The sequence below is a fragment of the Equus przewalskii genome, chromosome 8 (genome assembly GCF_037783145.1).
Source record: "Equus przewalskii isolate Varuska chromosome 8, EquPr2, whole genome shotgun sequence".
NCBI classification, from domain to species: domain Eukaryota; kingdom Metazoa; phylum Chordata; class Mammalia; order Perissodactyla; family Equidae; genus Equus; species Equus przewalskii.
Genome location: NC_091838.1, coordinates 61,195,306 through 61,339,484, shown reverse-complemented (window position 1 = coordinate 61,339,484; position 144,179 = coordinate 61,195,306).

Genomic DNA, 144,179 nt, shown 5'->3' with positions numbered 1-144,179 from the left:
CAGACAGAAGACGTTAAGTGAGAACCCAGGATGCTGATAAGGAGATGAAAAAATGCCAAAGATGTTAATCTTCACAGTTTTGGTTAAGCCACTCCCAAACCTCCCCCCATCCCATCCCATCCCATGTTGAGAACTATTGGTGCAAACAAAGACATCCTTGCCTGGCATTTTCCTGTCCTGCCTCCGGAAGCCCCCTTCTGCAGCTTCTCTCCTTCACTGCTTTGCTCTGGGCTTCTGCTCTGGGAGCTTTGCTCAGCTGGCTTTGTGAAGGCAGCACCACACAGCAGTGATGGCAGAGACTCACGGGCTTAATGCTACTCTGTGTCATTACAGAACTCTAGAACACTTGTGTATACCAGACTGGGGCCACTTTGATCTCTTTGCAGGTCTAAAAGTGGACTCTCCCACTGGCTCCCTTCTCTTCTGTGACTCTCCCTGTCATTTTAAACCTCTTTTTGCCTTAGCTCTCCTCTTCTCTCTATAGACATTTCTCCTCCCTCTTTTTACTCACATTCAAGCTTGATGCCCGCTACTTCTCTGAACTTGTTCCTTATCGCGAACATGTGTAGCTTCTCTCTCTCCTCCTATTCTGCTGGCAATTTAACCCAGCTGCAGTGTTCAGGCAGGGAATGGTTTAGATGGCACCTAACAGGGGGGTAGCACACAGCATACAGTGCTTGCCTGCATCGCATGGCTACATTACCTGTCGTGTACAGTAACGGCTTTGTTCACGCAACAGCAGATACCATCTTCACCTTCCTAGCAGTCTGCATTTGCCAGAGCTTTCCCCAGTATCTCAGAAGTACAAATTCCCGCTAGACTGAACCCTTGGAAGGGAACCCAGATTTTCAAACCTGATTTTTCAATGATCCCATTTGACTGCACTGTACATTTGAAACACAGACCTTTCAGGAAAATAAACTTCGTGACTATTCACTTTTCTTTTGCAGATTCAAACGCCTCATTGAGCTGCTATGAACTTCACTTTTAAAAAAACAGATGAAAATCCGTTGATGCGTTTTGTCAAGTTGGACAAGTTCTTTTTCTTTTCTTTCCTTTTTTGTTTAACTTCTTGTCCTCCAATGTCTCCAGCTCTCTTTATTTCTTGCTCTCTCTGGCATTTTTCCTGGAATCAGAGGCAATTTTGAAGTGAGTCTAAATTTAGTTTTTCATACTCAGCAACGCCAGATACTGTATTTTTGCATATATGGGGTCACATAAAAGTCTCTATAAGTCACTTGTGGGGTAAGCACTGTCCTATTTAAAACCTGAGCATCAGAGCCACAGCAATAACATCTATTATTGTCACATTGCCCATGGAGGTTCTGATGGGTTTTCTGAATTGTCCCCAGCCCAGCTCTGGGCACTTTCTCTCCCAAATGGAGGCATTAACCATGCAGACAGTCCCTGCCTGGGGACTGAGATGAGGTACAGGGCAATCTCAAAGCTATCCTTCCTCTGTTCCATTACCTGTGTGATTCCTCATGTTCCCACTTCCTCCAACATTTTTTACCTGGAAGGATTAAAGTTAAAAAGAACAACACAAATAGATTTAAAGGAATCAGGAGATGTTTTGGAAGGTGGGCATGTTACTGAACCCAGGTTTGTTTTTCCCTGTTGCCCAGAAAGCCAAACACCAAGATGGCAAGATTGCAGCAGAGAGAGGATTTTAATCACAAGGCAGCCAAGTGAGGAAGCGAGAGCATGAGTCTCAAATCCAGTTCTCTGAAAACGGAGACTCAGGGATATTAATGGGGTAGGGGGACAAGGTGGTCTGAAATGTGGCGATAGATGATTGGAGGTGAAGGGAGGTGAGGCAATTGATGATCTGTGTGAGCGTAGTGAGACTTCATGCCTCTACATAGGATGCATGCTCACAAAATGGCAGCATTAACATGATCTGAGGGTGGAGTTTTTAGCCTCTTTACATCAAAATGTCGATTACGGGACATTTGTGTGGGCCCAGTTAATGCGTTGGTGGTCTCAAGCAGCCTGAAGTGGACAAAAGGGTTCTAATTCCTGAAAAACAGTGCAAACACCCATTACCATGGTGACCCAGGCTCCAGGGAGATGTTATGTATAGGAGCCTAGTGGGAGTCCGATAGCATATTGCCTGGACGTCACAGTTAACAATGGGTGGGTAAACAGCCAAAAGCTATAATCAGTAATTGAGAAAAGGAAAAAATCTTTAGTTCCTGGTGACCTAATCATCAATGGCTAACTGTTTGCCAGTTTCAGGCACATGGGAAAGCTCCCCCTTCATACTGATGACGGGAGGGAGGATGGGAGATTTACGAGTTCACTGTACTGTACGGTTGGAAGCCTCAGGACCTTTCCAGCACAGGTTCCCCTGAGGTACTGCCTGGTAGGAATGCTTGTGTTCACTGAGCAATGTGACCACTCTGTGTCCTTCACCTTGTCCTACGACTCCTCTTGCCATTCAGTCATCCCTGTGGCAGAGATCTAAGCACTAAGGGATTCATCTTGGCAAAGATTCCCAAATCCAGTTTTAGGTAAAACTCATGGTCTATGAGACACGGCCATGAACACCTCTAAAACTTAGGTGTTGTAGTTTGTACTCATGTCCATCTGTGGTCAACCCTCCAGTGGGCCTGGGTGGTTCCATTGATAACTTCAATCAGATCATATCACTGCCCAGATTTGAATTTAAAGCTGTTCCCATACCCTCAAAGACCTTTATGCTCTGGTTCCTGGCTTCCTCTGTGCTCCATTTACCCCCCGCTCCCCCTTCTGTATGCTCATTCAATTCCAGCCTCTTGGGCCTTCTTGCTGACTCTCAAACTTGCAGATACACTTCCATCAGAGTACCTTTGCATGTGTCATCAGCTCAGTCTGCTCTCACTTCACTCAGGTCTCTGCTCAAATGGCATCTTCTCAGAAAATAAGACCCACCTGTCACTCTTTGTCATCTCACCCCAGTGGCTTTCAAACTCATTTGCCTGTTACCCATAGTAAGAATACATTTTGCATCATGACCCTATATGATGTATACAGATGACCGCAACAAAAATTTCATAAAACAATACCTATGTTTACTGTGGGAAATGCACTCCAACATATCCTACTCCTTTCCATTCTAAGTATTTCATGAAATTCATGCCAGTTACACCCCTTTAGGTTGATTTCAACACCAACGGAATGGTTACAATCTATTGCTCTGTTATAAATTCTGCCCTACCCTGCTTTGGTTTTTCTTCATAGCTGTTATAGTCTGTATCCTTTTTTTTGGTCATCTATCTTTTCTATTAGATTGTAAGCTCCAGGAAAGACAAAAAAAATGTAGATTTTAACAAGTTTCATCACTGTTGTATCCACAGTGCTGAGGAGCATAGAATAGGCACTCAATAAGTTATTTGTTGAATGACTGAGTGAGTGAGTGTGTTAAGTGTTTATGGAAAAAGAATTTCTTTTTCAGATAATTTGGGGAAATCCTGTGTATTCTGTATCCCTCCTGAAGATTTACCATACCCATTAAAATATTCAAAACTCCAAGATGTTCTCTAGTAAAGAAACCTGTTCAGTTTTGTTAATGCCAGGATTCAGAAGTTTAATGAACTACCTCAGAGCCCTATTAATGCTTCGTGGCACATCAGTGATACTCAGATCACAGTTCAAAAAAAAGAATCTAGACAAATACAGCAGTGATGGATGCTGAGCACAGGCTACAGTGGGATCTGGGAGGCATGACTTTTTGGCCCAGATGGAGGCATTAACCATTCAGTTACTGGATGGTGGGATGGGCCACCATGGAATGGGCCCAGGGATCCTGAGGGAGGGACTGGGTGCTTTGAGCAGCAAAAATGGGGGCACTTGGGTGAACTGGAACAGTAGGGACTATATTCCAATCTGAAGGAGATGTTTAAATATTTTTACAGCTGGGATGGTTGTTCTTGTCAACTCTGAATTAGAAGCCTGAGCATGGAATTACTCTGCTTTATTTCTCTAATCCTTTCGTTATAGATTCATAGTCAGAGGCAATTACCTGCAATGAGGTGGGCAATGGATCAGGGGAAGGAGCGAAAAACCAACATCTCTTCTTCTTTCTCTTGGTCCAGAGGAGATAACAGAGAGAACCTCCTTGAGAAGCAGGAGGAGAGGCCAGGAGTCAGTAGAGAATGCCTGGGCTGCTGTTGTTGTAGCATTTGCTTTCTAAGAGGGGATATTTAGAAGGACCAAATCTTTGGATGATGAGAAATTACACCCTAAGTAAATGTTAGCTGATGTTATTATTATTATTATTATTATTATTATTATTATTAGTTCTTTTACTCATTTTAACCTCAGCCTGGGTGACTATATGACTTATCTAAAAGGCACCTAAATTTAGTACTTTAATACCGGAAGCAGCATCTCAGCTTTATGAGTTGGGAACTTTTATTCTTTCCTAGTCAATGCTTGGTCCCACTTCCTTCCTTCCTTTCTCTCCTCAAAGATGTCAATTAAATAGCAAAGTTCTTTGTTCATGTTCCTATTGGCCCAATTCTGTGAGTCATGAAGTAAGGCTGCACTTCTTTCTGTCACTTCAGCCTGATGGGACATTGATTTTTTTTTGGCTGTGTTTCTGCAATTACATGTTATTATAAAAGCGTGGTCTCTCAGATGATGCTCATTTCCAAGACAGAGATTTGGGCAGCTCTATGACACAGTAGATATTATTTTTAAACCACAAAAACGTTTCAACACTCCTGTTCAACAGTTCATCAGTTATTAAGAAAGATGATTACTGTATATGCTCCAAAGTAAGGACTCACCCTCTTTATTCACTTGATCTAGTGTAAAATAAAAGACACAAAGAGTGACAACAGTAGGCAGAGTATTCCTTCAAAGGCGACACACTTAATCATAGAAATGTGGGATGCACATTGTCTTTATGGATGGAAATATTAGCTGTATGGTGACCCTAGGGAAGGAAGGTGTCTGAGGATGTCTAAGAAGTGCTGGAAAATTTATGCCTCAAATAAACCCAAAGAAATAGAACAATGTTCCGGAACAGTTGCAAACACTTGGAGCCTCTCTGAGAGGAAAAAATGTCACATGAGTCTCTAATGGAAAGTGCCTCAAAGGTGTCCAGGAACCATTAGGAATTCCCTCTTCCTTAACCCCCAAAGATTAACAGCATGCATGGCATCAGTAAGACTGAGAGCCAGATACAAATGCAGTTCTGGCACTGTCCTGCCTCCTGTGGTGATTATCTCTGCTGAAATGGCCCAGAAGTTAAAAGGGACAGAGTTCTTGAGACAAAGACCGCTGTTTTTCCAGCACCTGGAGTAACTGGCCTTTGATACGCGATGAATTTGAGTTCATTTTCATTTTGCCACTTGCTGGCTGTACAGCTTTGAAATACTTAACCTCTCTATGCTATTGTTCCCACATCCGATAAGTGAAAATTGTGATTTCTACGTACCAGCTTTGCTGTGGCCATTAAATCACAAGAAGGCAAGCTCTGGGGCTTGCCATTCTGTGTTCAAATCCCAGTTCAGCTGCTTGTCAACTGTGTGTGATTTTGACAGTCTCCAACGCTCAGTGTGCAAAAGAGGAATAAAGACTGTATCCACATCGTAGGGTTGTTGCAAGGATAAAATGTAAGCACATGGAAAGTTCTTAGCCCTGTAACTTTTTCAGAGTGAGCCCTCAATAAACGTCAGCGATTATTAAATGGTAAGTGCCAGGTTCATAGGGGGTGCCCCATAAATCTTAGTTCTCCCATCTCCAAAATATTCCCATTCAGGGATTTGTTTTTTTACTTATTTATTTATTTATTACCTGCTAATGAAAACTCTTCTGACTTGGGCAGTTCTTTATTTTTTAATGTTTTTATTTTTATTGCGGTAACATTGGTTGATAACATTATATAAATTTCAGGTGAACACCATTCTATTTCAATACCTGTGTAGACTACATCTTGTTCACCACCCAAAGACTAATTACCATCCATCACCACACACGTGTGCCTAATCACCCCTTTTGCCTTCCTCCCTCCCCACTTCTTCTCTGGGGACAACAAATCCAATTTCTGTCTCTATGTGATTGTAGTTGTTTTTACCTTCCATTGATGAGTGAGATCTAAGCAAGTTTTTATGGCTGTTAGTTTTGCAATCTTCCTCTAGAAATTTCATGAACCTTCTTCTGTGGGAGCCTCATAGGTCAGAGTCATTTTGGGATAAGGAATCCTTTGTCTCAGATATTCTTGCACAAAAGAGAGGATGGGCCATGACCAATTTTACCAGCAGTTAAAGATAATTGTCACAAAGATTTGGGAGGTGTGACAGGAAGGAGCACAGACTACGGGAACAGACTAGAGGGTTGAATCCTGGTTCAACCTCCTTTTCAGCTGTGTGGCCTCAGGCTATTGTTTTGTTTTGTTTTATTTTAACCATCCTCAGCTTCCATCTCTTCATCTGGAGAACTATAATAAAAATAATGCCTGTGTGAAAGGCTGATCAAATGAGATCACGGATGTGAAAAGTGCCTGTGTTTTTGCAAACTGGAAAGTACCATACCAAGACATTTGAAGACATAGAAATCAAGGAAGTTACTGTTATTAAGTTTCCAGAATAGAATGATTTTAGAAGTAAACGGGGAAATCAACAGCAAATGTTCTGCTTGTTTAAAAGTTTTCTCCAGAAAATAAGGGCAAGGATCAGAAGGAATTAGGATTCAAATTTGGTTACCTCTAAAACAGCTTCTATATTTAAATCTTACATAGATTGCATTTTAAAGACAGATCATGGGCGGGTATCTGGAATTTAGTGCAATTCCAACATTCCAATTAGGTCATAATATAAAACTTGAGGTACACAGAACCAGACGGTGAGGAACGACATTTGGCGCCGATTATTCCCTGTTCTGTGATTATATCATGATTGTGGAAAAACATAGCTAAATACACCTCTTCGCTTAACATTTCGTTTCTTAGGTTGAAGGTATGCAGAATTTGTTAACACATGAGCTTTGGGAGTGCAGCAGACCCTTCGAGCCTTGCCAAATATTTTCAGGATTCCATCTCCTGGGCATACGGGAAGAGCCACAATTCCTGTTTCCCTTGAGTTTGCCCATGTGACTTGTTCTGGCCAATCAGATGCAAGCAGAAGAAACATAGGTTACTTCCTGGGGACGGCATTTGAATTGCTGCTTTGAGACCTTCAGCCTCCATTTTTTCTCATGTAAAGCATCTGGCAATGTTGGAAGTGGTGGTTGCTATACTTGCTGGGACCCTGAGTGACCAAGAACAGCAGAGCCGTGCTGCTGATGTGCGATGTACATCTAGTGTAAGGGGGAAATAGGTCACTGTAATTTTAAGTCATAGCCTTGCCTATCCTGACACAGAGACAGACAAATCTATGTTTTGATCTGACCTCTGCCACATACCGTGTGACCCTGGACACATTACTTAATCTTTCTAAGCCTCAATTTCCTCATGAGTATTTTCTCTTTGGGAAATTATATAATAATGCTAAATTCATAGTGTTGTGAGAATTAAATAAAGCAATCTAGACAAAGTGTTTAGGATAGAACCTGGCATATGGCAGGCACTAAGAAATGAATTTTGTATTAGTAGTATTTTATTAGAATCATAGGGTCTTAGTGTTTGAATGCAATTTATATGGCATGGACTCCCGCATGCTTTATTTTTCATCACTGACAGAGGATAGCAGTTAGGTTTGTTGATCACTAAAGCAAAGTGCTTATTGTGTAGTACATGATTCCCTCTGAAATTGCATGATAAATTTGTGCAAATAGAGTTCCTTGCTTCCATCAGATTCTCAATGGAGTTCATCTCCGTTGAGCATCGCTTCTATAAGGTCTTGACTGAATCTAAAGTCTTATCATTCTAAATGCATTGCTTAAATCAAGATATGGCATGTGATCCTTCTGGTATCCTTAATTAGAAAAGGGAAAAAAAGCTTATTTGGCCTGACCTATTGCAGGTGCCATTCCTTTTCCTAAAAACGCTAAGTGTAATTTTTCTGGGCCGGTCTTCTCCTTCGAGAGCAGCTGTATGACTACTGCTGCTGTAGGGCATTGCCTCCAGGCCTTCATCCAGCATGGGCAGTTGTGAAGAAGTCAGGCTTACAGCATGCTAGAAAAACTGGGGCAACAGTATCCGGTAATAAACAAGAAGCAGACACTGAGACACTCTTAGAAGAGGTGGTATTAGGGAGGGGTAGACAATTATGAGAGACATCCCATGGGAGGCTGGATAACCGTGGTTCAGTTCTGGACTTGCGTACAACCCAAGGTAGGAAGTAAGAAACCATTCTAGGAGAAGTATGCTCAGCAGTGATGTAGAAGCAAAGATGCAGACAAGCCCAGGAAGACTAACTAATGGTCCACCCATTTCTGAGAAATGGGGCTGGAAGGAAAGAAGGTGCAGCAAGCTAGACAAGGTATGTGATACACGACCCCCAGGATGACAACAGGTGAACAGACACAAAGACTTAGCCCTATTGGTTTTAGAGGAGGGTAGAATGGCCTTGAAGCTGCTGGATGAAGATTACGTATATTTGGAGAGAGCTAAGGCTGGAGCAGAGATGGAGCCCATCACACGCCAGCGTTCTCTTATTTAGGCTTACCACCTTTTTATTCCCACAAATATTTACTAAGCATGAGTTAGATGCCAAGTACTGTGCTAGTTGCTCTGGATCCAAAGGTGTGAACGAAGATTACCCTCTGTCCTCAAGGAACTCATTGTCTAGTTGGGGAATACAAACAGACTCACAGGGGCATTTTGTTTGATAGGGCAGGTAATGGGATTGAATAATTCTATTTTCTGACTGGTATCAGATGACATTACCTGATTTGCTCCCAGATTGGAGTGTTCTCATTTCCCTTGTTCTTCATGCTCCCGGGATAGATGATAAAGCTCTTTCCTATTTTCATAAACGTGTTTTTGTGAACCTGGGACTTCCTATGTTATTCCCAGTCTAAGCTACTCTTTTGAGCCTGTGCTTGTTAATGGGCAGTGTTCCCATTGCTCCCATCCTTTTTTTTTTTTTTTTTAAGAATTCCTAAGCTCATTAAAGAAAACTGGAAAAATCACCATTTTCTTTAGATGTCTCCACCTTCACTCCACTTGAGTGGAATTTTTCTCCTTTTAGAGTCTCTCATTTATCTCCCTTGGGTCTTCTTTCCTTTGAGAGTGTGAACCCAGGAAATTACCCTCAAGTTTTCTCTGTGCGTTTTAAAATCAACTCTCCTTCAAGCTAAGGCCCACACTGATTGTCTTTTATATTTAAACACTGAATTGGAGAAGTCTCACTTTTCCTTGTTCTTGCAGAGTGCTTTATTGTTTTCTTGAGTTTTATCTTTTTTATGATATCTTAGGTAGGCCGCTCTACAAAGGAAGAACTTGCGATCTAAGGTACTATCTTGGCTTGATTTCACTGGCAACAGTGTTATGAATTGCTAGGAGATAGCAATGAACAGCCCCAGTGACCTGCCCCAATTTCTGGTCACCTGTGTTGATAAATACCCATTTCTCTTTGACGCCATGGAGCAGAGTGTTTTTGAGACACGCATACATATGAGTTCAGCAGTGGATATGAGAAAAGAAAAATGAAGGACCTATTGCAATAAGCATTAGTGGCGCCAACTTTGGTGATAGAAGTCAGGCAGCCAAGCTGGCAGGATCTGTAGCAAGAACTATTATTGCTCAAGTAAACAGGCACATCTAAGAAATTAGTAACACATTCTCGTAATTACTTCCCAAATGGCTGAGCCATTTGGTTTTCTAAAACAGGATTCTGAAAGCTCTGATATATGTGCTCTGTGACATATATTTGCACACATTTTCCTCTCTTCCTGCCTCATCTTTGAACTTCAGTACACAGAAAATTGATCCATTTATTCTCTTTGTTTTTCTGTTTTTTGTGTTTGATTTGCAGCTTCCTCTCATCTCTTCCCCAACCTTGACATGTCTCCTCTCCCATTTTGGAGTTTTTAATTATTTTTGTCTTGCTGTTTTTCTGGTCAGACCTCCATCCTTGTACAACTTTGTGTTTCTTCAACAAAAGCCCTCAGATTTTAACAGAGATGGAAATCACATCAGGTCCAGTAAAGAGCCATTGGAACCCTGTGGGCCTTGAGGTTTGAAGTGACTTCATACCTTTCAGGGATCAATTTTTTGTGACTTGCCAAAAGAAGATTTCTATTTCTAAGGGGAGAAAGCATTTCTTCACAAAAGCTCAAAAGACTGGGACATCAAATAAGTCTTACAAAACAACATTTTGATGAGTTAAGTGTAAATGAATCAGAAACATATGGATCGAATTTCCCTTAAAATACACATGGGTTTAAAAATTAAGGGGAAAAGTGCTTGGCAAAATTCTCCTTGGGTTTGGCCAAGTCTGATTCCTTTGAAAACTAGTTCAAGACATGATGCCACTCTCGAAATGCTTCTGGGTTCACACATCTCTGGTTCAAAGTGCTCTCTTCCTCAGAATCCTTTTTCCTCCCCTTTGTTCACTGTTGTCAGGACTGTGTCCCCTCAGTAATCCTAATCAGAATGACATCTGAGAATAGAAAGTTCATGTGCAAACCTTCTCCCATCCAGGAACTGCTAATGACCAGATCTTCACAGTGTGCTTTGAATAGGCACATTATGATTCATTTACTTGCCAATCATTTATTGAATATCTATTATGTTCTAGCCATGCAGATAACAAAGATGAAACAAGGACACTCTCCTTAGTCAGAAAATGCCTAATCTGTAGGTAAACCAGACCTACATTATGACAGAAGGCAGTGAGATGAATGTCGTGTGGGATGGAGTACTGATGGGCCACAGAATTCACTCCAGATGGTTCATCTAGCTCCCTTTCCTTATTGGCACTTTGATAACTGCTTTCTACTTCACATCCTCCTGAATATAATGATGAGTCTATGTACGGAAATGCAGAGAGAGTTAAGGAAGAATGAAAGGAAAATGCTATAGCAACAGTGGGTAGCCAATGTCACCCTAGGGCTGAAAGGACAAAAGGAAAATGGAGTTAACAGAACCCAAGGAGAGTAGGAACCAGTGGCCGTGGCTGGGGACAGCTTTAGAGCAGGGAGGGACAGGAAAGAACTACAAGGGAAGCTGTGATGTGGTCAGTGGTACTGAATACAGCAGAGAAAGACAGAGAATTGGCCAGGAGGGGCTATGGGATGCAAACAGAGAAACAAAGTTGGCGTGCAGCTAAAGAAGAAATAATTTCTGCCTCTGTGAGTGAAGATGACAGCAGAGATAGAGCTTGAGGCATCTTAACTGCACTTTGAAGACTGGAGTAGGATTTTGATAAGTGAATTTAGGGGGAAGGGGGCGGAAGCACTTTTAGGTACAAGGTATGACATAAAGGGTGCACAAAGCACTTTGGGGAAAGGTAACATCCGTATTTATAGAAGGACAGGTTTATACAGGAAATTTGAATAACACGCTAAGGAGGTTGTATTAGTCAGACTTCTCCAGATTTATGATAAGGAATTGGCCCGATGTGATTATGAAGGTTGAGAAGTCTCGTGATTTGCCATCTGCAAGCCATCTGCCATCAGAAAAGCTGGTGGTGTGGTTTCAGTCTGAGCCTGAAGGAAGGCCTGAGAACCAGAGGGCTGATTGTGTAAATTCCAGTCCGAGAGAGACAGAGAGAGAATTCGGTCTTCCTCTGCTTTTTGCTCCTTTCTGTTCCTCAGTGGATTGGATGATGCCTCTGGCATTGGAGAGGGCAGTCTGCTTTACTCAGTCTATTCATTCAAACATTAATCTCTTCCTGAAACACCCTGACAGACACATCAAGAAATAAGGTTTAGCCAAATATTTGGGCCCCCTGTGGCCTCAAGTTGACAGATAAAATTAACCATCACAGAGGTTGAGTTTTATTCACTAGACAAAGTGGAGCCACTGAAGACTTTTGAGCAGAGGTGTAAAAAAATCAAAGTCGTGTTTTAGGAAAGTTGGTCCAGTGGCTTTATGTTAAATGGATTGGAAGAGGGAGAGTTTGGGAATCAGGTAACTAGAATGTACTAGAAGGCTTCATTTCTATAGCTTGATGTCTTGATTTCTCTATTTTGTGCAATATTTATTATTTCCTGATGAGAGATGACACTTTAGTTGGGTACCCCCCAGTGCAGTGACATCTCTGCTTTTAGTTAAATCATAATCAGTGGTTGTATCCTCTTGATTTGTGAATATTGTTTACTGTTGAGACAAATAATGCATCAAGATTTCATCTTATAAAACACCATTTTGTTTTTCTTGGAGTTTCTAATTGGGTCAATTTTTTACTTACATAATTTGCTAGCCACAAATTTTAGTTATTTTCAGATGTTCATCATATCAATGATTCTATCTAATTTCCCTTTTCCTAGTTTTCTCCTCCAGAGTCCTCATTCTCCAGTTTGGACTCTGTGTTTTCTGGCTTCATCCTGAGAATTCAGGCTTCATTCTTCTGCAATGGATTTTTGCTTGCTCTTTCTTGGGATTCATCCTGCCCCTCTTCCTTCTATTTTGTTGCTGGAGTACATTCCTTAATGTGCTTACCAACAAAGAGAACATGTTAGGTTAATTTTCTCCTTACTCACATCTATTCATTCTAATCTACATTTGGCTAATAGCTTGATTGGCTTGGAATTCTTGGTTAATAACTTCCCTTTTTCTCTGAATTTTGAAGGAAGCATTGCTGATGAGAAGTCTGATGTCCTTTTTATTCTTGATCCTTTGTATTAAATCTGATTCTTTTTCCTCTGGAATCTTCTCAGGTATTCTCTTTGAACCCAGTGTCCTAAAATTTCGTAGTGATGTGAGGTGGTGTAGGTGTTTTCTGCTCATTGTGCTGGGCATTCAAATGGATCTTTTTCAATCTAGACTTTTGTGTCCCTCAATTCTGTGACATTTTCTTATAATTTTCTTCCCTTTGTTTTTTCATCCTCTCCTTTTGGAATTCATAAGAATTGGGTATTAGACTTTCTTTAATTGATTCTTTAAATCTTATTCCCACCCCCCTAGATTTTCATATATTTTTATTACTTGGAAATTTCTTTTACTTTTTCTGACTTCTTATCTTTCAATTTTTTAAAGGATATTTTTAATTTCAAGAAATGTTTCTTTCTAATTGTTTCTTTTTCATAGTATTCTCTTCTTGTGTTTAGAAAGAAAAAATTTCTCATATCTTTCTGATAATATTAATTAAAATCCTTTTGATTTTTCCTCTTCTGTCCCTTGGGTTATTTGTTCCCTTTATGTTTCCCTCCCTTTCATTCACCATGGTCCCTCTTTTCATGGGGAAGCTTTTCATAAGTGTTAGCTGATCCATTCATATTTAAGACTAAGGCATTTTATTTTTACTTATTTCTTTTGTGAGGAAGATTTGCCCTGAGCTAACATCTGTGCCAATCTTCCTCTGTTTTATATGGGATGCTGCCACAAGGTGACTTGATGAGCGGTACTAGGTCTGCACCAGGATCCAAACCCGTGAACCCTGGGACCACCAAAGCAGACAGCACGAACTTAACCACTACACCACCAGGCCAGCCCCATGAGTAAGGCATTTTAAATTGTGCTTTAGCTGTATAGTGGACTACTCCTCAGAAATAAAAAAGAATAAGTTACCGATACACGGAACGATATCAATGAATCCCAAAAGTATTATGGTAAGTTAAAAAAGCGGGACGCAAAAAACACATACCTTGTAATTCCATTTAGAGTAAATTTTTGAAAACGCAAAACTGTAGTGACAAAAGCAGTTTAGTAGTTGCCAGGAGCCAGAGACTGGAGGAAAAACTTGACTAAAAGGCGACACGAGGGAAATTTTTTGGTGATGAAAAGGTTATATGTTTTTTTGTGGTAGTGGTTACATGACCATATACATTGGTCAAAACTCATTGAATCTTACACATAGGGTTGGTGAATCTTATTACATGTAAGTGACACCTCATCAAAGTTGATTTATAAAAGGCAAATTGGAAACTCTTTGTAGGTGGGGCTTGTTGACTTGGAGTCTTTGAATTGAGTTTACCATATGGGAAGCCATCCATTTCATTGGCAGTATCCTACAAATGGTAGTCTGTGGAGGTCTTTTCTCTATTGCTATGGAGAGTCTCTATAGCAAGAAATAATTGACTAGGGGGCCGGCCCCGTGGTTGAGTGGTTAAGTTCACATGCTCCACTAGGCGGCCCAGGGTTTTGCAGGGTTGGATCCTGGGCACAGACATGGCACCACTCATCAGGCCACGTTGAGGCGGCATCCCATGTGCCACAACTAGAAGGACCCACAACTAAAATATACAACTACGTACTGGGGGGATTTGGGGAGAAAAAGCAGAAAGAAAAAAAATAGATTGGCAACAGTTGTTAGCTCAGGTGCCAATCTTCAAAAGAAAACAAGAAATAAAGAATTGACTAATATTTAGCATGTCAGCTGGGGGTCCTGCCACTCCATATATAGACTTTCAAGTTATTCTACCTTCTTTTTTTTTTTGAGGAAGATTAGCCCTGAGCTAACTGCTGCCAATCCTCCTCCTTTTTGCTGAGGAAGGCTGGCCCTGAGGTAGCATCCATGCCCATCTTCCTCTACTTTACATGTGGGACATTTACCACAGCATGACTTGCCATGCAGTGCCCTGTCCGCACCCGGGATCCGAACTGGCGAACCCTGGGCCGCCGAAGTTGAATGTGTGAACTTAACCGCTGCTCCACCAGGCTGGCCCCTAGTCTACCTTTTTCAATTATCACTTTTTACTGTATCTGCTGTCTCTAGTCCCTAGATTTTCCTTTTACATTTTCTTTAATAAGCTATTTAGAAGCAACTAATTTGAATCTTGAGATATGCTCTTATATTTATATGTAATATAGATTTTCCATGAGAAAACAAAAAGAGAAGGAAATGAAAACTAAAACTGAAGAAATTATATATCTATGTATATATCTTCTTTTTAATTGCATCCTTTCTTTTTTGGCTGGGAAAGATTTGCCCTGAGCTAACATCTGTTGCCAATCTTCCACTCTCTCTTTTTTTTCCCTCCCCAAAGTCCCAGCACATATTTGTATATTCTGGTTCTAAGTCCTTCTAGCTCTTCTATGTGAGCTGCTGCCACAGCATGGCAACTGACAGATGAGTGGTGTGGTTCTGAGCCAGGGAACTGAACCCAGGCCACTGAAGCAGAACACCTAACTTTAACCACTAGGTCATCAAGGCTGGCTCTATATATATATCATTTTATTTGGGAGTTCCACAATGCTTGAGATAATTTCTTTTAGACCTCAGGGACTGCAGAGGCCATCGCTGGCATTTAAGGTCCATGGAATGCATAAGAAAAGGCACTGACAGCATCTAAGAAAACACCTTCATATGTGACAGTTTGTTTTTTGTTTTTCTTTTCTTAGATAATTATTTGTTTATAATATTTATAAAAATTAGAAAGTACTTCAAAAATACAAAAATAATGCAGATGAAACCTATGCATCCCTTACCCAATTTTAACTGATGTTATCATTTTGCCATGTTTTCTTTAACATTTTCAAAGTAATAAAAATATTTTAGATATTCCTAACCTTCTACCCACCTCATTAATCCCTTTGCCTTATTCCTCCATTTCCTTTCCAGAAACAGCCATCCTTCCGATGCTGCTGTGACATTTCCTTACGTGTTTGGTACTTTTCAATAAACAATTAAAGATGTGAATGATATATCCTTTTTTTTTTGAGTTTTAAAAATTTACACAAATACCGTCTGACTATGTAACCTTCCATAGTGACTATGTCACTTCCTTTTTTTCATTCAGCTTTGTTTTTGAGTTTTATCCATATTGATAGAACTAGTTCATTCATCTTAATAGCTGTAAAATATTCCACAGAAAGAATAAATCAGAGTTTATGCATCCATTCCCCTCAGAGGACCAGTTGTGTAATTTACACATTTTTGTGATTACACGCAATGCTTCAATGAACCCTCTTACTCATATCTTCAGGAGCACACGTGGGGGTTTCTCTAGCACAATGGCTCTCATACACTAATGCGCATTAGAACCAGCTAGAATGCTTGTCACAACACAGTGTCTGGGCCAAACCCCCAGTGCTCTTAATTTAAGAGGTATAGGTAGGTCCAGCAGTCTGAATTTTTAACAAATCCCCAGGTGATGTTGACGCTGGTGCAGGGAACAAACTTTCACCACTGCTCTAGGGTTAATATCTACAGGTGAATTTTTGGGCCATTGGATATGTATCTATTTTCTGCTTTGCTAGGGATTTCCAAACATATAGAGTGTTTGCACCAATATATACCTCTGCCATCAATGTGTGCATCCTTATTTCTCACTATTTTGCCAAAAATTGGTGTTGTAGGTCTTTAAAATTGTTGTCAGTCCAAACACTAGCTCTTTATTTTATATTTTTCTGATAAATAGTGAGATTGAGCATAATTTCATATGTTTAATGTCTGTTGTTTTTTCTCTTCTATGAATTTCATATTCTTGAAATTTTTTTCCCCAATTAGGTTGACTGGTTTCTTTATTTCTTTATATTATTGCTTTGTAGAATTTCTTTATATATTCTGGATACTAATCCTTAATCTGATAATGGACTGCAAATTTCTTCTCTTAATCTCCCAGGCTGTGATTTTTTTCATTTTGTTTCATTTGTATGTTTGACGAAGAAAGGTTTGAAATATTAATGGGGTAAATGTCAATATTTTCCTTTGTGGTTTGTGCTTTTACCGTATTTTGTTTAAAGAAACTTTTCCTTGCCCTGATATCATAAAGATGTATTGTATGTTTATAAACTTAAAGTTTTTTACTTTCACTTTTCACATTTAGTTTTTAATTTACCTGGAATTGATGACGTGTGTTGTATAAAGTAGAAGCTAATTTTTTTTCCGTATATGGAATCGGTCGCTACCTTGGTTGTAACCAAGTTTCCATTCATTTTTGCCTCTGTTTCCAGACTCCTTTGTCCATTCTATTAATCTTTTGTCCATGCCGGAGCAAATAGTGTACTTTTTAATTACTTGAAATTTGAAATGTCTAGAAAATTTTGATATCTGATAGGGAAATTCTTCTCATCGGACTCGTCTTCAAAATCATCTCCTGTCTTCTTGTTTTTTCTGACAAGGTTCAGCTTGTCAAGTTGGATGAAAAATGGAATTTACATTTTTCATTTGCCTCTATTTCTTTGTTCAGTGTTGAAAATGTTTCTATGTAATAACATGTGTGCTTATTTGGACTTGATTTCTTCTTTACAAAAATTTGAAGTGAATTCAAAAAAAAGACCACAACGCAATAGAAATAAGTGTGTGTATGTTTGAAGATAAAAACAGAGGAGAAAGCATGCCAACCATAAAAATCATACAATTGTTGGACTAAACATAAAATCTCATTCAAACCTTTCTAGAGAAGATGAAGAAAGATGTGTGATAAATATTTGACTCCTCCAATGGATGGAAACACTCACGTTTATGTGGAAAAAATTGTATTCTACTACTGGACACTGTCAGAGAGTCTTACTTGGAGCATTTCATAGGGTATATTGAAAAACAATGTCTTCAATAATAATTTATTAACAAATACAGAGATGCATTTCTTATGATGGCGGTGAATAACATTTTAATGTTATAAAAGTTGATAGAAAATAACTAATGTGATGTATTCTACCCCTTCCCATGGTCTATCTTGATTCAGGGACAGAGGTGAAAATAGCTAAGTCTTTAGGTCGGTACAATTTTTCTCTAACTCCGCAATTGGCAAACTAGGGCTCTTGGGTCAAATCCACCCTGCCACCTGTTTTTGTAAATAAACTTTTACTGGAACACAGCCACACTCATTTGTCTACGTATTGTCTGTGGCTGCTTTCCTGTTACCAATGGCAGAGTTGAGCAGTTGTGATAAAGACCATGTGGCCCGCAAAGCTGAAAGTATTTACTGTCTGGCCCTTTCCAGAAAAAGCTTGTCATCTCTTGCTCTAAATTATTATTCCTTTAATTATTAACTCTGTATTTACTCTAGGAATTTTTTTAACCCTCCCCTTTTTTAGCACCTGAAAGTATAAGCCAAATATGTAATTGGGTACAATGGTCCAGGTGAGGCACTTTGCCAAGATGATATGTTCATGTCTTTATTCAAGAAGAGAATGTACTCTTAGTCAGTATACTCTTCCTACCCAGGAATCTCATCACCCCCAAAAAACCAACCTCAGAGCACAAAGATATCCTACATTCTGAATTAGGGAGAGTCTCTATTCGCCTCAGCAGCATATTCCTTCCTCTTGCTCTGCCAGGAGCACACTTCAGCCTCTTACCACCTATCCCCTGCTTAGTCACCTGGCCTTGGCAGTGCTTCCGGGATTCTCAGAGAGTAGGCCATGGGAATCCAGAGATGGCGTCTTTCTCCTCATCTGGACTCGAGTCCTGGTCAGCCCTATGATGTTTGCAGCTTCTTTTCCCCATAGACCCAGTGCTGAATTCCTCTCAGCTTCCTGATGTTAAGTCATCTTTGTTGAAAGATTTTTTTTACAAGGACTAGTCAACTGAACTGTCACAACTCCAAACTGGCGATGTGTTCCAGTGGAAAAAGCACAGAATTTAGTGCCAGAAAGCCTGTTTTCGAGTTCCTAACCTTCATACTTACCAGATGAATGACCTTGGGCAAGTTGGTTAAACTCTGACTCAGTATTCTCATCTGCAAAACGAGGATACTAATAATGCTTGTCATACTTACCTATGAGGATTATTATGAGAAACAAATGAGATACGTGAAAATAATTTGTAAACTATAAAATAATACACACATGCTCATTATTATCACCAGTTCTCTAAGTCTCCCTCAACGATTTTTCCTAATCTCCAAAGGCTTTTCACTTGTGTTCAGGAGCCAGTCCATGAATTCTCCCTTGCAGTCTCCTTACTAAAGGGCCTCACCATGGCTTTAGCATCTGTCTTCTCTGGGAAGGAAGGTGTTGCTCTTCCAGGCACAGCCAACCTTTACAAATCACTGTTCTAGAACCTGAATATTTCAAAACTGAACTGTGGTCGTTGACAGTTTGAGGGTGGGGGTCCTGGAAAAAAATGTTCTTTTTGTCTCTCCCTGATTTCCTGCTATCTCGTGAACGTGAACCTCAGAGTCTCGCATTTACCTCGACAATCATCGCTCTTTAATTTCTTGCCCAACTCTTCTATCTGTCTGAGCTCAAAACCAGAGGATGGGGCAAAAGTGGGAAGAGGGATGCAAACATCCCTAAACAAATACTACCCATTATCCTGGTCTCACCTATCTCTTTTCTTAGGATCCAAATTTGTGCCGCAAATTCCTTCCTTCGTGAGGCTCTGCCCCTCTCCCCACCTCTTTTCCTCACCTTTTCTCTAGCTCCTCCCATCATCTAGGAGGAGGAATTGGCCATCAAATTCATCCCAATTCAGGACATGAACATGGTCACTTAAAAGTGGGTAGGGTCACTCTTTGTTGAAAGATATCATCTATATGAGGTTCTTTATTCTTTATTTTCCTTCCTTGTATATATCCTTTTAAGCCTGTGCATTTTTTCTTCTTCCATCTCCAGTATCATGGAGCCAGATCAAGATTAGTCAGATTGCAAGATTTGGATTAAGTTTAAGGGGTGCTAGAAACTATCTGTCTCAACCAGCCTTACTAGAACTCTACATTGGATGTTGAACTAAGATTAAAATTAAATAAAAAACAAATAAAACTCATTTGCTCTTGCTATTGCTCCCTCTATGGATATTTCCCCCAATGCTCTCAGAGAGGAGGAACAGCTCAGCTGTCTTTGTACCATGAATAGCTCACACAGTTTACATCTGTGAACTCACGAGTAAACGTCCAGAGTGGTCACTGACCCACTGTTCTCTCCAGACAGTTAGTCCCTGCAGCCTGGGTTAAGCTCAACTGGGACCCTGTGTTACAAACTGTATCCTAATTTTTTTTTCAATTTTGAACTAACTGCTTTCTACAGAAAGGAAAAATGAGAATTACAAAAAAAAAAAAATGACCATGATATGTTTGCCAGATAAAACATAATTTGCTTTATTTTTCCCCTTTGCACCATTAAGAGATTTATTGTCTCCTATTTATTTTCAGCACTTTTCTTCATTTCTGGGAAGTATGACCTGTCTAAATCATTATTGCATCTGAACAGAGTTTTGCAGACAGGTTTCCAGTAATGGGCTCAAATAATGGGCTTTATTTGGCATTTCAATGGCCCTTTAATGACACAGAGAAGGACAGCTCTTACATATTTCCTGGGAAGAAAACCTGAGTGGCCCCAGGGGCCTAGTGGCGTCATCTGAAGCAGCCCACCACGAATTTTAAAATTCTTTCTAATCATATATCATGGAAAATTTGCATTCCACATCACAATATATTTGTGCTTCCTTATATATAAAGACGTCTTAGTGTTTTAATTGACATTTCAGACAGGTGTACCATTTTTATCCTGGCACACTTGTGCTGGTTATTGTTTATTCTTAGTGGGTAGATACACACCCAGTCTGAGATACATATGAGTTGGAGTCAAGGAAATTGGATTTGAATTGATTCTGCCACTTTTAGACACCTAAACCTGGGTCAGTCACTTATCCTCTTAGAACAGATCCTCGTCTATAAAAGGGCCGCTGTGGGGATTCAGTCTACAATTCGGAGATTCCTTTCTGTTGAGTAGTTGTTCGTTGTTGAGAGGGAAAGACTGATTAGAACCAATGGAAAAGTCTGAATCCTAGACCATTTTGAAGCTGATTAAGGGCAGGCATTTCCATGAAATTTTACTGCTCTCATTTTGCAATAGTTCCACTTTATCATATTAGTTCCTTGGGGATGTTTATAATGTTTTTCCTCATAGAAGTGCCAATATTAGGAACAAAAATTCTCATAGGAAACTTTTTAGACAGCTACCAGCCTCAGGCTCCCAGACTCACCCCTAGTGAACCTAATCAACAAATACTTATCAAGGAACTTTTCTGTGGTCATCACTTGCCAGGTACTCTGAGCCATAGAGAAAAGTTCTGAGCTCTGGTCCATACTCTCCAGGATGTGAAGTGTTATTAGAGGAAATCCATAAAGCAGTTATAAGAATTTATCAGTAATAATATAAGAACATGCAAGAATACAATACATAAGAATATAAAAATAGTACACATTTATCGAGGGCCTACTAAATAATATACTTAGCATGTTTCTTCTAACTTTCAAAACAACCTTTGTTTTAATTGTTTTTATTTTTTTTGGATGTACATCGTATTTTGAATTCTGTATACATTACATCATGTTCACCACCCGAACACTAATTATAGTGCATCCCCTCACATGTGACCCTAATCACCCCTTTTGCCCTCCCCCCTCCCCCCTTCCCCAATGGTAACCACCAGTCCAATCTCCAATGCCATGTGTTTTTTTTTTTCTGTCGGTCAAAACAACCTTGAAAGACAAAAACTATTGTTTCTCTTTTACTGATATGGAAATCAAGGCTCTAGCTCAAGACTGTATAATCAAATGCAAAAAAGAAGTAGATTTAACAGTGTTGTCAGCCGCCATGTCCTACTGGCTTGAGTTATTGTATGTAAATGGGCTTTTCCCATACTGATTCTTGAATTGGAGTGTTTTGGGCCAAAGGGAAGTAAGAGTGATAACCTCTCACTTTTCCAGAAGCAAAGCTGATATAGGACTTATTCAGTGTTTGCTGCATTGATCAAAGAGGCTGACTGCTGTGAACAAATTAACCCTAAATTTCAGCACCATGGCTTGTATTCTTCTTTGCACCCACTCCCCACTTCTAGCATGGTGTCTCACACAGCCAGTCAGCCAGAAACTATTAGTGCTCACTAGTATGCATGTGCTACTTCACCTTCCCCAGTTTCCTTTGCAGTTAGAATCAAGCATATGACTATCCAGGCCAATGGAATGACTGAGATTGGTAAGAATCTGCAGTGCCTTTCCCATTCTCTCTTCCTCCTGTGTGTCAGCCAGATGCCAGAATGACCCTGAAACACAAGAAGGCAGAGCCACAAAATGGAAGACACCTGGGTCTCTGAGTCACTGCTGGAGGACAGCTTCCAGAAGGGCAATCTCAACATGGACATCCACAGTGGACTTTGTATAAGCAAAAAATGAACTTTTATTGTGTTAGGGCACTGAGATTTAGGATTGTTACAGAAGCAAAGCTGTCTGACCAATACAGCAAGTACTGAGTAAATATTTACGATGCTAGAGACATTCATGTGCTTCACACCAAAATCATTTGGGAATTAAAAAATCTTGATGACTAGGTTACAGACCAATTTAATCAGAATCTCTATGGGGTGGTATCCAGGCATCAATCTTTTTTTTTTAACTTCCTAATTGACTCCATTATGTATTAAGTTTGAGAACCAGTGTGTTGTATCAGTGCTATTCCAAAAAGTGTGGTCTGTGGATCTTGTTAGAAATGCAAATTCTTACATCTCCAGATCTATGAAATTGCATTCTCTGGAGTTTGTGTTTTAGCCGCTCCCTGGGGCGTTCTTAGGTATATAAAGCTTGAGAGGCACTGTGATAGAACACTCTGCTCTGGCGATTCTCAAAGTATTGTCCTCTGACTATAATCAGAGTCACCCAGAAGTGCTTCTTAAAGGCAGATTTCTGGGCCCGGCCACAGGCCTACTAAATCAGAGTCTCATAATGGAAGTCCCTGGAGATCTACATCCATAAGGAATTTTCTAGCTAATTCTTGGCTCGCCAGAATTCGCACTTATCAGTTATAGACACCGTTGCATTTTCCCTAGAATCACCTACTTTCCCACAACTCCTGACCGACCATCAACTCCTCCTGACTTCCGCCCATAAGACCTGGGGGTGGCAAGGACGATGATTTCTATTTTTAACCTTACATGTAGCTTCCTCCTGTCGTTGCTTTAAATAGAGAACTCCTCTAGTGCTTTCAAGTGTTTGTTTATTAAAATTATTAAATGTGGACACTCTGGAACAGAGAATCTTTCAACTTAAATGATGAGAAATGATGCTAAGTGAAGAGAACAAACCTGAAAATTAGGACTCCCTTAAATGATGTCAACATATGATTTAATTGATAGGGCTCTGATTTCCACAGATATTTTCAGGAACCATATCTACTGTGTGAAGAAAGCTATGTATGGGACTAGTTTGGATGATAAACAGAAAGAACTTAAAAGAGAAATGGGAAAGGAATATGCAGAAGCAAGAAGATGATTGAACAGAGATTGTAAGCCATGTAAGTTCGTTGGGCAGGGCCAGTTTGGGGAGTACACTTCAGTGATGACTAAAGTCTTTGCAAATTCATACAAAGGGAGATTGTATAATAGGCCTTTTGGATCAGAGAGAATCCAAATCTCATTCTTTCCCAATTTTTTGTCTCTTTCTCTTGCCCTCTCATTACTTGAAGTTAAGTTTACGCTGCATTTTGAGAAGGCATACTGGTCATTTATATGGCTGGCAGAAGAGGTTGATTCTAAGAGCTGCAGACACTGCAGCCTTTGTGTTTTTGCCCCTATTTTGAACTGCCATCTTCCGTACTTTGCGTTCTTCACAGGAACTGGTTGAATATCAGTTCCAAGCTGGAAAGCTAGAGGTGCAAGGTGTGAATGAGAAGGTCTCTGGCCTGCCCCTAAGGCAACTTGCTGTCTAAAGAAATGTATGCACAACAACTCCGGGAGGAAGGGCTCTGTGCTCATATGGTGAGCAGGAGAAGAGCCGGGACTGAGAAGGGAGATGAGCAGAATCACTCCTCATTTCTCTGTGGACTGTGGGGGGACGCAGAGCCAGCTCACTACTCTCATTAAAACTTTCCCACTCCACTCTTTTGCAAGTGGGAATGAGGGGTGTAAGGAGGGAAGAGTTCTTTGTATATTAGGAATGGTCTGGGTACATCCAGACAAAACTGAATAGAGTGGCAGAGACCACGGGTCTATACGTTTGGTAGGATAGATCCCTGGGGTTCAGTTTCACCTGCAAGAAAGAAAGGAAGCCTTAGTCTACCATACAGAGCACACTCCACCATGAGCAGGGCGTTGGTGGGTTTCAGGGCAGACCACCCCAAGATGCACCACTCTGGTATGTGGACTTTTTCAAGCTGAAGACAAAAAAGGCCCAGACTCAGCAAGAACATTCGACCTTTTCCCCCTAACTGCCTAAAAGAAATTTAAAATAAAGGCCTGTCCCCAGGACAGGCCATTACCATAGATAACTTTGGGTTCCAGTAGACTGGGAGGATCCTTGCTAAGCCCACTCCTATCAAAGTTCTATTTACCAAACATTTGCTTTTCATTTCCATGTGGGTTGCCTTCCTCCCCTTTGAAGCCCCAAATCACTACCCCAAAACATCCTCCTTGTCTGCAGCTGGAGATACTTAAACAGGTAGCCTCAGCTAGTTGGCTGAGTTGCTCAGTTTGCCTGAGCCTCTCCCATGTATACATGTTATAAAGCTTTGTTTAATTTTCTCCTGTTATTCTGTCTCATGTGAATTTAATCCGTTGTCCTGCCAGAAGGACCCAGAGCAGGTAGAGGAGATATCTTTCTCCCTTACAGCATCAATGGGCCAAAATCCTGGCACACCTTTGGTCACAGGGCTCTAAGCCCTAGGAAGTGACCCCAGATCTCAGGATGTGACTGGAACATAATAATCTCTAATACTCAGGTAGTTAGCCAAAGAAGGCTCTAGTCATTCTGTTAGAATTTAGAATTTTCATTCCTTGGGAGGAGGCATGAGAAGAAGGCAAAGTGGCACAGCATCTGGAAGCTTGGAATTCAGAGTCAGGCGGACCTAAATTCATACCTTCACTCTATCACTTTATCGACTGTGTGGCCTTGGGCAAATTACTTGATCCAGTGGAGCCTCTATTTTCTGCTTCCTAAAATGGTTGTAATACACACATGCATACATAATTTATAAGATGTATGTGAAGAGTAAACAGGTAATATCTTTAAAAGGCTAAGCAGAGTCCCTGATGCAGGATGAATAAACAGTAATCGTTATTCTCCCTCACGATGGTTGTAGTTCTTAAGTGGGTGAAAACGGAAGGCGGTGGCATGGAGAAGATTTATCTGGGATATTCTGGAGGTTATAAAAATGATGATCAAGGCAGAGACAAATTTTCCATAATGGGTGGAACTGTAACACAAAAAAGAGGTAGAAATTCAGCTACCCTAAACAGGCACCCAACCAGGGGCAGGGTGGCAGTTAGGGTAACTTGTTGCTGGCCGATGGCAGTGTGGTTGCAGCCATTGATATGTCCTTCTTCAGGGAAGTGTGGAATAGTAGTGCGCCATCAGGGAAGGTGGATAGGGTTTAGACCTGGGTTTCAAGCCAACCTTTATACTCCACTAGCTGTGTGACAGGGTCAAGTTAGTTAACTTGTCAAAAAGGGGGTGGAGGGTGACGGAAATACTTGCCTTTCAGGTTTGGAGTGAAGAGTAGAGACAAGGGCCTAGAGAGTGCCTGGCACGTGGTTGAAACTCACAAAGTGGTAGTTATTGAGCAGGGGTGGAACTGAACCTAAACAAGGCATGGAGTTGCTCAAGCTGTGAGGGGAGAAGAGATACAGAAGCCGGAGAGGAAGGAGGGTTGACTTTACTACTTGGGAGTAACTAAAAATTAGACATTATTTTTGCACTCTCCAGTGCCTTCCAGGGTTTTCATTACATGTAATAAAAATTGCCAATTACTGTATGCCTCTTCCTGGAATATGCAGACAGCGTGGATTCCACACTATGGTGAAGGCTACTTGTATTTCTGATTACACTTCCCTGTGCTTTCCACTGTATACATAGCTTCAAAAGTGATTCTTCATCCGAACTGTCTCCCAAGTTCTGTTTCTAGTATATCCTATTAAGGGCACTCTACTAAAGAGCACTTTTCTACCCCCCCACTCCCACCCCCAGCTGACACAGGGGCTTAACAGATTAATGCATTAGTCCTTAATACCTTCTCCTTCTAAGGCCTGGTTCCAGTCAGGGCTCTTTGATTAGCACTATCTTTTCCAGCACTGTACTGAGCTACTTTGCATCACAGTTCTGCTGGCATTTATTCCTGAGAGGGAGGTGAAAAGATTAAAAACAATACAAAACCAAACAAACTTATAACATTCGCAAGATCGCATCGTCTATGCTAAACCTCTTCAAATGTTCCATGTTTTCTGCCTGGGCAAAAGTAAATGATCTGTTTCCCACACAGGCAATTGATTTAAGAAGGGAAATATATATGTATATGTATATGTATATAAATACCACTGCTGGTGGGTGCTAAAGAGTATGGTTTATTTCAGCAATAGATTCTTGAAACTTAGTAGTGTCACAGAATTATTGATGCAATAAACCCCAGTGGTTTGTTAAAGCATTAACTGCCCACTGTTTACTTCAAGCTGTTAATCATTACGCCAGCCATTAGTTGCTGGCAACTTACAACATTTTGAGAATTTTTACTAATGTTTTTTGTTACAATTTCTTTCTTGCTTTCTTTTTTTGCCTGCATTTAGCAGAGAGGTAGGAATCTGTGGCTGATCAGATGTGCTCTCACGTGCAAAGCATCCCTGAGATTTAATAGGCGAGAGATTTACTTAGGGAAAACATTTCTTTAAATCAACCAGCCAGAAAAATAGTATCCTTCTTCATATTGAAGAAGGAAAAGTGAAATGAGAGTGTCTCATATAGTAGCTCTGCCGCATTCATATGTTTTCTTCCTGGGCGCCTGGTTTGTAAATACCACGGAGAATGGTAAATGAATGACGATAAAACTGGCCTTCTAGGATTCTCCTTAGTGCATAGTGCAATTTGAAGGCATGCCATTTCGTAGGAAGTATTCCCCAAAGACGTGATCCTCTGAACCTTGGAAGTTTTTCTTGTTTTAGTGTTTGCTTTTTTTATCTGTGAATATTTGGCTCTGTTTCTTTCCATACACTTTGGCATGGTCTCTGTTAGAATAACATGTAGTTTATGCTTAGCTTGGGGTCACAGTGACTATCAAACTGCAAATCAACAGGGCAAGAAAAAAAGGCTGTGCAGCCACTGCTGTCCAGAGAGGAGCGACGGAAGCTGGAACTTCGTGTCTGGGGATAGCGAGCGTGAGGGGCGTTTCCAATTGTGGGGAAATTTCTCCTTGAAGAAGCCTTCGTTTTGTGTACGTGTGCTAATTCTGTGCTACGGTGTTCCGTCTCCAAATTTGGTCAGATAATTATGTACTGTTCTAGTTGGAATTTATTCCTTCCCTCCTCTGTCTCTTTATTTCTAAGCTTAACTGATGATCACTTAGGTGAGGGAAGTGCCACAGGGCAATTCATTTCTTGCCATATTGGTAACTGAAGTGCTACCTCTATAAATAATAGTAACACCAGGAAATGGTACATCTGATATTTCTGTGTCGATGGTCTCTACTTCCAGTGGGATTTAGGGAGCTACTGTAGTTTCTTTTAAAAAAAATCTTCCAAGAATAGCTCTATCATGCATTTGTGCCCTCCAAAATTAAAAATGAAGTTAGTAAAAACGACAGTTTCTTTTTGTTTCCTAAATTAATCTCTACAAAGGCTTTTTATTCCTCATTCTTAGGCTCAATGACCCAGGAATAGCTGCATTTTAGTTCTTTGAGAATAGAAATCTTCATTTTTCTCAGTTGGCCATTAAACTGAAAACATTAAATAAATATTATTAATAATAAATTAATGAGGAATAAGTCTTAAGAAGCAGGATTAAATTGCTGCGGGAGCAATTTTTCTGGCTTTTAAATTTGGAGTTAACGTTACCAATAGGAGATGAGATTAATAATAAAGAATGGACACCAGGCATTAAGAAACTCAATTTCATAAACATGAAATATAATGCTTATAAAAGTACAGCATATCCACAGCTGGGAGGGCAAAAGACTGTGGTGGAGGGAAGTGAAAATCAGAGTCTAATATCTTCAGTTTAGAGTCTTGATGTCAACAGCTGTGTTTTGGAGCAAATGCTTCAATGTACTTCCCATGAGATGGAATATTGACTCAACTCCAGAGGCCTAAAGGAAATGGCAGATTGACAAGGAGGTGGTGAATGGTTCTCAAAGTTCAGGTTTTCCATGTTACCAGAGTTTGCTTTTTCAAGAGATCACTGACCTAGTGCAAACATCTTGCAACCCTTTCATATGCTATGTCTCAGTTTCTCCATCTGTAAAAAGAGGATATTTGCCATTATGTTGAATCTTTGGGGCTGCTGAGTATGTTAATTTCATAGTCATGTCTATTACATGATATTACTTTCAAGGATTAATTAGGAACAGCCTGGTATTTGCATCAATCAATCCTAAGCACCAAGACTAAATTTCAGCCTTTCCATCGATCGCCTCACCCTATCATCATCCTTGAGCTCTCCTTTTATTTCTGCCTGGCATGGATTGTCTCACAATGGCGGCATAATCCTTACCTAGCTGTCATAGTACTGTATGTGGTATGTCCTTGTGGCATCTCCTTCATCTATTTCTGTCTTTTTTTTTAAGTTGGCTAATCTAAACTCTATATTTATTGCACTTATTTTTTAGACTCTGACAATCTGAGATAAACTTAGGTGCATTCTCTTTAAATCAACCAGAGATATGATTGGAGTTGGCTGAGATCTTCCAACTTTCAAGAGTATTAAATGGATTTCAATAACTCTGCCCAAAAACGTGTTGTTAATTACCTATTCTGAGCATGTGAGGTTTACTTTCTTGTGCAAATTTTGACAATAAGTAGACTTACAAAGTAGGTGTGCATATTGAAAAAATATTTTTACTTAAAAGTCTATTTTGATCATTGTCCATTAGTAGTTAATAGTAAGGGAATTAGACAACTTATGGGAAGGTTTGGAAATTTTTTAAATCTCTCCTTGATCATAAATACTACTGACTGAGCTCTTTGGTTATGCTGCACCCTGCTTTATTGTTTAGATTCATCTAATTTCACCTTTACTGATTTGTTTTTAATATATAATCCTGTGTTCTTACTTACTCAGTTTCAATCAAGGATTCTTTTTTTCTTGAAATAATCTCCCAAACAGGAAGAAATTCCTTGACTTTATTAGCAAGAAATTAAATGGTGAACTGAACCAAAATTAAACGTACACTCTCAAACTTGAGTTTAATTAAATTTTCTTACTTCTTTATAGATATAGTATATTTTGTGTCCCTTAAGGAATTCTTGTCAGTACAATTCTTCTTTTCTTCATGGCCTGTGCCTTTACCTGTCCTGTTATGTGAATATGCTGTTGTTTCCTTTGCATCAATTGTACTGTAGTCCCCCCTTATGCATGGCTTCATCAACAGTGATCCAAAAATATTAAATGGAAAATTCTGGAAATATACAATTCATGTTTTAAATTGTGTACTATTCTGAATTGTGTGATGAAATCTTGTGCTGTCCCACTCTGTCCCACCTGGGAGATGAATCATCCTTTTGTCCAGTGTATCCACACTGTGTACACTACAGCCCATTATTCACTTAGTAACCTCTTGGTTATCAGTTGACTGTTGTGACATAGCAGTGCTTGTGTTCAGATAACTCTTATTTTATGTAGTAATGGCCCCAAAGTCCAAGAGTAGTGATACTGGCAATTTGGATATGCCAAAGAGAAGTCCCTGTTGTTACTCTCTTATGGTGCCTAATTTATAAATTAAACTTTATCATAGGTATGTATGTACAGGAAAAACATGATATATATAGGATTGAGTGCTATCTGTGGTTTCAGGCATCCACTGGGGGTCTTGGAACACAGCCCCTTGCAGATATGGGGAAAACAGTGTATTTTATTTTCTTTGCTTGTGTTGCCCTCCAGCACCCTTCACTTCATCCCTCATAGTACATAAATCAACTTTTTACTATATTTCCTATCAAAACTCTGCTTATGTTTTTTATTTCTACTCCTACTTGTGGTGTGTATGATTTGACTGCTTGACAGTTTTCCTCCTATCTCAAGTGGATTATAAATATAAATGTAAGTCTGGATTTGAGTTTTCTTTTTTCATTAGAATACACTAAGCGTTGTGAAAATTCTGGTATGTTTTAAATATGATTTCTAGAACAGTTAGAAATGAGTTTCTTTCAGCCTGTTCAGATTAAATTAATTTTTACTGACTCTTTGTTTCAACTGATTTTGCTTTTAATAAAGGCACCAAATGAAACAAGAAATACAAACCAACTATACTCTGTAAGGGAAAATCGTACAATTATTAAAACAAAAGCAGTCATCAAGATGTCAGTTAGTATGTTGGAGATGAGGAGCAAGGAGAGGAAGTTCCCTTTATCCTGTAAAAAAGCTCAGTTTTTCCCCCCACCTCCCTGCAATGTTATAACATGTGAAAAGATTTTTCATTGAGTTTTAACAGGAAGTTACTGGAAATTGAGCATTCAAAATTCTAATTGAAAAGCTCAACACTCGATTTGTTAGGTACTTCCTTCCAAATCCATAAATTCTATTTTTGGAATAATTTGGTTACCACTGTTGGAAATTGAGTCTGTTGAGTGCAGAAAAAATGAAGCCCTACTGTGGAGCCCCAATTGTCCATCATTTTAATGCCAGTTACATGAAATCACAAGACTATTCATAGAATCATGGAGACATAAAGAATGGATGACAGGAGTACAAATGGTACTCTAGAAATATAGTCTTACATTCCCCTGAATGCTTTGAGGAAAATTCTCTAAATTTTATGAACTGATACATGATAACTTGTTTTAGTATCCTTATGAGATTGAGAAAAGTGGTGAACTAAAAAGCAACATTTAATCAGAGCTACTCCAATATTCATCTCAATTAGGCTGCTTATCCAATTGGGACTCATTCTAACTCTTTAAAGACAATTCATGATAGAAGTTATGAGCATCTCAAAATACACTAATCCCCAAACCTCTCTTTCAGTCTTCTTCGTTTCAGCAAATATCACCATGGCTCTTCCAGTTCTTGCCAAATTCTTCATGTATTCCTGGATTTCACTCTTCCTCTTACACTCCATATCCAATCTCTTAGCAAATTCTTTTTTCTCTATCATCAAAATATATCCAGAATCCTCTCATAGTTCACAATTTTCCCATTACTTGGGAATTTTAGTCTAAGCCATCATCATCTCTTCCTTGGATATTCACAATAGCCTCTTTACTGCTGTTCCAGCTTCTGCTCTTGCTCTCTTATTCTCAAACCAGAAATCAGAACAATGTGGTTAAACATAACCCAGATCACATCTTCCTTCAGCTCAAATCCTTCCAGTGTCTTCCCATCTCAGAGTAAAAGCCAAAGTCTTTACAGGGCCTACATCGCCCTCATTGCCTCCTCCTCTTCCACTATTTGTCTCATCTCTTTCCTTTGAATCTCTCCCTCATTCACTTTGCTCCATTCACTCTGGCCTCCTTGTTGTTCCTTTAATAGGCCCAGCATGCTCTGCTTCAGGATCTGTGCCATTGCTTCTCTGCCAGTAATGCTTTGTCACAGTCAAAAAAATAAAAATTCTCTGTGCCTTAGGCTTCACATTAAGAGAAGGCTACCAATTCTATAAGTTAGCTCTTACAGCATAACGAACTACCCCCAAATCCATTGGCTTAAGACATCAAGCATTTATTTCTATAGCTCATAGCTCTGTGGGTCAGCTGGGTATCAACTGACCCAGGTTAATCTAGGCTGGACATGCTATTCATCTGCAGAACGGATGTGATCCCTTTTCTAGACTGGGCTTGACTGAATCAATTCTAGTCCTAGCTAGTCCTTCTCACGCTAAAAGCATATATTATAAGAAGGCAAGTAGGGATATTTTTGTAAGCTATGTAAGTATTTGTTGTTAACCATTGTCATCATTGTAGAATAATGTCCTTTGGTTTATTGGTAGAACTCATTTGGAAGAATGGCTCTGAGAAAAGTGGAAACAAGTTGGATCCTAAGTCAGTGGTGGGCATCAATGCTTTTTCCTGCTGGGTGATCAAAGAGCTTTAAGAAGTTCTTTCCTCATCTGTGCTATACTGTACTCCCCATTGGATATTGTTAAACTTTGAGTAAAAGTTTTTATATACAGCGCTTAGTGTTGTGATGATGCAGAATTTTTAGGGAATAAAAGAAAAGGTATACCTACAAAATGTGTGATATGATGCAGAGAAGAGGATGGCAAAGAACTGACTCAAAACAGAAAATGGAGATTGGTTAAGTAGTGAGCAAAGTTTGGAATGAGAGGTTAGAGAAGTGTAAACTGCCAATTTTCTCTTCATATCTCGCTGGAATCCTCAGGAATTTTGGAGATTGCATTGACCTTCTTGCCATATGAGTGATGGGAACCCTGGTCATGTTTTTGGGTGTCAAAGAAAGAACCAATCCAAGAAGCTGGAGGGATTGGGGACTTTGAGTTTCACATACAACTTCAACACATTCTCTTTTTTCATGGTTAAGATGGGTAAATTCCATGACTCTCCAAAGATCATACTTTTAACTTATAACTTGCTGGTCTTGTCTAATTTGTGGGGAGCAGAATTCTATTCAAATAAAATCTTTTTCTTAATATAACTAGCCATATCTTTTCCTTGTCTAAACTTTGATTTTATTATCTGTACGATATTCATTTTTTGGCCTACATCTTGAATTTAATGATGTATTTAATGAAGGACCCAATAATTCCTAGTGCCAAAAGTTTATTTATATCCATTTATGATTGCTGCAATTGGCCATTTGTGATTGCTACTGACCCTAAATAAGGACCTACCATTGAATTCCCCAGGTTCTGAACTTATTCTTTCCTGCGTCAAATGGATAGCAGCTACTTTAGTTCCTCATGATAACAGGGCCAATCACCTTACCAATGTGGTAGCTCCTTATTTGTCAGCTTGGCTACCTATATGAGGAACCCCAAATGATCAGAGGGGACTCAGAACGTCAGGTTAAATGAAACCCCTGCTTTGTTCCCTGTTAGAAGAATTTCCCTCTGGGAACCTGGACTTCTAATCCAGTAGAATCAAAGACTGTGAGGAGATAAAGAAATAATTCTGCAAGTGGCACCCTGGAAGTGATAGTGAGAGGAAGCAATCCTACTTCCACTCCTTGGTTCTCATGCCCATGCGTTTTTGCCCCTGGAATGCAGAACTGTATATAGCCTGATTGGTCCCCACGCTGCATCTTACAGGACAGTGCCCTAAACCCATACGTTGTGTGGCCCCTAGCTGAGCTTTCCATAGGTCACTTATCTTTCTATTAAGTTGTCTTTTTTCTGGATATTGTGGTAAACCGTGATCATGACCTGGGTCCCTTGGTCTGAATATATGTTATAAGAGATTCTGAGCTGGTAAACCAAGTATTCCATAAGGCCTCTGGTGGTGGTGTTGCCAGAGGCACTGTTTGCAGGGAAGCTAAACCTGTAATTTAGAGATCACAAGTTTAATCCAGTAATTCCAGTAAATTCCAGTAAGGATGAATTACTGGTCCTCTAGAACGGAAGGAGTCTGACACAATCAATCTTCCACCAACTGACTAGCTAGGCTCCTTGAGGGATGCTGCCATATTGAATATGCAACTGCTGAGCTGTTGGGTATTCACCAACAGCAGATTGTAAATTCGTTTTAGCACAAATTGTTGAATCCATGCATAGTCTCTATTCTTGCCACCATGGATATTCTGCTCATGGGGAGGTTGCATTAGCATTGAAATGGGAGAAGAGAGAGGTCATTTGACTTCCATTGGATAGGTTATCACGCTACCTGGTTTTGGGGTGCTCCGTTACAGTGTGGATTCTATAGAGGTCATTGTCAGAAGACAAAAATATCTGCATGCTTTGTGCCCATTATCATAGGTTTGTCCATATGCTTCTTTCCTAAATTTCCTTGCCTCAAAAATAATCAAATCTTTTCTTTCCAGGTGCCTTAAAAATTAGCTAAGTGATTTGCCACTGCCTCAAATTCCTGTATATCTGTACACTTTAAGCCACTTTTACTGCCATAAAACAGGAACAACTGAGTACTGCTTGCAGAGGATTTCCCTTCATTACTGTCTTCCAGGGTCACCCCAGAGGGGGTTCTACTGAAAAGACCATCCAATTTAGTTCAGCCTTAATACACTGCACTCCAGGCCTGAGTTTTTGTTTTTCCTGGATTGAGTAGTTTTCGGGAATCACCCTTGAGATTATAGGTTTAAATTAAAGGAGAGGTTTCAATGCAATATAAGTAGGTGACATGGGAGTCTAGGCCACCTGATTATGCAACTTGCTTGTGCTTTCTGGATCTGTGCATATCTTATTCCATCACACAATGGGCTGCTGCCATGCCCACTTGATCTTAAGACTCATCAGATCTGATTATACCCAGGTCACGAGAGCAGCTCCCTTTGCACAGTCACTTAGTATCTAATGGTCAGGCACCCAGTCTACACTAAGGTCTAGAGAGATACCTGGAGCTGCTTTTAAAATGGTAAATAGTTCTCTACTGCTGATGGCATGGCCTTGTGGCAGAAGCCTTGGTGTCTCTATGACACTTGCATCTGGGCCTGTCAGAGACTCCGTGCAGCATCGTAATCTACCATATGTACCTCTAGCACCTTCAGTTTGCTGGGTCAAATCTCTTTGACCCAAGACAGCTTGGTAAGACAGCTTGCAAGATAGTTTCCATGGTAGCCAGGACCAATTGTACAGACCTCTCTTGCTGTTGGCCATGCTTGGCCCTGGAAGCTTTTTGAGTCACCAGGTAAATAGGTTTCTCCCTGGCTTTTTGTATCATAATAGCTCTACTCCAGAGGTCAGGGAACCATCCTGAGGATTCTGCCAGATGTTAAAGATATTCACTGCAGTTATGCACTCAGGGACCAGGCAGATAAATTTAGTTTCAATCCGATTATGACTCATTCCATTCCAGTGCTAGTACTACCATATAAGCCAGTATTTTACCTTCTGCAGTTCAACTCAATTTACCACTGGTGAACGTCTTATAGTGTTGATACTACAGCATGCCACGGGGTACCATCAAAGAGGAACTATTGCTATCTGAACAGGGAGTGAAATCTTGTTTCTTTCTTTGACACCAAATTTCTGAATCCTATTCTGATGGTTTAATTTTCCAGAACCCCTCCTTGTAACAATGATTTTAGCTTAGGTTGTCCAAAAAATAGAGCCTGAGAAAAGGTTTATGTGTAATTGGTTTCTTTTGGGAAGTGATCCTCAGGAATGGAGTTGGGGAATGGGTTGAATGAAGTGGAGAGGAAAGAAGGCAAACAACCTAAGAGTGTCCTACCAAGCTGATCACCATTGTCGGTACCTGGACCTTGGTCTCATGAGGGATCTTCTGAGGAACAGTGGAACACAGTGAAGCATCTTCTGTCAGAGAGATGGATAGATTTTAGAAGTGACTCCTGTTTTGCAGGAAAAATTTTGTAAGCAACATGGAGAGATATGAATTAAACAACAGTATACCTAGATGGACTTGCAATAATCTGAAAGATTAATATCATCCCTGAAGAAGGAAATCAATGGCAGGCCTTAAGACTTTGTAGTATCAAAATGTTCCTTAATTTTATATTTGAAATTATAATATGTATATTTATCCAAATTGGTTGATAAAGAAGATGAATGACTGAAGCAAGAATTAGGATCAGGAAAGTCCAACCTCTCCATATTTCTTGTTGTTCTTTATTCGTCTTATCTCTCTGCCTACTCTTACTTTTTAGAGCAAAATTGTCCGATAGAAATATAATGTGAGCTGCATAAGTAATTTCAAATTTTCTAGTAGCCATGTTAAAAAGTTAAAAAAAGATGGAATAAATTTTAATAACATACTTTAATACAAATATATCCAAAATATGATGATTTCAACATATAACCAATATAAAAATCATTAGAGATATTTTACATTCTTTCATTACTAAATCTTCAAAAATCTGACATGTATTTTATACTTAGAGCACATCTCAACTTGAACAGGTTGCATTTTAAGTGCTCAGAAGTCACATGTGGCTGCTGGTGACTAACATGTTGCATAGCATAGTCTAGAATGTTCTTTATCTGTTCTTGGCCCAGTTAATTTCTATTCACCTTCAAGGCACGTATCAAATATCACCTCTTCTGAGGAGTCTTCCTAGTCTTGCCTTTTTATTTCCCTCTCTTACAGATTTCCACAACAACAGCAAAAGTTTCTGCATCCCTCCCGTATGCTATCAACGTAGTCTGTATTTATACCAATCACAGCACTTATCCTGATTTAAAATTCTTCGTTAAATTATCCGTCATTACCACTAGACTTTGTGTTACAAGAGGACAAAAATAGTGTCTTTCATCTCTATCGCCCAGATTCTCATTAATTTTGTAAATTAAACAATTAACTAGAGTTAATATAGCAAAATGAAGTTAATATATATAAATATAATGGGATTAGATCCCTAAAACCAACCGCATAAATATGGGATGGGAGGAATGTGGTTTAGAAGCATTCCCCTTGAATAAGATTTATGGACCTTAAATTTAATGATTAGTTCAATAGGAACAAATATTAGTATTTTACTGCCCCAAACATGGAGTCCTATTGTTTGTATCAACAAATAGAATATATAGGGAAAGAGAGAAGCTAGACTTTCCTTTTAACTGGTCAGACCACATATAGAGCAAAAATTTTGATGATACCATTTTGGGAAGAGTATAAACAAACTGGAATAGAGAAGGAGAAGACATAAAACCATGCCATGAGAAGTGGAGTTCAGAACCTGCAGATGTTTAGGACCAAGAGAAGAATGAGGAAGGAAGATGATATTCGCTCCAAACACCTGAAAGCTCATATATAGAGGATGGATTAGACTTGTGAGCTTCTAAGAAATAAAAATCACGTTACTAATGTAAGCTGTAAGGACTCAGATTTCAATCTTACATAAGCAAATATCTTATAACAGTCTAAAACGAAGGCTGAACATCTGAGAGGTGCTTTAAAATGTTTGAATGGATGAGTAAATGAAGTGAGGACTGACCACCTGGGGAGGTGGGGTTTCTCTTTCTGCACTGTATTCAGGTACTAGCTGGGTAACACCTAGGAAATGTTGAAATGGGGAGAGATGTGCGAATAGATGTACTCTATGTTTCCTTCCAAGCCATAAATTCTTCTTTTCAATAATCTATCCACTTTAAAGAAAAACAGCATTGCTTTGACTCAAGTCCGTGTTGACAGTGTACATGGCTAGTTATATATCAGTCATAAGAAACTCTCCAATCAAAACAATAATGTCATTTTCCCTTGAGTAATTCTCACCAGGTTTCTGCTTTTGGAAGACTCGGTTGGTTAAAGAAAGTTCATAATCAGTGTTTTCGGAATACATTTCGGGACATGAAGCAAACCTCACACCAACAATGCATTATTACTCATTTATTTTTAGCAATTAGTCATGGAACAACACAGGTGCCCAGAATTTCCTGGGCGTATAAACATGAAACCTCTGCCTCTGAGAGCTTCCAGTCTAGATGGAGACAAATGCAAAACAGGAAACCTGAGCTTTACCACAAGAAGATGAATGGACATCATTGATACCTCCAAGTGTGACCTCTGCCAGACAATAATGCTTTACTTATTCAGAAAGCTCCAACTGAAAAGCAGCTCAGGGCATATTTTAGTTCTCTAGAAAATAGGACAATCATTATCACTACAGTTGCTTGGAATACATGGAATTTGCTTTGAGAATTCTGGGTCATCCTTTTGCCTTCATCTCCATAATATAATCAAGCAAATCTTTGTTTTCAGTGACTCCTATGTTCCAGGCACGGGGTATATGTAGGGGATTGGTTCTTGCCTTAAACAGAGTGTACATCCAGGAAAGGCAAGCTATACTAACATGAAAAGCTGATTAGACACCAGCCACAATGCTAACGGAAAGAATAAACTTTGGTTTCCATCAGAGCTCAGCTCGAAACCTAGCTCCACCAGTTGTTAGCTATTGACCTTGGTCAGTCTTCCTGAATTTTCTGAGCTTTTGTTCCATGGTGATATGATATTACTTAACGAGTATGTTTGTTATAAGAATTGAGTGAGCTGTGATAGGGAAAACAAAATACAAAATTTAAGTATTGTTTTAGGCACTAAATGGGTAGACTAGATCAGGGTTGGCAAACTTTCTATACAGGGTCAGATAGTAAATATTCTAGGCATCACAAGCCACACAGTGTCTTTCATAACTATTCAACTTTGCTCTCGTAGCGTTAAAGCAGTCATAGACAAAATGTAAATGAATGAGCCTAGATGAAATCTAATAAAATTTTATTTATGAAAACAGATGGGTAGGTCTATAATTTACTGACCCCTGGACTAGACAATAAGTGCTCTAAGAGTGAAGAAGAGATAATGATTATCAAAGAACCGAGAGTGTCTTCCAAGAGGAGAGGGAAGGTTTTTTTGGTTTATTTTGGATTTTACTTCTTATCCAAGTTAAACTTACACAAAGAGTCAACTTATTCTGGGGACCTGCCCAAATGGCGCAGTGGTTAAGTGTGCACGTTCTGCTTTGGCGGCCCAGGGTTCACCGGTTTGGATCTCTGGTACAGACATGGCACGGCGTGGGAAGCCATGCTGTGGTAGGCATCCCACGTATAAAGTAGAGGAAGATGGGCACAGACGTTAGCTCAGTGCCAGTCTTCCTCAGCAAAAAGAGGAGGATTGGCAGCAGTTAGCTCAGGGCTAATCTTCCTAAAAAAAAAAAAAAAAATCAACTTATTCTGCCAGTTTTACTGTGAAAAAACATCAGCCTCACCCCTCCCTTGCCTGAGCCAATCATCTTCAACTCCTTTACCTGATTCTTTCAGTATTAACCTCCAAATCTCTAAATTACATAGATATATACATTGCTCCTAACTGATTTTTCAATTTCAGGTACTAGCTATGGAATTTCTACCGTGCAAGATGGAGATTCCACACTTTTTCCTCCATCCAACTCCCACCACATGAGCAACCTGCCAGTCACCCACTCTGCCTCTCAGCATAGTTACTTGGTTCAATCAATATTTAGTATTTACATGATTATGATTATGTGTGATTCAGATCTGAATTATATAGTGAATTATGATTACTTAACCTTTTATGTATAACATTTTGTTTTCCCTGGATTTAATAATTTCCTTTCGTTATCTTTTTCTTGGTTTCCTTTGTATCACACTTACCACTAATTTATCCTCAAACTTATTAGCAGTCCTCTAATTATGTTTATAAGATATTTGCATGTATCAGAGGCTCCAACAGTTTTATCTCCTTGAAGAAGAATCACCTGGTGTAGTCATTCTCAAGCTTCTATCTTCATCAGAATTACTTGGAGGGCTCATTACAACACAGATTCCTTGGTCCCAATCCCAAAGATTCAATTGTTCTGAGGTAGGGCTGGAGAATTTTCATTTGTCACTAGTTCCCAGGTGATGCTGATGGCGATCCCTGAGCCACAGTGGCAGAAGCACTGTGAAGCACTAGCCAGGGGCCTTCTGCCCTGCCACAGTCTGGACTGGATGCCTTCTCCATCAGATGCAGTCACCAATCCTGACACTGCCATTCGCCATCGTCTTGGGGATTTCCATGGCTTCTCTCTTGCGTTGCTACTGAAAAATCCAGCCATTCTGAATCCAGATCCCTTGTATGTCACCTTCAGGTAACAGTGCCTAGCACTGTCAAATCAGCTTATCACACGTTAGTATATTTTACCTTCCCTATATATGAGCTCAGTTTAGAAAACAACAACGTCTTAATCTTCTTCGTATCTCCCGTGCCTGGCACATTGGTAGTACTCAGAACAAAGTGCTTGGCTGATGATTTTCTTCCTAGGTTTCTATAAAAATGTCTCTGTTCTCAGTATTCTGAGGATGGGGGCTGTGAATAAGTAGCACCATGTACAGAAAACAGATTTACTTAATTTTTGCATCTTCCTTCTGACTCATAAAGGCTTTGTTACTCAAACTACCCAGGTGCATTTTCCTCTTTAAAACCTCCTTCAGTATGTACTTAATTATTGAGGCTATAGGTAGTCGATACATATTTATTGACTGTTTTGATAGATCTGCATTCTTTGAGAGCCCTGGCACCGCATCTGCTATCCTATAGCTGTATCCTATATCCTATATATATATATCCTATATCCTATAGCTAGCTAGCGGAGATTCCTATAAAGAGTTCATTTTTTCCTAAGAGATGGGTTCAAGTTCTTACGAAACTGAATATAGAAAATCAAATCTTTAGTCTTATTAATCCTATGCACTCTTTTTTTGCTGAGGAAGACTGGCCCTGAGCTAACATCCATGCCCATCTTCCTCTACTTTATATGTGGGACACCTACCACAGCATGGCTTGCCAAATGGTGCCAAGTCCGCACCCAGGATCCAAACCGGCGAACCCGGGACCGCTGAAGCAGAACATGCACACTTAACCACTGTGCCACCAGGCCAGCCCCAATCCCATGTACTCTTAATGCCACAGTTCTCCATGATAAAACACAGTTGTCTGCTGAGAATATCCAGTGAGAGGCTGTACGCAATTTGCATGTAGATCAAAAAAATAAAATAAAAATGTTATTAAATAATTCTTTCTTTTCTATTATGTAATTCACGACAAGATCCACAGGTACCCCATGGATCACTGTGAGTCTCATAAAAGGGTACTATCTCTCATCCATCACATCAGTCTCAAAGTTTTCTACTTCAACTTGTGAAGCGTGTCAAACCCACTTTGCATATAGGATGAAACATTGTACACATCTAGGAGTGAGGCAGTGGACCTGTACACAGGAAACATCTAGGGCGAGGCAAGTGCTCAACATGGTGATAGAACTGCGATTACTTTCTTCAAATGGAAGATAAATCTGTGAGTGCAAATGTCGTGTGTTGAATAGATGAACAATCATTCCGTCATCCATCACTGCCAATTCCTTCTGTTTTATCTGGACCGTATTGCAGCTGAATACATCTTGTGAGTTATATAGCAGTTTCTTAAAGATGAAATTCTGTGTTGCAACAGGCCAAATGTGTTTGCTGTAGGCCCATCTGTCTCAGTAGTTCTTGTTCACACACTAGCTATTTTTTCATCTTTAAGGCTATTTATTGCATATAAATACTCCAAAGCACAAATAACACGCAGGAATATTTTAGACAAACCCATGACATACATCAAAGTATTAAAAGAGAGGCAAACAAGGGGGCAAAACTTTCTGCTGAGTGTCAGTAACAGGTCCTTCTGCATCACTTACCCAATATTTAGTGGATGGCAATCCAGGGTTTTCAGTTCTTTTATATCAAGGTGTTTGTATGATGGACTGGAGATAAATCTGGATATGATATTCTTTGCAAGGGGCAAGCTAGTTTGCCTTAAAAAGTGTGGAATCCCAAATGGATCCAAATTTCATCTGGATAAGGCCTGAAATCATAGATCCACAGAATACCAGGTTGGAAGGGACCTCAGGAATCATTGAATATAAACTTCCGATTGATGTTTCAGACCCCTTTAAAGCATTGACACTCGTGATTTTCCCAGCATTTGTTTGAATATTTCTTGTGGTGGAGGGACCTTCCAGAAACCATGCTATGCTGTGTTTATCCTCTGTTTGGAACATTTGATTATTCACGCATTTATGCTGTGTTTGAACCGTTTGATCATTCACGCCATTCATAGTTATTAAATGCTTACTGTGTCCCAGGGATTGTTCTAGAAACTAGGAGCCATATGGTTCTTGTACCCTTCAGTATTCTTTTATTTCCAAGTACAAAACTCAGTCCAATCAGTCTAAGTGCATTATTTAAGCAAAGGGAAGATTAAAACAAAACCTGATATTAGTGGACAGTCCAGGAGTGGATCTGATGTTGGTGTGATTGGATTCAGGAGCTCCAATGACTTCACCAGGAGGAGGTTTTCTTTTTTTTTTTTTGAGGAAGATTAGCCCTGAGCTAACAACCGCTGCCAATCCTCCTCTTTTTGCTGAGGAAGACTGCCCTGAGCTAACAGCCATGCCCATCTTCCTTTACTTTATATGTGGGATGCCTACCACAGCATGGCTTGATAAGTGGTGTGTAGATCCGCCCCGGGATCTGAACCAGGGAACCCCAGACCGCCAAAGCGGAACCTGCGAACTTAACTTCTGCGCCAGTGGGCTGACCCCTAATTCTGCCTTTATATGACAGACTTCAACTATGATGTCTCCCCTTGAGACTTTTCTTCTTCAAAGTGACTTCCGCATTCTTCCCACCTGTCCATGGAAATTATATAGCCCCTCATGTCTAGTGTTTATGAAACATTTCTTAAGTGGACAAATGAATGAATGAATGAACAGACGCATTTTTCCAAGCTAGTATATGAATAACTTGGGGGTCGAGTTAAGTTTTGCAGAACTCAGAAGTTCATATTCTTTTCACTCTACACAATGTTACTACTCTGTCTACAGTTATGTGGCAGACAAGCAGAGCAACAGCAACAAATCACAATGCAGTATGTTGGGGGCTGTGATAAAGGGCAAGACAAAGCTTGTGAATGCCTTCACCTGAAGGGCTAAATTAAATGCTTTAGAAGTTTTCTGACCAGAATATGTCATTTGCTATAGACTAGTAACAGATGGTGTTGAGTAAATTTATAGGTAAAATTGAAAAAAAGTGTGTTTACAAAGTTACATTTTCATCAGTTTTTTATGTTGTTAAAAATTATGTCCCCAATGAAATGAGCAGTACTAAAGTAGTGTGGCAAATAGTACCTTTTATTAATATTCTTCTTCGTTTTCTCTGATTTCCTCTTTTAAAAAAATAAGAATGTGTTGAAATGATAGTAAATACTCGAGCTATGTGATAAGATCCTTGCCTCAAAGAGCGGCGTGAATTAGATAGTCCATCATGTTACAAGGCTGTGAATGAGCAAGCACAATTCACTATGGGGGCCCTTCACACAGTCTGTGGCTTTTCAGAGGAGCTGACAACTGATGGTTGAAGAATTCATAGGCACCAGACAGGTAAAGAAAGGGACCTACTCATCCTCATGACTGATTTGTGGTCATGGTATGGAATTTTTGTAAACAACCCTGGAAGTTTACTTCTCATTTTTCCCAACATATCCTGGGATAAACCATGCTCTGTCTGGTATCATCCATTGGTGTGAATGATGTCTGGTTGACTGACTCTTCTGGTAATAGCACAAATGTAGAAAACAGCCTACAATTCTTTGTCCCATGCCTAGTACCTGTGGTCTCCTACCTCCCACTCTCACTATGGGAGTGGGCATGTGACTCAGGCTGGGCCAATCAGAGCACTGCATGCTCTTGATCACAGTAATTGTTCAGTGATCAATGCATGACCCAATCTAGACCTATGAGACAGTCTCAAGACTTTTTATGGAACCACTGTGAGAAACATACTTTCTCTCTTTTAGGGGTGCTAAGCTGGCTGGTTGGAAGCCCGGTGTGGGTGGCCATCTTTGTACCATTTGGTGAATGCTTAACTGAGAGGTATGCTGATATAAAGGAAAGCAGAAATGAGCAATGGAGAGAGAAGCAGAATAATGATTGCATAATTGGAGGATGTGTATCCAGCTACACCTGCTGAAGCAAGCTCAGTGTTTGGGATTTTTACATATATAAGACCATATAATCCTTGTTATCCTGGAGCCAGTTCGAGTTAGGTTCCTGTCACATGTAACCAAAATATCCCACTCAATACATTGGATTAATTTGGATGTGGCCTCTACCCAGTTAGTGCTCATCAATGCAACAATAATGAACACATTTTTATTCTGTTAATAGAGAGAATGCAGGTCTCAAAGAAATTGGGTACTTCCTGAAGCCTGGTCTGTGCTCAACTGGACTGGATCAAAGGAGCGAGAAGAGCTTTGTCTTGAGAGTCAGAGCAGGGAGATTTGAATCTCAGTTCCATCACTGACTTTAGTATGACTTTGAACAAATCATTTAGTATCTGCAGATTTGTTTTTGACAAAAAGATGCTCTCTGCTTCATATTTATAATCTGAGTTTCCTGTGAATACTCTATGAATATGATGGATCATATTAGTAGCACTGCCCTCTGGCATTCGTTCACTCATCAAGAAGTTTCAGGACCCAGAAAGAAGCCCTCGAGGACTGCTGGGAGTCCTCCCACGGCATGTACACCAGCTTACAGAGAAGTCACTTTGGGGATACCTAGACACCCCAGATGGATCAAAGATAAGAAGTGACCAGTTGTAGGATAAGCAAGAACTATATACTATCTTTTGTGTTACTCTCTATTGGAGGAAAGCTCGAACAGTACAGCATAGGTTAAATATTTTACAGAAATTGTAGTACATCAGATAACTTAATATTTATTATACCTTTCTCTTCTAAACAGCAATAATTAGTTGGGTGTTATTGAGTACTTATCATATGTCAAACACTGGAAATTAGTCCTGTACATCAACTAATTCATTTAATCCTCAGGGTAAACTACATGGTATCATTATGTATTATTAACCAAAATTTCACAGATGAGGCCTCAGAAAGGTTAAGTAACTGGTCCAAGGTTACATAACTAACAAGTGGCAGAGCTGGAAGATGAATCCAGGCACCTGATTCCTGAGGTTGTGCTCCTAACTTCTATACCACATCCCCTTCATATGACTGTCTGTGATTTCATTGGGTTTGGTTTGGCTGGATTTGACGGTAAGGTGTTGTGGACATTAACACTCACCATTTCTCCTTAGTGACTGAGGCTTTGTTTCTGGGGCAAGGTGGATGCATCCCCTTCTAGGAGAATCCTCAGGAACTCACGCAAAAAGATTTGTAGGGGAGGCGAGTGTAATGGTCAGTCCTACCTGTTGATGACACATGATCTGGCATGTCTAAATCCCATCTCAGGGTCCAGCTTGAGCCCTTGCTCAGCGATTTATGGATTTTGGGTGGAGAAGAAATATGTATCAGGATCTACATTGTGCCCAGTTAAACCTCTTCTCAAATCCGTGAATAAAAGGAATAAAGGCGGTATCTTCTTATTAATTGGGTTTATAGAAGTGCCACCCATTCATTTGCAATGTGAGTAATTTCTGGTCTCTATCACTGTTGTCCTAAGTGTGAACAAGGCCAAACAAACCTTTCTGACTAACATTAGGATTAACCAAGTGATCCTGGTCTTTATCTGTACTGTGTATTATGTTCACACTGCCTTAAAAAATCTCACCTCATCAACAAAGTCTGCCCTAACTCTTCTAGTTCCCAAGCATCTCTTTCTCTCTCACCTTAAAATGACTATAGCCCTTGTAGGCTAAGGCAGGGTTTCTCAAGCTCAATATTGTTAATATCTGGTCTGGATAATTCTTTGCTGTGGGGGGCTGTTCTGTGCTTCAAAGGATGTTCAGCTGCACCTCTGGCTTCTTTCCACTAGATGCCAGTAGCACACCCCTCACTCCGCCCACCACCCACTCCAGTTATGACCATTGAAAATCTCTCTAGACATTTCCAAATGTTCTGGCGGAGCAAAATGGCTGCCAGTTGGGACCACTGGCCTATGTCAAACAATTTAGTTTAAAAGGTACTGTCATATAATTCTCTAGTCTGGTTATTCACATTTCCTCAACAAGATGGCAGATCTCTGAGACAGAAATCACACATTATTATATGCCTTCTATTCTTCCAAATATGAAGACAAAGAGAAAAGAAAAGTCGTCTAATGTTTGTTGAGTGCCAACCTGTGCCTGAAATTTTCTAAGTGATTGCATATGCCATTTCGTCAATTCATTCTATAAATATTTATAGAGTGCCTACTTACTATGTGATACTTGAGAGGCAACATTCAAATCCTGGCTCATGTGCTTAGGGTTCCCTTGGGTAATTTACTTAATCTGTCAGTGCCTCAGTTTCTTTGCCTATGAAATGGGGCAATAATATCACTCATCCCAAGAGGTTGTGAAGATTTCATGGGCTAAAATGTGCAAAGCCTTTACCACAGGATAGGATCTGGCACATACAAATGTTGGTGAGTATTAGCTATTACAATTACTACATGTCAAGCTGGTTTTGGCGCTGAGGAATCAGCAACGGACAAGAGGTCTTATTCTCATGAAGCTTATGTTCTAATGTAGTCTCATCTAGTCTCATCAAAACTATATGCAATACAATTGGCCCCATTTCACAGGTGGGGAAAGTGCAGCTCAGCGAGAAGAAGTAATTTGACCAAGGTCACCCAGCTATTAGGTCTCAGGGCCAAGATGTGAACTCGGCTCTTTCTTGGCAACAAAGCCATGCTGAGTATTTAATAAGTTGTCAATATACTTGCTGAGCTCTAGACTGAAAAGGAAATTATTTTCCCTTTTCCTTCATTCTTTCCTCTTTTTGTTTTTGTTTTCTCTTTCTTTTCTAAAGACTCTTGAAACCATTCTTTGGAGTTTTATATGTATATTTAGCTTCTCATTTCATGTATGGGTATTTATTTTGCTTGTGACCACTCTGCTATCTCTGCCGATGAACCAATGTTAGTCTTTGAATACGTGAAATTTCATTGAAAATGAAATGTCCACAGTGATTCATCTTTGCAGCAAATGGGTAATGTGTACTTTGGGGTTTAAAAATAGAGATGAGTCAAGAAAATCATACGTTTCCTGTTTTAAAAAAAACTTTTCAAAGATTTGGGTGCCCCTCCACCCCTTACCATCATATTAAACATGACGACCATAATTGGGGTACACATTCAAAGAGAACCTAAAATAGCTTGTTCCTTTCCAGTTTTAACATTTAGAAATACTATTTATCAAAATAATAATTTCAGCTCTTTCTGACCACATTTCATGTTAGCTCGGGGACTCTCCAGTGTGTCAATATTCACCATCTGGGGCCTATCACCGCATGGAATGTGGTGGGTGATTCGATGATCCTGTAACACTCTTCCTCATTCTCTCTCAGGACATGGCTAACTGAGGCATGAGGGTCATGAACAAGGGCTGCCTTCTTGCTAAATGACTTCTGTTATTATTTCCCCAGGACTCCGCCCATGTGTGTTTACGTGTGCTACTTCATAGTGGGTGTGGCAGAGGACCAGAAGCCAGGCTGGTTAGGCTGCAATCTGGAAACTTGCAGAAAAACCCTGTGTTTTGTGCCTCTCGAATCAGTGCTTCAGGGGGAAGAACAGCCTGTCTGTTGTTACAGGCTCCGTGTCCTTGGCTCACATTGGTGGCAATGAGACGTTGATTTTCAGGTTAATTGGAAATAGTTTCCCTTAGTTTAATGAAATCTTATCAGAGTGCATCCTGAAAGAACATGTTGTGCAGAAACTTTGCTCTTTTTTAGGTGAAAGTGAAAGGGACGATATTCCTTGAGTTAAAAAATAAGCTATGAATTTTTGTTTGAGAAAAGACTCCATGTCCATTGACCTCACATGTCTATCTTTATGAACAAAAACCATATCCAAAAAAGAAAAGAAGGAAGTAAAGAAAGAATAAAGAAAGAGTGAGTGAATGAAGGACCCTAAAGACAGACCAAATGTTGGAGCTGCATTTTGAGGGGCCATCTATCTCCTCTCAGGACTGGTCTTTATAGCTGGGGACTTGGAAATGTCCTCTCGGTTCTACGTGTATGCCTGTCTGTTTCTCTCCTCATACTGACTTCCAGGTTTTGAAAGTCAGAGCTTACTTCCATGACATACTTCCAAGTCAAGGATACAAAACATTCCAAGCCGAGTCTCTCAGATCAGCTTTCGCTTCCATCCCAGGATTGATCCCTGCCATACTCAAGCAGGTGTGTAACACTGCAGAAAGGCAGCTACCACAGGACTCTGTGGCTCAATTATGCATTTACTCTCAACCCATGATATAAATTTGTTAAGGTGGTCTGTCAGCTGCCAAAACTGTTTAGAGAAGAGACAGGCAGTATTGTCCCCACTCTGCCTCAGAAGGAGAAAACATAATCTTGTCTCTGTGTTTACCCTGCCAAGTCTCTGTATGGATTTGGCACATTCAATATGTTTACTATCAGTTAACAACATGAATGATCCTGGATTCTCTACTTCACACGCACATACACCTCCCGCACTTAAATACACCAAGGAAACACCAAATTTCCAATTGTGAGCAGTCAGTTCTGTGAGAAATACACTAGTATTTAAGGGTGCAGAAACTTCAAAATGCTGATTTAGAGACAATACAACCTTGCTCTACTTCAAGAGAAATGAGACACTGCTGGGAAAGTTGCTAGAAATTGGCGGTGAGCAAGATAATCTAGCGGTGAATATTTTCTCTGGCCGACATACACTGACCCTGAATCTGCTCTTCATTTTCCTATCATTGTGGCTTTGTTGCGTCTTTCTTCTCTTATCTTCACTTGCCCTTTAGAGATCCAGCTGAAATTCAGTTTCTTCCAAAATGTTCTTCTAATAGTTGCAGTCTTTCTCTTCTCTGCACCACCCCTGTCTTTTGGGCTTCTTTTGTGGTAATCACGGTGCTCTTTTCTGGGTTTTTGTGTACTTGGCATATTAGCCTTGAATTGAGGGGCTGGATCTCACTTGTCTTTCACGGAATCACATTGGCTAGCTCACTAATGAGAATATTCACTGTTGCTTGAGAAATGTTCATGGGATGAATGGAATGAATGACTTGATATTGTATTTTAAATGTAATTGATCAGGATGTAGTTAAAAAATGCAAATATTGACACTCAGAAGATTTAGATTCAAGTTCGTGCTCCGCCCTGTACCAGCTCTGTGAATTAGGGTGAGGGGAGGTCATTTAAGTCTTTCCTCAGACAAACTGGGGATAATAATGCTCCCATGTGACCTCCCTAATTGTTATGTGAATCACATGAATTGATGCAAGTATGGCACTTTCCCAATTGTACATCGTGAAGAGATTTTGGTTAATGCTTAATACTCACTAGGCCTCCCTGCATTCCATTTCTCTTTTTCCTTATTACTCTAATGCTAACAAGAATTTTGTCTGTGGTATGAGAAAGTACTGTGGGTCTACCACCAAGTGCATGATGGATTCATGAATAGATGGATCAATGCCTATTTTCCCTCTTTGCTGCATGATTCTACTGTGGCCACTGAGACAGGAGTGTGAGAATGCAGGGTAAGGCTATGGGTGCATGCGATGTCTGTTAAAGAGGATGAAAACCAATAGGTATATATAGGGATAGAACTTGCAATGTTGGGCTTCAAATGTATTACCCTTTGTACAAATGAACTAACCAGTAATTTGTTAGTGGTGGTGAGTTGATTCCGACTCCTAGTGACCTTGTGTACAACAGAGAGGAACCCTGCCCAGTTTCTGCACCATCCTCTCACCTTCCTGCGTTGTATCAGTCAATGTTCCCCTGCTATTCTTAGGGTTTTCATGGTCAACTTTTTCCTGAAGTGGGTGGCCAGGTCTTTCTTCCTAGTCTGTCTTGGTCTGGAAGCGCCACTAAAGCCAGCAAGTGACCTTGCTGGTATTTGAAATAGCCGTGGCATAGCTTTCAGCATCACAGCAACACGCAGCCACCACAGTATGACAACTGACAGATGGGTGGTGTGGCTCCCTGCCTAGGAAATGAACCCTGGGCTGCAGTGGTGAGAGCACTGAATCTTAAGGACTAGAACACCAGGGCTGGCTGGTGTCATAGGGAGCCAGTCATCTAGTTTCATAATTCTACTGGATCCTCAATATGGTCTTGAATGAATCAATCATTAAACTCATGGAATAATCCCATTTTGAGATTGCTGAAGTATTGATGGTATTTTCTTGTTTCAGAAAAAGCTAGGTACAGCTTGTCCACAGGGTGTTTTTGAGAAGCAAGAGGAATAATAGAGTAAGTGCTAAAAACAACTATTGAATGAATGAATCCCCAGTTAGCTACAGCATCAGGGGCCCTCTCTTTATCACTGGAGAGAATATTTTCTGACATCCCTTTTCAGGAGTAATACTGGTAACCTCTAAGTTGAAACTGAAAATGGAAGAACTCAGAAATAAACATCTTTACAGAATCCACATACCTAGGATTTTTCAGTGTACATTAGGTCTTATCAGCACTGTTATATTTTATAATATTTGCAGCAGTGATTTTTTTTAAAAAAAAATCTAGTTTTAAAAATAGAAATCCAAATACAGAGGGCAGAGAAAAACCTTCCATTGCATCAGTATGAACATTTTTATAGGATTTTTTTTTCTTTTGGCATCCTGATCTCTTTGAAAAGGCTCTCCTCTCTACTTATGAGGAAAAAGTACACCTCCGAACAGCCTGGAGGAATTATGCAATGTGCTTTGCACAACTCTCTATGGCCTCAGGTAACAATGTAAATGAACCTTATTTGACAATTTTTTTCACTGTGCATGTGAGAAAATTATTTTTTCCTTTTGGATTCCGTAATACTGCCCGACTTGAATGAAGAGGAGCCCTATGAGAAGGAACTAGGACATGTTACAATTCAGCTGTTTGAGTCAGATATAAAAAGAAAAAAAAAATTGGCATTTCTCAAGTGGAGAAAGCTAGGTCTTCCTTCTCAGGAATCACAAAATAACTGCTGAAAAGCCTCACACTTTCCAAGAGAAACTTTTTTAAAAGTTATGTGTGACTAAAAATAGGCAGATTATAATAGAAGTCAGTGTGCATGTGTGTAAAGTCCCAGAGAAGCACAGGAGGTGTGGACTGGAAAGGCAGGGTTTGTGATTTTAAATCTGTTGGCCATAAGAGCATTTAACCCTAAGAAGTCACCTTGTTCCTTACCTGTAAAATGGAGATCTCAAAGAAGTCTTGATGGATTGAACTTTTGGTTTATCATTTGGCTTTCAAGAAAAACTCACTAGCGACACAAAGGAACGATAATAATTGTCTTAAAGGACTGTTGAAAGCTTGGCTCTTGACTGCAGTGGCTTAGAAAGGTGTGATGCATTCCTGAAGTGGCCAAGATCTCATCTCGGGGAGCGTTTGTTTCAAGAACTGAGATCTTAATTGTAGTTGGACCTTGAGATAGCTCCTAACGCTATGTGATGGGTTTTCTAATGGGAATAACAACACTTACGCCACCACCACAAAGAATGTATGAACAAATACTGTTCCAAAACACAATGGGGCCAGGGGCTTGGGGAGGGAGCATGGAGAATAATAGTTTTATGACTACAGGGTTTCCTTTGGGGTGATTAAAAATAGTTTGGAACTAGATAGAGGTGATGGTTGCACAACATTGTGAATGTACTAAATACCACTGAACTGTTCACTTTAAAATGGCCAATTTTATGTTATATGCATTTCACCTCCATAAAAGAAAAATACATTTGTGATTCAAGCAGAAGGAGCTCACTCAATGCAAATGTTATTGCGTGACTGCTGGCAGATATGTGTAAGGGTCTTTTAATGATTTTGGATGAGATGCCTGCTATTTATAATTCTGCTTTTCCAAAAAGAAGGCATTAACAGCATTCCTTGGAAAAGATGCATGGCTGAAATAGAAGCAACAGCTACACATTAAAGAGTTATTATTTTGAAAAACTGAGTTTGGTTTATTTTTCTTTACAAATCTATATAATAATTGTTTTCTGACTGATTTTAATTTGCAGAAATAGGCCTTAGCAGGGAGAGGGGACAAATGGTTGAGTTACGGCATTATTGCACGAGGCTTGAAACTTGACCTTCGTTGTATTGATGACACACAGCCCTTCTGCAGCATCTTGACTCATCCACATTTCAAAATGCACTCAGTTGAAAGGGGTGCGGACTTGGGAAGAATTTAGTATGACTGAAAATTGGTAAAAGAGAGCTTGATCAGCTTGCCCTACATGCCAGGATATGATCATCTTGCTCTAAATCACCCTTTTCCTAGGGTGGCGTGAGCCTTTTTCATTTTCCACTTCCCCTTCTTTCTCAAGTCTACCTCTAAGCCCTTAAGTAAAATTGCTAATCTCCCACTTGAACCTCTTTCTTATTTCTTCCTTCCATTGTCCCTGCATTTTTAGGTGAAAACATTCCAGACGTGAGATGTCATACCAGGTCAGGGCCACTCGAAGACCCAATTTCGGCAAATACATCATTTGTTTCTAATCTAATGATGAGGCTCACACCTGGACTACTCTCCGCTGCTGTGTAGCTCTCCAGGTGGAGCTCCAGACTCTCGGGTGCCAGATGATTAAGCCTTGCTTCTAGCAGGGGTTGGAAGCAGCTGCTCCCATATCAAACCCCTTTTGCTCTCAGCCAGTTGCGGCAGAGTCTACACCCAGCTGTGATTCGAGGTGCCCACTGGCAGCTCTCATCTCTACCTACAACCTTTCATCTCGATTCTCTATAAACTTTCCTTAATATCTGCTTGTTAAACCTGACAGAATGGCATTAGAACAAAGCTAACCTGGCTGCTGAAATGCTGGCAGCATCATCTGTCAGGCCTTTTGGTTTCTTCCTTTGATAAAGTTTTGCCCGGCTATTATTGTGGAGGCCTTGCTGGATGGTTCAGAGGCCTCAGAGCAGAGGCATCGATCTGTTGCAGAAAGCTCAAAGGGTGATGTGGTCCTGGGGCGTAGCCCGAGTTGAGTCATGTATTTCTTCCCCCAAATGATTCCCAGTGAATACCAAATCAGACCTCCCCATCTCAGCTTATGTAAGTACATGAGAAACCTTTTGAAATAAAACTTTTTAACTTGGTTCTTCTACTTAAAAATTCCAGAAGCAAGATTTGAGGCAGTTTCATAAAATGGTCACAAGGATCAGTTGCTTTCTAGGGGTCTCCGAGTCAAGTAGCATCAGAGGAAAGATGAGAAGTGAGATCTCATCTAAAGAAGAAAACAACCTTGTCTGTAGCATAATAGAAAGTTTCCATTCCTGCCTAAAATCCAGCTGAGGCTTGAATTGACATGATCAGAGCAGAGCGCGGGATGGACAGTTGGAAGAGCAGGCTTTGCAAATTCATATTGCTATGAAGAGCCAACCCTGTCTTCAGATGAGTTAAAAACTCTTTCTAAAAACAGGGCATACCCATGAAGAGTGGATAAGAGCCACAAAATCTGCCCTCTAACACTTAACTAGCACAATCTTTGCCAGAAAACTAGGTGGTCAACAAATGCTATTTGCCACTTGACTTAGAAGTACAGTTGACAAGCTAAATTAGAGGGAGTGGTAAGTCAAGGTCTTCTTCCTTGAGAAGGGCATCAATAATTTCGTTTGCCAGATTTAGCCTTTAAACTTTTGGAGCAGCTTCCGCTTCGCCCACCCCAATCCCTACCACTGGCTAGGGAAGGATTACGTTATAGGGTTTATAGAAACTTCATTAGCATAGTCCTCTCACTTTGCTTTATAGCTGAGTTTCCCATAGTCAATTATTGTACCCCATGTGAAGGCAAGTACTAATTTGAAATATCCTTTGTGATTATCCCTGCCTTCCCCCATAGAACCTAACTGGTCTAGATCACAGTGAAAGCTCCATGAATGCCATTGGCATTACATACCTGGCATCATTTGGAGCTGAAAACTCAGAGCACTCTTTTTATCTCCTTAAGTGCTTCCTAATATATGGTATACACTTGAAAGGAAGAAAAAGGCATTCTCTGAAGAACTGCAGGTCATCACTTGGGGAACAATCCTATGGCAAAATATTAGTTAAACTCAGTTAATGTCAGTTTCAAGTTCAAGAACAAACAAATGAGATTTGCCTGAGTCTTTGCTCCCCCACACCCATACCCTCCTCCTCATGAGCTATGCCAGGGAGAATTCCCATCTCCGACTTTTCTCCTTATAAGGTGTGGTTTCTGCCATTGAGAAGTCTGCTTGGACATGGAAGACTTGAAGCACTAAATTATGTCTCCTGCTCCCTGCTCGCTGGCAGCAACTATGCCAAGGTCCAGAAGGAGAACTGGGTAGGTGTGTCCTAATAGGAGACACTATTCCTCCTCTAATTGCCGTAAGAGCTTTTGAAGCCATTGTCTGGTGGATCTAAGACGATTGATCCTGAAAGTGTGAGCTCAGAGCTGCAAGTCAGGAGCTCAGCGTTGTAATTCCTGGGTTGACAATGACTCACTGTAGGGCCTGCGGCAAACTCACTCATCTTCTTTGGGCACCAATTTATTCACCTGCAAAACCCAGGGAAATTAACACAATTTCCTGATGGGGATATTATATGGTTTAGGCATTAATAATCACGGCAAATAAGTTTGGTGGAAAGCACCCCCAGAAGTTTTAAGCCTCTACGAACTTTTAGTAGGCTTCGTTAGTCTCGTTTCCAAGTCTGGACTTCCCTCTTTGGAGGTCTTTAAATCCACAGTGAGGAAATCCAAGTTCCCTTGAAGTTTTATTCTAATCCTAGTAAGCACAGATGATTTCCTTTAGGACTGTGTCACATGGTGGTTTTGTAAATGAGACCTACTCACCTACCACAAAGACCTCCCTGCTACCCTGTAGGACCAGATGCCAGGCAGGATGGGAACCAACTTCTGCGGTGGGACCACGTTGTTTCTGAGCCCATCTGTGTAAAAGCCTCCTCGGGGTCTTGGCAGAGCTATTGCGTCAACCAAGAAGCATCATAAAGACATCCTCCTTTGTTGATGGTCTTCTTCCATGTCTGATGAAACAGCCCTTTTGGGGATAAAAAAGTCAAAATGAAAAACGATGTGTCAATAAATGGAAATTAAATGAATGTGTTACTATTAATTTGTTACATTCTACATGTGTTCCTCTGAAGAAGTGGTGTTTACATTCAAGGCCAGCTGCAGGCTTCTAGTATTGTAAAGTGAGAAAGAGGCAAGAGAAATTGATCCAGCAGCCCCCACATGGCTTCCATCTCAGCCAGATCGTCCTGTACTTTGCTCACTTAGTTCTCTCCTTGGAAAGGAGCACAATTCCTAAGTGTTCCAGTCTCTAGGTGGACTGGCCTCTGCTCTCTGTCTTCTATATTTCAGGTCTCCTGAGTCCTGAAGCATATTTCTGTCTCATCTACTTAACGCTGCTGTTAAATCTGTGCCACCATGCCTGTCTCTTCAGCTCCCCAGATTTCACACTCATTTGCCAGTGGCTGTGAAAGGAAATGACAGCAGAATTTCTTATGGACTTGGCTCCCATCCAGCGTGGAAAACTTACTGAGTTGATGTCTCCCAGAGCCCGTCTTTAACTCAGGTGTCCCCATTTCATTGGGCTCAGCAGATTTCCTACATCTGTGGTATGTGACATTGTAAAGAGTTCAATCTGGAGACTCGTTTTCCCCTTATGTGTCCCCATTCCATGTTTCAGCCAAGGAGCCTCCCCATGGGTCTAAGACTGAAAAAGTGCAGATTGTATCAGTCCTGCTTTTAGCAGTGCCCTGTGGAATAAGACACCTCCTGCTCAATGTTCCCTCTACTGCTTTTAAGGTGTGAACAGACGAGCAGGAGCCATGGGCTGACAACCATGCTGTGTGAGCACCAGAGATGGTGAGTAGAGCTCGATTAGAGGAGGCATTAGAGGATGGATGCAGCCATTCCATTCTCATGCATTCATTTACTCATTCTTTCATTCACCCAACAAATAGTTTCTGAGCTCCTATTGTGCTGTGCACCAGGTTGGCCACTGAGATGATGGCCGACATTTGTTGAATGCCTACCGTAACGCAGGTGCTGTGTTAAGTGTGGTTCCTCCACAACGCTGAGAGACGGTACTGTGGTTATCTCCACTTTAAGAGGAGGAAATTGACACTTAGTGGTGTTAAGTAATGTTGCACAGCCGGCAAGTGATGGAGCCAGGATTTGAATGCTGATGGTCTCACTCAAAGTCCTGGGTTCTTCACAGCTACACTACACAGCTTGAATGAAGAACTCTTTGCTAGACATTGTGGGAGATATCTGGACAAAAATGACGTAATTCCCTTCCTCCAGGAGTTAATGATAATAGAGGGAGCAAACACTTGTTGCACTGCCACTTACATAGTATGATCTCGGATGTGTTACTTTTTGCCTCAGTTTCCTCATCCCTGAAGTAGATGTGATAATACTTCTATTTCTTAGGGTTATTTTGATGATTAAATGTGTTAGAATATGTAAAATAGTCAAGACAATACTTTGATTACCCAAGAATTGTTATTTGTTATTGTTTTTATTAGTAAGTATGAATAAAAAACAGTATTCATTATGCAACTACTGTATACTAGACACTATGTTAATCACTTAGGGATCTATAGAGAACAGGATGTTTAGTCTGTGTCTCCTTTTATTCTTTCATTGGCATGAAGGTAGTCCAAAGAATAATTTTAACAGTAAGAAAATAAATTCCTACTTGAGACAGAGATAAAAAAAAATGTTGAGATAGCCAGTAACTCCACCCTAACTCCCCCCAAAACAAAGGAATATCTTGGAGGCTGACTTCAGGAGAAGAGAGCAGAGGAAATGCTGTAGTTGGTGTAGGGGAAGTCGTTTGGGAGCAGCTAAGCTAAGGCGGAAGGGAAACAGAGATGAGCAGCGGGCAGCTCGGGGGCTCCACAGGCCACCACATCTCCCCCTTTTCTCTAGTGAGTCACCCCAAAGGTGTCCTGAAAGCTCATTGATAGGTTTGCGTGTCCTCTGTGGTTGGGAATAAGGGCAAGGTAGACGTCATTGGAACTCTTAGGGAAGGGCAGCCCCCGTCGTCCATTTTGCATTGTGAATCAACTCCATTGACTAAAGGACAGACATCAATTTCCTCTGGCCTTTCAACACACAGAGTCGTGTGTGCACAAGGGGGAAGTCATAGGACCTGTTTAGGAGGAAATGAGGAGCTGCTAGTTTGTTTGCTGTGTTCTAGGAACATCCTATGTACAGGGTTACAAAAGCAAGAAAAAGTCTCTGTTCTCAGGGAATTAAAATCCTTTCCTTCTCCCTTCCGTTTGCCCCAGAGATGTACTTATTCCACCCCTTGGCCTTACGGATAATATTGCCATGGACCCTAGCTGTTTTCCCTTGCCAAATTTCCATTATTTGAAGACTGAGACTTACATAACTGCTGCGATTCAGAAAGAAGAAACGTTTTCTGGCAGGAGATAGAAGTGGGCTTTGGAAACTCCTTCAGAGATCTTGAAACTGAGTTTTGTTTCTTTCACTGGTGGTAAGAATCCTGGAGGATGACCAAGTTGCCCAGAAATGATGATATGACCACTTCTTCCTATATCATCCCCACAGTGATATGTCCCTTTAGTTTCTGCAAAGGGCAAGTGAGGACCAGAGACATCAGCATGTCCTGCCTCTTTCCCCTACATTCCTACTCACCCTGGAAATGACCTTCCTTTTAAGACTGCAAAATACTGGGGTATACCCCTCCTTTTCACGTAAGAGGACCATTTCCCACCTCCCACAGCTTTCTTTGTTTGGAACTGTTCATTCTTGGCAGTGATATTCTTAAACCAGGGAAGAATGAGGAAATTTCACTGTCTTGGTGAAATTACCTCATTTAGGAATAATTGGTATTCACAGAAGAGATGCACATTTTCATCCACCTAGTAATGAACAAATTAACAAGACACCTACTGAGTTGTGTTAACAAAATTACCAAATGTAAAAGGAACTAATTACTATCCACTTCATCCAGACAAACTCAAAACTGCATTCGTAATGGGCTTTGTGGCTGACTTGAAGTAGACTGTGGAGAAAGGAAATGAACAGGTGCCGGTGATCAAAGACTCTGTCCTTGGTGATTGTTTTGGAAGTGGTGCCTGCTTCTCAAGGAGGCTGAGATTGCTTCTAGAAGCCTTTCTTCCTTGCTGGTGAAGATGTCTGCAACATGCACACTTTCTTTTCAGAGATGACTGATTGCTATCCATAAAATAGCAACCAAAGCATATAAAGATGAACTGTAGAAGTAGTACCCTTTTGTGAAGTGATATGGGCAGCAGATGACTCTGCGATTATGGGGTCAGCTAGCCAAATTCAAAGGGTTCCCTGGCCTGCTGCCCAAAAGCATCAGGGAAGATTTCTGATAAAAATGACAGTAGGGTTCTCGTAAGCATACTGGAACTTGAGTGTTTATTCACACCAAATACTTCTTTTGAGGATGTTTGAAATAGGCTGGTGGCAGTTTTTCAGCCTAAACAATTGTTTGGCCCCACCTTCATGAATTAAATCTAATTGCATGTGATAGATATATTTTCCCTAGAATTTATAATATCTGCAGAGGAATTTAAGGTAATTTTTGGACTGTTTTGTTTCAACTAAGTGTCTCAGTAATTCAAGTGGGAAGCAAAAGAAAAAACTTGGTTATTATAGACGTTAAGATGAAGTAGAAGAATAAAAGAAGGCTTTAGTGACTTCGTGCATTTATTTATCCCTTCCTCTATTCAACTAGGATTATTGATTGGCCACTATGTGCCAATAAAGTTCCAAATGCTGCTGATAAAACAAGAAACAAGACACGTAAAACCATTACAGTCAAACAACATGAATTCTGGAGAATAAATGAGACAAAAAAGAAACAAACAAGGGAAAGAAACAAAAGATGATTTCAGAGACTGATAAATGGTATGAAGTAAAGGAAACAGGTGATGTGACAGGGTAATGGGATGGGGGGCAGGGCAACACCATGAGGTAGGGAGGTCAGGAAAGCATTGGAGATGTGCTCTTCCAGCTAATCCGTGTTTACTAGTCTGGATTTCATACGGGAACCAGTTTGAAGAGCCAGTTTCCAACGTCCTTACCAACCATAGACTCTTTGATTAGATTTTCTGCACTCTATCCTGTTTTCATAGCTCAGCTACGTGTACCAAGGTGCTGATTATCCTTGGTCATTTCTGCCTTATGTAGCAAATTTCCCTCTACCAATGTGAGGGGAGGGCACTCTTCATTTGCTTCTGGGAAGTCAGTGAGGTCATTTCAGAGAGGGCTTCCTGTTTTGCTAAATGGCAACATATTGAGTGGATCTCAGCATTAAGGCAAACATACCTGAGCAGTTAGCTCAGAGTAAGTGTGGGTGGAAACAGAATCTGGAGTTCTAGGAAGAAATTTCTCAATTGGAGTTCCTACCACATAAACACACACACTCAGAGTGGGAGTTTGGTGGGGCTGCAGGCTGGGGTCAAGCCCTATGCATTGAGAATTGGGCCTCAATGAATGTTGGTTGGATGTATTAGTAAACGAGTGAAAGATTGAATGAATAAATGGAATCAATCTATAGCTCTTGGAAATGATCTCAGACATTGGGGAGTGGAATCAAGATGTGCCAATGGAAAAGCCAACACCACACACACACACACACAGACACTTGCACACACCTTATACTAATAAATATTCCAAAGCAAGGCTGTGAAAGGACACCAAGGACCTTCTCTGGCTGGGTCTAACATAGAGGGTTTTATGTTAACATTTTTCTTCAGGGGAAGTCGTATTTGAGATGTAAGTTCAAGAGTTTAACATCCTACTTCTGAGAATATGTAAGGTGTCTTTTCTTTTCTTTTATGGCTCGGGTCATCCCAAAGTAGGGCAAATATAGGAACATTAGATTTTCTTTTTGGTAAAGTATAGATGTGAAAATAGGAGAAGGTGGTATCACCAAAATTAGAGAACCACGTAGCAAACTTGATGATTATTGTGAAGCAGAGGAAAGAGCAACAGAGCAGGATCAAAAGAGCAGGCTGATGGCTTTGGACAAGTTAATTAACCTCCCTGAATTGCAGTCTTAAAAATATAGAGCCAGCCCCAGTGGTCCAGTGGTTAAGTTTGGCACGTTCCTCTTGGGCTGCCTGGATTCGGTTCCCGGGCATGGACCTACATCACTCTGTTAGCAGTCATGCTTTGCTGGCAGCCCACGTACCAAAAAATAGAGAAAGATTGATATAGATGTTAGCTCAGGGCAAATCTTCATCAGCAAAAAGCATATATGTACATATGTAGATGTTGCTTTATATCAATTTTCAAAGGATTGCCTGCTGAGAGTAGAATACACTACATCTTTATACTTCTCTTTCAGAGGTTCATGGTGACAGTGGCACTTAAAGACTGAAAATCTTGTAATAGAGACGCCTGCTTCACTTTGTTTGAAAGAACATGTCCAAAACTTTTTCTTTTTGATAACTGTTGGCATTTTATGGAAGTATTTTTTCCAACAAACCTGATCTTAGGATACTGTTCAAGACTCTCATTGATTTCTGTGCGCCTACACACAAGCACGCACACACACACACATACCACCACCATGTACACACTGCATATTCACATCTCCTTCTTTCCAAGCAGAGTAGCTCACTTTCCTTCCCTTTTCTCCTATTATGCTGAACCACTGTCTCTGAAGCTCGCTCTAAGTTCATCACTTTTTTTAAAGCACTTGTTGTAAGAGAAATTTACCCCCATTAAAACGCTTAGCAAGTCACAGCTTTCTAAACGTTCTACAGACCAGTCCTCCCCAATGCAAAATCAGGTTTTTAGGTAAAAGCCACAGGCTTAGGGGCTCATATTACCTCTAGGTCTTTTTGCTAATTTTCTTGAAATGGTGTTATCTTATCTCTGATCACTCTTTTATAGAGAGAGAGGGTGGTAAGTCTAAGGAATTTGCACAAATAGGTGCCATTTGCTAACATGCAGAAGCTGGCTGAGGATGGCACATCTTTTTGAGACTTCCCTGAATTCTGTTGGCTTTGTGATCTGTACAGGAATCCTTTCCCCTCTTCCTTCATCTTTTTCTGTCTTGATCACCTCTGGATTTTCAGTTCTGAACATCGTTTCTGGCATAGAATTGATAAGCGTTCAATAAAAAATTGTGGAATAAATGATTGAGACTGAGGAGGAGGGAAGGAAGAAAGGAAGAAAGAAAGAAAGGAAGGAAGAATGGAAGGAAATAAGAAATACAAGGTCTCGTATTCCCTACTATTATAAACTGTGTGATTTCTGCCAATTTTCAGAAGTCACATCTCTATTTTACACTGTGTTCTGCTATACCCTGGAAGGTCTCTGCCATCACCCTAATGAATGCTTGTTTTACTTCCAATTATCCTCTAGCATCTGCTTTTTAAGCTGGTGGTGGCCACTTGTTACCAGATACTCTGAGAGTAGCTAAAGCCCTATCAATAATATGATGATACTTTTGGAGAGATTCTGTTCCCAAAACATAACTGTTGGAAATTTTATTCTATCATTTGGCTTGAAGCACAGCATGTAGTTGTCACAAGGGGACATTTGCTCCGGGGGTGAGTGTGACATTGATAGGATCTAATTTCACACCCAATACAACAGGTTGAAGAGCATCACTACTTTGCAAACCTTGAGTTTTGTCTGCTGCTTGGTGCCTTTTTGTTGCCAGACTCTACTTCCTAGCTTGCTGTGCCAAAACTGGCAGGCTAGCAGCTTTGCAAAAAAATTAGGCAGAAGATAGAATTTTCTGTAGCATATGATGAAAGATGGAAAAAAAATGAAAGTATTAAAATGTCTTTATACAAATGCAAAGACTATAGGAGGTTGGCAAGAAGATAGCTGTGCATCTGAGTGAAGGAGGTTATGACTACATTTAGATAAACAAAATCTGCTGAGATCATTTTCATTGCTAAAATGCCATCCTTAAAAGATAAATACTATAGAAAGATTGAATAAAGGGAAAAAAAAAAAGGAAAAAAAGAAAAAGATGAAGAGGTGGCATCTACATCAAATTGTTTTTACAGATGCTAATGAGATAAGCACTGACTTGAATTGTGGCTTATGAGACAATAGTATAGAAAAGCTGTGCAATACATTCCATGCTTTCAAGGTGTTTCCAGGTTTGTGATAGATGCTACATTTTTCAAAAAGTGTCTAACATCAGGCTTTATTTCTCATATTTAAAATTATTTGGAGTCAGCCGTGATGGAGCACCCAACGGTTTAAGTTCAATGTACTCCGCTTCAGTGGCCTGGGTTCAGTTACCTGGTGCAGAACCACACCAGTCCTCTGTCAGTAGCCATGCTGTGGCAGTGGCTCACATAGACAAACCAGAGGAACGTACAACTACACACAACTATGAACTGGGGCTTTGGGTTGGGGGGAAAGGAAGAAAAAAGGAAGAAGATTGGCAACAGATGTTAGCTTAAGGTGAATCTTCCCCAGCAAAAAATAAATAAATAAAATAAAGTTTGGATTAATTTACATATCAAATATATCAGTTGAGGATAGAAAAATGCAAAGAATAGACACAGTTTGAGTCCTAAGGCATTTTGTAAACTGTCAGAAGATCATAGACAACTCTCATACCTGGCAGAATCTGATGCTTACCAAATGAATCGTATTAGTAAATTTACTAGGAGTTTGGAGGAGGGAAGTGTTACTTCTTCCTCACACAATCAAGGCAAGTCCTCTTGTGGAAGGTGGCATTTGAACTGTGCACTGAAGGGTTGGTAGGATGGCAGGAAGAGGAGTATGGCTGGAGAGCTAATTGCAAAAGGATGTGAATGCGCAAAAGTCAGAGGACCAAAAAGACCATCTTCTCTAGCAAATCTTCCTCTTTTCTCTTTTCCCTGTCTCAGCTGCTGGTGTCTTCATCTCTACCTGGACACTCAAGTTGGGGACCTATGAGTCATAACTCCTAATTTTCCCTCACTGTCTAAATCTAATGTGTTACTAAATTCTACTGATTTCACTCCTTATACAGTCAGCAATTTGACCTCTTTCTCCATTATCACTGAATCTGCCTTAGTGGGAATCTTATCACCTTGTTACTTAGATTAGTGTAGATGCCTTTCTCTACTCTTTTTGTTTCCGGATTGCACCATCATAATGAACCCTTTACAGGGCTTTCTATCAGAGAGATGGTTCCATAGTTCTAATCTCATGATGTCACTCCTGCTACAGCATCTTTCACTGACTCTCCATTACCTAAAAGATAAAGTCCAAACAACTTAATATGGCATGTGCGTCTTCCATGCATTGTGCTGCTTACCTCTCCAGCTTCATCTGCTACCTCTTTTTTCACAATGGCCTTTTCTTAGGAGGTAATGGGAGATTATTGTCATTTCTTTTATAGGAAAATAACACAATAAAAGAGAAAGATTCAGTTAGTCTTTCTTTGCAGGGAAGATTGAAGAGTGAAACGATTACATACCTGATTTGAAGTCAACAGACATGGATTTGGATTCTAGATTTGCCACCTCATGGTTGTATGACTTTAGGCAATTTATATGACTGCTGTAAGTCTCACAAGTTCCTAGTACAGATGAAGCTCAGTGATGCACGCAAAGTGCTTGACACAATTCGTGGAGCTTAGTGCACCTGGACGTGTTTAATAAATGGTAGCTTATTATCTTTTTCTCTTTTTTTTCTTCTCTCTCTCCTTCCTCTCTTTATTCCTTCTTTCCTTCCCTCTTTCTTCTTTTCTTCCATCCCTCCCTCTTTCTTTCTTTCTCCTTCTTTTTTTTTGAATTCTTCCCTTTTCTTGGAAGCCAGAAAATCTGCTTAGAGGAAATAGGAGCCAGAATCAATGTGTAAAAATGGATTTTTGCAGTAAATTCCAAATCCATGTATAAGTGAGATGCATTGCAAAAACCTTAGAACATAATGGGAAAGCAAAATAAAGAGTAAAACTACATGAATGGTCGACAACATGGATGAAAAGAGAGTGGAAACATCTTTATGCCAGATATTTGTCTATTATCCCTCTATAGTTACCATATAATTAAATATTTTTCTGTACTCTGAGTGTTGGGGGTTGTTTCTGTTAAAATTAATACACCAACAGGACATTTATTAAGATTCTAATATTCTCAACACAGAGCTAGCAGGCCATTATGTTTACAGGACACAATATGTATAATGCCTAGGGTCCATGCCTTTTCAAGTACCTGAAAAAAAGGAGTTTGCAATCTCTGAAGCTAATGCATTCATAAAGGAAATAATTGAACTGCCAGTAGAACCCAAAAGCATGGAAAGTTAGTGTAATTGAAGTTCTGTGGAGAACTGATGCAGGAATTGTGAGATTATAGTGTTTTAGACATTTTCAACAGTCCCTACACAACTTGTAAGAATCCAAAGAAACAAGGTCAAGTTACAGGTAATGATTGAATGTTTGACTATATTAGGTGCAGTCTGTTTTAGGGAATACATATACACCTAGACTTATTTTTAAAGTCAAGAGAGAGAGATAATATATAAATTAATTGTCCTAACAGTCCTGTGAGGCATATACTATTTTGTTTGTACTGATTTGTAGAGATAATTGTTTGTCATTCTCTTTTATTTTGTATGTCTTTAAAAGTTTTCTTGATATATGTTCATCATAGTTGATTTCTTGCAACAGGTATGCATTATCTTTTTAATTTTAGAATGAAAATTTTGGATTAAGAAATATGAGTCATGCAGCAAGAGAACAAACAATCTCTTCAGTATTAGAAGGAGATAGGTACTTTTGTTAAATAAAATAGTTGTAATTCCTCTTGAAATTAACGAAGGAAAACGTAAGCTGTCTTAGATGAAGAAATGTTTCCAATTATGTTTAGCTAAAAAACGTATTGAATAAGATAAAGAAGGGGTAGATTAAAAACAAGGGATGTATTTAAAATTAATGGGGAAAAGATGCGAGGACTGAATTAGTTAATTTTTGTGAAATTATACCATTATTAAAGAGGAAGAAAGTTCTTAAGAAAATACATTCCTAAAGTCAAGCAAGAAAAGCCATGGCAATGTGATGAATGTAAAGTGGCACAATTCCTGAACATTTATATTTCTAATTTTATTTAAACACATAAAATGCAGATAAGAAAGTCTACAATTATAAATTAATGAAGACCTTTTGGGAAAAGAAAAAAAGCAATGGGCAAAATATTCTCAGCCAAGGTTTGAAATATGGAGAGTTAAGAAACCACATGCACATACTCATGAAATGTGCCAGAGGATCTTTCTAAGATGAGAGGGGAATGCAAAAGTAGCTTTATTAATCCTGCTCTTGCCCAGTAGGTGTGACATCCATGCTTAGTAAAGTGGAGAGATGATGACATACATATTCAAATAGGTACAAATACTTTAGGAGTCAGTGTGATGGAAATTACTCTCTGGAAGTAAATTAGGCACTTGCTGAGGGCTTTATTGATTTGTTTTGCAGGTCTTTAGTCTTATGGTAAGTGATAATAATAATAATAATAATAGCCAAATTTTATTGACTGTGTACTGTTTGCCAAGCACTATTTTCTAAGCACTACTCATGTATACATTTATCTAATCCTCAAGTAGTCCTCTGAGGCAGTTTATCTCTAGTTTATACAGATTATAAACATATATTATAAATATATGTTTATATATTTTTCTGTAACATATAAACGCATATTAAAAATATAAAATTATATTTATACAGATAGACATCATTATCTCTAGTCTATACAGATAGGGAAACTGAGGCAAAGAGGTAAAGGAACTCATTCAAGGTCAATAGTTAGCAGCAGTGACCCAAGAACTTGCTGAGCGTCACTAAATCATGCAAAAATGTTCATTCACTCATTCAACAACTATTTAGCTCCCACCTTGTTTGTGTCTGTCATCATGCTTAGTAATGGAGATAGCCTGGTATGTACAAAGAAGACAAAACTTCTGCTCTTGTGAGTCTGGAATCTACTCCCAAATATTAAGGCTAGAGCCGTCAAGGCCTAATGTAACGGCCAGCTGCACATTGCTTAGAATGCACCCTTGACATACCACAGACATCTGTCAGGCTTCTGTTTAGGTCATTAAGTTCTAGCATCTGATGGAAGGCCATTGCTGATCTCCGGGTTTAAACATTCTTCAATGGACCTCAAGAACCTTAAAGCTGGAAAATTAACATGAGATTAAAGACTTGGATGTACTATCTAATTTTCTTGTGGATCTTGGATGACACACTGGGAGGAACCCTTCAGGGGTACAGTACACTGGAATGGCCAACTTTGGAGTCAGACTTGGGTTTGAATCCCAGCTCTGCCACTTACTCTCTAGGTGACTTTGAACAAGTTACTTAACCTCTCTGTGAAAGAAAAAGAAGAAGAGGCACCATCTCAGAGAGTTGTGGTAAAAATTAAATGATAAGTTACAGATATAGAGCAAGTGTGGCATGAATGTTAGTGATGATGTAATGATGCTGTAAATGGTGATGACAATGATGTGATGATGACAATGACTACAACCAAGGAGTTACAGAAAAATATATAAACAAGGGATGGAATAGTTTTTCTGTTAATAGCACACACATTCTCTCTCTTCTTTCCCCAAAACCAACCGCTTGATATTCAGGGTCTCTACCCTACACGAATTTCAACTTTTTCTGGTTCATTTTGCCTATCATCTTTGAGTAAAAGTAATATGTATTAAAAAGTAATAAGAATCACTATTACCCCTTGAGTTCATTATGGCCTAGTCACTGCCCTTGGCCCAAATCACACATCAAACATATTTAATCCTTTCAACAACCCAACCAGGGAACTGAGATTCCGACAATTTAAGAAGCACCTAGAAACAGGCGAGACCAAGAATTTGAAATCTTCTCTGTCTGACTCAAAGTCCATGCGTTTTCACTTTACTCTGAGGTAAAACGCCAAAAAGATATAACTAACCACATAATAATAATTTATTAAGTGCACAGTGGTGCTAGATGTGATAAATCAGAATATTATAGACTCTACTGTTCCTCTCTGCAGGAACAGAGTGACAGAAGATGTCAATGCACTGATGAGTGGAAATGTAAAATTTCTATACAGGCAAAAAAAATCCTTTTCCCTTTTCTTTTGATACGTTATTCATTTTTTTAAAAATGACACTAAATGTAAAGGTCTGGTACACTTATTAACTGTCGATGCTATTGTCCTTGGGGTGTCTAGACTTCCACTTTTCACTCACTTATATATCCCCTTCCTCCCTCCATGGGAAAGCTTCCATGTTGAGTATCTTATTCTTGAATTAGTGGAGTCTGTTGAGTATCTATTCCCAACTTAATGGAATCTGCGGAATCCTAAAGAAAGTTGGGGAGGTCAAGATGCTCCCTCAAGTGTTTCTGCGCTAAACATGGATTACAAATACATGCGCAGTTTAGGAGAGCCTCTATTAGAATCCTCAAATATTGCTCCCATTTTTCACCACAAGCCAGGAGAAGAGGATTGTAAATAGAACAATGAAAAATTATCTAAGATAAGAAAATAAACAATTTATTTTAAATAATTTCTAATTTGTAGAAGGGTTACAAGAAAAGTACAAAAATCTCCATATCCCCTTGACCCAGATTCCCCAACTGTTATTTAAAGCATTTCCTCCATCCCACCTTTCTCTCTGTCTCTCTCTCTCTATCTCTCTCTGACTTTTTCTGTCTCTGTCCCTCTCTCTCTACTACATTCACACTCATGCTCACACACACACACACACACACCCCTTTACATCCCTATGAATACTGATATTGTTCTAAACCACTGAAAACATAAAGCCCTGATAATTCTAAACTTTCCAGTGTGTATTTCCCAATACAGGATGCTCACCTACACAAGCATCACACAAACTTCCATGTCAGGAAATCAACACTGATAGGACACTTCCATCCAATCAACAGACCCAATTCAAGTTTTGGAAATTATCCCAGTAAAGTTCTGCCTCTCTGGTCCAGGATCCAATCCAGGAGCACTTACTGAATTTAGTTGTCGTATCTCTTTTCTCTCCTCCAAACTGGAACAATTCTGTGGTTTTTCTCTGTCTTTTATGTCCTTGACCATTTCTTAGAGAGTACAATTCTTACATTCTTAAGTTGTTTCCTCATGTGCAGACTCAGATCCTGCTCTCTTGGCAGGAATATCATAGGAAAGATGCTGTGTTCTTTTCAGTACGTCATATCAGGGGCACGTGATATCGATCAATCGCATCTCTGGTGATGTTAAACTTGATCATCTGCCCATACTGATGTATGGTAGATTTCCCCATCATAATGTCAACATTTTCCTTTGAATGATATTTTGTAGGAAAATATTCAGAGGGCATATGATACTTTGGCCTCAACAGTCCTCCACACCTTGCCTGAATCAATTGCCACTGTGATGTTTACTTAATGGTACTGTTCTACTTCCATCATTTCTTCTAAATTTATTAGTTGGTATTTATTTTAAGAAAAGCTTTTGGTTCTCCCACATTTATTTATATGAGTGTGAGCTCATGATTCCAACTCAATTTAATTGGTTGTATTTTATTATTTTCATTATTTAGTTTGATGTCCAAACTCTTCCTGATATGGCCAATGACAGTCCCCTCCTGTGTCCATTTGACATCTTTCCTTCATTCTTTGAGCATTTCCTCACCTTTTGGTCACTAAATGTTTCAAGTTCATTTTGTGCTTTCCCTGCCCTAGCTCTGAAATCATTCATTTCTCCAATGAACCTGAGTTCTCTTTTGTGGTGAAAGGTATTTAGAAACCAAGATCTGAGTGTTTAGGGTGATCAGTGCTACTGGGGTATTGTTACTTTATAGCATTCTCAGTGGAAAGGGCTAGAAATAAATTTATTTTATATGTACACACAAACATACATCTATATGAATCACATACACACTTAAGCCTGTAAATCTTTCTATACAAATATATGTACATGTATGTTAAAAAACAAAGAGGCAGGGGCCTGGTGTAGTGGTTAAGTTCACACACTTTGCTTTGGTGGCCCAGGGTTTGCAGGTTTGAATCCCAGGCATGGACCTACACACCACTCTTTAAGCCATGCTGTGGCAGGAAGATTGGCAGAGCTGTTAGTTCAGCAATAATTTTCCTCACCAAAAACAAAAAACAGGGAAGCAAAAAAAATGGGACAAGAATAAGGGCAGGGAAGATGTGGAAAGGAAGGAAAATGTTAAATAGAATTTTAAAATACAAATAATAACTAATTACTGTCTTTGGTTCATATATTTATGACCAAATTTGAATTGCACAGGGGAAAAAAACATTAAGAAAGTAAGGGGGGACAAATGTGATATCTTACAGTAGGGCTATAGTAGGGCAAAGAAGTATCAGAAAGAGGACTTTTTAGCATATAGAGAAAAAAATCCTTTTGAATAATGTGTAAGGCTGAATATACGCTTTAGACGAAATTCTTTGAAGGGATGAGAATTTTGCCTATTAATTTGGATTTTCCAAGCCTTGAAAGTAGTCACTTCCTCAGTTTTTTTTTTTTTTTTGAGGAAGATTAGCCCTGTGCTAACATCCATGCTCATCTTCCTCTACTTTATATGTAGGACGCCTGCTACAGCATGACTTCATAAGTGGCGTATAGGTCCACACCCAGAATATGAACTGATGAACCCTGGGCTGCCGAACCGTAGTATGCTAATTAACCACTACACCACTGGGCCAGCCCCTTGAGTAACTCTTAGGAAAGAGTTGAGCTTCTTTCATTGGATACAGTTTCCCTGTAAATCTTTGGGAGACATATATATATATAAAATCTCCATGAAATCTGATGGCAGTGTCAATCCACACCAGACGTCGGTGCTTTCTAGGGTGCTTACCTAGGTCATCAGGTTGTGGCAAGTTAGGAAGGGCTGAAAGATTCATTCTTAGGGTATAAAGGTAAAGCCATGCAGAGTAAGCCATATGGACTGACAGCAAAAGGCCCCATAACAAAAATATTAATAATAACAACACAACAACAACTGTGTTTTGTGTATGCATGTGTTTTAGAAAGATGCATGCAAATGAAAACAAAACACATTAATTTATTTTCTCTAAAGCATAAACAAACAATGCCTTGTTTGGCAGAATCTGCAAAGTGCATATTGCTCCCTTTGGCTTTTTTCTTTGCTACAATTGAAGTATGTTTTGTATTAAATCCATTGTTACTAGGAAATTAATCCCAAAGTATGCCAGTGTGGCTTTCCATAGTATTGAGAATCCCTATTTCTTATGAAAAAATGCAGCCTCAGCTAAACACATCAGCCCCCGGCATTAAAATACAAGATAAAGTTTTCTTTCAGCGTTGAGTGCAGTGGACATGCAAGAAGATGCTGGAAGGGGAGCATTCTTTGAGCACCATAACTTGCTGGGGATCTGCTGGTCAACAAGGGGATATCAAACCATGTATGTATCTAGGAGACAGACAATGAGGCATAACACCAGGCGTAGTTTGCTTGCAAAGTTGTAGGAAGAAGAAATATGGGACTCTGAGGTCATCTACTGAAGTCTCTAAAAAGAAATCCTCTCAGACACACCTATTTTTTCCCTTTTTTTATAGAGTAACTGAATTAGTAGATAAAAATAGTATGGGTGACACAATCAACCTCGAATTTAGCAAAACAGCAGATGAAAGGTTTCACAGGAACCTAAGGAATCATTAAGTCTGAATATGCCAAGGGAGTCACCTGCTGAATGGCCTCTGTGACAGAGAAGTGAAGACACAGTGAAGGAGCACAGGCTCTGGGGGGGAACGCAATAAATGACAGTGCCATTCTTGGAGCAAAGTTATGGGCTCTTTCAGCCCTTCAAGTGACTGGGCCATGGTATGCTTTAGGTTAACTTCAAATCCAACTGCCGTAAGAGATTCTCGCTTAAGGGGTCCTTGGGCAGGATTTAAACAGAAGTGTTTTCAGATGCTTCTCTGTTAGAACAGTGACACTGCAGTGAAAGTCAAAGAGAATTATGTCTATTGTCTGGGGAATAAGGGCTGAAATGCCCAAACGTATATTATTGAGAAGTTGCAGTGCATTTGGTCTAAATTGCTGAAACCGGCCAGTTATACTTATGGAGTTCTGAGGATATTTTCTCATCCTTTCCGCGTGCAAGACCATAAGTTCCACAAGGGCAGGGCTTTATCTATTTTTCTTGCTGTAGTACCCCCTGTTCTGAGAAAAGTATCTGGCACATAGTAGGGACTCAAGCAGATTTGTTGACTGAGTGACTCATCCTCACAAACCTTAGCTGAGTGCCTGTTATGTATTTGGAGCTGACCTAGGTTCCACAATCCTTTTGTGTGTGACAAAGGTAGAGGGAAAAAAAAAGCATGAAAACTCAATTCGATGTGGTGGTGCCTTCTTGGGCAAGCACAAAGGATTTCTGCCTGCTGTCTCTACACGAGCAGTGGGTATGATAAAAAACCCTCTGCCATCACACTCTCCACTCACGTGGGGTCAAAGGGAAGTAAGATTGCTGACACTTACCTTAGGAAATTTAACTTGGTCAAATTACTGATGGTTGCAGCCTTGGCCTGCATTGCCTCTCATGCTGTGCACATTCGTAAAATCCTGTGATGGGAAATAGAACTTTCAAGGACTTGGGACCAGAAATTGATGGACTTTGAAATAATACTAGGTTGGATAACACAGGGCCAAAATGATTGGAAATTGTGAAACACGGTAAATAATTTGAACAGATCTAAAGGCTCCCAAGAAAGATTTCAGAGATTATGGTCACAGATGTCTTCTGAAAGGACAAGAGAAACTCATTTCTGACATTGATGATCTGGAAAATAGGAAGAAGAGTCAAAATTGAAAATGAACTGGTGTCCCTGTAACAGCAGCAAGAAGACAGATATTTTCTTACCTCCCAGACTGCTGGGATGTTCTTGGGTTGGCTGTTTGCCTTTGAACGGAAGCATTCTCCCAAGTGAAAAAAGCTATAAAGAAAATGCTACAGTCCTTGGGTACTGTGTCAATTACGACCTAATAGGAATACAATACTAACAGCAAGCCAGAAAGAAATCAGATTGCGAATCAGATTGCAAACAAAAGAATTCCATTGTCCGAGTATTTCCAGACAGTATCTTGGCATTGGCCAAACTCTGAGTTTTGGTTAGAATTAAGGAAAAATAATAATAGAAGGAGGTCTCCTTCAGGAGGCTCCTGTTATGACACCAGATTTGATTCTTCTTTATCACCTTTTATGTGAACATCTTCAAGGATCTTGCAAATGCTGCTTAATTAATTCTCACAACCGTCCTGTGAGTTAGCAATACGGCCCTTGAAACCTCAGGTTGAATGAGCTGAGGAGCTGGGTAGAAGTGCATCTTACACCTGAAAGAGAAGCTTTTCTAGTACCAATTTCCTAAGAAAGTGTTTGCCTAGACACCTAGGACATCCCTAAAATTGTCTAGTTAGATTGGAAAAAACAATTGATCTTGTCACTGTCTTTAAACTTGTAGGAGAATGAGCTGGGGACATAATTTTTAAGAACTACAGAGCTCTCCTTCTGGTCTTGATAAACTCATCTATGAATCTCTTTTTCATATTAGCCTTGCTTCTCCTGATTATTTATTTGTATGCCTTTGACTAAAAAGAAAAAAAAGGCTCGTAATTTAATATGTTCTGTTGTGTGGCCACATCTGATGCCAGAGGGTTAAAACCTGGACTTAACTTTTTGGAGAAGGAAAAGTTGTGTTCACCGGGCTGGGCTCCAATCAGGGTTTTTTTCTTTCTGTGGCCATGTGTGCTTCGTCCATCTACAGGATTTTAGGCCCAAGTAAGTAAACATGGTTTGGAATAATTTATGTGGAGCATGTTTGGTAAATGACTGAAATTCACTCCAGATTGGAGAGATTTCTTAGGAAGACAACAGCCACTCCCTGCCCACAGTCACTCCAATGAGCTCTGCATAAGAGGAAAACCCTTCTGCCACCACACGCTCCACTGATCTGGGGCCAAAGTCCCAGGTGTGGGGTGTTGGGGAGGCTGGTAAGGAGGGTTGTTGAAGCTTGCCTAGGGAGTTTAATCTCAGAACAGGGAGTGATTTTCCTGTTCATTTTAACCCTTAGGTCCTCACTCTGTGGGCATATGCAAGTTCTCAACTAAGCAGGGGTCACTGATTAGCCTGTGCTTGACACTTGTCACATAAAGTGGTGGCATTTGAAAATGTAGTCGAATGTTCTCAATAAGTCTGAGAAATGGTGGTCATCATGGAGCCCTGAATTCTAGGTCCCAAAAGTTACTTTCTTGGGGAAAAAAATGGTACTGTTTTTTCTGTGTTCTCTGTCTGCCTCATCTCTCTCTCTCTCTCCCCTCAGCCCCCTCTGTGTCACACAAACACACACACACACACACGCGTTCTTATTTAGGTCCCAATCTTGAGACGCTGTGAGATCCCATTGGAATAAATCCCTGTCCATTTGAAGGTAGGATGTTTTAATTAATATTTGAGGGTGAAAGACCAAGCAAACCTGTACTAGAAAGCAGCCTTCAGTTTTAGTTGTCTCCTTCTGACCTCAGTGATTCTTTCAAAGACTCCAGTTCTGAGTTTCTCTACTTCTCAGTCTCAAACCCTACCTTAGATGGCATCTCAAGGCAATAAAGCAAAAGACCTTAAACCAGCCCAGAGGACTCTGATCGAATCCTAAAGCTTTGATTCTAGAACATTCTTTGAAGAACTTCATGACCCCAATTTTATAAATATCTACCTTATTTGCACTTTCGTTAAAATCCTTGAAGGCTACCTCGTTACTTACACAGAGGGTTTAAGTTTTTCTGCCAGTGCATAGATATTTTAACTCTAGACTGGAAAGATGAAAGAGTTAAATATATGACCACACTACAGATATTTTAATTTAAACTCACCAATGTAAATGGACGAAGTCTTTATATTTAGAGTAATTTCTGTTAAGGTTTCAGTTCCTCTGGGTAGCATGCTACAGTTTATCCACTAAAACCTTGTGATATTGATTTTAAACCTAGTACTCTGGCAATTATTTTAAGAGAATATGAGGAATAAAACTCACAAAGACAGTTGCCTTGGTTAAATTCATTTGCATTTCATTTGTTCTATTTTTTTCCTTCTCTCTTATGACCTGTTTTATTTTCACTCTGATGTGTATAATTAATCCCATTGTCCAAATTCCTTGGAATAAGACTAGCCAAATTGCATTATTATGCTATACAAAAGCATTTGTTACTGGCCCTGGAATATCTTGCTTTGCCCTGAGACAACATAGATAGTAAATATGTCTTTCCCTCAGTCAGTGGTAGTGCTCAGCTGAGGCTGCCTGTGGGTCTGACATGCTTTTGAAGGTGCAGAAGCCAGCTCTGCTAAAGCTGGTAAAACAAAAAATGTCCCCACAGACCCAATCAGCTCAATTCTTCTCTTCTAACTCCAAAGGGTGAAACTGAACACATTCTGAAAACAGAGAGGCAAGAATGCATATCTTCCACGGCTCTCCTAGCAGGCAGCACGTGCATTCTATCATCAAAATCCGCAAAGGGAAGACACAAGTCGGAGACTAGAATACACTTCTCCTTTTATTAGACTAGTGCTTAGAAAACAAAGGACTCCAGACCTTCCCACAGAAACAGGAACTGCACGGTCAAGGGTACAGACTTTCAAAGCAAAATGGATTGATTCAAATTATAGTTCTGGCACATGGATCATGAATGAGGGACTTAATCTTTCTGTCCCTCAGTTTCCCCATCTGTGAAGAGAGGATAATTATAGAACCTACTCCACAAGGTTGTTCTGAGGATCAGATGAGTTAAATGGGTAAAGAATATAGAATGGGGCCTGGCACGTACAAAATGCTATGCAAGTTTTCTTTAAAAATATAAAGCGACACAGACATGTGAGTACTCACTAGTATCTCTCCAGATTGAAATTTTGCCCATGGTTTGATTTTGATAAAAATTCAGATTATATGATGCTTAATGGGTCTGTTCAATTCCCATCTCACTCATTCAGTTTTGTAATGCTATAGTATCTTCTAGTAATATCTTTTATCTGCTTTATGTCTAATTTAGCTAAAATTGAACAGAAACACATACTAACAGAATTTTCTCATATTATAGAGTTTTATAAAATACTAGAAAATTTTCAGAGTGTGCTCCCTTTGAAGTCTGATAAAAGATTTTTGTAGTAACTGACTGAAAATATACCATGTTTTGTATTCTGTGGGGTCAACGCAAAGCATAAAGCACAAACATGATACAAACAACAGTATAGGAGAATGTTTCCATTTCCTTTTACTTTTAAAAATTCCCAATACCCTTCCAAAGTTACCCTGACAACTGCTACATATTATTATTTAAAATGTCTGGTTCTGAATCTCTCAATTATGCAATTCAGCATGCAGCTTCAAAGGCATACTAACACGGAATAAGAAGAAACATAGTTTTACCTTATACTATCTGAATATGAAAATAGTTCCTTTTGCAGTTGGATTTTATTTTAGCCACCAACTGGAAATATATCACGCTTTGCATTAATCTATAGGGTCAACATAAACATAAAAGATAGCAGAAATGTTCCCTCACAGCTATTTCCTAGCAACCACATCTCAATTTTAGCACAGCATCTTGAGTAATTAGAAGCCAACGTAGTAACAGTCACTTAACTTCTAAATCTGAAATTGGCCACAGTTGAGAGGGCAGTAATAACAGTGGTCACTGGGTGTTGAGAAAGGTTATAACCAGTATTCACAATCCAAATGTTTCTGCAGGAAAGGAAGAAAGTTCACTGGAACATAAATATAACATAAATCATGTTCTAGAAATGGAAGCTGTTATAAATTATGGCAAAACAGAACAAAACAAAAAAATAAATATCCCCTATGGTTAGCATTGTGTAAAGTCTTAACATGCCTTTTTCTAATTGAAGAGATCATAGGCAAATACTCCTATCCTCACTTAAATAATCTAAAAATACTGGTAGCTTATCGAGCCTATTTTAAATGAGCTTGATGAGTTATAATTCAAAAACATGTCTATTAAAATGCTGAACACATTTACAGCTTAAAAGCCCATTCTTTCTGTTGAGTTCTCTCTTACCGAATTTTAAATTAATTTCTCTTTTTCTATTATCTATGGAAAAAAGAATAACTGGTTTATTTATTAAATCATGGTGGCAATGATAATATAATAATAATAGCACTAGCTACCACTGCGTGTTCACTGTATATTAAGCTTGGTGGTAAACTGTTTGTTCATTAACATTCATTTACTCCTCAGAACAATCCTTTAATGAAGTACTATTACTCCAGTTTTATAGCTGTGAAACCGAGGCTTAGAGATATTAAGTGACTTAAAGATTAGATGCTTAGATATCTAATAATGCTAGAATCAGATTTGACTGGTTCCAAGGACTGTTCATCTTAAACACTCCTTCTCTCTTTCATTCTCTTTTAAGAAGTATTAAACTCAGATCCATTTGATTTTTTCTTTAATAAAACTTTATTTATACTCAGACTATATTTTATCCATATCTACATTTTATAAGATATACCTTGAGAAAGCAAAAATTGGATTCTGGATTAAAAAGTTCATTTATTCATTATGTTTCCTTTTCCAAGTGGAATTTAAAATGCTCATATAACTGGCCAAATGTAACATATGTTGGAACTGGAAACTAATTGCTAATCATACCGCTGTCTCCTCCAGGTGTTGAACAAACTGATAAATACATATGGAATTTGATAGGGATCAGCATATTAGAATTCGTTCAGATAGCTTGGGACCAAGTTCAAAAATTGGCTTCCTACTCTTTCTCCTTGAATGGGGCTTACTCATCTGGTCACAGAGCGTCAGGACAATGCCAATCCTGTCAGGCAGGGGCAGAGCACACTGGATAGGGGATCATGTGGAGGAGGCAGGGCTGCCTTATCAACGAGCCTGGTCTACACCCCGATTCTTCAACCTCACCAACCATCCTCATGGCGGAGACAGCGAGAGAGGTGAAAACAAGAACTGAATTTCTTCAAAGAAAGCCAAAGCTCCTCTTTAAGAGATAAGCAGTATCCTTGGGAGAGGGAAAACATCTTCCCTAACAGTAAACAAATGACTAGACTCAGAAGTTTGCAATTGTTCATTTCACTGGGAAATAGTCAACATTATGATTAGTTGCAAAAATTCTGGAGTCAGACAGTAAGTGTTCAAATTCTGTCTCTTCCATTTCCTAGCTGAGGCAAGTAAATATCACAAAGTTTCAGTTTCTTCATCTCTACTCCTCAGAGTTGCTGTTGGTCTGAAGATTCATGAGACCATATGTAGAATATACTATTTTTGATACTGACGTACAGTCAACATTCAATGCATATGTGCTATTATTAATAATAAACAAAAGATTATCTTGGAAACATGAGTCTTGCTGAATCAAATTCAACTTTAATGTATTTTATATTTCTACCTTTTGAAAGGCTTAATATTATTTTATTTACTCTTCCTCAAACCCTGTGTGCACCTTTTGTTATTTCTAATCTCAGTAGATGAATTGGAAGCTCAAAAAAGACTAAATACCTCATTCATGGTCACCTGGCTAATAAGCAGAGCTGGTATTCAAACTCATGTCTTCTAACTCGATCTTGTCGGCACTAACCAATTCCATTCAATTCTGATTCTGTTTCACCTTCTCAGTCCCTGAGTCAGTCTTGTAAATGAAATATGACATATGGTAAATAAGTGCTTATAAAAATTCTTGTGATTTAGAAACATATTTCCTGAATAAAAGGCACAAATTCAAAGTATTTGTTACAGTTAGGATATGTCTATGATCCTGTCCCAACAAATTTATTGCTTCCAGGGTACATAGAAAATTAAGATAGTCCTCACCCTAGAGGACTTTTAAGTTTAGTGGATTAAATGGGCAATAATTAATATTCTAACCTTGCCACAAAACCCATCATAAATGCTACTTCTCTCTCCAAGATTTTCCTAATTCTGCAAAATGGGTATATTCAAGGGAAATCTTAAATCTTCTAAGATTTTACTTATATACAAATATATGAATAATCTCATTCTCTAGATTTTAAATCTGTAGAGTTAAGGAATTGATGCTATTATCTCCAGCTTTGCTCAAACACCATCTCACAGAGCACTTCCATTCTCTCTATATAATGACCCTCGAAAATACTTGTTGAATTCAACCTAAGAGATGTTGTGCATAAAATAATTTTAGAACCAAGAAAACAACTACAAAAAAATCCCCAGTAATTCAGCTCAAATTGGGCTAATACAGTTTAAATTAATTTATCAAACTAAGAAGGAAGTGACTACAACAAATAAAATGATTTATCTGAGATAAAATATTCAACAAATAAAAATTATTACAGTTTGGGGAATTAACTATGACTTTCTTTTCTTCTAAGGTCTTAGTCTGAAGCCATCTCAATTTTGTGTTTGGTGCTGCAAGTGCATTTATCATGGAACTGTTGATAGGTTTAACTATGGGGAATGAGATAGTGATCTCAGTCACTCCCATTGGGAATGAGATTGCTTCATGAAAGCTAAAGTGAAAATGGGATGATGCTGGATTGCAGGGGAGAGGAGCCAGTACGGGAAGTCAAGAGTATTGTTTCCCAGGTTCTCTGAGGTCCAGCTGCTTTGATAAAACCAGGGGAAATCTGTAACCCTCAGACTTGATGGGGAATTCAGGTGGAAGCAGCCACTCTGGGGATCATGAATGAGTTTTAAAATGGGGAAATTTATTTTTGCTTTAATGATTCATACTTCCTGAGTGGTGAAAATATATATTATAGCATTCATTTTCATCATAGCTATCAGAGGGTTGCTCACATGTGGAGTAGTTATGTAACAGATCGTCCTGTGTGCCTCTTTAGTACAGGAGAGTCATAAGACACATCCCCAACCCATTTTAAAGTGATAGATGGGATTATCTTTTAATTGGATGAACGATTATCCCTCAAGTACCTTTGTAGCCATGGTGACTAGTCCCTGTACATGAGCATTACATAAATATTTGTTCAGGAGATTTATATTAATTAATCGATTTGTTCATTTCTTCACATATTCACACAATTACAGCAATACCAGCCTAATTTAACAATTAGTTTTGAAACAAAGTTTTATTACAATTGGTAAAACAACAAAATAAAACCTGACATTTTCTAAAAAAAATTTATGATGTTAAAATAGATATAATGTGAAATTTGCCATTTTAACCATTTTTAAGTGTAACACTGAGTGGTATTAAATACATTCACAGTGTTGTGCAATCATCGTCACTTTCTATTTCCAATTTATTTTTTTATCACACCAGAGAATTTGTAACTAGTAAACAATAACACCCCATTCCTGCCTCCTCCAGACCCTAGTTACTGTTAATCTACTTTCTGTCTCTATGAATTTGCTTAATCTAGATATTTCATGAGTGGAATCGTATAATATTTGTCCTTTCATGTTTGGTTTCTTTCACTTACCATAATTTTTCAAGGTTCATCCATATTGTAACATTATCATACTTCATTTTGACATTATTTTTATACCATATTTTACATAATATATGTATTGTATACCATATATACTTATATATATTTTTTATATTATAAAGCATTTTATGATATACTTTCATTGTGATAATAATCATTAAGGATGAATATTATAATGAACCCATTTCAAAGATGAAGAAAGTGAGGGTCAGAGAGATTAAATGGCTCATTCAGTTTACTTAATTACCAAGAGGCATGGATGCATGAGCTTAGGTCTCCAGACTCCAAATCTAGTGCTCTGTCCACTCTGCCATCCTCTTCCTTCCTCCTAGACACTCTGTGTGCATTTATCTCCTCTTTTGCCACTTATTTCCTCTTTGTACACTTAAACTATGCACGTTTATTTCCTCCTAGATATTTAGTCTGTTGTTACAACTTATGACTGCCAAGTGACTGATGGTCTCGCTTGTTATAGGCTGAACATGTGACCAATGTTTTCTTAGAGGAATGGAAGAAAGAGACCAGTATATATTTTTGCTCAGTTGTCTTTAGAAAATCTGATACAGATTGCCTGTACAAAGACTTTGAAGTGAAGCATCATCTTAACTGGTACCAGAACATAACTTCTAAAACATATTTTAAAAGGATATGACAAACATTTACAATTACAATTACATTACATTACATTTAAACTCCATAATACTACACATTTTAAGTGAAGTAGTATTCCAAATTTGCAGAAGGAAACATAAAAAGTATATTATTATTATGTTATAAGATATAGAAAAAGCAAATGAAATGTGCACACATGCGTAAGCTGGATCATTTGCTTTGAACTTCTCAGAGAAAGGTGACCCTAGTTATTTTTGGAAATCTCACAAGATATTTCTGATTTTAAAATGCCATCTAACAAGCACTCTCTGGAAACATCTCCAAATTTCCAAATAATCTAAATGTTATAATTCAGAAAAGTGCCAAACATAAAAAAGAAGAGGAAATTTAAAACTAAGACTGACAGCAAATCTATTGCCAAAATTTCTTAGAGAAATTTTCACAAATTATATAGTCAATGGAGTGGATTGGAAAATGTAATTGATGAACCCATTTGAACTAGGCCCAAAGAGACACATAAAATTATGTTGCATCTCACCCCATTGTCTGCTCCCTACTGCAGACATACAATATTTTGTATCTAGCTGGAGGCTATGGTGTGTGCATATGTATGTATATATAATTATATATTATATATAATTCCTATATATATACAACTTCTATATATACATCTATAAATTTTACATAAAATATATATATACAATTTGTACAATATATACAATAGTACAATACTTGTCCTTTCATGTCTAGCTTATTTCACTTAGGATAAGGTCTCCTAAATTAGCACTTCCATTTCTATATCCAATTGGTGATTTCTAGCCCTTAAAAACAACAAGGCATGGGGCTGGCCCCATGACCTAGTAGTTCAAGTTCTTCATGCTCTGCTTTGGTGGCCTGGGGTTCGTGGGTTTGGATCTCTTCAGCTGTGCTGTGGAGGCATCCCATGTACCAAATAGAGAAGGATTGGCATGGATTTAGCTCAGGACTAATCTACCTCAAGCAACAAGAAAAAGAGGAAGATTGACAACGGATGTTATCTCAGGGCGAATCTCCCTCACCAGAAAAAAAAACAAGTAGGCATGAACTGTGGATACGTATCTGTTGGGTGGGGTTCTCGTGGGGTGGACAAGTGTCACTGGTGGTCACTAACTGTATAATGGAATAAAAGGAAAGAGGTGGAAGAGTCAGGAAAAGCAATGGGAACTAAACTATGATTCTAGTTTTTATGTACTCCACCTGTGTAGAATGTTAAAGAGGTGGTGGAGCCTCTAGACTTCTCTAGATAAAATCTGCTAGGCTTCAATGATTGCTCCTAGTAACCTCCTAATAGGATTTGAGAAGGCAGGCTCTTTCTAGGAAAAACACTGAGAAATCTATAAACGAAAACTGGTGTCAATGAAGACATTTTAAGTCAAGAAGAAGAGGGATACAGTAAGATAAGGAAGTTTATCAAGAAAGCTTAAAATGTGGTTACAATATTCACATCCTAATTGATGCAGTAAAGAGCAGGATTGACAGTGTGGAAAATGAATCAGTGATGCAGAGAATAAACTTGAGAATTTCTCCCAAAGAGCAGAGGAGAGAATAAAGGGATAAGGATGGTGAGTGAGAACAGCATAGATTGGCGGACAAAATGGAGACTCAACTTAAAATGAATAAGTGTCCCCGAGAAAGTAGAACAACAGAAACTGCGGCAATAGAAAAGTCGTAGCTGAATAGATCTTCGAGAAACTGGAATAATTCCTAATTATGGAGTTTTACAAATCTTATTTTATTTTAGATGAAATCAAAGAAAAGAAACCACATCAAAATACATTCAGACAAAACTTTTTTGGGATATCTTGATAAGGGCAATTTGCTATAATAGTATAAGTAGAAAGGAAAAAATTTAGGCTGATTATGGACATTTTCTCCATAACACTAAGTGCTAAGACACAAAACAAAGGCTGTATAAATTTGAGGGAAAATAGTTGTGCTTTAAAACTGAAAACACAAAATGAGATATTTTATTTGTAATGCAAACAGAAGAACCTTTTCAGCTATATAAGGCTGGGAATGTATGTATTACTTAGGTACTCTAGTTTAAATTGTTATTTGATATTGTAGTTCAAACGACTGAGAAAGAACCAAACTAAAAAAATCAGGGAGCCAGCCCTGATGGCCTAGTGGTCAAAGTTCAGCGTTCACCACTTCAGCGGCCCAGGTTTGGTTCCCAGTTGCAGAACCACACCACTCGTCTGTCAGTTGCCATGCTGTGGTGGGCTCACATAGAAGAACTACAACAATTTACAACTAGGATATACAGCTATGTACTGGGGCTTTGAGGAGCCAAAAAAAAGAAAGAATGATTGGCAACAGATGACAGCTCAGGGCTAATCATTCTGTGCAAAGAAAAAAAAAACCAAACACACAAAAAGAAATCATCAGGAAAGAGGAAGTCAAAGTATAAAGGGACTAGTGAACATTAAATTAGTTAAAATATAGATTTCCGAATAATTTTGTATATTTAACTCATACATGAATAAAAATAATTATTACTACTAAAAGAGAAACTTCACAATATAAATATTAATTTAAGAAACATTGGGGTCTAAAATAAAAGCCGTGAGGCAAGGTAGCGTATAGGATTTGCAGGAAAAAATATGTGGGAAGGAATTACTCAGAAGTACTCTTTATATTTGATTTTGTTCATTGAGGAAACACATACTAAAGAATGTTTCCAAGAACTTCAAAAGTAATTATTTGTAGAACTATAAAAGAAATAATTATCTTCCAACCCACTAGAAAATATTAGAACAAACACAAGATGATCACCCTTTGTATTAAGAAATAAGTTCTAGAGGAGAAATATTGGGTCACGTCAAATATTGGGTAGTGGTCTCTGGATTGCGAGCCTATTATCTTTACATTTTTTCTTTAGACTCTTCAGCATTTTCTAAAGTTTATTCAAGAGCGTTCATTACATTTATAATCAGCAAAGTCAATAAACGTTACTCAAAATATTTTTAAGACAACTTCAGAGAGAAAAGAAGATTCTAGGTAGAAGAATGAGTTGAGAAGAGCTTGGCCTGTTCGAGGACCCACAGAAAAGCTAGTGTGCTGGAGTGAAGAAACCTGGAGAGTGGCTCCAGAAGAGGCCATGGATCACAGAAGACCTGGCAGCCCACACAGATTTTGCTTTTCATGTAAAAAAAAAATAAAAGAAAAAAGCCATTAAAAACGCACGATGAGATTTGTGTCTTAAAAAGATCATTGCTCCATGGTTTGCCCTTGGTTCAGAAACACCAGGTTTGTGTCAGGCAGGATGCTGAAGATTTCTCCCTTGATGATGGAGTGTTATGGTTATGGTGACCGCGATCACTAGACAATAAATGGGCCCTAGTTGCGCATATGTGTGTATGTGTGTTTGCACACACATGTGGTGAAATGTGCAGGAGAGGAGGTGGTATGAAACTTCTAGAAGACAAGACTTAGAAGTATTTGTAAAATATTAGACAGCAAACTTTCTCTTTTTCTACAAAATGTTCATTCTTCCTGAAAAAAATTTCATGATTTCATCTCCCTGTCTCTACCATAAGAAAAAAAATGACTATTTGCATCAGACTCATGTAGATTACATTTCTATGGCCCCATCACTTGGACTAGTTGATTTCTGTAATGACAACCCTTTTGTAGGCTCTGCGTTTTCAGAGCTGTCAATAGTGACAATAGTGGGGTGACTTGGATAAAGCAAATCGAAATGCAACAGAAAAAGCAACAGAAAAGAGCAGCTCTTTCACGCCTTCTAGACACCCTGCTTTCACTCTGGTGTATTTGGGGTGGTGGGATGTTATTTTCAGAGATGAAGAATTTATAAGATCAAAATGGATTACTTTCTATGTCTTATTCTCTTGCGTTTCCTTTTCTCTTCTTCTATTCCAAAAATAGTTTGTAGGTAAATCATCATTTCCTTGGCTAAATAATAGCAAGTTACCATCAAGTCCACTCCTAACACGGCCAGCATAGCCCCAGGGTTTCACAACTCAGTCAGTTATCTCTAAATCAACAAAGCTTAGTTCCAGAGGAGAGCGATCTGGAAAGCTTTTCTTTTCAATTCTCTCACATGTTTTGTTTTAGCTCAATGTGTTTGTCTGGATACTTAGACACCATGGTGATAGGCGTCATAGAAATAAATAGAAATAGACATGGAAAAGAGGTAAAAAATAAAACGAAAACTTGGGAAGACTAGGAATGACACTTGTATCTGAGCACTCTTTTTTTTTTTTCAGAACTCAGTGAGGGGGAAATTAAAAAGGGACTTTGTGTCAGACAGATGAGTTGGTGAATAATTTTTCTAACAGTGTTATTTTGCTGACGCTAGACTAAGGGAGCTCATTAGCATGCTGAGACTATTTAACTCTGAAAAATAGTGCTTTAGCTTTTGCTTTGCTGGATATTTCTTACATCTCAGCTCAGCTCAGCATTAAAGTAGTGGTAAGCCAGTTAGAATTGGGCAGTGTGACATGGTGGAAACAGAAGAGTCTTTGCAGCTAGAAACAGAGTAGGGTTTGAATTTTGGCACCAACCTTTATTACCTGTGTTATTAATCCTCCATGAGGTTTAATTTTCTCATCTCTAAAAGGTTCATATTAAGACCTGCCTCAGACATTCGAGGCAGGTCAAAACACCAAAGTAAAGCTCCTACCATAGCTCCTGGTACATAGAAGCTGCTTAATAAATGTTCACTCCACTTCCCACTTTATCTTTATAAATCATTTGGTTTCATTTAGCGAAACAAGTGCCCAAGAAGAAGGAATGAGATACTCAATCTACTTTGTGTCTGCTGATGCTGGTTGTTCTATAAACATCAGAATCCCTGTTGGCAGTTGCCCTGCCTACTGTCTCTCCAAGGCCAAAACCAAGGCCAAGAGACCAAGACCAGTTTCCATGCTAAAAGGTCCAGGGTGTGAATCTTTTCATCTGACTTCCACAGATGCAGCCTGGTATGTCCGTACCAAAACACATAATTAGACCTGATACTTCAGATCAGTTAGCTTAGGGGAAGCAGCATGCAAGAACTCGGAAATAAAAGGGCCACTCTATGTTCTCCAGTAAAACATAAACAAATAGAAATACCTGGAGAGGATCCTGTCCAACGTTTTGATCTCACATTTGAGGCAGGGGTTGGATGCGTGTTTCCCCTTCATGTTACACATGAGTCCTGAGCTATATGAATTACCTGCTTTTGTGGTTGTAGAGAAAACCAATAAAATATTAAATTGCTTTCATTATTCTAGCTCTAAGTGACATTGAAACCCTGAAGACTGGTGAGTAATAAACTCATTTCTTCTTTGTTCTTAGTCTATTGATGCTTTCATTGGCCATCCTGGGGGAGGAGGGCTGGAAGAGGTTCTACAGAAGGTTTAGAAAGCCACAGCAACACAATTCTGTCTTTCTTCCTGCCCAGTGCAGCAGAAAGAACTCTTTCATTTCGTGTCAATCACTTGTGACTGCTGTGATTTACCCAAAGACATAGAAGAGTACTTTTTTCTCTGACATATTCACAAATAATTTAAATTAATAAAACTATAGATTCTTGTGGGAAATATCACAAGTGGAAATTGAGTATAGCCATTTCCCGAACTTCCTTGTAAATGCTAAGCTTATTCCCAAGATGCTAAAATCAATTCAGAATCCAGCACTGTATACAAGTAATTTTTATTGTTTTTTCCTTCATACTTCTTGTTGCATCTCTTGAACATCTTATATCACCACAGTTCCTAATATTTTTGTTGAGAAAACAAACAAATTTAGTAGTTCTGTTTTAACTTTACACATAAACTTAAACCTAAATCCTCAAATATCATGTCTTCTTACTCCTAATCAAAATAAAGTTCTGGGAGTAATTGGTGGGAACAACATGCAAGCAAATGGAATGTCAGAAAAGTCTTTTCTGTAAGCTTGGGCTGGTGCCGTTCGCCCCAGGGTAGAAGTAGCCTATTCCAGAATGAGGAGGCATGCAGCCATACAGATTCCTGGTACTGATGTCCAAAACCAAACTGAATGCATAATGACAACAGTTTGCATCTTTGGATGAGCTAAAGCTGCTTTCTGAACATTGGGCAAATTCTCTCGGTTGAGACGGAAGAATCCAACTTGGGAGAACTCCTTCAATCAACCTATACGCGTTGACTGTCTACAATGGGATTTTTGTGCTGTTCTCAGGAATGTTGAGGTTGTCAAAGGAGAATAGCATGATTCTGCCCAAAGCAACTCACAAACTGGTTAGGAAAACAGAACAAATATCCGTGAAAAATGAGAGAATAATCAAACACTAATGTATGTGCTGCTGACTTTAAGTGTAATAGAAATTCCTAGAAGGGGAGGATTAGTGTATGCAGAAAGAATTGGGAAAGATTTCTTAGAAGAGATTGGAGGTGAGGTTTTGAGAAGGAGTATGAAGGAGGAAACACATCACAGGCCAAGGAAACTGTATGTACTCCCATTGGGCCATAATGCCTGTGGCAGGGAGGGGCCAGTGAGATGCATGGTAGGAAGGAGTTGAAATAAAGATGAAAAAGTAGGGTGGGATCAGACTATTGGGATTCGATGTGGCAAGAGGGAGAAAGCTACTGAAAGATTTTGAGCTGAGGAATGGCTTGATAAAAGCTGTACTTTTCAAAAAATATTCTAGCAGCTGTGCATAGAATGAAGCTAACTTGGTATTGGTCTTTAAAAGACTTTTAATAAATTTGAAGAAACGACCACTTCTCTAAAAGCAAATCAACAGGTGTGAAGGGGTAAAGATTCATATATTCCAACTTGGTCATCAAAGCGGTGGTTCCTCTGGAGTCAGAAAAACATCACAGGGGTTAGTGTCAAAAGCTCTGACTAGCGTGTGTTTAGTTTTGATCCGTGCTCTGTACTTCATATATGTTTGGCTTTGGTCAAGTAACCAGGCTTCTCTAATCAACAGGTTTCTTACTAGCTGTGGTAGGCAGAATTTAAGATGACCCTCAATAACTCATCCTTTTATAATTCTTTTCTGTTGAGTCTGGGTAGAACCTCTGAATACAATGAGGAATTACTCCCGTAACTAAGTTACGTTACATGGCAAAAAAAGACTTTACCTATGTAATTCAGGTTATTGATCAGTTGACCTTGAATTAATCAAAAGGGAAATTATGCAGATGGACTTGACCCAGTCACCTTAACTCTTTAAATATGGAGCTAGAGGTCAGAGACGGAGCAATTAGAGATTAAAAGTGTGAGAGGGGTTCTCCTGCTGGCCTCCATGAGTTTCAAGCACACGAGCTTGGAAGAGGACCCTGAGATTCCAATGAGAACACAGTTCATGCTGACACCTTCACTGCAGCCTTATGAGACACTGAGCACAGAACTTGCCTATACACTGCCCAGAATTCTGACCTACAGAATAGATGTTCTTTCAAGCCACTGAATTTGTGACAATTTGTTACACAGCAATAGAACACCAATACACTGACGAACACAGATCGTGCGAATGCTATAGTCACGATGAGAGAATTAAATGAAATAATGTGAATACCAAAAGTAAAGTGTTTAGCACTGTGCCTAGAATGTAGTAGGCATACAGTAAATATTAGATATTGTTATCATTCTTATTGTTTTCAGTATTAATTTATGAACTAATTTATGAATTAATTTATGTGATTAGTTAAAATACATTCTAAAGTGACTAGAGCTATGAAAGGAATGATTAATGGTCAGAAAATAGATAGTGATAACAGTGTTTCTGACCACTGATTGTATTTTCCTGTTAGATTGATTAACCACTTTTCTTCCTCATGTTGGTCAAGTGTGAATTATTCCAATTAGAAAGCTCTAGCTGTTGGTTTTAGTTGGAAAAATAGAACACAATGTTGACTACATTAAAATTACACATCCACAGCCCTAATGTGTTTGGCATCATCAAGAACCAATCACTGGAACTAGCTATTAATATAATTTGTTACTATGTGGCACTAGCAATCCTACATGTCAAATGACATGTACAGGGATACTGTCTATGTACTGAGGGGTGATATTAAAAATATTGAGCAACTGATATAACACAGGCATTGTAGACAGCCAGCATGGCTATGCTGCAAAACTAAATATTCACTCCGCATGCACTGTAAAAACTCAAATTGTTCATTCAATATTCGATGACAATGAGTCTCCATTCTGGGTCAGCCACCAGGCTGGATGATGGGTACTCAAGAAGACCTCCTACCATCAAGGACCTCACAGTCTATGAGAAGAGAGAAAAGAAAGGAAAGTCACTGATGACAATACAGTGATGTAGGTACTACAACAGAAGCACATGTTGGAAGTTACAGGCTCAGACAGAAAAGGTACAGTAAAGAAGCCCCTGAGCTCAGCCTCAGCTGGAATCAGAAAGTGAACTGCTGCTTGCAGCTTGAATTCATGCTGGAGTCTAGATAAGTGGCAATTTCTCAGACTTTGTTGGAGGGGAGGGTATTTCAAATAGAGGTGACTGCGCAAACCAAGTTGGCACGAGTGAGAATGGTATATTTGGGAAACTTTTGTAGAGAATGCCTGGAATAAAAAAGGTGTAAAGGCTAGATCATAAAAGGCCACATTAAGAAGTCTGTTTTTATCTGATGACGTGGGAAGTATTTTAAACATAGTTCAGACAAGTTAAAATTTTTATTTTCCAAAACAAATCTAGCGGCAACGTGGATAAGACAGCCAAAATCAAAAGCAGGAATGGCAGTTAGGGTGACATTGTGGTAACACAGGTAATAATGTAAAAAAAGAAGAGGATAATTCAAAGAATTACTTAGAACCAAATGGAGTTAGTAATTTATCTGATGTAGGGGTAGGAGGCATGTAGAAATTAGGATGAATTTCATATTTGGAGTCAGCTGACTGTGTGGATATTGTGCTGTTTACCAAGACAGATAATTCAGAAAACAGAAGATAATGAGAGACATACCAAGTTTCAGGTGCCTAAGGACAGCTAGGTGGAGATGTCCATGAAGCAAGTGAAAATATTGGTGTGGTCTGCAAGTATAGTAAGCGATGTAGATTCAGGAGTGCAAAAGATGTTTGATAATTGCCTGCCCAGCATTAGTTGTCTTTTCCTCCCTTCATAAGAATACTCAGGTTTTATTTCAGGTGACACACACATCCAGTCCATGTCTTTTGGAGGAAGGTGACACTACTTCAAGCTCTAGGAATGGGCCCTGATTAGCCTAAACTCATCTGGCACATTCTCCAAAGACTGCCCTATCTCCTACTCCTCGCTTTCCTTTCTTCCTTTCTTTTTTCCTTTTTTCCATCCTTCCTCTATCTTTCTTTTTCAAAGGACTACAGGTTATTTTGTTCTTTCATTCCCTTTTTCTTCTATTTATTATCTACAATGTTCTAACGGGTACAGGGAGTTGTTAAAAATTGTGAAAGTTCTGATATTTTTATCCTACTTTCAGATCAACAAATTAGCTTGCTACAGTTTCATGGATCATGGATGCTGATAGAAGATATGAAACTCCTGGGTCAAAAGGAAGGACAGTTTATTACTCACAGCAATAGCGGTAGCCAGAGTATCATCATGGCTTGTACTGCTTCCCACAGCTCCAGTTCCCACAGGATGACCAGAAGGTACCCAGATTGTACCTATACATTTGGTAGGTTGCGTTATAGAAGTGGAAATCTGAGCTTAGGGAACCCAAATCTCTTCTAACAGGCAGTAAGCATGACTGTCTTTGTTCAGGAGAGGAACCCTATATCTTCTAAGCCTCCAAGTGAACATGTCCTTTTATCCAGAAGGAGATACCATATCTACATTCCATGGCTGTTCTCTATTAAAATGATCATTTCAGACAAAGGGCAGTCAGTGCCTTACTTTAGAGGATATGAAAGAACATGAGAAACTCATGGAGAATACTTTCCCAATGGGAATCATCAGCATTTAGTTATTACTCAGTTTGAGTTTATAGAGTATATACATGGTCTAGGAACTGAAACCCAGGAGCCAGAAGCCAGCAGCACTTTAGGAGTAGATAGAGGAAGATGACCCTCTTGGGAAAACTGAAAAGGGGCAGCCAGAGAGGAAGGAGGAAAACCAGAAACCAATGGAGAAATTAATGGTTTCACGAGAAAGAAACAGTCATTAGTGCCAAATGCTATAGAGAAGCCAAAAATGATGTACCAGTTGGTTTTGGCAATTAGAAAATAACTTCAGCAAGTCAGGGTGGAGTCCAGATTGCAGTGAGTTGAGAAACAAAAAAGTGGAGGCAGGAAGAAGAGATGCTACTCCGAAGAAGTTTGACGCACTCAGAGGCAGACATTCTGCCAGGCACGTTAAAGGAAGGATGACCAAACAGGGGTTAGTTTCGTTTTCAAAGGTTTCATTTCCCTTCGTGAAAGAAAACGCACCATGGCTCTCTGTACATGTGGCTGTAAATGTCACCTCTATGGATGCATAACACAACACTCAATCAAGGTAAACATACCTTTCCTATGCCTCAGCATTCAGGTACAGAAGGACAATATGAGGCAAAGTACAGAAGTCATTCCTCATCATTTGGATACAGTTTAGGTTGTGGGAAGGGCATGGGCTGTCATCTCAAGTTGACTTGTATTCAAGTCAAATACAGATTGCATAATTTATTAGCTGTGGGACTGTTAGCCTGAACATAAATTTCTTCATCTCTAAAACAGAGGTAATAATAAATAAATTTGGATGTTGTTAGCATCAGGTAAAGCACCTAGCAGTGGACTTGCCACATTAGTACTAATTATTTGTAAAAAGTGGAACCCCTTGCATCACTTTAAGGGCGAGGGCTAAGACCTCAACATAATTAGTTGTAGCAGCTGTTGTAGGGGCAATAGCGACAGTTTGGGACTTGAGATTTAACTCACGCGCTGCCATTTTCCCCTGGACAGTACACATGGGAAGGAAAAAATATCCTCACTACTGGCTACATATATATATGTATCATTACCACCTCCAGGCAAGCATGTGAACCAGGCCCACAAGACTGGGTTATCAGTAATTTTAGATTTAGCCTTCACAATAAAATTATTATTTCATGTTTTAAACTTATTAGACAAGCTGTAATTTCTTCACTCACCTGAGATACATCATCTTTCACTCAGAGAAGTTCTCTGTAGTTAATATTGCCAGAAGTGTAATAGTAATGCATGCTATGCTAGTTTTATGAGTTCTTGCAACCTTTTTTTTTCTCTCAGGGAGGCCAGTGGGAGGATTGGGAACCAAATAGACAATTTAGTGGTCTGTGTAGGCACTGGATTCATTTTTTACTATTTAACATATAAAAGTGATTATATTGTTATGGGGCATTTATGACATCTCATTTAAAGAATTGCTGTGAATCCTTTAGAGAGTGTGGATTTGCAACCACCAGCCTGTGTCATGAATGCAACCTCCTGTATGGCACTTAGCAACTAATTAAACTAAAAAAACAAATATGAGGCTTTTACATTTTAATTTAAAAGCTTTTAAATATAATTGCTGTTACAGTGCTACCAAAGAGTGGTACAGCAGTCTTGCATTTTAAACCTTTTAATCTCATTGTCATAATTAATTTTGTAAATAAAAAGATTTGTGCCAGGGGGTAGGAGATATATTTTTTTTCCTTAGTATAAATATGGTACTGCTTGTCTTTGTAATTAAATGATATTTTAGAGTGATTTTTCTGTAAGATGAATTATTAATTTACTGATGTCAGTAATTTTGTCCAAATATGATTTAGACTTTAAAAAGTTCAATTTGTTTAACACTCTTACCAGCCATAATTTAAAATCTCTTTTTATTTCTGCCTTATAATTTTTAATGACAATACAATTAGAATTCGATTGGTTTTGAATCTTATGAGTTATTTGTGGATCTTAGTTACTCATCAGTCTGAATTCGGTATTCCTTCAGGCCCCTATTTCACAGAAGAGGAAACATGAGTTAGACATTAGTAGTCATAGTGTCTTCAAAGCCTGGCTGTTTCCTCAGATTATATACGACCTTGAGTTAGTCCCTTGGACTTTGAGCTATGAAAGGGAGATCATGGTTCCATCTCTAACAGAAGTGCTATGGGTAATACTCAGAACCAAGGAATGCTGGAGCAGAATGGAAGCAAAAGGAACACTTAATTTGCACGCCCCCACCTTACAGATGAGTAAACTGGCATCCAGAGGTGATGAATCACCCACGCCCTCAAAGAAATATTTACCAATGAACTTGAGCTCTGAGTCTAGTGCAAATGTCACTATACTAAAGCTATCTAGGTAATGTCTAAGGTTATATTGAAATTATAGCACAGCATCTGTTTGAAGAAAATGGGAGAGTTAATTAAATCATCCAGAATTGTTGTCAACTTTTTTGCTCCAATATTGAATGTTTAAAAACATCAAGTTTTTAATTTATTCTTCATTTGGATATTTGCTGTCACTTGTAATCAGTGTATGGTATGTAAAGGGACAAATAATAAAGTGTTCGGTGTACTAACAGTGCAATTAAATCAAGATGATGTCTTTATTGGGTTTTTAAGAATCCCATAAACATGACCGAAGTTTTAAATAAGCTTCTTAAAGTTCATTTCTTAATACTAAGAGTGACTGTTTTTGAAGAAAATGCAAGGCCTCAAGCCTCCCACAAGATATACTGCAAAGATGATTTGAGGCCAATCACGAGTTGACAAATAATATGTCCCCAGATTCTAGGACAAGTCTTTTCCAATGACTGAGGTTTATATACTTTTCCTGAGAAACTTCAAACGTCAATAAAACTGCATTTACAGTATACATGTTGTCTGTACTATTTAGAAATCACTTATTTTAGCTCAGTGAACGGGCAACAGCAAGTTAAATATTAAACAATATTTAAATTAGAACATAAATATAACTATGCATTATTCAGCACCAAGATAAGCTGATATTCAGATCAGACAGAAGGTCACTGTCCCTTGGTGATCGTCTTCTTAAACTCAGGCAGCACCAGTTCTTTATAATGAAGTCGGCTCTTTGCAGAAGCAATTTGCATCTGGATGGGGAAAAGGCACACATCATTTGTTTTCGGCATAAGCACTGTGTGCTGGTTTGATCCCTTTCAATGTGCCACATGCTGATTAACCATACCACTTCCACCTATACATATTCACAGTTGGCTTTTTCTGGGAATTTCCCTCATCAAAGAAACCACAAAGGTGTCTCCCACTTGGCTCCAAAATCATGACCCTTCCACTGTGCCAGTGCAAATAGATCAGGAATTTACTTCCTCTTATCTGACCTCTCACATTCTGCTTTGCCCTCACTTGACTGGGAGGAGGAGCCCTAATGAAAATTAACAGGCAGTCCTCAAGTTGGGCATGTTGACTTTGTGAAGCTGAGGTGGGAACCCAGGAGGTACAGTCTTCATGGCTTGCTGCGCACAGTTTTCAAACATACCCCAGGTTCACAATAGTTCCTCCCAGCGCTGATTGATTTAGTGCCATGCATTTGTTCGCAGCTCTCTGTGCCCTACTTTGTGACAACGCTAGCTGGAATGATTAAGGCAATTGTTGCCAGCCTTTGTGACTTTAGTAGTTAGATTAACTTTAAGACGTGGAATTAAGATATTTCTCTTCAAGGGTGCTTAGATACACAGGTTTAAAAAAAATAAATTATCGGCTGCCGAACTTTTGCTCTGTAGCATGATATTCTCAGTGAATTTGAATATTATAGCCCATGAGTCCCACCCCCAAAATAGCAATAGTTTCAAGAATCTCCAAAACCAGTTGATGTTGTATGACTGGAGTCATGTATTTGGAATTGTTTTTTCTCTCTCTTTCCTCCTACAGGAGCAATTATGTGAATTGCTTGTCCCCGAGGGGTAACATGAGAGGTGAATCACTTCACTCTCTCCTTCTCCCCTACAGAGATGATGAAGTATTTGCCAACTGCTGGCTCTGTTAAAGCCCAGAAACTATGGGGAATTTGCTAGTCTGACTGTATATGTATTACTTCCCGTTAATTTGAATACTTATTGAAAACATAAAGCCAATAGATAAAGAAGAACTTACATTTATAAAGCATTTTGTTTTCCAGTTTACAAAGGCCTTTCACATTAGCAGCTTTTTTTTTTTTTTCAACTTACAATGTGGAGGTTGTGGAATAGGTTTATTTATTTATTTATCAGCAAAAAATTGCTTATTGAGCCGCTGCACAAGAAAGTGATAGGGATATCATCAACATCCTTATGGAATTTACAGGCTAGTAGGGGAGAATGGTATTAATCAACAAACTACACTTTAAAAATAACATTATAAACTGTGATTGGAACTGTGAAAGGAAATTGCACATTATGTGGTGAGAAGAATCATATAGAACCTGGGGGAAAGAAATCAAGAAGAGTGAGAATAGAAGATCCAAAGAGACTAAATGCTGGGTACAATGTCCCTATGGACTCCCTTCATTGAGTCACAACCAGACTTCTCGAACATGAAAAGAAAATAGAGAACATGACATTGTGATGGGGTTTCTTTCCTTTATGATAATATTTTTAATTCGTGCAAATTAGTGAAGAAAAAAATATGATCCCAATTCACAAAATAATCTGTAATGATGACTTTGTTGTAATGAACTTGCATCTCAAATTTTCCTTAGAAACTCAGAATAATATCCTTGGTCTGTTTCAGAGAGGTACTTTCATTTGGATTGTGATATAAGCGGAATTCTTGAGGTATTCTGAGGTATTGTGTAGGTGTGTAATAGGCTATACCATCTGGGTTTGTGTAAGTACGTTCTATGATGTTTGCACAATGACGAAATCACCTAGTGATGCATTTCTCAGAATGTATCCCCATCGTTAAGCAACACATGACTGTATAATGACATAATGTGTGACTACATTTGGTGATAATGCTGTTGTAGACATTTTTCTGATAGTACTTTTTGTGTATTTAGATCAACTCCAAAATACACACTGCAAATTACTGTATACATAACCATTTCAGAGTGGATTTGCAAGTAAAATTTGAGAATTTAAAATTGTCTCACAGTGGAAGCCTGTAGCCTATGCAGTTTCATGATTTGTGCCCCTGATATTGGCAGGCAAGGGATGTGTTGTGTGTGTGTGTGTGTTTACGTTGAAATATTTTTTATCTAAAGCAGAATGAAAGAGGCTGATGAGCAAGGGTATAGGAACTTGACAGACTATATCTAAATCCTGGTCTCATTGTTACTCGCTCTGTGAATCTGGACAAGTTTGTTTATCTCTTTGATTCCACATCTGTAATGGTGTTAGTCATTGGTTATTTCAGTGAATAAATGATAGATGCATGACAGAACTTCGTTTATCCTCTCTTCAATGATTTAAAGATCAAAGGAGAAGGCAATTCTCCATAATGTATTAGTTTTATAGTAGTCCATTATGAATTTAACACTCATTAATTTATCTATTTTTCACCAAGTCATTGGATGAACTACCCTGGGACTAGTGAGTTGCACAAAATCTTATTACCAAGTGTGGCTTGCTTCTGCTAGGCAAGATTTTAAGAATAAAGTTCTGTGAAAAGATGGACATGAAGACAGTTGGGGAAGGCTGGTTGAGGAAGACATGTGGCCCCTCATCGAGGTCTTCGCTACACCCTCAAAAGTCCTCAGGATATAAGAAAGCAGTTGTTATTTATCTGATCCTTTGCCTCTCTACCTGAGAGAGAACAGAGGTCTATAGAAAGAAGATTAGAGACTTTGAAGGGTATTCTTATGAAGGGCTGAGTCATAAGGGTCATACTTGATTTCATGCTATTTTCTCCCACTGGATCTCCTTTTCACCTGAAGTGAGCTCTATCTCCATTATTAGAGCTGTCTCATTTTGTCTAAGTTGACTAACTGTATCTTTCACTGAAACTAAAGTCACACGTCCATCAACCTTTCCTGTCCAAGGAACTGGATCCTGAGGCCATCCTCATGCTGAATTTTAATCTATTAGAATTCTAATGTCCCCTGATTTTCCTCTACTCTTGATGCTTAGCATGTTGGCCTTTTTAGTCACAGAGTTGAAACGGTATAATGGAAGGGGCATTGGATGACAGCCAGAAGACAATTTTACCAAAATTTCACTATGGGAAACTTATTTTACCTCTCTGAGTCTTGTTTTGTTTGTCTTCAGTTCTAACATGGAGAAAATATTATGTACCTCCTAAGATTATCTTGAGGATTAAATGAGGCAGAGTTTGCGCGTGTGTTGGAGCATGATAGATACCCATGAGCAATTAACTGAATCCGGATCTTAAGTGACCTCCTAGGACACAGTCAGACTTTCCCAGGCTGACTACTCTGTGTACTATCATCTTATGAAATTTTGTGTTATTTCCCCTTAAAATCATCATCTTAAAATAACCCTCATTAAATAACATTTTTAAATAACATAAGTAAAAATATTTTAAAAGTCAACTCAGAGGTGGTTTTGCTGCAATTCTTCATCTCCTAAATAACTCTAATTGTTTTTTTTCCCAATCAAATGTCTTTTTTTTAAAGTAGCAAATTTCCAAGGCCATAAATGTTCCATGAACTATCCAATTAATTTTTACCATAACATTTCACGATAAATAAGGAGTTGGTAGAACTTCCCTTAGTTTGTAATCAGAAACACTGAGCTGTCCAGATTTGTAGTGTTAGATTGTTCCTATAGGAAAAATGCTTATTTAGAAACAAGACTATTAAGTAAGAATTTATAATTCACACAAAAGTTGTCATCTTCAAAATAGTTGCTTTATAAAATTTTATCCGTATTTCAAACTATATTGATTTTAGATCTCTTTTGGATTTTTTTTCTTAAAAAAGAAGTTTTTAACCTGCACAAAAAAATCTTAATGCTTTATGGCCACATGCCAGGTTTATTAAAACAAATGTGTAGGTAAATAAACAGTGTTACTCTGGCAAACCTCTTACTGCCATTGACAATCCTTGTTATGAATGATTTTGATTATTCCAAAAGATCAAATTCAATTTCAAAAGACAAAAGTTTGCCAGTATTGACAGAATCCAGAAGAACATATAAGAGACAACACTAAAACAGACATTCTAAAACTATTTTGAGCAATGCCATCATTGGTGGAGTAAGTGCCTAGTTTCCAGATTGGACTACCCTGAAGTGGACAGCACTCATGGGATTGTGTGAATCATGGTATTCTTGTGGCTTTAAAAAAAATTAACCCCTCTAACGTTACAGCTCATGTAATAGTTGATTTCCAATTTCAAGAAAAACTTCAATCAATCATGTAATTGATCATATTAGAGAACCGAGCTCCATGGAGTCTTGAAGAATGCATCAAGCCTTATTCTTGGGAGTGGTCTGAGGTAGGGGTGGGGGACTGGTATTGGAGAGGGCCTCCCAATCAGATTCCACCAAAGCAATTCCTCTTTTGTCTGTTTTACTAATTGGGTTTCAGTAAGAAAATTTAATTAAAATATAGAGTTTCATGCTTAAAAAGTTTGAAAATAACTGAATTTTGTCATTACCCCCTTTAAAGAGTTCCAAACATCATTGAATGTCTGAATGAGAATCTTTACAGAGATCACCTTAAATAGGCCATTTGTCCTTTACATGGAAGACAAATGAGAATCATTTCATATTCCAAAATAAACACAATGTAATAACAACAGATAAATCTCTCTACTTATTTATTAGCATCTCAATGAGTTGAGATAGGGTAGTCAGTCCTACCTCACTTTCAGTTTGACTACTAAGCATTGTTGATAGACTGGTAATCAAGTGACGAATGACCACTGACTAAATACAAATAGTAATAATGGCTTTGTATTGGGCTCATAATACGAGATCTTTTAGATAATCTTCACTCCTCATTGCAGATATGATATTGGTGTAGTAGCTTTTCATATTTTGTTTTGGTGTTTTGGCTTTTAGTCATCTTTGTCAGAAAATGGAGAAACTTTATCTTACAGCAATTGTTTGTCAACAGTAAAAGCCACAGTTTCTAGGGCTACCATGTGTGAAATGCTGACTCCATCTGATCCTGGTCTTTGCTCAATCCACTTATAGGAAAATCCAACATAATGCGCATAATGGCTGCAGTGTATTTGGTGTCTGCAGCAAAGAGAAAGTCAGGGTTTATTTGTTCAGTGTTGGCTTTATTGCCTCAGAAATGGAAAGCTACTTGGTTATCATCAGAATCCATCTTACACAAGTAGCCCCAGTTCAGTCTCCTCCCTCTTGTCCCCCTCATACTCCTTTCTGAGTGAGTGTGTCTTCTTAACACTAAAATGAAAGGCATGGGGGCAATAAGGCATATGTATTCTCATCCAGTTGGCAGTGCCTTAGACATTATTGTAGCTTAGTGGAAAGGATGAAGGATTTGGAGGGAGAAAGATCTGGGTTCAGATCTTAATCATCTATCTTGTAGAGTTAGTGTGAAGAATAAATACTGTAAAGTCCAGACAAAAGTTAATGATTGCTGGTATTATTATTTTGTTACAATAAATATCCTATAAATCACTCAGGGGCATGGCACAGTATATATGAAATACCTAAGTACACCTGGCAGTAGTTGTATGTATCTGCTTTTACATAAGCTATTTTAACGTCACATTGACAAAACCTAAGATCCCCAGTAGTTGTTCTAGTGAGCAGAAAAGTTTAGTTTTTCTTCTTTTTAGTACTATTTTTTCTTTCTTCTTTTTAAGTGTCTATTTTTCTACTTCTGACTTGTACAGAAAGTGCTTTTAGAGAAAGGAGGAGGGTAGAATGCTGATTATGAAGCGCCAATGCCAGAATAATTTCTGTCTCACAGCATTTTTAGTCCTGTTTTTGCCTGAACCAACAGATTACTTAACAAAGTTTTTCATGAAATCTCAATTGATAGCCACTATTTCCCTAATTTGACAGTTTCAAAAGTTTTCTTGTTCTAACTTTCCCAACAACTCTGCGTTCATCAATAAATGCAAACAGACCTGAACGCACAATGTCATCTTATTGGGTTTATTTAATGCAAATATAAATCCATCAGTAAATAAATTATGTCTAAATCTAGACCCCATATCAGTCTGGTCTTATAAAGATTAACAATGTGAGATGTATTTCTAACATTTTGTGTTTATCTGACATTCTGAAGATACAACCCAGAGCTGAAACAGAAAAACATTTCATCACCTTAGCTGGGTGGTTTCTTTTCCCTACCCTGTGATGCTCAATTTTAAGGCTCGTTTTATAAGTTCTATTTGGACACTATGTTAACCCTCAGGCCACAGAGTATTGGCAAACAGTTGATTTCGTTTTTCCCATTGGCATAGCTGTCGTTCAGAGCAGCATGCCCTCCCTTTCTTTTGTTTAAATTGGCTGCAGTGTTTCTTGCTTAAGGGATTTACCAGAATGTGGCCATACCTGGGATGGAGCGAAAATCAGGACGAAGAACTGGGAATGGGAAGCCTACAAACTGACCACTGGCTGGGTAACATCATTCCATCAAGTATTCAGAAAAACACATGCACACCATGGGCCCTGACTTTCAGAGGTGGAGAATGAACTGAACATATGGTAAAGCTAAAAATTAATATTAATAAATGGAAAAGCTATTTCCCCAACAGACATTTCATTTTAAGATTGTCCTCTACTGGAATGATTTATTTGACTCTCTAATCTACTTGAAATGGGCAACAGGCTGAAAATGGTAAAGAACACTCAAAGCAGAAGCAAGAAAGCAATGACTATTGTATCTAAGAAGTATATAGACCCAAATTCTTTTTCCAAGGATATTTACACAGTTTGCTAAAGAAACTTTATTTCCTTCTATTCTAAGCCTCAAATTAAATAACGTATAAGAAAAATGGTTAGTAATATGAGGCATCATTATCAGTTATTTATGCCTTTATTTGCACAATTATTAAGCTGAAATGAACTTGAGATGAAAAGGGAAATGGACCTGAACCATGGCAATTCTGTGCGTCTCTAAAGGGGTTTTATAAGAGGCTGTATCAAATGCAAGACTTGTAAATTTAACAATAAGTGCTATAAGTAGACCAATTTAGACTCTTTTCTGTACCTAGATGACATCTTATAATGGTACGAATCTTAAAGAAGTGATGGAATCATTGATGTAGTGATTGTTAAGATATGTAATTTCAGCCTTTGCTGAATCCGTCGAACATTTCTCTCCCTCCTTAACTTTCCACTTGTCTCCCTCATATCGTTATAAACAAAGATTTCAAACAGGGTAAACAATTGTCCTTTCATAACTTTTTTTCTTGTTGTCCTAGGGTTTTTTACTTGATAGTCTATTGGCTAGTAGCTGAAACTGATTAACTGATATGGCAATAAAAGTGTAGATGCAAGCGGACTCTGATCGTTACTCATTGAAGATAATTGTGTAACTGTAACACTGGTGGTAAATATCGGCCATAAACTTAAGCTACTACTAATTAATTTATTCAAAAAACATTTATTTGCACCTAATGAGCTAGGCCAGCAATACTCAGAGTGTGATCCAGCAGCCCTCAGGATTCACTGAAATCCTTTTAGGAGATCTGTGAGGTCAAAATTACCGGCATAATAAAACTAAGAACAATGTTCATTTTTTATTCTCATTCTCCCACAACTGTATAGTGGATTTTTCCAGAGGCTATGTAAGATTTAATGGCATCATCTTTCTGATGCCTAATGCTATGTGTGCTTGTGGATTCTTACGTCTAAAATTTTCTGTTTTAAAGTTGAGTACAGTGCAGTAAATAATTATCAATAAATATAACCAACATAAACAGAATCTCTTTGGGGATCCATTTAAAACATGTAAAAGGATTCTGAAATCAAGTACTTTGAAAACTTTTGTGCTAGGCAACATACTAGTAAAAAAAAAAAATAGTACAAAATGGGTAAGATGTAGATGATACCTGCGTTTCTTCTTAGTGTTTTTCTTTTTTGAAGAAGAAGAAGAAGATGAGCCCTGAGCTAACTACTGCCAATCCTCCTCTGTTTGCTGAGGAAGACAGGCCCTGAGCTAACATCCATGCCCATCGTCCTCTATTTTATATGTGGGACGCCTACCACAGCATGGCCTTTTTGCCAAGCGGAGCCATGTCCGCGCCCAGGATCCGAACTGGCGAAACCTGGGCCACAGAGAAGCGGAACGTGCAAACTTAACCACTGCGCCACCAGGCCAGCCCCCTCTTAGTGTTTTTCAAAGTGGTAGCTGAGACAGGAAAAATTCTTCCTGAATCTGTCATTTCCAGTCATCCATTCAGTCCATTGCTCATCATTTGCATTTGACTGCTGGGTTTTTAGAGCTAAATTCTGTCTGTACTGAGTGCTTTAGAATAAGTAGTTCTGTATAAACCCAAGTGCTGGCCTCATGAAGGATTCTGCCAAATTTGTACCTTTCAAGATCTGCATGTGAAGACGAAGTGTCCACGTTTGTGTTTATCAGAATACACTACCTGGTAGTGGTAACAGTTGACCAGTTGGAGATTGCGAGATAAATATTTTTATTCTTTTTGCATGTACTCTGTTAGAAAACTAGCAGAGGAATCAAGACAATATACAAATTACCATTTAGAAGCATGTATTTATGTAACATGGTTACGGAATTCAAAACTGGGTATTTCAGAAGAAAGCAGACAAAAATAAAGTCCCTGCAGTGGGGTTATGTTTTTTATTGATGAGCATTGGAAGTTTTTTATAGATTTTATAAATGGAACTTAAATCTTTCATTTAAGGGCTCAGTTACATCTTGCTTTTAACAAGCATTTCTCAGAGGTCTAGTGTATATGTTGGGCATTTGAATACACAGATAAATATGTTCCTCAGGGAGCTCACAATTTACAACCCCAAATGCAGAGTGATGGAGAAGCAGAGATGAGAGAACCTAACTCTGCCCAGCATCACTAAAGAAAGCTTCACAGAGAATGTGTAGTAGGTGTGGAAGATGAGAACGGTATTCCAGATTATAGGGAATATCATGCATGAAGTCATAGATGTGTTAAAATTCTTGGTATGTACAGGGACCAGCAAGAACCTTTGTGATTATGGAAGTTATGGAGGTAGCGGAAGGAAACAGTTTACAAATTTAGATTGGGATCAGATTGTGAAGAGATTTGTAAGCCATTTTAAATAGCTTGAATTCTATTTAATCATTCACAAGAATTGCAGACCTAAGAATCTACATGGGCCAGGCAAATAAAGTGATAGTAGGGTAGGATGTCAGCTCCTCCTGTTTTGTTTTCTAATTTTGAAATACATAGCTTTCTTTGTCTTTATTACAATGATGTGCTGGAGCCAGTATGAGAGGGAATTGTTAGCATCTCTTCTCAACTTTGAATTCAGTGATTTCATATTGACAGCTTCAAATCTGGCACTCTGGAAGTATTTACACCATGGAAATTGGCAGATGTGACAGATCAGAGTATTTTCTTTTCCCCTTTTTTGTTGTTTTATACTGGTTACCAGTACACCACTGTTTTCCCACTTGATGAATGTACAGGGGGATACTTCTCTACCTTCCTAAAATTGAATAAACAGCCTAATAAGTAGCAACTGACAATCACAAATTTGGGAGGACCACATGGACTGTGGTGAACAGCAGTGTGAATGCCCTACCTTAAAGAGGAGAGCAGTGTCTCAGCTCTAGTCTAGGTAGGGAGAAGGGCCCGGTATCTCCAGGCATCTCTATTTAACAGGAGAAGGCAAAAATCCATATATAATTGAGGTAAAATCTCCTGGACTTTCAATATTAGAGACTAATTCAGTAACAATAATAGTAATTACCCATAAGCTAAATTATACTCTGCCTTTGCTGGAGGTCATGAGAAATCATTGAAGGTTTTTAAATAGAATGACAACTTGATGGGTTTTCATTTCAGATAAGCAAGTCTGGAGGATGTGTGGAGGACAGATTGAAAAGAACAGAGGCTAGCAGCAGGAACTTCAGTTACGGGGATGGTGAAAACTGATTCTATGGCATTGATGAGAATCATCTTGAGGGCAAAGTCAAGGATTTCATTTCTACATAAGCCAGTTACACTGTCATTTTCCAGCAATGGCCTATGCATTGTATCTTGGCAAGCTTTTCCCACGGGTACACTGGGATTTAGTCGACAGAGTGAGTGAGGACCAGTGTTCTCATCTGCAGAGACAACGCTCACAGCAGTCACTCAAATGTGGAGGGTCAGTAGATATATCTTTATAAAGGGCAGCATTAATATTGATTCCATTGCTCGGGTACCTTTGGAAACAGCAAAGCAGATGCTAGCATGAGAGATGTTACCTCGATCAAGTTCATTGACTTATTTGTTTTTCAGATTTAAACCCGGATATTGGCAGATGAGTTTATCTGTGTTGCATACCTGATGGCTGTATTCCAACAGAATGAAAAATATAAAACAAAACAAAAGTGCTTTTGAGTACTGTGCAAAGTCAATGCAAATAGGGCCTTGGCAAGGATTTCCTCAGAAAGCTGCCCAAATTCCCCTTCATTTCTTCCTTCCTTACTGGTATGGGTAAATAAAATAGTTATGATTTGGTAATAAAATCTCCCAAATACTAAGCCCTTTCATATGCCCACAAGGTGTGGGAATCTTCAGAAGGACTGAAAATACCAGAAGTTAGCCAAGACCTTTAAATGGGATTGTGCCACTCATGAGTTCTCTCTTGATCTTGTTCTCAGTCTCCAAGAAGCCTAGATCATTATTTGATTGGAACAGCACAGTCAAGGACATACACAGTCTTGTGTTGAATTTTCCCTTTGGGAAAGTATCCAGACTGTGTCCTAGCAAAGAAAATCTTTGTATTGAAAATCATTTGATGTTGTGTTTTTGAATTCATAATAACCGGATTCTGTTGACTATGTAGTCAATTTTATTAGCCATATTGGTTTTTGTAATTATAAATATATATATATATATATAGCACCTGGTAATCTTCTTAGCCATTACTGTTAATCCCTGACCTGGTCCTAACTCTTCCTCAGCTGATCACAGTAGCCTAATACCAACTGTAGGACACCTCACAGGTCTCTAGACTCAGTCTCTACCTGCCTTTCAGGCTCTCAGGCACTTATTTTCATACCTTAGTTTTCTGCTATGTAAAACGGGATAATAGAGTAGCTACCTGTATACCTATATGCTGCTGTTGTGAGAATTAACTAAGAAAATGCATGTAAAATGCTTGACAGAGTATCTGGTACATAGAAAATATTCTACAAATGTTTACTATTTCAGGATTCAGTGAAAGCACCATACTTATGATTGCCGTTTTGGTATAAAGCATATATATAGGATAAGATCTGGAAGGATCCTAGATGCAGAGCTTCCATGCCCTCTCCCTGTGAAGTCAGGATGTGTCACCCTCCCAGCGCATCAGTGTGATCACCAGCCAGGAAGTTCTTCCAAGTCCTCAGTGTCCAGCGTTTTCATTGGACTTTTATTACATAGGCAAGACTGATTAAATCATTAGCCATGGGATTGAAATCAATCTCTAGCCCCTCTTACCTCCTTGGAGATCAGAGATCAGTGGGGCCCAAAGTCCCAACCCTCTAATCACATGGTTAGTCTTTCTGGTAACTAGCCCCCATCCTGAAGCTATTTAGGGACCACCAAGAGTCACCTCATTAGTATAACAAAGGCACTTCTATCACTTAGGAAATTCCAAGAGTTTCTGAAGCTCCGTGCCAGGAACCAGGGACAAAGACCAGATATACTCTTTATCATACCAGAGAGAATATTTAAATTTTACTATTCATTGTGTCTTCAGGCTAAATAAAAACACCAGTCACCCACTATGGAGGGCAAGCAATACCTTGATTCTCTTGTAGCTTTAGGTGAGTTCCCAGTCTCCAAATGTTTATCTTTATCTGCCTCAAGAGTATTAAACTCAGGGGCCAGCCCCACGACTAAGTGGTTAAGTTCACGCTCTCTGCTTCAGCAGCCCAGGGTTTCGCCAGTTCAGATCCTGGGCGCAGACCTAGCACAGCTCATCAAGCCATGCTGCGGCAACATCCCACATAGTACAATGGGAAGGACCTACAAGTAGAATATACAACTATGTAGTGGGGGGCTTTGGGGAGAAGAAGAAGGAAATAAAAAGATTAGCAAAATGCATCAAAAGCAGTCCTAAGAGGGAAATTCATTGCAATACAGGCTCACCTCACTAAACAAGAAAAAGCTCACATAAGCAACCTCAAACAACACCTAACAGAACTAGAAAAAGAAGAACAAACAAAGCCCAGAGTCAGCAGAAGGAGGGAAACAATCAAAATAAGAGCAGAAATAAATGATATTGAAACAAAAAAGACAGTAGAAAGGATCAATGAAACAAAGAGTTGGTTCTTCAAAAAAATTAACAAAATCGACAAATCTTTAGCCAGACTCACCAAGAAAAGAAGAGAGAAATCTCAAATAAATAAAATTAGGAATGAGAGAGGAGAAATCACAACAGACACCAATGAAATACAAGGGATCATAAGAGAATACTATGAAAAACTATATGCCAACAAATTGAACAACCTAGAAGAAATGGACAACTTCCTAGACTCCTACAACCTCCCCAAACTGAATCAGGAAGAAATGGAGAATCTCAATAGGCCAATCACAAGTAAGGAAATAGAAATGGTAATCAAAAACCTCCCCAAAAATAAGAGTCCAGGACCAGACGGCTTCTCTGGAGAATTCTACCAAACATTCAAAGAAGACTTAATACCTATTCTTCTCAAACTATTCCAGAAAATTGAGGAAGATGGAGTACTCCCTAACACATTCTATGAAGCCAACATCACTCTGATCCCCAAACCTGACAAGGACAACACAAAGAAGGAGAACTACAGGCCGATATCACTGATGAACATAGATGCAAAACTCCTCAACAAAATTCTGGCAAACTGAATACAGCAATACATCAAAAAGATTACACACCATGATCAAGTGGGATTTATACCAGGGACACAGGGATGGTTCAACATCCACAAGTCAATCAACGTGATACACTACATCAACAAAATGAAAAACAAAAACCACATGATCATCTCAATAGATGCAGAGAAAGCATTCGACAAGATCCAACACCCATTTATGATAAAAACCCTCAATAAAATGGGTATAGAAGGAAAGTACCTCAACATAATAAAGGCCATATATGACAAACCCACAGCCAACATCATACTCAATGGACAAAAACTGAAAGCCATCCCTCTGAGGACAGGAACAAGACAAGGGTGCCCACTTTCACCACTCCTATTCAACATAGTACTGGAGGTGTTGGCCAGAGCAATTCGGCAGGAAAAAGAAATAAAAGGAATCCAAATAGGTAATGAAGAAGTAAAACTCTCGCTGTTTGCAGACGACATGATCTTATATATAGAAAACCCCAAAGAATCTATAGAAAAACTATTAGAAATAATCAACAACTACATCAAAGTAGCAGGGTATAAAATCAACATACATAAATCAGTAGCATTTCTACACACTAACAATGAACTAACAGAAAAAGAACTCAAGAACTCAATCCCATTCACAATCGCAGCAAAAAGAATAAAATACCTTGGGATAAACATAATCAAGGAAGTGAAGGATCTATACAATGAAAACTACAAGACTTTCTTGAAAGAAATTGACGATGACATAAAGAGATGGAAAGACATTCCATGCACATGGATTGGAAGAATAAACATAGTTAAAATGTCCATACTACCTAAAGCAATCTACAGATTCAATGCTATCCCAATCAGAATCCCAAGAACATTCTTTACAGAAATTGAACAAAGAATCCTAAAATTCATATGGGGCAACAAAAGACTGCGAATTGCTAAAGCAATCCTGAGCAAGAAAAACAAAGCCGGAGGAATCACAATCCCCGATTTCAAAACATACTACAAAGCTACAGTGATCAAAACAGCATGGTACTGGTACAAAAACAGGTCCACAGATCAATGGAACAGAATTGAAAGCCCAGAGATAAAACCACACATCTATGGACAGCTAATCTTCGACAAAGGAGCAGAGGGCCTACAATGGAGAAAAGAAAGTCTCTTCAACAAACGGTGCTGGGAAAACTGGACAGCCACATGCAAAAGATTGAAAATTGACCATTCTTTTTCACCACACACCAAAATAAACTCAAAATGGATCAAAGACCTAAAGATTAGGCCTGAAACAATAAGTCTTCTAGAAGAGAATATAGGCAGTACACTCTTTGACATCAGTTTCAAAAGAATCTTTTCGGACACTATAACTCCTCAGATGAGGGAAACAATAGAAAGAATAAACAAATGGGACTTCATCAGACTAAAGAGCTTCTTCAAGGCAAGGGAAAACAGGATTGAAACAAAAAAAGAGCTCACTAATTGGGAAAAAATATTAACAAGCCACTTATCCGACAATGGGTTAATCTCCATAATATACAAAGGACTCACACGGCTTAACAACAAAAAAACAAACAACCCAATCAAAAAATGGGCAGAGGACATGAACAGACATTTCTCAAAAGAAGATATAAATATGGCCAATAGACACATGAAAAGATGTTCATCATCGCTAATCATCAGGGAAATGCAAATCAAAACTACACTAAGATATCACCTTACCCCCGTTAGATTGGCAAAAACATCCAAAACCAAGAGCAACAAATGTTGGAGAGGTTGTGGAGAAAAAGGAACCCTCATACACTGTTGGTGGGAATGCAAACTGGTACAGCCACTATGGAAAACAGTATGGAGATTTCTCGAAAAGTTAAAAATAGAAATACCCTATGACCCAGCCATCCCATTACTGGGTATCTATCCTAAGAACCTGAAATCAGAAATCCCAAGAGTCCCTTGCACCCCTATGTTCATTGCAGCATTATTCACAATAGCCAAGACATGGAACCAACCTACATGCCCAGAAACTGATGATTAGATAAAGAAGATATGGTATATATACACAATGGAATACTACTCAGCCATAAAAAAAGACAAAATTGGCCCATTTGCAGCAAAGTGGATGGACCTCAAGGGTATTATGTTAAGCGAAATAAGCCAGTCAGAGAAAGACGAACTCTATATGACTCCACTCATAGGTGGAAGTTAACATATTGACAAGGAGATCTGATCAGTGGTTACCAGGGAAAAGGGGGGGTGGGGGGAGGGCACAAAGGGGGAAGTGGTGTACCCACAACATGACTAATAAAAATGTACAACTGAAATCTCACAAGGTTGTAATCTATCACAACATTAATAAAAATTAAAACTAGGAAAAAAAAAAAAGATTAGCAAAAGACGTTACCTCAGGGCCAATCTTAAAAAAAAAAAGAAAAAAGATCATTAAATTCAGTTTTCCAGGAGACTGACCATCAGTCCCCAAATTCTTGTTCACTGGTTCTTCTATGCGGTCTATTACATTCTCTTGAGGGAAACATGGTGGACTGTTTCGATAGCTCATGGCTCTCCAGACACATGCAGGTTAAGATCCTTTTCGGGAAGTTTGCTACATGGGCAGGACTTCTATTTAAATCAGGTCACCTCAATTCCCCTTATGCCAAGCCCTCAGGCAGAACTTCTAGATAGGACGCTGTTGTTTAGAGGTATAAGCGGGCCACTAGACACATGTCAAGATGCCTGCCAGGGAAACCTGACTCAAATCTCAGGGCTTAGGTGGAATGCTACATACCAATAAGTTTGTCCACTTACATTGTTACAGGATTCACAGACCGCCCTTGATCACCCTTCAAAACGTATGTTGTCATTTCTCCCACAGAAGTAGAAAAAATAAATCCATTTGCAATTTCGAATATCATGTGCTTATTTCACTGATCCATGAAAAACTGGTCACACTTTTAGAAAATTAGCATCCCCCCCAAATTTTTATTTCTTTGGAATTTGGGATCCAGTCACAGGTTCTTCTTATTCATTTGTACCAATTCATATCTAGTGACAGGTCTGAATTTCCCAAGGACATCAGATGACATTTGCTAAATAAACAATATTCTCTAACTCCAGAAGAATCGTAGCCTCACTTGTTTGATCACTTAACTTGGGAAACACTTTGCTTACTCTGCCCTTCCATAAGATCAGGTTGACATATGGATGCTTAATCAAGTATTTAAAGCAAGCATAAATAACAGATGTTACATGTGTAATACCCATAAACTTTCAGCCTTGTTTGTCAAGTTTCTTAAACCAGAATATCTAATAAAGGTCATTTAGGACGTATTTTAAATTTTAACACTTTAGCCTTAGTTCTTGATATGGTTTTGGGAAATTGTACAAAAGGCGTTATGTAACTCCGTGGAGTTGTAAGCAGATGTCTTATGTATTTACATAGTTCTATTGTATATTTGTGTAACTCTAGCATTAAATGCAATTTCCCTGCAAAATTTCAGAAACATTTGTGCAATTCTTTTCTTTCTGTTTTTTCTTCATGATTCTTAAAAGACGAGAAATTTCACTGGCTAAAGAAAACCTGGATTTTCAGCACTGAGGTTATAGTCGTGTAGCACCAAACAAAAATGCAGATATAAAAAAATATTAGGAAGGAACACTTAAAAATTCCTAAAGTGGCTAAATCATAGAACTAGAAAATCCTAGAGTTGGAAAATACAGGAATTTCCTCTGTAACAAGATCAAACCAATCTCAAGCTTTTAATTGCCTCTGACAAGAAGGATGCCAACTGAATAAATTGGAATATATTTTGTATCTCTTTTAAGGTAGAACTTGATTATTAATTTTACTTTTGCCCAGTTGATGAGGCTCTTGTTCCTAGACTATAATATTTTCATTGAAGCATTTTTAAAAATAACTATTGCTGGTTAGAAAAACGGTCTTGTTCTATCTGTTTTCTTGCATTTAAGGTGGCTGCCTTTATCAAATATGGCTGTGGTGAGTTTTGAAACTAAAATTTTAAAGAAAAATGATACTTATAAATCACTCACTATTTATTGCTATGTGGAAGGAATGAAATGTGCAAAAAATTTTAAAATCTGATATGTTTAGGACATAGCATGAATTCAAAATAAAGGCAATAGATGAATCCAATGTTAAGAATAAAGTAGTACTTTTATCAATATTGTTACTTATATATACATTTTAAGAAACACTAGCAAAAAATGTTGCATATATAGGACAGACATATCTAATATTAAAACACGAACACAGAGATTTGGAAAGCTCTGCACGCTGATTTGCATTTGTGTAGCTTAAAACTATAGAGAAAGAAAAGTGCTCCCTTTAAGCACCTCAGTTTAATTTCACTCCATTTCATTTCATACATAATTATTTTATTTTATTATGTGCTTAGCATGTTGTTAGTTGCTGTGGAAATTAAAATGAAACTCCAAGGCTAGACATTAGCAATTATTGACTATATACTACAAACCATGCTCTGCTAGGTGCATCGCATAAATGTCTTATTATTCCCACGTTAGGCAATTGAGAACCAGGGAGATTAAGGCATATGATTGGGGCACATAGTTGTAAGAAACTCAAGTCTGTTTCGAACTCAAGTCTGTCGTATTTCAAAGTCCTCTTTGCACATTGTTGTGTAAGACACTGTCCCTGTTCAAAAGAGGCTCCAAGTCCTGTTGGTGACATTGCAGTCACACATGAAGCCATTAGAGTTGCATTCAGATCAGGTGCCAATTTGAATGGTATTGATGAGCATGCTAGTTCGTCGAAGAGAGGATTCTTCAATGAAGAATTTTCATATTTAACTTCCACTTACGTCTCAAATTCTCTTTTAAAAATCATATGCTCTTTACAGCTTATTTTTGATTAAAATTCTCAGTGTAGAATATTTGACACTGCAGAATGGCACAAACCCATTTTGTGGTTATCTTATAGTCTTCTGATTTTATTTCCATCTGAGAATGTATATGGAACAACTCCGAGCATCTTATCCACCAGAAGTTTTGCGGGGAGAAAGCAGTCATAACAACAGAAGAATTGCATTTATCCAGGCAACAAGGATTCCTAGAGCTAGAGGCCCTTCTTAGGGTCACATGGAAAGCTTGGAGGATGAGAGGAAATTATGAAAGTTACTTCTGGTCAGGAGGTCAAGTGGCAAGGTTATGGTGAGGAGAAGATAGTGAACAGGGAAGGAAGATGGGACGGAGAGTTCGTGGGTGTGGAGAGAGGGAGAGCTACATTTAGCTCCTACCCTGACTGGGGAGCTCTGGGCAAAGGGAGAGATGTCTAAAGAGGAATGTTAGTAAACTGTGCTGTGCTGTGAGTGTGCGGCACATCTGTGTTAGTCAGTGTCCTCCAGAGAAATAGAACCATTAGGAGATGTGTGTATGTGTGTATGACAGAAAGATTTCTTTTAAGGAATTGGCTAGCACAAAGTTAGGGCTGGCATCTGAAACCTGCAGAGCAGGCTGGCAGACTGGAGATTCAGGGAAGAGCTGATGATACAGCCTTGAGCCCAATGGCAATCTGGAGGCCAAATTCCTTCTTTCTCCGAGAACCTCAGTCTTTTTCTCTTAAGGCCTTCAACACATTGGGTGAGGCTCACCCACATTATGGAGGGTAATTTGCTTTACTCAAAGTCTATTGTTGTAAATGTTAATCTCTTCTTAAAATATACCTTCACAGACACATCCAGACTGGTATTTGACCAAACATCTAGGTCCCGTGACCTAGTCAAGTTGACACACAAAATTAACCATCTAACATCTTTCAGATATTCCTTGAATGAAAGTTCCTTTGCAACTTGATCCATATCAGTACTGTTCTAGGTGCTGACAATAAGGAAATGTGTAAGAGAGATGAGGCTCTGTTTTGAAGGTGCTTACATTCTCAAAAAAAAAGTTACATAAATAAGCCAGATTTCAGACTGAGAGAAGGACGATGAAGGAAATAAACAAGGCAAGGTGACAGTTTATGGCCATGCTTGTAAGGGGCTGTAACCTTAGTCACTTATTTGATTGTGACCCACAAGTCATGCATTTTATAATCCAGTCCAGTAGTACACTGATAGTTTCCTGAAGCAAAAGTGTCATTAAACTCTTTCTCTTCTGTGAGCGTGTGTGAGCACGCACGTGTATTTAACACATTCTGATTATGACACTAATTGATTTCACCCCCGCATGGGTCAGCATACTCAGTGCTTTATCTGGAGTGGTCAGAGGTCTCTAAAGAGGTGACATCTGAAGTGAGATGTAAGCCTAAGGAGGCAACCTGAGCAGGACAGCCAGGGTGGCTGGAGTTTATTGACAGGAAGAGAAGCCAGCGAGGTGAGGTTGGGGCTGGGCCGGGGCCAGATCACGAAGATTCATTTTTATTCTGAGTACAATGAGAAGCAATGATATGCTGTTGAAAGGTTTTATATAGGTAAGTGACAGCATTTAATTTGCTTTTGTAAATAACTGCTCTGGCTGCTGTGTGGAGAAGGGATCGCAGCAGGTCAAGAACAGAAGCTGAGGGTTATGGTGGAGGTGACGATGGGAAGTGAACAAATGCAAATGTCATGGTAAACGCAATGGCTCCAAATGAGAGACTTTGGGAAGAAGAAGAAAAAAAGAGATGTTCGAGATGTTGGATTCTATCTAGTCAATTCAATTATCTCATTTGTTGCAAGCGCCAGTCAACGTTAAGATATTAATGAGCTACTCTTCAAAGACTCTTCTTCTCCCCTCAAACCCCAAACCCTAATTCATAAAAGAAAAGACCTAAATACCTTTATTTTAAAATAAACTAAGGATTTTAAGGCTAATTCAAACTAGCAGGCGAGGGGAAATATTTGGATGGGCAGATATTTCGGGACTTCTCAACTGTCAAATCAATGACGCTGCACACTCAATATATAGAATGCTGGCATTGCTGATAATGTTTCATTGAAGAAATGGGAAAAGTAACTTTACTTTCTATAAATAATTTTGACTGTTTTCTCTTTGGGAGGTCTCACTTTTCTTCTGTTCTCTTGAAAACATTACATGAGATCAGTTTCTCAATGTCAGTGGAGAGATACAATGCCCAGTGTAAGATCATTCTTGTGTTGAAATAGTTACCCAGTAAGAACCATTTCTGCTCACAAGATCATTGAGCTAGTGTTTATTAAAGATGACTGGATGTGTATGTCTGCAGGTGCATAGACATTGAATTGGGAAATGAGAGAGAAATTTGAGTTTCCCCAAATACTGTGAAATGAGCTTTTCTTTTTGTTTAAAAGGCCAAGTGTAAAATAATTTAGAAAATGTAAAATGTAAGGTTCTCTATAATTAATTCGTCTCCCCAGTCCACTGCCTCCCATCACTGAAACAGCCTCCTAGTTGGCTTCCCCATCTTAGGCGTCTCTGGATCCCTTCTTTGCACTGCTGTTATGGTTCTCTACCAAGAAAACAAAATACCGGGTCCTTGCCTTCACCATCAATTTCAAACATCTTAGAAAAAGAAGAGAACCAATGTCTATTAAACACTGAATGTTGGACAGGCTTAGCCCTAACTGGTTTATATGCTTTATTGGCCCTTCAAAATGAACCCTGAATCCCATCTCCCAAGACTATTTTACACACTCTAACCTCCAGTCTCTAATTACAGGGTATAATCACACCGCATTGACAGTTACATCTTTCCAGATCAAAAGAATTGGAGCTCTTTAAGTAAGAGGATGATGTTTTGCTTGTTTTTGTTTTCCACTGAGCTTAGCACAGTGCCTGGGAGATAGTTGGAACTCAAAAAACAATAGGAGTTTATGTTATATTTTATAGACTCCTCCTCATGTCTTAAAAATGTCCCTTCTAGAAGCTGCACAAGTATAGTTGCTAAGCCGTTGACCACTGCTTGGTGTTCTGGATGTGTGTTCTTCAGCTTACTATCTGTGGGAATATAAACAAGTGTCCTTAACTCAAGTAACTGGCCCAAATCTTGTGCCTTAGTTTCTGCATCAGTGAAATGGGTAGCCATCATGATAAACATTCAGAGTTCTCACAAATATTAAATGAGATAATGTATGTACAGCATCCGCGACAGTGCCCAGTCCATATCAATATGCTAAATACAGGTAGATAATATTGTGATTGCTACTTTTTAAAGAATTAATCAATATTCTAGTGGTTCATAAATTTATTGCAGGCACAAAGACATTCAAAACTTTCTTTAAAAAATATTAGAGGATAGCCACAATTAGTATCCATGAATAGATTCAAAGTCTGAAAGAAATTAGATTGGGCTTTAGAAAAATCAGGGGGTTAAAAAAGCAAATAATATTTTAAGCTTAATCTGCAAACGAAGTAGAATCCAGCCATTACTATTCATGGCCATTGCATTGGAAAAGCTGGAACAATTTTTTCTAACAGATAGATTTTTCTAAATTTATATGTAAGGTTGCCTCTGAGATCACATTATTTTAATGGTTGTCATTATTATTATCCACTTAAATACAGAGGAATTTAGTTTGAAGAGAAACTATAACCTTTCTTTATTTTAATTCACATTCTGTACAGGAAAACCATGACTCGTAGGTTCAAAGGAGAAAGCCTTTAAAAGGGCTTGTAAAAGGCCTCATAGGCTTCTTGGACATCAAATAGCTCAGCAAAACAGCATTATGATGATTTAAATGTAAATGAATTAGAAACATATGGATCACATTCCCTTGGAAATACACATGGGTTTGGAAATTAAGGGGGAACTGCCTGACAAAATGCACTGCACTTCGCTTAGCACAAAATGTTTGAATAATGGGTTGAATGTTTTGCCAAATCCTGAAGGCCACGAGTTTGTCCTATGGGTATTTTCACAAACCCTGTGGGTCTTGAGGTTCCTCGGCTTTGAGAATTGTCTTACCCGTCAAGGCCAACTCCCGCTGCCCTTGCTCCTGTCACCCTCTCCTCATCATGCACATGAATGTGAAGTTATCAAAGAGAAACCAATTTGGGGAGAATGGAAGGAATGGGGTGCGGGGAAGGCTGTTGTTGGATTTTCTCTCTTCCTCTTTTTCTTTTCTGGTTCTCTCTTTTTTTCCTCTAGCGCTTTTCTTTTACTCTTTTCATCCTTCAATTCTTTCCTGTTTTGTTATCTTTTTTCCCCCGACCCCACCTTTTTGCTTATTCTCTTAAGCAGGAGAATGGATAAAAATAGGATCCTTATAAGAGAAAGCTTGTGGGAGGATGGAGGGATGAATTAGGCATTGTCTTACAATTTCTTTTCTTCAGAATTACCCACTGTAATTTCCATCAGAGAGCAGAAAAGTTTGAAAGGCTTCCTCAGTCGATCATTTAGTTTTTCTCACGGCATAGAGGGACATGTTTGGGCTTATTATGTTGTGTTTTAAGCATTTCAGAGTCTCATGAAAGTAGTGTGGCCCTGATTCAGCTTATTTAAAAAAGCAATTTATCATTATTAATACCGATTCCAGGAATAATTAATTAATTTCTTTAAAATGAGTTGACACGTGGAATACGAGAGACCTAAGGCTAATTCTTTGCTGCCCAGACTGGATGAAAGCAGGTGTCACAGTAACAGGATCCGGTTTTTGTGTGTGTGTTACAAAATATACTGCCTCTTGATAAGCAGCCTCAGAATTGATAGTTAAATCTATCCGCATGGATTTGCTTCCCATATGGAACTAATTGCCTCTGGAATAGCTAAAGCCAGAAGATCTCTATGATTTCAAAAGCTTCTCTTATCTTTCCTCTCGTATGGCTGTTGACAGGAGCGAAACACATCTATCCTCATTTATTATATTGGTCTCATCAAGTGAGGACGTGTTGATGGGGGACTGTTACAGAACCAGATGGTCTCAGTTGATCCTTTATGTTTCAAGCATTTCTCCTCCTTGGTTTTAAAAGTCCAGACAAAGGCTGTCCTGCTCTTGAGCTGGTCCCCCAGAATCTCTCCCTTTAAAGGACCCAGCTCAGTCTCTTTCTGGTACTGAAGAGGCCCACCTGAGGACCCAAGCATTGAGTTGCTGTGTCTTTAACCCCGTCGCATAAGGTCTCACTCACTTTATCTCTTTTCATGCAATTGGAGGCTAACGGAGGGATAATGAGCTTTTCTGAGTGTCTGGTCCCTGATAAAAGGTCCTTTTCTCTCGCTTCTCAATTTTCCACTACAGCGCTACTTCCTCTTCTGCCCCAAAATGCACAAGTCAGAGACCTCTAAATTCTACATCTTGACAACTGTAATACTTTACTCTCTTTCTGATTGTGGTTTAGAAGGGCAGGGCTCGACCTGGGGTTTCTTCTCTGAACCACTGAGGAAAATATTGGAGAGATTGATAGGGAGCCATCATCGCCATCATTCTCATTGTCTTGATGGTTATCATCTTAGTTCATGTTTTTGGAAGATGTACCCGTGCCAGGAACAAGCACTTTAGATGTATGAATCTATTTAATCTTCTCAACCATCTTGGGAAGCAAGTACGGTTATCATCCCATACTGTAGAGAAGGAAAATGAGGCACAGGGAAATTAACTGTCCTGCAGAATCTTCAGGTCAAGAACAAGTGTACCAAATTTTGTAAAGGCCAAAGGGGTAGGAATTATACAATGTGCAGGCCCTCACCTCCACCTGCATCCTCAGCACATCCTTTTCTCCCAGTTCCCAGAAAGGGAATTTCAGTCATAGGATCCTGAAATAATGGATATGGGAAATGCTGCTTGAGGAGACAAGACTATCTCTCTGGCACTCCTCTGGCTGTGCTACATTAGAAAAGTGACTTACACTCTCTGTGCTACGGTTTCCTCATCTGTGAAATGAAGAAAATAGAATGCCTTCATTTTAGGATTGTTGTAAAGATTAATACATGATTGTTAGAAGCATCTGTCATCAAATCAACCCTATAAGGATATGCCAGCTATGATATTATTATTCTACAAGGGAACATCCCCAAATGCTAGGCGATGCATTGTCCTCACATGAGAAAGAAATAGGGTAGCGGATCACTCTTTAACTGTATATTCAGTTGCCTTTTGGATATTTCCTCCTTAATAGCCCACCACTCAATGCACCCAAACCAATTATTTTTTCCATCAAACCTACTGATTCTTCTGCTTTTCCTATCTTGGCTGGTGGCATCGGTATATTCCAGCATGGTGGTCAAAGTGAGAAATCTTAGAGTTAGCCTTTATTTCTCTCACCAGACTAGTCATGAAATCTTCTGGATTCTACCTCCAGAATAGCTTTCAAATTCACCCTCCTTCGTCAATGGCCACTAGTCTGACTGAGATCATTTCAAGAGCCATCAAGCAGTCTTTCCTGTTACCCTTCTCCCTTCCTTTCCAGTCAAAGTGTAACCAGAGCCTTTAAATATATAAATAAAACTCCAACAATGTTATACTTATCCCCATTTCCAGAGACTGAACCTCAACTCCCTTGGTATGTACAATATTTCTATTTGTCTTCTCTAAATACACCATGTATATATTTCCACACCACTGGGCCAATAGCTGTACTTTGTCGTGTGTCTCAAAGATCTTTCTGAGAGAAGACTAAATCTGTCAAAGCTTCAGGTCCTTAATCCTCTCAACCACACCCCTCCCCCCCACCTTAAAATAATTGTACATAGCTCAGAGCAAAAGTTGTCATGAGAATAAAGTGGGAAAATGGGTCTAAAACACTCAGCACAGTGTTTCACCTTGCAGTGTGACCTTAGGCAATTTAACTTCTCTGTGCCTTATTGCCACTTTCATAAAGTAAGGACAGTACCTAAGCATAGAAATATGATGAGATTAAATAACCAGTATGTGTCAAATGCTTAGGATAGTGCTTATTATTCCTGTCTAATTTTTCTTATTATTCCTCTAAGTCAGTTAGAAAATGCCATTGATACTCATTTGTGTTACAGACTGAGAGGGGTTTTGGGGGGATTTATTATAGTCTATAATGCACATTTTATACATTCTGAAAATCATATTGCACTAGAATAGCATATTTTAAGGCAGGGCCCAAACGTGATCACTTCCTGAAGACATTCCCCATGCTGCCTGTCTTTCAGCCGACCGACGATTCCTACCTCCTGCTTCCTTGCAGTTTGCCCCCATTTCTGCTATAGCACTTTGCTCTATGATACGAGAATCATCTGGGCATGTGTTGTGTCTTTCACTAGAATATGAGCCAGGAGTTTGTGCCTTGTTCACTTTTTATTTCTTTTCAAAATCCTCCCCACCACCCCCAGATGCCACCTCTGTGCCTGGCAACCAGTAGGCATTCAGGAAGCATTGACTGAATGCATTCTGAATTGGGTAATGGGCCATTGTCCCACCTTTGTAGCTGCCTTCACAAATACCTAGGGTTTAATTTGGGTCTGTGACCGTGTTGGAGGAGCTTCAGAGACCGGAGTGTTGTCACAGCAGCAGGGACTCCACGAATTTGGCTCTTAGAAGATTTTGACAAGAAAAATGTCTGCATTTCAAGATACCTGAGGGCTTATTCCTGTTTTTCTCAAACACAGTTGGGCTTTCATGTGGTCTTACACTTGCTTATTGATACCCAGTATTTTTCTTGTTGGGCCAAGTGTGGCAACACATTATTTATTTGACACTGTGGTAATCCATTCAGTTGGATGGAAAAGAACATATTAGTCAAATGAAACTGATGTCTGGTAGCCATGCACACTCACCCAAATAATCGGCCCCTGGACCCTGTTCATGGGCCGGTTCTCCAGCTGCTTGACGCCAAGCCATATTCTCGCTTGGGGATTTATTTTCCCTGGCCCTGTCGGGATACTAAAACCAACTTTCCGATTCAGCCTCAGCCTCAGCCTCCAGCCTCTGGACAATAGCGATACTGTGTGATGACTACTGAGGACAGACTAAGAGGGATGACTGTTTTAATAGCACTTTATGACTCCTCAAGCTGGACTGGAAACATCACCGCAAGGAGAAAAAGGTATTCGCCAAGGAGAGGGGATGTCTCTGTAGTCAGAATCTGAGCTGGAATCAAAACCACAGACAGAAATAGGGCTGAGGACCTACAGAGTAAATTCCAGGAACTGGGGAGGAAGCTTGAGGACATGGCCATCGGGGCTTTCAGAAATGTGCTAATTGTGCAATATTTACAACTAACAAGGGAGAATGGTAAAATAATAATAAAAATAAATGACTAAATCTGTGAGCTAATGATTTGAGGAACAGTGCTCAAAAACTATAGAAAGGAAGGAAAGAAGCATTTAGCAGTACTAGTCTCATTATTATCTTTCCATTTGTCTGTGCTCTCCCCTTCTTAGTTCTCTCCCTCTTTCCCTCCCTCCTTCTCTCTCTCCTTCCTTTTAGACTAGCAAAGCATAATAAGTCTGCAGAGTATTTACGGAACCGAGTGTTTTGTGACATTCTTATCTCTGACTAAAATATAAAAGATTAGCATATACACCTAGAGATTCATTGATCAAATTTAGCTTTCAAATTGGATGGTCAGAAAGGTCATCTCTGGCTTTGAGTCTTGCTTCTGAACTACAGGTAGCATCTGAAATTCATTTCTAAAATGGCCCGTGAATGGAGCAGGATCCTGGTAAAAAAATTCTCACATCTTATGGGCCAAGAAGAAATGTCTAGTCATTAGCCAAGGGTCACCAAGTGACTTTTTCAACCTGTGTTTGGCAGGAATGTTAATATTTAGGATTTCTCGCCTAAGCAGGTCAAGTCCAAGAGTATGTCCTAACTAATAGGTGTGGAGAGCTCTGTCATGCCAGAATAGGCTGCCAAAAGTTGTGTATTCATGCAAACCCAACGGGCCTCCTGGAAGAAGCACTGTCAGACTTACCATTATTTCCCAGAACCAAGACTCTCGAACAATGAGGACAAAGGCTGCCTTAATCCTTGGAGCTTATAACCTTATGTGGCCAGGAACTCATTTTGGGGTAAAAAGGAAAATATTTCATTGAAAGTATGTATATTTTGTGTCACGTATCAAAAAAGATCAATTGGCTGTTACTTCCTAGAGTTGTGTTAACAAGGATTCAGAAGCTCCATGAAGAACCAGCGGGAAAGAGTGCCTTAGTCAATAAGCAAAATCTGCCATTTCTGATGTAGGTGCCTGGGTTTTATATTGCCTCAGCTGGGGAAAGAAAAGGACTTTGGTATGTGACACTATATGGTGTCACTCAATTAGGATCTGCTCAGTCTGGGAAACTTCAACTTTTGTGAGAGAGTGGGTTGTAAGAAACAGCAAACGTAATCATAACTTATAGTATTAATAGTATAGTAATGTAATATTATATAGCACAGTATATATTAAATATATATATAAAGTATAGTAATATATTAGTATATCTATTAATACGTATGTGTGCGTGAGTATTTGGAAAACGGAAAGAAGAATACCTTTTTGGGATCCTACTAAGAAAGTGGAAAACCAGTGAGGGAAGACCTCTACCCATTTTTGCAGGAACACTATCCTAAGAAACCTAAGGAAATCAATTCTTGGCTTAAATAAGAGGGAGCTGAGCCAAATTTAGAATTAGTCATAACAGCAGCAGCAAAATAACTCACCCAAGAGATGGAGCAGAGACCGTCAATGACAGCTTCAACTTAAAGATGATAAAGTCATCCCAGGAGATTGTCTGAGCTACTCAAGTTTGCCTGGGTCACCATAGTATTTATCCTGTCTAACAAATTTCCATTTGTTCCTGCCATCTAGACCTGCACTGTCTAATGTAGTGGCCTCAACCTACATGTGGCTTTTTAAAATTTAAATTTCTTAAAGTCAAATAAAATTAGAACTTCAGTTCCTCAGTCACACTAGCCACACTGCAAGAGCTCAGTAGATGCATGTGATCAATGGCTGCCATATTGGACAGCACAGACGTAGAACATTTCCGTCATCTCAGAAGTTCTATTGGAAAGTGCTAATCTAGACTATAGGAAAGAAAGGGAGTCCTGGTTTATGGAACTACCTTCATAGGAGTAAGAAGAGAACAGTTTGCTCTAGTTATTGAGAGCCACTCCTCCCTCCTGCTGTTGCTTTCTTGGCCATTTCTTGCCCAGTCTCAATGTTGGACATATGCAATTATAGTGAGGTGATGTGGACCTGCTGCTGCTGCTATGTTAGGAGTTTGGCGAGGTAGGTGGTTAAATGTCCCATCAGAAAGGTGATTTGGGCAATCGCCTATGGGTTTCCTAGAAGTCAGACAGCATTAAATCTGGCAGCAATCTTGCGACCCAGATGTGATTCTAGGTGCTGGTTTCTCTTATCTCTAATCTTCACAATAACCCTTCAAGGTGGTCATTTCCATTCACTTTTAACAAATAATCACATTAAAATGTGAAGAAATTTAATAATGACACACAACTAGGAAGTGGCAAATCAGTGAAGTGAACACCGACCTGTCTGATTGTAATCCTGGATGCTTTCTCTTACAGCACATTGCCTACTAGGGAGATAAAACATGTATATACAGAGATCACTATAATAAAAGGTAGAAATGATAAGTGTTATAAGGATAGATTAATTGCTGAGGGTTCCAACTTCCTTCTTGGTGACATCTCTACCTAACTTTGCACATGGACAAATGTTCTGCTTGCTTGTTTAAAATATGCCATTTTGCCACTCAATTATTTGGTCAGTGAGCAACCTTCTACAGTGTTCTACATATTCACGAGCCCCTCATCCACATTAATAGTGATATTGGCTGTGAGGAATCTTCTGTATAGGCAAGTTCTAAATTGCCCAGAAACTGTTCATGGTAATTCTCATGCAATTTGCAGGTTTTAAAATCTGCAATAATCCAGCATCAGTACCAGGACCTTGAAAAACCAGTGAATCTATACAGTGTGTTAGACTTGAAGCAAGAAACACTTCTCACTCCAAAGAAAGAATTGGGTCTCCTATGCTTCTTAGAGATTTTCTAGCCTCCTGTATTTTTTTCCTTTGCCCAGCAAGACCTTCTAATTTGCCTGAGGCAGCGCTAGAGCCTCTCTGACAGCAAAGCTGTCAAGGTTAGTTGCCATGAGAAGTTCCCCTTCCATCATCCTATGTTCATGTCGCTTTCCAGATGTGTGACAGCTTGTGTATGTGAACACTGACAATCTCGCAGAGAATCCCTCTTGTGCCTGATACATAATCCTGAACAAACTTTTTCTTCTGTAATTTTTCAATCTCAACTAAAGTTACTTGGGAGAAGGGGTATAGAAAAGACGAGAAAAATCATACACGTGAATTTCCACTGAGACTGAGTATTTCAAAATTGATTCACCAGATTTGACTAGCTCCCCACAGCCATCACAGCTTCAGAGTTTCTGTCTTGAAAACTGCTGACATTGCATTGTGCTGTATCACTTTGAAGACTTTAAGGACCCAATGTCATTGTTTTCCGAGATCACACATCCCTAGCTTTGCATTTAGTTTATTTGTTTACTTTGGTTGGTTTTAATTAAAAAGAGTTCTTCCACACTATATGACCATGTAGGAAAATGTGCCTGAAAACTCGCCCTTTTCTTTCTCTTCGAAAAATTGCACAAGCAAAGAAAGGATTGTTTCGTTTTGAAAAATGTTTTGCCTTATTTCACTTATGGTTCCCCTTTGTTTGCTACCATCTTTGGAAACTTGGTGAAGCATCAGGGTGATACCAGATTCCTAAATGGTGTCACCAGGACCCTTGCATTTATAGTAATCCAGGAAGAAAAGTAGGAGAAAAAGAATGATTAAGACTGCCTATTGTGGGCTAATTGAAATCCAGTAGTGTTTTACCATTCAGGCAACATAAATTATTGCTTCTGCAGTAGTTTTCCTCTGAATGTATTCATCATTTCCCATCTGCCGACAAAAGCCAAACTTCAAATATTAAAAAATAATGATTGTTGAAATAGCAGTAACTTTTCAATTTTGCCTATATAGGTAATAATCTTTCATACATTTTAATACATCACTAATGAAACCTTTAAACAAAGCTTCACAATTCATCTGCTTACTTAAAGGAGAGGCAGAGAAGCACTATTTAAAAAGTCTTTCTTTTTGCAACCCCGTCATATGTTATCAATCAAATCAAGCATAAAATTTAAAAATATTTGAATATAATCTCTCCCATATAGCGTATTTTCAAGGAAAGCTTTATATATATATATATTTATTTGTAGATGTTAAACTTTGATCCATCAGAGAAAGAATATGCATCTTTTAACTTTCAACAATAGATGTATAATAATATCCATAAATAATTCCGAATATTTTCTATTTTGTGATGTAAGTAAATTCTCAAAGCAGTTATTTGAACTAAACGACTTGCTCTTAGATATTAATGTCTCTGTTAAATTATTCTCTATTTAAAAAAAATTCCACATTTACCATGCACTATATACATCCTCAGCATTTGGGACATTTTCAAAAACCTCTGTTTTTATTTATAAAACATTTGTTCATAATATTGTAATTAGAAGCATATACGCTGGAGCCTTTCTTTTAAGACTCTTTCCTTTCTTTACATCTTCCAGCACAGCGAAAACTTTCCATCACTTCTTTCTCTTTACACTGGACAATTTAAAGGACTCCGTTTTCGATGTGATCTGTATTTATTGCCCCTGAGAAATGTTTGTGAGTTTCCTTTATTCAGCAACTAGATGGAGTTGGCTTTTTCATGTAAGTTTTCATATCTCACAGTCAGTAACCGTGCAGAGAAACACACATGCCTATGCAGCTGTCACTGAGGTGGTTTCATTTTTAATCTGTGGCACACCTCTTCCACAACGTGTCCCACTGTTTCCATTTAGATCAAAACAATAAAGCATCTTATTGTATAAAGGAACGTATCGGTGTGTCAAACTGGTTCTCCAGTTTCACTGAATTCTAAGGCAAGTATGGGTAAAAAAATCTTCGGGTTTCTAAAGGTCCTTTCTATACGAGCATTTTGATGTCACCTCTAGTTTTATAAACATAAAACTGATATCTCCATTCTCATTCTCGATCCTGCTCTCATCCTGACTTCACGGTTTCTTCTGCTGGTGCCAACATTCTCAATTTCCAAGCTATAAACTGGGTAATCAACTTTGATTTAGAAGTGTGATTCCTCCCATGTCTAGACAGTATCTATTTACGCTTTTGATTGTGTTCTTGCTTTGATTTCTAACTCCACACACCCACTGCTATCCAGGCACTTATGACATCAAATAGGTACCTTGTCAATATCTTTCTATCCACTTCCTCTGCCTTTAATTCATTTTTCACACCACCCGGGTCCATTCCACGAGTAAAATGCATGCAAAGCTATCTAATGCATCCTCCTAAAACATCACTGTCCTGTTTCTCCTCTCTTGCTCAAAGCTCTTTAGTAAGAGTTTTAACTACAAACCCATTGGCCAGGTCCCTCTTCAGACTTTATTTCATACTCTACTTTCTGAAATAATACGAATGTTAACACTAATTGTCTTAATCCATTTGGGCCGCTACAACAAAAATACCATAAATTAGTGGCTTATGAATAACAAACATTTATTTCTCACAGTTCTGCAGGCTGGGAAGTCCAAGATCATGGCACAAGCAGATTTAGTGTTCAATGAGGATCCTCTTGCTAGACGGCCCTCTTTTCCTAGTAACCTCACACAACAGAAGGGGCAAAGGGGCTTTCTTGGGTCTGTTTTATAAGAGCACTAATTCCATTCATGAAGGCTTTGCCCTTATAACCTAGTCACCTCCTAAAGGCTCCGTCTCTTACTATCACCACATTGCAGGTTAGGATTTCAAACATGTGAATTTTGGGGGACATTCAGACCACAGCATCATCACTTACAGAGGACTTTTCAATCTGCCAGGGACTGAGCTAAATGCTTAGCTACATAATCTAATTTAATCCTTGCAACAACCAGGAAGTAGATATTATTATGTCCATTTTTCACACAAGGAAATATTTCACTTACATTTCTACTAAGGTAGATTTGAATAGCTCACACAAGGTTATCCGATCATAGAGACAGAATTTACACCCAGGGCTTAACCTAAAGCCATGTTCATAACCAACTCTTTATCATGACTCCCACAAACCTTTGCCTTCAATGAAATTATTCCATTATATTTTCTTAAGAATGCCTTAAAAATTTTTTGCCATTGTTCTTTTTTTTCACACCATTGCACCTGGAATGACGTTCCTTCTGCCCAGTGAAATGTCATCTGTTTTTCAAAGCCCATTGCAAAGCCCATTTCCTTTTTAAAATTTCACCTAACTACCCTATCCTCAAGGTGGTCACGAAATTCCTGGTTATACAACTCAATTTGCTGATTAATTTTCTACTACCCTATAGCAAATTTATTGCTGTCTTATGCTAGTGTTGATACTTTTTTGTTTGCATTTAGTTTTCGCATGCTCTTATGTTGTAGTATTTATCCAGGCATATCATCGGTAGTTTGGTTTCCCTCCACTCTCTTGCACACAGTAAGAGATAAATATTTGATGATTTGCTTGTTTAAGAAATTCAGTCGGATTGGTTACCCAAACTGGTCGATCTGACCATGCTGCTCAACACAGCTATGGTGAGGAAGTCAGTTGTTTATGCAAAAAACTCCATGGCCTTAACATATTGTGATTTCAGATATAACTTACTCACTCATCCAACAGAAAAATCATATTGGGAAATAACATTTGGGACATGAAGATAAATTCTAAAATTCATAATTTTATGCTAATGTCAGGTTCATTACAAGCCAATGATAATGAAAATATATTTAGAAAAAAGGTTTCAAAAACTCTGGGAAGAGGAAGTCAACAAATATTAAATAATACTTGTTAGATCAAAGAGTGATTTTCTCTGTATTGTTCATAATCTGCCTTTAATATGAAATGTACACTCAATCCAAACTACAAGATGGAAGATGATACCTGCTCCCACTTCACGCCCAACACACTCAGTTATTAAATCTCCATCTCATTCTCTGACTCCTTATGGATTCTGAACCCAACCTCTTGCCCATTGGAGAAAATTTCTGGAAAACTTCCTCGCCACGTTGTGATCTTGTCATACCATCATTCAACTTTTCTTTGAACGCCTCCAGTTTCTGATAATAAGCATCAATCTTCCTCTCTACAATGTTGGCCCATTCTCCCTTATTCTGAACGATGATATTTTATATGTTATTAGATTAATAAAAAAAAAAAACTCTCTTGATTTTTCCCAATGCAATTCCTCTAATTATTTGGGGAGAGTCACTCTGTCTCTTTCTAATCTTCCTCTCCTCTCCCCTCTCCTGAGGGCAAAAATCTCTACTTTTTCAGCCAACAGTCATTCTACTTAGTGTCCAGATGTCTCATCTTCCTGGTCTTTCTCTTCTGGATATTTTCCTCCATCCCAAGAATACAAAAGCCAGATGTGGCCCGAGGAGGGCAGAAAACCCTGAAACTATAACTTCTCTTTCTTTAGAAATGGTATTTCTGTCATTGCAGCCTAAGTTTGCATTAGCTTTTAAAACAGTAGCTCTATACTCAGGGCTTTTATTGAACTTGTGGTCTAAAGCCCAGGCCTTTTATTTTTCCCCAGAAAGTGCAGTCGAGGCATATATTTCCCATCCTGTCCTTATGTAATTGATTTGGTTTTTTTTGAACCTACGTGTAAGGATTTTTCTTTATGCTTTTTTGTCTTTTATCATATTGGTCCCCAGAAGTGCATGATGGGACAACTGAGGGAAAACCACAAGATTTTTGGCTGCTCTAGATGCTGAGAATCTGGAATGGCTCTAGTGAATTACAATAGGAGTTCCACTCAATAAACCCCAAACCCTATGGATATTAAAAACATAAAAACAAGCAAACCAAAAAGAAATCCCCAAAAGCCTCCTGTTGGTGGGAGCTGCATTTTACCTTCAATAAAACTAAAATTGGAAGATGAGGAGGGAAAATACGTAAATCCTCAGTAATTGAGACCTCCTACTAGGACACTACTTTTTAGTCCCTGAAACTTCCTGCCTTTAGCAGTTGGGGGGACCTAGTAGGTGGGGACATATTTAAAATATGCAGTTTCCTGTGCTTCCCCTTCTCTGAGCCAATTAGCACACGTTCAACAGCTTTCCTTTTCTTTCATTATCGCGTAAAATACCTCTTATCCCCAACACTCTGGAACTTCAACAACTTCCAACTACTTGTACTATCTAAGCTCTTGTCTCCTAGCAGCAATTCTCTTTCCGCTGGAGGATGGGGAAAAACACATCTCTCTTCCAAACGTTCAGATCATTGACAAAAGTAGCCTTTTCCTCAAGAATTATGTGAGTTTCCATGTCCACAGTCCCTATTCCCTTCTCATATTTTTCTTTCTTCTATTCGTGATTTTTGGGCTTGTTCTGCTCATTCCTGCATCCTTCTGCGGAGGACTGAACTTAGTTGCTGAGACCTGTCTAGCATTGAAACGCCAGGAAGGTTGAGAACCTTTCCTCCCAACTCTGCCATAATCGACTTGATCAGATGGAAGGGAGTTGCAAAGTGTTCAATATCCGAGCTCCCTTGCATCTGGGCAAGATAATCTCTGTAGTACAATTCTCACTGCAGAGCTTCCAATAGGATCAGAGTGAGGCTGGACTTCTCTCATAACCACCTCTGCCTAGCTTCATCCCTCACCTATCCAGCTCTTTCTCACTTCCTTACACATTTCCCCTGAGAGCATTCCCACTTTAAATCATTCGCACACAATTCTCATTTCAGGCCCTGCTTCTTGGTAAAGAAAATTGAGGCAGGGACTTGCTTCGGAATCATAGCAATTCTTTAAAAATTAAACACTGGAAAAGCAGATTTCATTTAATTCAACAAACTTTTATGGAGGACAATCCAAAAGGTTGAATTTCAGGACAGAGATGAGGTCTAATTTACTTTTCCCCCCAGTGGCTAGCATTGTGCCAAGTACAACACATATAACAGAACATATGTTCTGTTATGGAAACACAGTGAAGAACATGATGTGACCCCAAAAATTAAATTTACAATTTTAATGGTAAAAACAAACATGCTCCAACTCATTATGAAACAAGCTTGAATGCAGAAAGTGCATAAAAAGCCGTATGCAAAGTGTTATGGGGGTATGGAGGATCAAAGGAATAATTTCAATTAGAGATAAGGTACAGATTGAGGAAGATTCCATGACACTGAATAAAAGGTGCATAGGATTTTAGTAGAAGGAGAGAAAATAATATTATTGCTAGTAGCTATTAAGTAACTACTATATGCTATGCCTTGTTCTAAGTTCGTTACATGCATTGTTTTATTTAATATTTTCAGAATATCTATGGTACAGACAGTATTATTAGCTCTGTTTTACCCAGGAGATCTTGAGACATGAAGTAATATCTAAGCCCTCCCAGAGAGGAAGTCATGGAGCCCAGATTTAAATCCATTTTCTTAGGGAAGGATATTGCAAGAAGAGCGAGTCTGATAAGCACAGATAGAGGACCAGAAAAGAAGTCTACCAATATGGGCTTGAGTACATGCAACAGAAAAAAGCCTGCATAGAGAAAGGACTACATTATAGGAAACTTGGGATATCATGCTAAGAAACTGGACTTAATTCTATAAACCATGGGAAGCATCAGAAGGAAATTTAACACGAAAGTTGAATAATAGTTATGTCTTTAGAAAATTACTCCAAGAGAAGGAGAGAAGATGAAATCCTGGTTCAGCTTCTTCAGAGGAATGTGGCTACATCAACAAGTTTAAATGTATGTCTATTTCCTTTTGGCTCCTTTCTACCTAGATTTTACTAGATCTGATCCAGCGATTTGTACATTTATACACGATTTTGTTAGGAGCCTTGGTTTCTCGCAACTTTGATATTGTGACACTCTCTTATTCGACTTTATTATCTGTGCTACCTTCTCCTTGCCCTCTTTTGAAAATCCATATGGCATCTATTCATTTATTTTGGTTACCAGTATAAGCTCTCTTGAAATATGGCAAATGAATAACATATTGCAAGACACTGAGCAAAACATCTTACAGATTCTCTTTCCCTGTCTCTGTGGAGAGCTCATTTCAAATAAGCGAGCAATTGTGCCTAGTTTCTGCTCTCACCCTTGCTAAACTCCTCCAAACAGCTATGCAACTCTGGTTCCTGTTCCTCTTCCCTCTCCTTCCAACCTTTTCAAGCTAGTGTTCTTTGAACCCGTAGCTCTTCAGCATTTCTAAAGTAGATAAAGCTAATCTTTCTGAGCTCTTTCCATTTTCCTCTCCATTCCTTATCTAGAATATAGGAAAAAAATACTGGAATAACAAGGTGGAGAAGGTTCAAAAACTTAGCTTTCTCCTTGCCTCTTCTCTTCTTTGCCTCTATCTCTGTCCCCCTCTCAGTTATCTATATTCATCTTGTAATAACTATTGCAGTATTTATAACCCACCACTTCCTTTCAGTTGAGTAGGCCCTGGCCACTGGGGAGAATTGCCCTTGCAGAAGGCACAGTTGCTATTGAGCTTTACATGGCCAAGGGTTGAAAGGCTGAGTGACACAATAACCACTTTTTGATTTTGTTTTACTCCTTGTTGAGGCCCTGCTATAGCTGTAATCACTTAGGACAACTACATTCTTAAATTGCTTGTTTTAGAAATTAAATGTTATTGTTCATTCAAAAGGAACTGAAAACATCTCAAGTAAGACTTAACGCCTGCCATCAATACCTCGAAAGGAAGTATCTGCTTCCTTTTTCCAAGTATGGGAATGACTCACACTGCATCTTAGATGGTTGTCAGATTGTCAATGACCATGATAAGACTTTCTGTTCTCCCAGGTCAGAAGACTCAAAGAAATTGTGGTGGGGCAGTAGCCCCTCATATTTCTGTGATGAGCTGGCCTATGGGGAGATTTGTATTACTTTTCTATGCCTTGCATTATTTAGCCAGCCACCTGATCTTCTTGTCATGTAGTAAATCCAGAAAATTACTATTTGCTGCAATTTCTCACTGCTTCAGTTTATGCAGAGACATAAGACGGTTTCCTGAGTCTGAAGTATTTCTGATTATAAGAGAGAGAATGTGGCTATGTTTGATTTCTAGTCCATCCAGTCATTTCTAACCTGCTAATTTTTTTTCAGGTATTGACCCAACTTTATGAGTCAGGAAAATAAATAAGGCAACAATGATCATTTATTTCTCATATAGAGAAATGGAGTCTGATGATTATAAACGGTCTGTCTGAGGCTACCGAAGAAAGTAGAGACACGTCTTAGAAGACAATGCAAATAATCTTCATGCCTGGAATTGCATTTGCTGTTAGTTGTTACCTCATGACTCTACATCTTAATATTAATTTGCCTCATGGATTAGAAAATGCTGTACAGACCGACTCTGTACAAATTGTTGCTTTATAGCTAAATCTCCCTTAAAAATAATTTTATTGATTCAGACTACTGGCCTTTGATTGCATTAACCTAACTTTAATCTACATGCAGGCAGTTTTATAGCATACCAAAATGAGCAAAGCTCTCTACCTCTGGTATTCTTTTTCTTTATAATGCCCAGAGTACATTGTTAATACTTTTATTATTTTTTTATTTTGCTAATATTTTTGTTACCACACAACCTTGGTTTACTGGTAGGGTTGTCAAATAAAATGCAAGATGCCCAGTTGAATTTAAACTTCAGATAAATCATGAATAAATTTTAGTATAAATATGTCCCCAAAATTACATGGGAGACACTTATACTAAAAAATTATTCATGTTTTATCTGAAATTCAAATTTAACTGAGTGTTCTGCATCTTTATTCGCTAAATATGGCAACCCTATTTACTGGGAGAGTTATAATTTCATGTAATTTTTTTCTTTTCAATAAATATATACATTTAGCTGTTATGTAAGTTTTATTAAGAATAAATTGACAAATTAGGTAAAAATCTTATTTTTGACTATCTATTCAAATTTGTGATTCTGCGAATATGGCCAGTATAAAGATCCTTGTAAAACACATTGTAGTTATCTATTTACCTGCATTCTTCTTTAATCCATGACATCAAAAAGGAAAGGACCATACTTCACTCATTTTTGTATTACATAGTGTTGGCACATAGTAGAAGCTTAATAAATATTTCTTGAACAGACTGCATACTTACAAAATGGTAGGCTGGCCCAGCAACAAAAGTGTATGTGTGTGTGTGCACGTCCATGCATGCATGTGTGCGTGTGATTCAGGAGGGCATAACATGTACTGAACGCTAACTTTATACCAGCACCCTGCTAAAAGCACAGCACCAACAGCTTAGTTCTTCTCTGCTTTTTATAGAGGAGTCTTTCACTAAGGGGTGGTTCAAAACCAATCAAAGGCTGTGTCTAAGAGTATATCAATCAATATATGTGTCAGCTAGATATTGCATCCCCCCTTTAGATACTCTCTAAAAGAGAATAAGTTAGGGAAATTCTTCATACAGTCCGAGTTGGTTTTCTCATACTTCTGTTAAAAAGTCAATTTGTAATACAGTCAGGCAGGTAACTGCAACAATAGTTCCTGTCTCATATGCTCTTTTAGAATCTTTTCACTCTCCCATCGAGAAGCAGAATCTGTGTCTCCTCTCCTTGAACCAGTGCAGGCTTTGACTAAGTCTGACTTGAATGCCAATTTGTGATTTTCCATGAAAATGCCATGCATTTGTACCTTGCTCTCTTGGGACTCTTGCTCTGACAACCCAGATACCATGTTGTTAGGAAGCCCGATCAGCCTGGGGAGTGGCCCAGGAGGAGATGAACTTAGGTCTTGTCCTAACTCTCAGCCCTGTCTGAACTCCCAGCTGTTAGCCAGTCCTAACTTACCAGTCATATGAGGGAGTCATCTTGAAACTGGATCCTCCAGCCTCCAGTTGAGCCTCCCTAGTTGATACCATGTGATACAGACATGAGCCAACAACACCGAGCCCTGTCCATATTGCAGATTCTTGAGCGAAATACATGATTATTGCTGTTTTATACCAACAAAATTTGTAGTAGTTTATTATGTAGCAACAAATTCAGTACCTGGAGGTGAGATGTTTTCGGTCACAAAAACCTAAAGCATTTGGCTTTAGTTTTGAGGCCAGGTAGCAGGCAGAAGCTTGAAGGGCCTTCAGCAGATTATTTGTGAAAGCCTAAGGGTTTTGAAGGGAGAGTTAGCAGGAGCCTATATGGCCCCAAGGAGACTGATAGTGAGTGCTTCAAAGAAACTAAGGAGAAAGTTATTAGAAGTTCGACCAAAGGAGACTTTTGTATGTGTTGGTACAAAATTTGACAACTCTATAGCCTGTGGCAAGTTGGAAAATAGGAAATAAAGTCAATGATATAGATAAAAATTTCCATGCAGAATACAGAAAGTATTACCTGGCTTCATCTTACTGCCTGTGATAAAAATGCAAAGGGAGAGAAATTAGCTAAAGAATGAATGGTTAAATATAAAGGATCCAGGATTGGTGAGTTTGAAATAAAACTGTTTTTCATCTGGCTTCTCTAGTCAACAAGTTCTAAATTAAGGAGGACCTTCAGGCCCAAGATCAAATGTAGGTTGAGACTGTAAACTCCTTTGATTTTACAGACCTCAGAAATATTTAATATTGTGCCTCATTGTTTTCAAATAGAAAACAGGCTCCTCAAGGACCTTAAGGATGTAGTTTACAAATTCTCTCCATTATCAAGAGAGCCTCTGAGAGTCTTAAAGATGCTGTCTCACGAGAGTCTCTTAGGGAGCACTAGGTAGGGAACAAACTAACTCAAAAAGATTTATGGATTTATGGATATGACTTTAGTCATATGGGTTTACAAATTGATACATAGGAAATCCACAGCATTTTTCAAAGAATTATGTCAGTTGGATTTGAAAAGAACAGTCAGCATAAAATGAAAAGAGGCCTTTGGCCTTGAAATTGTTATGTGTAAGAAATAGGCAGATCACTAACACAGGCTTCTTTTTATAGAAAAGAAAATAGGATTCATAAGGCAGAATCAAGATCCCAGAGGGTGTAGCCAAGAGGTATGAAGAATAACTCATAACTCAAAGAGTAGAATTAAGATCTAATCAAGCAACTGTCACCCAGGGAAGTTCCTAAAACATTTTCTGTGTCTATTGCTTTGTTTTCAGTTGTGCTTGCTTCTAGGAGCCAAGGCAGAATATTGCCATATGGCCAAATGGCAGACCAGTCCAAACCAGAAAGGTCCAAGATGGCGATGGGGTGCCATGCAGAAAGGGAAACTATGCAAAAAGTGCCGTGTGCAAGAAGGGATGATGTGCGTGTGTCTCTAATGCCCCCACCTTAAGCTATGATGCAGAGTCTCCTCCCCATTCACATCCCATAAGAACCCTGCTCACCTTCCCTTCAGGAGAAGGTGTTTTGGAGCACAGCTCTGCCTCCTCCACTCATTGATCAATGAATAACGTTTCTCTCTTTCTTTTTTTTTTTTGAGGAAGATTAGTCCTGAACTAACATCTGCCACCAATCCTCCTCTTTTTGCTGAGGAAGACTGGCCCTGAGCTAACATCTGTGCCCATCTTCCTCTACTTTATATGTGGGACGCCTACCACAGTATAGCTTGCCAAACAGTGCCATGTCCGCACCTGGGATCCGAACTGACGAACCCCAGGCTGCCAAGCAGAATGTGTGAACTTAACTGCTGTGCCACCGTGCCAGCCCCTGAATAACATTTCTGCTCTGCTATTCTGAACCCGGGCTTGTTCTATTAGTGAGAGTGGCTCTGGGCAAAACGACCCACTTGGAGGTCACTCGTCCCTTAGGGCCAGGTAACAGAACTTAGCTGGATGTCAAAATTGCAAAGGACCCATATCTGCAGTCTGCAGATCCTATGCCTATCCTACCTCTGTATGTTGAGTATGAGAATGTCCGATAAACTCTCTTTAATTTGCAGGTTTTGGGATTGAGGAGAATCTTACTTACGAAGACATACCTGAGGATGTTGTGCCTGAGGAGCTTTACTCACACTTGGATCTGATTTAGCTGGTGAGATCCTGGACCTCTAGCCCAAGCATAATGCCCTAATAAGATGAAACTGGGGAGTGCTTTGGGGAAGAGAGGTGAGTGTGGGAAAGCTATCAATTGTGGCCAAATGGAGAACTGAATCATATTGCATTTTCCAGAGCTGGCCATAACATCTGTCTCAGATGCTATTTTAGAACATTATCACTCCATTAAAGGTGGAGTCTATGGCCCTTCCCCTTGAATTTATACAGACCTTTGTGATTGTTTTGACCAATGAAGTACAAAGAAATTGTCACTATGCAACATCCAAGGATGAGTCATATAAATAAACCATACTTTCTTGGGATGTTTATTCTTGGATACAGCCACAATGCTGTGCAGAGCCCATGTAGTCCATGGATGAAAGTGGGTCCTCCAGTCCCCAGTCATACCTTCCCAGCTGATGATGCACGGAGCAAAAACGAGTCAATTTCACTGAACCCTGCCCAAATTGCAGATTCATGAGCAAAACAAATACATCTTTTAAATTTTTTTGCTTTAAGTCACTAAATTTGGGATTGGTTTATAATGCAGCAATAGAAAAATGATACATGAGATTACAATTTTGATAAAGTCTGAATGTTTCCAAGGTCTCTATAGCAACACTTTTATCAAGCATCTCTTGAAAGAGGTCTATTCGCATTCGGAAAATGTTACATATTCATGCTTTAAACTCTTAATTTTTTATGAAGTATCACACACAAATTTTTTAGGTCACTCAGTGCCAAAAGACTTTTAATACAAACTAATATTTACTGCCTCCCTTCCTCCCAGCTCATTTAATTCCTCAGTTCAATGTCTTTCAACTCTTTGAGTTATTTCTCCTGGTATTTGCCTCCACATTTCTAAGTAATATCCCCAAACTACCATTTCTTGATTCATCAATTTTAGTCATTAAAATTTTTCTTCTTCTTCTTGTCAGTGAAGATTTTACCTTGCTTACATCAATCACCTTTTTCCTAATCCATCCCATCTTCCCATTACATAACAATTTTGCTTTAATACATATTCAGTGCATGCATAGTAAATAGTATTCAACGTGAAGCCAAATAGAGTACTAAGATTACACGTTTTATTTAGAATTTAATTAATAATTGCTTCTTCTCTTTCACTTGCTTAACTCTCTTTTAATGTCAGACAAAATCTTGCTACATACTCCAATAGATCTGTTAAATGCCTCTCGGTACAAGTTTTCACAATTTATATGTTCTTCTTTTGTGTTTCTTGGAAATATTGTTTTTTCAGCCCTAGTGTTGAACAAGTAACTGTGAATGGCCGGAACGAATACATACCATGTCTGGGACAGTGTTTATTGGGAGAAAACTTACAGGAGCAGAAACAGGTGTGGCTCCCATGCTGATCATTGTCTTCTGAGGCAGTGCACCAGGATCAATATGGGCCAGATGTCAGACTTCTAGAGAGGGAAACCAGCCTTTGAGGTATAGTGCTTAGAAGTAACATGATTAGGAGAAGCAGCCTTCCCCTACTACGATCAGGTGCAATGGTCCAAGCCTTGAGGCTGCAGTTATATGATGTGGTGGACCAGCTGCTTTCAGTCATCTGTCATCTATTAGGATAGTACTGGGCTGTAGTCAATGGCCCTGTTCTGCGGAATGACAACTTTCTCTCTGGAACACCAGCCAGCAGGAAACCTGCCTTGGACAAGCCTACTTTATTTCTGCCCTTGAAACTTCTTCCTCCATATGAAGTGGCTATACTCTAGCCCTGCTGCACAGCATGCTGCCTGGGACTTACCTCTGATGTTATCTTAGGAATCAACCTGGCCATTCTCCTGGGTTGGGGTCAGTGTTCCCGGACATTGTGCTCTTCTCTTTCCTGGATAACTTTGTCATTTTTAGGGTGCTAAATTCTCCAATAGCTTCCAAAAAAAGTTTACATGGGAGGAAAATTTTTTTGACCTTTTACACATCTGAAATTTTCATTTTTATACTGTTGTCTGATGGCCTGACTGGCTAGAGCATTTTAAACTGAACTTCATTCATTAGGAGTGTTTAGTAATTACTCCATTCTATTTTATTTTCCAATATTGCTCTTGAGAAGGCAGACGCCAATCTGATCCCCTAGTTTGGGTCAGTGACCAGGTTTTTCACCCTTGGAAATGTTTAGGATTCTTTTTCTTTAATTTCTAATATTCTAAGACTTTATGGTGAGATAACTTATTTTTTTCTCCTTTATTAGGCTACGTGTTCAGTAAGAGGGTTATGTCCTTCAGTTCCAACAATTTTTTTTTTTTATTGCTTTGAAATTTTCCTCTCTCCTATCACCACCCTTTTCCACTCTTACATGGGCTCCTGTTCATTGGATGTTAGCTCTCCTGGATGGAGCCTTTTTTCTTTTCTATTGTCCACTTTCTGTTTTATTGTTCTGAGAGAGTTCTTGATTTAATATGCAACCGCTTCTATTGAATTACTAATTTCAGTTCTCTAATTTTTAAGTTTCCAGTATTAATTCTTTTTCTGCAATTGTTTCTTTTAAATGTCAGGATAGTTTTATTTCCTTGATGCAGCATTTTCTTTCTTTTCTCTTGAACAACATTAATTATATATTCTTCGAGATGTTCTTTGGGTCCCTACATCATCTGTTTCCCATGAGGACCTGAGTTTTGGGCTTATTTATTTTGGTGTTTGTGGTAGACTTTCCTCAAATATCTGATCATCTTGACTGTCCAATCATACCTAAAAGTTGGAACTTAAAGACGAGTTTGTTAGCACTATGGGTTTTTAGGACAATCAGGTAGCCCACAACTTTTTAATTGGTTATTTTTCTCTGGGGGAGATGGTTTAATCAGTAGGGGATCCAACAGTCTTCTCTCTGAAGGGCGTGTATGGCTGCTGCTTTCCTGGAACTGGGTCTGTCAGTAAGTACTTTCACTTTATTTCTTTGTTTTCAGTATTGAATTTAAATGACAACCTTGTGCCTGGACTGAGGAGGCCAGAGCTTCTCTTGTTCAATCACCCTTGAGCAGTGGTTTTCAAACATTAGCATACGTCAGAATCACCTGGAAGGCTTGCTAAACCACAGGTAACTGGGCCTCATCTCTGGAGCTTCTGATTCAGTAGGTCTGGGGTGAGGCTGGAGAACATACATTCCAAACAGGTTCCCAGATCTGGGGGCTGGGGACCACCATTGAAGAAACACTGCTCTGGAGTATAATCCTCTGGCTTTGCATGAAGGTGAGTAGGAAGTCTCTAAAATGCTTTGAGGCAATCCCTCTGTTTCACCATCTCCAACTTGACTCGGGCTCAGTCATACCTGCAGCCTCTAATTCCTGAGACTTTCTGGGATTCTTCAGAGGTAAATAAGCAAAATTCTGCTTTAGGCCTAGCCTTCCCTCCCTCTTCCACACTCCTTGCAGGAATATTGGATTGATTGACTTGCCTGCTCTCCACTGGGTCTTTTGTCATTTCCTCCCTCCCTCCCACCCACACTTTTCATCTTTATATTCTCAGGATAAAGATTACTAATGGACTCATTTTCATCCATGGTGGAGTCCGAGTGTTTTTCTTTTTCTTCTTGTTATTTTGGGGTGTTATTTTGAAGAGAATAAACAGACGAAAGTTCTTACATCGTTTTGATGGAGTGTTATGTTGAGCAGAATAGTGAGAAAAAGCCTTCTTGTTCCCATGATTTTGAAACAGATGAGCGAATCCATGATATTTTGATTCTTGCTAGTTTTACTTTTAGAGGGTATTTTGTTAGGGTAGCATCATTTGGAAACTGGAAATCCATGGTATATAGTAACTTCTGGTTGATCGAAGTAGTCAATTGACCAGAACAAAATGTTTACAGTTGCCCAAGAAATGGTTTGTACTTGAAATTACAGCTAAAATAATAATTTTGCCATTCTGTTTTCTTATATCAATTTTCATCTTCTTTTGCCAGAATATTTATTTAATTAATTCTCATTAATTCTAAATTTCAAAACATGAAATGCTCTCTTAAATATCTAGAGCTGTGCTAGCTCACATGGTGGCAACGAACAATATATGACTATTTAAATTTAAATTCTGTAAAATTAAAATTTAGTTCTCCAGTCACATTAGCCTCATTTTGTTGGCTATATATGGCTAGTGTCTACTGTAATGAACAGCACAGATATGGAAAATGTCCATCATTGCAAGAAGTTCTATTGGACAGTACGAATATAAAGTCTCCTTTATTTAAAGAATGGGGAAAAAAAAGGAAAAGAATGATTTTGACTTTGAATGAAAACACTCTTTTGTCAATCTTATATGTTTTACTCAGAAACTTTTGTTTGAAAATATCAGTGTCTTCAATATATGTCCAAAATGGTCAAACACCACATTTTTGGCTCGATGGTGGCAATGTGGGAGATGGAAATGATTTACTCCAAAATGCTGGGTGGGTTTATGTTAAATCATTTGCACGCTGTTAAGGTGGAGATATACTCATGAGACTGAAGGCTCACCTCCCACCCCAGCCACCCCACTCATTTCCCTACCTGGTTAGTGTCAGGAAGAGATGTGTTGAAAGGCTGAGCCACTGCAGGTGTGCATTGTCACCTGGGACTGGAGCTCACAGTTTCTCAGATCAACACAGTGTGTGGCTCATGTGCAAAGTGTCTGCTTTCAGCTGGGAAGTGTGTGCATGAAGACTAAGTGGCTGGTTCTGAGGCAGAGCAACACCCTCACAGATTCTGGCTCCATGTTTGCTGACCTTCACATCCCAATTTAATTGTGTCTTGATCAAATAAACATTAGAGGGTATTTATTGGGTCCAAATGGGAAGCTATTATTGCAGCCAAAGGATGATAAATATGTTTGTATTTCTGTGACTAATTTTTTAAATGTTAAAAAATGTCTACCTAAAACTGCCAATGAAAATGAAACATTTTTAATAATTGTTTGCTCAGTAAAAAATATGTGCGTGAAGACAAAACTGTGTTATTTCAACATCACAAAAAATCGTATTTGGAAATCAGTATGGGGGAACCACAGAGATAGATTCCTGATAGATAGAAGTATTGATTTAGGTATCAGACACATAATTGTATTTATTTTGTTATTAATTACATTAATTAATTAATGATGTTTAGGTGTCAGATTCTTAAATTTCCTCTTTCCAGTTGCTTGGAAGGATGATTTCAGAACATTCTCCCTAAAATAGCAGCAGATTTTCTTTTTTCAACTGTAGGAAACAGCCTGGCTGCCCAAATTATGTTCCATGCTATTGGTTTGTTGCAAAACTAGTGGTCTCTGCCTCGATTTGTGAATGCCTGGTCTTACCCTAAGGCAAGGTTAGGAGTTACCAGGATGAGTCTCTGTAGAAAGAAACATAGAAACAGCTTTCCTGCTGGATGTCTCTGAGGAGGTGTCCCCGCCCCCACATCCCACCCCGTTTGCTGGTAGACACTCTCTTCAGTGAATGGGATGATCAGGCTACTTAGATTTAGGGGAAAAACAGACTAGTAATACTCATTCAAAATCAACTGGAATGTTATAATTGTACATGCACCTAAGCTGCAAATCAGCCAGCTAAATATCATGGCAGAATTACCTCTGTATCTTAGGATACATAAGTCTGTTGTTTCTAGAGCCTATGTTAGTAGGCAAATAACAACAACAAAACAAGTATAATAGCAGTAATGATCATTGTTGCCTAGTTGGTATATACTAGGCTCCGTATCAGATGCTATATGCATAATGTATTATTTGTACTTACAACTTCCAATAATTCTATGTGATAAAGTTTGCTATTCGTATTTTACAGAAAGGAAAATTGAATTATTTTTAGCACCTCACCCACGTCCCAGCTAGCAGGTGATGGTGTCCAAGACCTAAATTTGTCTGACTCTACAACTCGTTTTCTTAATCACTGTGCCAGGCATTCAATATAATGAGAGGAATAGAATTTAGGGGTGTCAGGATTATGGAGCTTGAAATACTGTGTAGGTTAGATGTTAAACAAGACCATTTTTTAAATTCTTAAGAAAAACAAATCTTCCTGGAAATACAGTGAACCTCTGATGTATCCTAAGCACCTAGAATAGTGTCTGGCACATAGTGAGTGTTCAATGGGTACTTAATTAATACAGTAAATGATTTAGGGTCACTATATAATTGTTATAACTTGGGTTATACTGGGAGGTCTTTAAGCCAATGTGTGCATATTTTTACTTGCATGACACATAGCCTGGTTTATATAATTACTGTAAATCTCAGAGAATCTGTTCGTATTCATGTATATCTTCCCCCATTAGATTAGCTATAAATTGGTGACTTTAGAAGCTGTCTGGAAGACAATGTGTATGCATTAAAAGACAATGCAATCTCTAATTAGGAGGGACTACTCAACTTAGGGACTGACATTGTTGAATAAAAGCAAGTTCATTGGTACGAGCCTACAGTAGATATTTCAAATGTCCTCATTGCCTCAGAATGATATTTCACTTTGCCTCAATCTTCTAATATTCTTATATAAGTGAACTATTCTCTAACATAAGATGAATTTCTTTTTAGAGAGATAATAAACATGCTGTATGTAACCTCCATTTGGTTAAACTGTACCTGTTCAAATCTTTTGGGATCAAGATCATGTATCTTCATGATTATTTAACAACTCTGAAAGCGTTGAAATATTTTAAATTTTAGTTTGGGTAGTATATGAAATTTCCTATTGCTGCTTTAACAGATTGCCACAAACTTAGTGGCTTTAAACAACATAAATTTATTATTTTACGATTCTGGAGATCAGAAGTCCAAAATGGGTCTCATTGGGCTAAACTCAAGGTGTGGCAGGCCTGTGTTAATTTCTGGAGGCTCCCAGGGAAAATTCATTTTCTTGCTCTTTTCAGCTTCTAGAGGCTGCCCTGTGGCCCCCTTAAATCTTCAAAGCCAATAGTGGCCAGCGGAGTCTTTCTCAGACACTTAACTTTGACACTGAATCTGTCTCCCTCTTCCACACTGAAGGATCCTTGTGATTACATTGGGCCTGGCTGGATAATCCAGGATAATCTTCCAAGTTTAAGATCAGCTGATTAGTGAACTTAATTCTATCTGTTATTGATTTCCCTTTGCCATGTATCATAACATATTCACATGTTCTGGGAATTGGGGCATGGGCATCTTTGGAGGACCAACATTCTGTCTACCACAGGTAGAAGCAAGAATTTGGAGCTATGATGTTAACAGACTTGTGGTTGTTCCCAATTCTCTATCACCTGTTTGATCTTGGGCAAGTTATTTAAGTTTCTTGAGTTGCCTGGATGGCAAAACTGAATTAATAATCACTACTACTCAGGGTTGTCATGAAGATGCTATAAGCATCAGAGAATTCAGAAGTCTTTAATCTGTGAAAGAGAATTCTCTTGTTTAGTTCTATTAAATGTGAAAAACCTTCTCAAAAACATATTGTAAGTTATAGAATTTTTAAACATTCTTTATTCTTTTCAAGTGAAGGGGGTAAAATTCATTTATGTGATCTCTTCTTTATAGTTCACTACCTAGTTGTGTCAAATAAAAATGATCATTGAGTAAAGGCTTCTTATCTGTCATTTTATTCATCAGTTCACCATGAAGATACCACATTATGGCACAGTTCTTGAAGGGACAAGATTAAGGAACTTGTAACAATTAGAGAAAAATTGATGGATAAATTGTGCTGACCAGGAATACAATAAAAGTTCAAGAAGGAGATAGATCTGTCAAGAATGATCTAATTGCTGGAAACCTTAATGCAACATAGAGACTATTGAAATAGAGTTTCAGATAAAAGGAACAGAATCAGCAAAAAGGAAAAATAATGGACTCGAGACAGAATATAGTATGTGGGGGAAGGCAGGTGAGTGAAAGGAAGAGAGCTATCTGACAGAATAGAGGCCATGGCTATTAAAGTCATAGTGCTGTTTAATGTGAAATATGGAACAGTGTCATAAAGGGACTGAAAAGCCAGTCAAGAAAGCTTAGAGGAAAAGGAAAATGCTGAAGGTTCTTGATTAGGAGGTGATGAAGATGTGTTCGGAAAAAGATGAGCTTAGATAAACTGGGGACAAGTATCGGGTTGAGTCGTAATCCCCTTCCTCCCAAACATAAACAAAAATTGGTATTGACCAATGCATGAATCATCTGAACTAAATCTTTCTCTCTGCCTCTCCCTCAAGCATTTCTGCTTATATTAGAACTTTGAGGGGACAAAATGTGACCCATTGACAGACTAAGAGGTGTTCTAAGGAAGATTAATCTCTTATAAAAACCGTTATGATAGAGTGTGGGGAGGAGAGAAGGGAGACGTTTATTAAACAAACGAAGCAAAACTCTACACTTGGGATGAGTTTGTTCTTAGCAGTTTGATGTGGTTTGAATTCAATGATCATTTTTGGAAAGAATATGTGTTTTTGAATTCTGCTGTTACTAACTGGTGACCTTTATAAAAGTAATAAACTTCAAAGAGCCCCAATTTCTTCATCTTTAATATTGGACTCATACTCCTTACCAAATAGGCGTTTTGTGAGATTTATATAGATAATGCATTATCACTAGTGAGTACAATTTGTAAACAGCTTCAGGGCAGCAAGAAGGGAACTCATTGGAAGCATATGAGGCAACTCACATGATTAAAAGGAGAGGGAATGGGGGCAAGTCCAGAGATCTAGGGAGAAAGAACCAAAGCTGTGTCTTCAAGTTGCTGCCATTGGGATATCTCATTTCTGCATGATTTGTGTCCTTTCATTACTCTATTCAGGATCCAAATTCCCAGGGGAAACAAAATGTGTGATGAGCCCAAGGTCACAGTAAACATTGCACAGGACAAAATTAAACAGGCAAGAAAGACTTTTTTCACGACTATTGCAATAAGGGAGAGAGGACAGAACTCAGTCTGAGCTCAACTCTGCTGAAACAAGGAGGGTAGGGCTTTTAAGAGGGAGGGTGAGGAGTAAATTGTTGGGCATTTGTGCTTACTAATTGGCATTACTCAAAAGAAAAGTAAACTTTCTCTTATCTTCATGACAGGAGGTAATTTTACAACTTGGAGCAAGGCTCTCACCACATCGTGAGCCTGACTTGGCTGTGGTGGTAGAAAGAAAGAGTGTGGCAAAACATCTTCATTTAGAGTCCCGCCAAGGCAACATTGAGTGGGGAAAAGAGTCATTCTCCAAGGAAAAGTGGGACGGAGCAAAAAAAAAAAAAGAACCACGGAAGGAATGGTAGGCAGGACATTATGGATAACTAAAATAGCCCAGCATGATGTTAGAAGTCAAAAAAGGGGTATAACAGTGATTTGAAACTTGTTTAGAAGAAATAAACAGATCTACTCCAAATAATTAGCCAACAATTCAAAGGCAATATAGAAGTAAGGACAAATCTCATAAAATAGTGTCACCTCATGAGCAATCCTCAGCTCAGTGTTGTCCTCAGAGGAAATAAAATGTTACCTTTGCAAACAATTTAAATTTTTACTCTGGCCCCTTCAACTTGCCAGATGAACAATCATATTGCATGATGCACAGCAACAGAGCTTAAAAATCCTTTTCATTCATCAGCCTCCCTCAGGGTGCCATGCTCTCTGTCCCAGAGTTTCCCCAAACTGCTTTGGTTAATCAATCTCTCTCTCATCTCTCTCTCTTTCTCAGGAGCCCCCTCTCTCTCATTTCCAGATCTATTTGTTTCTCTTCAAAGTACTCTGCTTCTTCTCTGGAAGATATTTCAGACCCTCCTGCCTTCTCCAGTTCTGTTTTTCTACCCTTTATTCTAATGAACAAGGAATGCTGCTTCTTCCATAGAAGTCAGAGCAGAGATATTAGGCCCTTTGAATCCCAGTGTAAATCTATCATTAGAGCTCATAGATTTCAGGCTTTTGATGAGTGTATGAGAATACACAGAAGCTTCTAACAACTACTGGAAAAGTGAAACAGTGGCTCCCAGCCATTGGATACCCACCGTGGTGGGCACTCATCCCTTTTATCCTTCCATCCTGCAAATCTGAGAGACCATCATACAGATAGTACTTATGTTTGCTGAGGAAAGTCAAGAGGAAGAATTTTATCTTGTTCATCATATTTCTTCAGCACCTGCTTAACACAGGATCTGGCTCAAAGTTAGTACTTACATCTTACTTTTTAAAAGGAATTGTTGAAAAACAGAATTTCAAGATTTTAAGGAATCAGTGATTCTTCAGCAGGTGTAAACATAGGAACTATTCTATGAATGTGTTTGGCAGCTGTCAAGGGGTGCTAAGATGTTGCAGAAGCTTCCCAAATTAGTGATGAAGAATGATAGCAATTACTTGAGTATCTTTAGCAGTACCCTCACTGTCTAGTTTCCCAGTCTGAATGGAATAGTCTAGAGTCTGGCAGGAGAGGGGAAACAGAAGAATGAAAGTGAGGGAAAGGAGAAGGAGGGAAATTTGACCATGCCTGCCACCATTGCAGACTTTCTGCATGTCTCAGGAACCAGACCAGATCGTTGGATTCCAGACTGTCTGGGTAAGTAGCAGATGTGTGGTAGCATGTGCTAATGTGGCCCCTTTACCTTTATTTCTGTATCCTTAAAAAATACTATTATAACAACAATAAGCTCTTGTTTCAAGAGTATTGAGTGGCTTAACTAAGCTTATATGGCAATCTAATTATAGTGTTTCTTTTCAGTAAAACTTTATTAATGTGTTTTTCAAGAGACCAGATACTAAAACCCTTTTAACAGCTCCAAAGAAAATCCCTATGATGGGAAATGGAAAAACACATAGAGTGAACATAAAATGTAAAAGTTTTACAAAAGAAAAATTTCCGAACAACTCGTTAAGATATATGTGTGCTACATGAATGCAGAAGATTATCCTCAGAGGACATGCATACAGTATAAAACTCTGATGACTAAGAGTTGAGTAGCAAGATATTCTTCTTTCTGGAGCACTGCAAATACCCCTCAGACCATAAGAACTGAAGATCAATGTGGAACACATTACCGTGGCAGAAATGCAAAAGAACCATGGCTGGGAGCCACTGTTTCACTTTTCCAGTAGTTG